The following is a 114,054-nucleotide window of genomic DNA, read 5'->3' as shown; positions in this document are numbered from 1 at the left end:
TCTTTGAACTGAACCGGAACCGAACCAAAAAAAAATATAACGGTAAACGGTTCAAGGTAATTTGTTTCTTTTTTGTTAGTATCATGAAATGAATATATGGGAATGAAATATTGGCAGCTGTATTTCTATGTATTGATCAAATCGTCATATACAGAATTGCAAGGTATGATAAATTGTAGGTTTTCGTGGTGCTTTTGTATGGGCACTACAATTAACCATGTGTCGCATTCTCACGTGACGTCATGGTGTCGACACATGCTGTAAAGTAATGTCACATGATTCATTTGAGTCAAGTCGATTTAATTTGAGGAAGTCACTAGATATATTAACCTTATTGACAGCGTCACGTAACATGACATCACGATTTCACACCGAGAGTCACGTGACACCGTGAAGTCCTCAGGTTCATGACAGTCTTCATCACCAAAAATTCAAGTAACGGGATCATGTTCAATTAAATATGTTAATAGCCCAAATCTAACAATATCTGAAGCTCAGCCCAAGCTTTTGCTTTCCAAACCCTAGCGCATGACTATGATGAACACTGACGGTATATAATTAGCATCAGATCACGTGGCCGCTTGTTCAAATTGCGAGTTGGGGAGGGGATCGACAGCTGTCTCTTTCCTTTATTTTTTCTGCATCTGCTATTGTGCGGAGGGGAAAACTAATAGATGTTTTCGCAAGCTATTAACGTCAGGAATGTTGCACGACCAATTTTACATTATTGAGGCTCTCAAACGTTTTTTCGTTGTTGCTGAACTGCCTTGAAAAGATGTGCCCGAGAGTCGAAGTACTGAAACGACTAAATGCGACTCATTAATATGACGTTACAGAGAACTACATGTGTGTATGGAAGAAATACTTGAAAAAAAGAAAAAAAAAAAAAAAGATCCTAGTGGCCCCAGAGGGACAGCCAAACATTGGCAGTTGCTCTAAATCTCGCACGAGCGTCGTTCGCAAGCTATTTCCCAAGTTTCGACCACCTCTGTATTTTGTTTAAAGGAACAGAAAATGATTTTTATCCATTTACTAAATACTACTCAGAATAATTATCAGAATCAGAATAATCAGAATAATAAGAATCAGAATAAACGTTAATGACTGAATAAACGTTCCTTATCTCTTCCATCTAGGCAATGGCAGTCGTCAAGCAAATGAGAGAATTATGAGCATCTTTCATCCCCTCAACTCGGAGCCAGAAGCGGCCATGTGGCCTGGTGCCTATCCTATGCCGCCAATGTTACCCCCGCACTGAAGTTGGAAAGAAAGAAAACATGCGCTGAGCTTCAGGCATTGTTAGAGTCCGGATATTCTCACCGCCGCAGCGGTTGGACACGAGCCACTGCCCGAGTTTCCTCCGAGGCATTGATTGTTACGAGCCGAAGTCGAGTGCTCACGCAGTTCTCGTGTCCAATCCATGAGCCGCGCTCGACTGTTGTCAGGCGGGCGGTGTTCATCCCACAATTACGTCATCAATTTTTGGCGAAGGCGAGACTAAAAGAAATAGTCACGTTTCACGTGAGCGTTGTGTGTTGTTTGAAATTCCTGCACGAGGGCATGGCTGTGACGTCGTGACCCTACCAACCAATCGGGATTTTCCAGTCACGCCACCGACATCGGCTTTTTTGCGACATGAGCTCCTTAACGCTGTCATGTTAACATCAATTAGCAAGGGTGATGCTCATTTGCAAATTAAATTGACTGGCATCTTGTCAAGAACAAAATTCAACAGCCAGGCTATGCCAGCATATTCTGTATGAGAAAATGTTCGCTTGGGCAAGCGCTATTTCGGGGCAGATTCGATCTGAGTGCAAAGGTGCGTACAGATTAGAGTGAAAATTTTCGATTTTTCTTTTCTGCATGATTAGTCACATCGCAATGCTGAGTGTAAACAATATTTGCTTAGAAAAACAAGCATTGTGATTGCCGCTCGTGTTTCTATAAAAAATGGCCTGAAAGGAATTGTCCTAAAAATTTCGTGACATTCTGAAACTTCTATTGCATTTAGCTCAGTTGTGTCGTCCTTATTTATACATTGTGAAACATATGTCGTAAACCATATTTCACAATACATATGGCCACGAGGTGCCCATTTCATGATTTTATGTGCTGTAATTGATTCCTTACTTAGTTCAAAGACACAATCACGGGTACTTTATGTGACTTACCACGTACACTTCACGGCAACATTCTATATTAACTGTTGTTATATATTCTATATAACAACAGAAAGAATAAAACAAACTCGGGACGAGTGACGGTATAGTTTTTATTTTATACCGTGTAGATATATATAAGCTTGAACTTTAGAACTTTACTTAAACAGGAGGAAAGAAAGGATGGTATAGTTCTAAATTTCAACCTGATCTATTTACAGGTATGTATCAACAAGCTCAACTTTTTTCTGTTGTACTTAAACATTTTGATTCAAGCAAAATATATATGACTTGTAGACAAAGGGATGTTGAGTCATATGAACACGACGTTATGTATGTTACTGTAGATTTTCTTTTACTGTTGCATCGAAAATTTTTGGTACCTGAAAACAAAAATGAATTGCACGGACGATGGAAAAAACTCGTTTCATGGCATAAATAGTGCCTATCGCCAGAAAAACGCGAAAAATATATTCTAAATTTAGCGGTTCGAACCGGTTTGAAGCATTATTTTTTGCTCCCCGGAACTGAACCGGAACCAAACCGAAAGCCGTGAACCCGAACCCGAACCGAACCGATAAAAATTTCAGTTCAACACCCTGGTGACAACACCCCAAGGTCAGTCATTACTGCCACAGGAAAAGCGCCGTCCTCGACAAAAAGTAGTTTTAGGCTTCTTTTTCTTTTAGTAGTGCTACGGTCAGACTCCCCTGACCGCAGCACTACACGACACGGGAGAAAGATGAGGAAATGTTACTTTTCAACTATATTTAATATGGACCAGCACTTTTCCTAGAACAATGTGACTTTTGAACAATGTTTGGACGATCGCAGCCGTGCGATTGACAGCTTCTGCTCAAAATATCTCCCTGGCATTAGAACCCGCCACAGATTCGAGGACAAATTGAGCGTACAGTTCTCTCATGAACTTTTCTCGAAGAGCTTGCTACTCTAACAGACGGCGATGTTGATGCGGTGGACGTTATGAATTCGAAGTTGGTTGTTTTCGCAGCGGACAACAGCCGGTTCCTCCAGGCCTTGCATTTGATGCAGTGACACAAACGCTCCCGTGACGTGGTGTCACGCGCCTCCCTCCGACGCTCTTATTGGGTTTGCTGTGGCCATAGCCTCCACTGTTCGCCAAGTTATCGTGAAATGGAGTATAGACTATGCGAGACTGGAAAATAATGCAAAGCTGGCTCTGCTCAAACCGATGTTCCACCCAGCGTCGCCGGAACTTGTAATAGGGATGTCGGAACCTACCAAAGCCCATGAAAAAACGGTTAAAGTGCAGGCGAGCTGGTGTAAGTTATACATGACGATTGAAAACCTGAAGCTGTCGTTTGAAAAACGGAAACTCGTGAAGTAGAAAGAAAAAGGGACAGACAATGTCTCAAAAAAGATGTTGTCTGTCCCACTGAGACGTTGTCTGTTCCTTTTTCTTTCTACCTCACGAGTTTCCGTTTTTCAAACCAGTCTCAGGTTTTCAATCATCCTACCAAAGTTCGTCTTTGACTAGCATGAAGTTCAATTATTTTACGCATGATCAGAACTTGAAAACGGGGTTGGGCAGTATTGCGATACAAATGTATGGTGATAGTATTTCAAAAATATTTTTAGTATCTGTATTTCTGTATTGCAATACAATTTCTGATATGTATCACAATACTTTTGTACTGATATATTTTAGTATCGGTATTTTTGGCCATCTTCGTCATGTATCCCAGGATTTGTATTTCCAAATATGTCTTAAGAGTATCTCTGCCCAACTCTGCTTTAAAATAAACTAACACCACCTGGCAGGAGAAGGGTGCAATGTTTGTTAAGATTAAGAAACTAACTAGGGTAAATCATTAAAAGAATTTTTGCTTTTATTATAGTGTAAATAAATTGTACTTATTCCCTAAAATGTAAAACACTAATTGTATTAGGATTGTGGGAATATTCAAAGTTTCTAATAATAGTTATTCGATATTCAAATCAAGATTAACTGCAATATATATTTTTTCGTCCAAAGTTTTGAATGCGGCAGGTTAGCTCCGTTGAGTGCGCTTCTTACTGGGCACCAATGCACTGCGGAGAAGCAACACCAGCAAAGCTCGCTTTTGCAGGTGTTGCTTCTCCACAATGCAACAGTGCTCGGTAAGAAGCGTGCTCAACTTAATTACCGCGATCAACATTTCGTAACGCGGTTGTTTGCAAGCAGGCATAAGTATGTGAACGAGCTTTAAGAAATGACGAGACCACACTGCCAGAGTTCCTTTTTTTTTATTTGCTAGAAATCAAGGCATGCCTGTAAAACCAGCGGACAAAACAGAACTATACATATGCCTCTGTTTCGGTAATCTGCTCTATAAGAGAGGGGGCAGGAATGTATCACAAAACCATAGTATAACAACGTCGAAAAAAAAATTAAAAAGGGGGAACACTTTACACGGGAGTAACTGGAACTTCTACAAGAAACAGTCTTTCAAAGTCTCTGCCATTTTGTACAGGAGCAGTTGCTGCGACAAAATAAGATTACACTCTGGAATGACTTTGGTACGCCAAATTACACGAAGGGTTTCCCTCAACCTTCGCACTGCGCGTACCATCGTTGTGTGCGCAACTGCCCTCATTGTGTTCTTCGTCGCACGCTCTTGGAGAGAGGGAATGTGTCGAAAACCGCTTTGCGTCTTTTTGTGAGGCTAGTCTGATTACCTCGTAACTTTGTCTCTGCATCTTTGGGGAGTATATAGTCTGCACGAAGGAGATTTCTCGAGGAAAGAGGATGGCGGGACGTCTAAGAGTCTTATGAAGTTTGGTTGGAAAAACAAGACCCTTAGATTTGGTCACCTCAGGGAACCACGAAACAATTTCTTTAAAGTTACAAATCTTCCAGCTAAAAACTATTATGTTTTAATAAGCATGCCCTATGAAAACAACTTCACAGTTCGTTTAACAACTCATGCTTTCCCCCTGAAGTGACCTGGTGTTTTATTGTTGTCTACCAAGATGTCATATGTATGTTTGAATGAACTGTATCTTTTTAGTTGTTCTCAAACAACCTAGTAGTTGAAAACTATTTTGTTTAAATATGCGACTGCATACGAAAGCCCTTCCATGATCTCTTTAACAATCCATGCTTCTCCAAGACTGACCTAGTGGTATCTTGTTCATTTGCCGAATGAGGATGTAATATCAAATGCTAATTAACTGTTTTTGTTTTGTATTGTGCATGTTGCTGTGAGGAGTAACATACACAGAGAATAATGAGTGCTGCTTAAGCACATTCAATGCCGGGAATGCAAAAAAATTATTAACATATGTCAACGAACACTTAAAAGCAAAACTTCTGTTAACATGAACTATAGAGACAAACTGGTATCACAAATGCATTCAATAAACACAAAGCTCCATAATGATCGCAGCGGCCTCAGAAAGGCATGATGTCAGGTTTGTAGCAACACCTGTGTCCCTAAAATGCTACTAGCAAACCAAAGCATCTAGATAATCACCTCCAGTCTGTTCGACACACATTGTCCATATAATAAGGCATGCAATAGTCCCTCTATTATTGCATCAGTATACTTGTTGGACATGTTGGAACTGCAGGAAATTAAAATTCCAGCAATTCTGGCATGATGAAAGCCTACAAATAACCAACACGGCATGCTGCATTTCATAGTCACAGTGCACCAAACACAGAATAGTAGCATTATGGTACTTGTGCAGCATGATATAGCATAAATCAGTTGACAACAATATCATTTTAATACTGCGTAATCAATACAAGAAATATGGTATTTCTACAATTCCTGCAAAACATTTTGCTTTAAAAGCGTGATGATCATGTCTGATGCCTACAGCTACCTGCGCAAAAAATGTTTAGAGGGATGCATGCTTCGACTTTAACAATGATGACACTTAGACATGATGAGGTGGAAGTGCCATTTGGAAACTAAAAGGATACTAAGCAATATTACAATTTAAGAAAGAGGTTTGTTTTCTTCTTAGGCGGGGATTAAAATGGTCCTCAATTTATCGCATAATAAAATAATTTATGATCACAATCTGTTTGAATTAAAACTTGATCAGCCTTACACATGTCACCCCTTATATGTCTCAACCACAAAACTGAACTTCAGAAGTTTCTGTCGTGTTCCCAGTAACTAAACAGCATATTGCACAAAAGAAGAACTTCAAGCACTCTTTCAGCTTGTCAATTTCACCTCAGGATATTTGCGGGTCCAGAAAAAATATAACACAACTGTCAAAATAGTTTGGCCTCTTCCCCAAGAGACCACTTCTGACGGCGGGCTGCTGTCAGCAAGAAAATTGAACTTTCGCATTCACTTCAGCGTATCTTTAAAAAGTGGCAACTAAACAACATATTGCACAAATCAGGGCTCAGTTTCATCCACTCAGTCTGTAAAAGTCTGGCAGCAAACACTAACGGAACTGTCGGAAAAGCTTCTTCGCCTCCCCAAAGAGCAAATGAGCCAGCCTCTGATGAAAGTTAAACCCACACCTTCTAGGGAGCAAGGCCACAGTGCTGGATTTTCTGCACCACTTACCGGAGAGCAACCCAGGGCATAGATTGGACATAAGTGCAGCATCAGCATTCGACTGGAGCTCGTGTTCAGTCAGTAAGAATGCAAGTCAGAGCCAAACGCTAATGCAGCATTCATGCCCATTATGTGACCCGTGCTGGCCATGCAGTAGGTGACAAAAAATCGAGCACTACACCATGTTGTCCAGAAAATGGTGGATCAACGCCTCCGAAATAACGAAGCTGCAGTGCTGAATTCTCAATGTCACCTGCAGAAGACCAATGCCAACAGGGGGGCAGATCTGACATGAGTGCTGCGTAAGCATTTGGCTGAAACAGACATTGAGTTGGTGAGAACGCAAGACTCGGCCAAACACTGATGCGGCTCTCATATCCGATTTGTGGCCCATATTGACCTTCCTTAGGTAACGCCGAAAATCTAGCGCTACATTTTTTTTTTTTTGTTATCTAAGAGGTGCTGGCTAAATGGCCGTCTGCTGAGTTCCCGTCCCTCCAAAAGCAGGCACCGCGCGGCCGCCTTGTGTGGGAACCGCCTTGCGATCATTCTGCACCCACAATGCCTTCCTCCCCACTGTTGGTGATTGGTGGGTGAAGCACCTTCTTGGTGATGCCGGGGCTGGTATTGAGGAACGGGAATCCGTTCACCATCACCCCGTGCGTCGGGGTGTTGAGCGGGGAAGGGAACGGGGAGTTGGTGGGCGAGGGTGTCGTGGGGTTGGAGCGTGGCGAGAGGTGGCCGCTGCTGCGTAGGGACTTCAGTGCCGAGTGGATCCGGAAGTGGACCAGCGATTCCAGGAGGTAATCACGATAGTTGTTCCTGAAATGGAAAGAAATGTTGTGGCCACCGTCCGTGAAGAGAACTTCAGACTCAAGCACGAATCATCGACAAAGGTCTCAAATTTTATTCCTTCAAGTATTGTGAGAAGTGATTGCCGCTCTTGTAGGAGACGGGACAGGCATGACGACATGCGCCATCGTCGTCAATGTCCCACCTTGTCCTCAGCAGCTCACTAGTGTCGTCTGCTCTGTCAAAGTTCTAAGACAACGCTGGCATTATAAAAAATTGGTCAGTGGATAAGTGTGCTATGCTGCATAATCTTCCATAGAACTATGTGTGGGTGGCACTTGAAATGAGAAGGGGAAGGTTAACAGTTCGCCGAGTTATGCTGGAGAGTCGCGTCAACTGCTCGTGCCGCAAAGGACGTGAGCTCGGCCACTGTCCAGAGCGATGAGCGAAGAGTGTGGAATCACGACTAACAGAGCAGCGTCCATCGCCGTTTCAAACAGGAGCACGACGCATTGAAGCGAGCAAGCCAGCAGATAAGAAATTGCTGCAGAAACCACTCTTGTTGTTTGTCTATGAATTGTGATAGCTTTCGTCTAGAACAACCTCAAGAACGACATCTAAGACAACATCTAGAATGACCTCTAGGACGACCTCAAGGACGACGTCAAGTATGATGCCTATAGGACGACGTCAAAAAAGATGTCTCGGATGACCTCTAGATAACCTCTAGAGCAACCTCTTGGACGACCTCAAAGACGACGTCTAGACGACTTCTAGGACAACCTCTAGGATGACATCCTAGAGGATGACGTCAAAGACGACGTCTAGGACGACCTATAGGACGACGTCAAGGTCATCAGGTCCTTCGCCGAGAGTGTGAATGTGAAGGAGTGTGATAATTTGAGCTGAAACGGTCTACTGTGCATACCTACTGTACATTAGGAGGCCATAAAGTCCGAGAAATCTGGGTGGGGGGAGGTAGCTAAAGAATGCTATCACATTAAAAGGATGCACACGCATACTACGCCAATCTCGGCAGCAGGCATGGTGCACCGTCAGGAAGCGCGGCAATGCAAATCGGTTGGCACTCCGGTGTTATCGGTGTGACGTCACTTCCGTGACCAAGTTTTTGTGACATAGATCTCCCAACTTTGCACCCCTTTCCAAGCACAGAGAAAGACAGTTCTACATCAAAACGCAATAAGTATCCTGTTGGTATACACAACATTAAAAAGTTCAAGAAGCTTCCCACTCATTTCAATGACGTAGAGCAAAAAATATGTCCTGCCCCGAACGCTGCGCTCCATAAAGTCGCTTAACTGCAAGCACTTTAGACTCATTTGGTGCATGTGACCCTTTCTCTGACAATCGGGTGTTGGCGGCAAAAGGAGGAGAAAGACAATGATCTGACTCTTCACATTCAATAACTCTAGCCGCAGCTGAAATTCCTTGATACAATTAACACTGGGTTTTTCTTAGAAGTACAGCCAACCAATATTGCAGGAATGCACAAAAGATGCGTGCCATATGAGCTAGTGCTTCGCCGCAATTCACTTCCAAGGGCCGCTTATTTCATTGCTGTGCCGCCATTTGCTTTTGAAGGCTGCATGAAATGTGGGTCTCATGCTTTGGCACACTTAACGATACATGCAAAACAAAAACAAGGGGCTTTCGCCTCAGCAGACGTCTAGCGCCATCTAGCGTCAGCGAGAGAAAGGAGACAGCGTGATGGGAGCGGAAGAACGACGGAAAGTCAGTTTATAAAAACAAGTCGTAATGACAAAATGTAAATTTGTAATCTAAGCTCCTCAATTAAACCTGTATGTATTGCAAACAATGGCTCAAACCCGCATTCCTATTGGCAACTTTTTATGCGTGAAAAAGAGCTGCAAACTTTGATAAACATTTTAATGTGGGAGACAGGAAACAGGAAAGGCAAGAGAACATAAAGCTCCAAATACTGCAAAAATAATTTGACACACCACTATCTTCAATGGAACAGTACACAAAAAGAATGGTCACCAATGCAGAAACGTGCAATAATCTGCTCCAACGAGCTTGAAATATAGGTATCTGCATGGCTGTGCTTGTCATCAGCCCTGCTGGCTCAAGTGCCAGCCAATCTGGCTTAACCTGGTTAGCGCCAGACTTTGGACATTATATATTTTATTGTTTCGGCTTAGGAAGCAGAAAGTCGGGTCAAATTCAAAAGGACTGCTGACATCTGGCTCCTAAACTCTACTCACTAGCTCCTTCCATTGTCCACAGCCTCTTCACCTCTTTGGCTCCGACATGCTTTTATATAAACGTGATAGACTGTAGCGCGTCGAATTGAGATGCGAGGACTATGATTGGCTTGAAGAAGAGGATTTTGTGATCGTGACTGGCGCACAGGATGTGCTTCAGTTGCATATCTACACATGCTTGGCCTCTAATGGGTCCCTACCTGGCCTGGTCAAGCCACTCCTTGGCCTTGGAGTACTGCTGCTGCTGCATGGACAGGAAGCCCATCTCAGCAGCGGCAAAAGGTAGCAGGTATGTGTCCTCCAGGATCTGTTCTTGGCTGCGAGAGTGCAGAACGTGTGCCATTTCTCACTGCTCTTAAAGTACAATACTGTACTTTCCGGACTATGTTATAAAGTTTAAGTAGATCGCTCCGGTGCCTCAATAACGATTTCCAATACTCCGCTTATGGCTTTAAGCAGGCATTTTATCGTTATCAGGTATCGTTATTGGAGGTATCTGGGCATTCTACGCTAAAAATTTCTATTGCTTGTGGAGCATACCTTACATGCTAAAAAGGCAAAATTTTATGCAGTGCAGATCATAAAAGGGATTGCTGTCCAAGATTGCCTATTATGAGAAGATGTCATGGATTCAATGAATGAGAGGTAATTATGGTAATGATGATCTCTGTGTAACACAAGCTTTTCTGTGCACTAAGAGCAGGCATGTTTTTCAGGTGTGGTGTGTAGGAGGATGTTTTAGGTGCAAAATATGCACCGGGTACAAAATGGATGAAGGCATCACTGGTCTTCGTCCGCTTCTTACATTTGTCTATTCTTCTAGATCGTTCGAGCAGTCCACATTAACAAAAGCAGTACAAATAGAGTGATAGATATATTTACTGAAGTGCCTCTTAAAGGGCAACTCCGCTCAATTCCGAAATATTTAGGCTTACATGTGATTCAAATTCACAAAGCACTACTGAACAACTCTACGTCTTCGGATTCGCGAAATGTGGAAAATTATTTGTGTAATTTTAATTTAAACATCAGCTGATACCGAAATTGAAACTTCGGTTGCGTCAGGCAACATTGGTCTTGGGTCGTCAGAGGTAAGGCCACGTCACGTCGAACCACGTGGTCTTGTGACGTTCAGGAGGGAGCGAAGGACAGGAGACGCGACGCGGGCAGGTCGCTTCGCATGGCGTGGACGGTGATGGCCCGGGGGAGAGGGGGAAGGGGAGAAGATGAAAGAGGAGAAGGGGAGCGGAGATATAGACCAATAAGCGTGCAGGGCAGCGCGAACTAGCGCATCCGCGTTACGGTGATCACGTGAACGCCCGGTCAGCCAACACCGGGATGAGAAACTCATGACGTCATCGTTCAATTTCGCTCTGAGAAGTAAAAACAAACAAAACGTGAGAATGACGTAGTCATGCTTCTGACGTAATGGCTCAACGTTTGCCGCTCCAACTCCGTCGGACTGACTGCGCTGACGATTGCGCATCACGTCGCACGTTTGACTTGGCAGATTTCGGCGACTTGGCTCACTTGAAGGTTTGCTGGCCAGTTTATTAAATATATAAACGGAATTAGATCGTAATATTTGACATGGGGTCTTCCTATATGATACTGAAGAAGGCTACATAGTTTTCTAAATATCAAGAATGAAGCGGAATTGCCCTTTAACAAGCCAACTGGCCTCGGCACCAATGCACTGTCATTCTAGCATGATGATTATGCTGTAAGGTTATGAAATACCCTTTGCAATATACAACTTCAATGCAGACTGCCTCTTAGCTGTCTACCAGTATATATATCAGCATTTTGATATTCACAGGGTTGTTAAAAAAGTAGGAATGACAGTGTAGTTTGACCGCTAGCCAGAGCTTTTATCAAGATGCCAGACTCCAAACAATATCAATTATTTTCATTCTCTTCGTACTAGGATACAGTAGAATCCTCTTTCAGTGGGACTCCAGAAAACCAGGCAAAAGTATTTCACTTATTTGGACGACAAGACCGTCTCTTTGAAGACAAGGAAAGCCAAGCGAACATTCTGCAAAGTTGCACCAAGTTCCACAAAGTGATTTCATCATAGCTGAATGGGGGCTTAGGAGTTGTGGAGGAGTTCTACCACATTACTCACAACTTGAACACTTCCAGGAAGCATTCCTCGGCCTGAAGAGGGTGCCCCATGTAGCGCATGCACACTCCCTTCAGGAGCATGACGAGGCAGAAGTCGTCCACATACCTCTCGTCGATTTCTGTGCGAGGATGTAACAAAAGCGGCGGTCATGAGCAGTGCTACCATTTCTGTGGTATTTACAGAGAAAAAGTACCGTGACCATAATTTTATTATTACATAATTGTTTTCTGGATTAGTGAATTAAAAATGTGGCACAGCACTTCAAATCTACCACTCAGATATTTCCAATGGTTTGTGCACATATGCAGTAGACCCTCATTATTTCAAACTCCAGGAAGCCACGTATTTCGTTTGAATTATCAGAAGTTTGAAATGTCAGGAATGGCTACTCATACAAAGCAGATATCTTATTATTTCTTTTACATAGGCCTACTGATCATAAGTAGGTATGCCACACATGAAACATTTGTGAAATGTATGATAAGTTTATTTGTATTTCAAAAATGTTGTTTACCGTGGACTGTTTAGGCAGCACCTAACAATTCAAAACAAAATTAAGTTTGTTCCTCGGGTCAAGAAGTTGTTTAATGTAAACTATTAACCAGGAGACACTTGAGCGATGAAAACGGGCACCGCACGGAAGTTTACATAAAAACTTGCGCGGACGCTGTGACGTGGACTTGTGCTATGCCGCCCCGTCACAGCGTTCGCGCAAGTTGCTACAGAAATTTCCACGTGGTGCTCGTTTTTTTACCTAACGTGAGACCTGCTTGAGCCCCGTTGAGTGCGCTTCTCATCAAGCACCAGTGCACTGCGGAGAAGCAGCACCTGCAAAAGCAAGCTTCGCGGGTGTTACCTCTCTGCAGTGCACCGGCGCTCGGAATGAAGCGCACTCAACGGGGCCCCGAGAACATGTATGTAAAAACATGGAAGTATGAATTACATGAAAACGCCGTTCGAATTAGCGGCTTATGAATACATTAAAAACCTAACGGGTAAACCAAAACTTTATAATTTGTTTGAATTAACCAGAAGTACGAAATATCAGAGTTTGAATTATCGCCAGCCTGCCGTATGTACCAACAGCACTCGTAGTATATTATCTTATCCTCGAGATGAATAAAAGATGTGCGAATTGTAACAGAATTGTAGGCTAGCGCTGCAAGCAGTTGACATATTGAGCATTTCATCTTCCTTCACAAATGATGCTTTAGCACAGAATGTGTTTAAGGAGTGGGATGCACAAGGAAGGTGTGACGTGATGTCACAAAAAACCGCCACGGAAAACTATCACATGCCTGTCAAATTTAGCAGACTTACGTGCTGCTAAATTTTGAAGACAGCATTCATATGATGTCATCAGCGTGACGGTTGCCACGTGACACCATGACATGACACCATGATGTCACGTGAAACTTTATCTGTAAAATTAAGATACACTCATTTTTATACGACATGAAGCCATTATCATATACTTCTTATGATCATAAAAATTGGGTTTTTAAGTCATACGCACTTATATGTGAATATTTTTTATGCAAACTTTTGAAGAATTAGAAAAATTGGGAAGGGTGACTTAATACCTTTTTCTCGAGAAACCTCAGGGAGGGCGTTCTCGATCAAACCCAGAATTTGCAGGAGGAGCTTCTCGTTCCGTCCAATCATGGGGAAGCTGTTCCACATGTACATGATCTCCTGTAATTGCATTTTGTTTTGGCATCTCATCACAAGCATTCAACATCGAAGGGGCATGAAAGAGTGTTTTGAGATTGTCTTTTCATGGCACACACTCAATATACGGCTTCTAAAAAAAAACTTTGAAAACCCAAAACCACAATCATGCCTGACCTTTTTCTCTATTAAAATGCAACCGAACATCACGATGCACCCATTTTCATGAGATGTATCTCTGAAAAGGGTACATTGTGATATTTGGTCACATTTTTAATATAAAAAAAGACAATGAACAATTGTAAATTTTTATTCTCAAGATGCATAGGAAGCAGAGATTACAGGGATACTGCAACGAAATTGTAGCACCTATTTTATTGTCTAAATGTCAGCAACGTTCTGGCAACACCACGGAGAGAGACTTTTTGCTCGAAAAAACACCAAAAAATTACTTAAAAGAAATAAACCGAATGTTGTTTTGTCACTGTGCACTTAAAAGCAGCGCAGCTCTACAGAAGTGCATTGGCAAGCTGCTTGCACGCAACCCCTGTTGAACCGGATTTCTTTTCTCTCCTGGCCTATTCAAATTTTGCGGGGAGGGGGGGGCGGGAAGGGTCAACTAAAATTGCCAGGTTGTAATGCATTGACAATGACAAGTGGCGGAGCTAATAACCATGCCAGCCCCCAAGCAGCTTTGCCTATGCTGTACCAACTGACGTCGTGTCTGTGACGTCGATCGGTACAGCCGCAGTCATGCGTCACGCTCTTCGATGGCTGATTTTCGATCGCTCGCCGGAAGCCTTTGGAACAAAAAAACATGGCACTCCATTAAAAATACAAGCGTGCGATTGTCATTAGCAGATTGAGTTGGTCGTGTTTAACTTATTTCTTAACGTGAGTGGCATAATCTTAGCTTTCGATTCAGTATCCCCTTAATTTCGTGCCATAAAAAGGTAATTTCCGTGCTATGCTTCAGAAAAAAAAATAGCCGCTTTCCCGAAATTCTTTAACACATCTCTTTATATTTTGTCTTTTTCTTGAGTTTAAATGCATGTGTAATCTCACAAGTTTTATTTTTTACGTGCTCTTTTTTGTAGTTTGTTGATAAATTGCCATTTGAAGGACTGCTGTTTTTTTTTTTATAGGATTTTGATATTGGTGTATTAGAATTTACCTTCAGCAAGACTTATGTTACTGAAAATTCTGGAACAGTACATATTCATAAGAATACTTTCTGGATTGCTTCAAAGGAAGCGAGGCTTCAGAGGAAAAGCAAAATTTAGTTAGATGAAAACATCCAAAAAGAGATCTTACAGAGTAACAACTGTCCAGGGGAGGAACATTAATGAGCTTTTGTGTTCTGAACAAGGTTTTAGATCAGCTCCTATTATAATGCTGTCAATTTTTTTTTTTTTTTAGTTTTACTGCAAGAGTTATTACAGGTTTGGGAACCCAGGGGCCAATAGCAAAGAGAAAAAAATTATGTTTTATGAACCGGTTTAAAAATACATATACTGGATTTTAATAGTATTATGAAATAAACCATTTTAGCTGTAAACAATCTCAGCAAATGCACAATTGTAGTTTGTTGGCTTTTCCGCAGTGCAGATACGCAATGTGGCGAAGCCAACCAAACAGGGTAACTCTACGGAATTGTTTACTCGTTATTTTCACCCGTAACACTTCACTGTGAAGGGCTGTTCATTCGGGATTTTGCTGTACTGCCTCTGTATCTCCCCCCCCCCCCCCCCGTACCCCTTTACCCTGGATGTTTCCCGGGAGGGACAGAGGCACCCCTGGCAATGACAAGCTACCTCCCCCCCAGAAAGTACATATTTTTGGTGTTTGGCTCAAGGAAGGCAGATAGGCTATGACAAGTACATTTACTAAGGCAAAGAGTACAATTTTACCAACAATGGTATCACCTTCATCCTCAACTGCCTGAGACGTTTTGCACTCACCACAACAGGCAGAGTGAGCCTTCGTCCATTGTCGAAGAACTTTTGTGACTTCTTCATGACAAACTTCTCAATAGGAATGGACTTTCCGGCTATCTTTTGCTTCAAGCCTGGTACTTGTCTGTGGAAAAACAAAAATAACAAAAATGGGTGGGAGAATACGTGCATTTCTATTAAATACAAGTAAAATAAGCTTTTGTTTGTCTTCTTTCTTTTTGAGGTCAACATAACTACTTTACGTTGGTGGGTGCTCCCAGCTCTTGCCTGCCACTTGAATTGAAGCTTCTTTTAATGGTGTTTTATCACCTTCAATAGGCCCTTTTTGAAAAGTCCGCCCCAACGCCTGCCTGCCATTGCTTGCTCACATACTTTGAGTATGCGTTGGACACGAGGGCTGTCAGCATACGGCATGGACCTGGATCCAACCAGGCGCTTCGTGAGCAAGCAATGGTGACCGCCAATGTTGCCTGATGAACTTTTGAAAAAGGTCTCTTGACACATATATGCTTTTAAATGCAGATGAAGGGCAAGAAAGAAGCAAACTCTCCCTCGATTTCTCCTTTCCATTCGACAGAGAGAGAGAGACCCTCCTCCTTTCTGGAAGGAGTAGATCAGAGACCTGCCCCCAAGGCAGAGGAGGAGAGAAGAGTGTGAGAGGGAACGGAGAGAAGGAAACTGGGAATTGGCTTTCTGCCCAGCAGAAGACAATTCTGTAGGTCGGCCTTCGAACTATTTTAAGAACTTAGTAATGTCACAACTTTGGTAGGATAAATGATTTTGTTTCCTGTTTCTGTCTTTCTTTTGTTCGGTATGAATTAAACGCATCACAACACAACTTGTGTGTTGTGATGCACCACCGGGAAGGCATGTTGCTGTTGGTGGGCATCAATAAATAAACGTAAACAACCTGTTCTGGTATGAATTTCTGCCAGTGACCTTTTTTTTAACTTGTTCGTGAACATAGAGTGCTTTGAGAAACAACCGCTTCGAGCAGGGAGGTAAAGATGGAAGTGGAACGCGGCAAATTGTGAGCGCTGACATTGGTGGTCCCCAGAGAAGGAACGAGAAAGAGAACGACAAAAGAGCGGGGAAAGAAAGCAGATGATAGGTTAGGTGCATTCATTTTGCAGCGACGAGTCGAAGTTGTTAGAGTGCTTGACAAGTTTAAGCAAAACAAGGCTAGAAAAACACTAGCTACTGGCCTTGAAAGTGATGTTCTCTACTTCTTTCTGGATACCATAGCCTCATCAGCAACATGGTTTCATTGGAACCACCGATGTCTGCGTGTATGCTATGCAAAGCTGCCGAAATGCGTGGGACCTTTCTTTCAAGATTATTATATTAAATGGTTCCGAGGGTGTACCTGAGCAAGTTGGCCACCTCGTCGATGAGATCAGTGCTGCCATCCTTGTATTTGGCGTAGAGGCATGAGGCCTCGATGTAGACGTAGGTGGCCTTCGACCACCGGCAGCCCTTGCGGAGGACATCTGCCGTGTCGATGGCCTTGTCCCAGTCGCACTTGAAGCTGGGAAGCAGTTCTTTGTTCAAACCAACCAATCAGAGCTTTAACGCCACCATGCAGCTGAAATGTCGCATGCAACAGGGCCTAGGTAAGCAGCTCTGTGAATGTCGCCGTGCTGTAGTACTCAGTTCGGTCTCTCTAATATAACACCATAGGTAAAGGCTAAACCCTTAGTACTGGGCGGTAGCTTGCACCACTTTACGTAAAAACGTTTACACGTACCTCTCCACTAAAAATAAAAATTTTTGCTCTAAATTAAGTAATTACCACTGTGTCGATAGCCTTGTCTCAGTGACACTTAAAGCTGGGAAGCTGTTCTTTGTTCAAACCAACCAATCGGAGCTTGAACCTCACCATGCAGCCAAAATGTTGCATGCAAAAGGGCCTATATAAGTGGCTCCGTGAATTTTGTCATGCTGGAGTACTTAATTTGGTAACTCCAATGTACTAGTACACTGGGACACCCCAAAACAAAGATGGATGAATGAATGAATGAATAGATGGTAGTGGCGAATCCCTTAGTATTGGGCGGTAACCTGTACCACCTGAACTAGAGACATTTCCACCCCTCAGCTATATATTAAAATATTTTTCTAAATTAAGCCTCTTGTCAAATTGTCTAACTTACCAATTTTGTGTAACATGCACACTTTTTAGACCATTCCCACCAACCTCCCTTTCGTGACTGTAAACCTTTTATTCCTTCGTTTTGCTAACCTTACTAGCAAGACCCAGTGCTTCCGCCAAATTTCTTACCCCTTCCATGGGGGGGGAGGGGGGACTTTATACATTTCAATATCACATTTCCTCGTCTTGCTGTAACTATGACGAAAGGCACACATATATGTGCCTATCTCTTAAAATTTAGTCCCATATGTCTTTGTCTTTAGCACTCCAACTCCAGCCACAACCAGTAAAGAGCTCCGATGGAAGTTATCGAACAACTGTTCCCTTGTTATATCCTGTTTTTATGTTCATTACAATCAACCTTTGCACATTGCCAAGGTGGATTTTCCTTTAAAAGCATCTGTTTTGTTTCTTGTTTCCTGTCCCACGAAAGTGAACGTCCCTAACTGAAAATTATGGTCATGTTGATTTTTCAATTTAATGTAAAAAAAAAAAATGTCTAAAAATTTTAGAAAGAAGTTTCCAGCGTATGACACCGCAAGTAAAAGGCAATTAATTAGAAATATTTTAAAACCCAAAATCTGTGTTCTCAAAAAAGTACAAGGAAAAATGTTATTTTTTCTCTTTAACAAAATTAACAACTCAATTAAACTATACATTACTGGTCATGCTGGATAGCACTGAAATGCTACCTAGCAATGGAATGATTACGTGACTTCCATAAAATGTTTGATGCAAAAAGGTAATTCCTTTTATAGTCATGTCACACAAATAAGACACACAGGTATGTGCACCTCGAACATTGCGATCAAGTGCCCATGACTTTGCACTTTCTCACTATGTTCTTAGAGTGTTTTACCTGTGACACCAAAGGAGCTCCCAGTAGCAGATGTAGTGGAACGGAATCCACTCGTTCTGTGCCTCAATCGCCTCGTAATACTGGTTTATTGCCTGGAAGAAAGGGACGCTTTTGTAAGCAGTTATGCATTGCAAAACATGGGATGGCATATTTGGTTAAAACATCAATTGATGGAAGTAGAAGAGGTGACAGTTTTAGTATCAAGATATAAAGAAAAAGCTCTGAACATACAGCACTGCTATGATCTTATGAAAAGCAGGTGCTATTTTGCTGTTCATTGAAGGTTTTTTCGAACCATGGCTGAGGAATGTTTGGAGGTACTTACATTGTCTATTTGACCTTTCACTTGATGCATCCTGGCATTGAAGTACAAACTGAGTACACCCTAAAAAAAAAAAGGTTATATAAAATCTGCTGCTTTGAACACTGAATTACTCTTGCATTTTGCAGAAAATTTCACTTCATTCTACATTTTAGACTGACTGAAAAATTTAAAATCTAACCAAGTTTGAATAAAAAGAGTTAACAATTTTTCAGTCAGTCTATTCATTTCCTAACCAGACAGATCTTTGTCGAATATGTTTACATTTAAATCATTATACATAATATGCAGTTTGCTCTATATTCTGATTATAATACAATTATCTCTAGATCTAAAAAATAACTAACTGAAATTATTCTATTCATCTCTAGACTTTATTCAGGAAGCATATAGTATAGAAGCTATTAACTGCTAAATACAAAATATTGTATGGCAAATCTCTGGGAAATTGTGTTGCATACGCGAGACGTTATAGCATTACGAGACGAGTCACGTGACGTCAATTTGCCCGCTAAATTTAGGGTGGAAACTGAATTGGTGTGTAGGTCACGTGATGTTAATTTTCCCATTAAATTGAGAGCAGAAACTAAATTGCCATATAGACCATATGACATCAGGTCACATGACGTCCATTTCCCAGCTAAATTTAGCGGGGGAAACTGAATTAGTGTGTAAGGTCACGGGACGTTAATTTTTTCGCTAAATTTAGTGGGGAAATCGACGTTACGTGACCTATAAACCAATTCAACTTTTTCGCTAAATTTAGCAGAGAAGCTGAATTGGTGCGTAGGTCTGTGACGTTCCATCAGGCAACACTGCACGCGTTGCATTATGGAACATCACATACTTATACACCAATTCAACATCCCCACTAAATTTAGCAGAGAAACTGACTGGTGCGAATTGACGTGTCCCATGATGCAACGTGCAGTGTTGCATTATGGTACGTCACAGGCCACGGCTTCGCGTAATGCGGCTTCACGAAATTCGGAGCAACTAGCCAAAGAATGTTTCACGTTAAAAGGCAGCACCGTAAAATCCGGTAAGGGTGCCTTTCCCCGAAAAATCGCCCATCCCGTTTTTCTGGCTAAAAATTTGTAACATAAAAATTCCGAAACATGGCCCGAATCACGTTGGGCATCACGCGATGTCCGACGGGAATCACATCAATTGCGCGATTTGTGGTACCGGTACTTGTGGCAAGCAATTTCATAGTGAGATCGCATCCTCCATACTCTCAAAGCCTTGCAGTTCGACGATGAAGTCAGAGTGCCCGGTCTCAGATATGGAGCGCGAGGATCTGGCAGCACAGAGCGTCAAAGAGCCATTTCTCGGGGAACCTGGACGTCACCGCACAGCTTTTGCAGCGGCGAGGACCCAAAACACACTTGTTCGCTCCGGAGGAGTGTGTTTTGGAGTCTCGCCGCAGCGGGGAACCAGTCACGTGGCTCTTCTCTCATCAGTTGCCTGCCGCCCCACCTTTATTATTTCGGCGCCCGCTTCTCGTGGTGATCTGTCAGGCTTTGTCAGTATATAGGAGGCGATGGTAATGGAAAGCTTGTACATGTCTGTTTTTGTCCCTCTGTTTGTTTTGTGCTTTCTTACTGTTACATCTGTCCCAACACGCTCGTCAAAGTCTTCGATGGTAATGGGTTTCCACGCTTTTGTCCGCGATCTGCGCGCGCGATTTCGGTTGACCTGGCACGCAGATTTGTAGCCGGGTTTCGCGTGTTTATCGCACCGTGAAACACGAATCTGCTGTGTCCGCAGTTTGTGGTACACTTTCCCGTCACACAGGAGTTGTCTATGTCGTTGTGAAACGCGAACCTGCCATGTCCGCGATCTGCGGTATCAGTTCCCGTGTCACCTGGTTTGTAGCGGGTGGCCTTCTGTATACCCTTAATTAATTGTTGATAATGTTTTGATGTTTCATCCCGCCTCACGTTTTTCACCGTTGATCTCTTCATTTTGGGTGGTCGCCTTTAGGGAATTTTACAGTATATATACAGATCAATATTATTTGAAGTATACATACTTAAAATAATATTTAACTTGTGTTCTTCATTCAATTTTTTTTCATAAATTGTTTAAAAACGATTACGTAAATGAAAAGTGTTAGTTTTCTACTGTTTTTTCTAAGCACAAATATGAACGTTTAAGCACTGAAATGAAAGTTAACTCACAAAAAATCATACTACTAGCTGTTGCACTTTATGCCTCATGTTGACTTTTTGAGTAGTACTTAGAAAACTATATTGTATTGTAAGTTGTCTTGGGTAAATATGAGTTGTGGCATAGTTACCTCTGTTATAATCTATTTAAGTAAAAAAAACTCATATTAATATTATTTCGCATTGATATTGTGATGCATAGTGCTCAAGAACTAAAGTAACAGCTCACCTTTGGATATTTTTGTAGCAGACCCTTCACTAGCCTTTCCGAGAGTTCAAGGTCGCCATCACCGAGGCCTGTAATTTAAAAAAAAAGGCAATTAAAGGTACGAAACTCATAAAAAATATGAATATTTTTTTTTAACAGACATGCACAGAAAAGGTTTGGAACTATAACTGTACCTACAGCTGGACTTTGGCTAGAACTGAATTTTGACAACAACTGGACTGCAACAGAACTGGGTTTTGGCTGCAACCGAACTCGTGACTAAAATTTAATTTTGTCTAAAACAGGACTGTGACTAGAACTAAGTTTTGCCTTCAACTGTATTGTGACTAGAACACCAACTAAATGGCCTGCTCTGTTTTTTCTTCAGTATTTCAGTTTCAAACTCAAATTTTGTATTTTAACACATACCGAGAATGTACAGGACAAATGTGTGGTAGGCAACGAGAACGATGCTGCACAGGGGTCCTCGGAGGTAGTCCTGCATCATGCATCCCTCTTCAAGCTCTCGTAGACCCAGCACCTGCATTTCAGGATGGGGGAAGCATTCTGATTTAGCATGAAGAAGCTTTTAATCGGGAGGCAAGGAACAAACTAGGCAGATTTTGCCACTGCCACTGTCAGGACGGAACATTTACTGCTGGCTTCGACTCAAGAAGCACTCCAAAGTATGCTACAATGCTTATACAATACGGACTTTAAAAAAAATTTATAAAGGTTGGCATTGAATAAAAAGTAAATTAATAACTATAAAAAAGTGGTAAAACATTTACTAATTTTAAGAGCACTACATTAGTGTCTGTTAGACAGCTTCCGTGTACCTTCAGAAAAAAAAAAAAAAAACAGATTCGAAATCGGGACATTTCGCTAAGAAAGTGAGAATCCTAGCATGCTTTTTGCGACATTCCATGCAATGTTTTCACAAATATATTTGGCGTGACAAAAGAACCCTTACCAGTTTTGCAGCAGTGAAATACAAGAATCTACCGAATTAAAAAAAAATCACATGGGGAAAATCCTGGTTGGCAAGGCAAATAGAACCTAACGATGTAATTTCACTGTACAGCTTCCTGGCTCGCTCACCTTATTCCCAGAAAAGCCAATGAATTCCAAAAGCTTCAGGATCCTTGTTGGAAGCTGTGATATTAGCTGAAACGGATAAACATAAGTTACTCAGTGCTTAAAAAGACTTTGATGCACCACGATCTGAGACCATGTCTGAGAAATCTTTGTGATTAAAGTTCCTTATAGCTTTCAGGCATTCCGTCTTAATCTATGCGAAAAGACGTAGATACCATATTGCCAAATCTGGTCAATATAGTAGTTACAAAGTGCTTGTTGGTCTATTTATGTAGCAATCGTTTTTAAAAATAACTTGTTTATACAATGCTTAGCTGTTGCCTCCAAGCTGGCCTGGACATCGTTTTAATTATTTCTTCTTCACTTCTTGTCAGTACCTAATGCCATTATGCTACAAATGGTGCCCGTTTGATGATATTTTCTTTAGATGCAAGAGTGCATTTGCTAAACAGTTAAATTATTAGCATTGATGGAAATTGTTTTAAGTAGTACCAGACAACCACAGAACCTACATATGCAAAATCAAACAGCACTATCCAGCATACAGCAACGTTCCAATCGGCACCCAAAGTAGCAGTAGAATATAAAGCCGTTAATAAAAAAAGAAAACCATCATGCAAGCACTTTCATTGTAGTTGAATTGCTTTGTTTGTTGTTTGATTAGCAATCTTTTTCTAGATCCCCTGCCCCGCTTTGGTGGCAAAGCATAAACTAAATAAATAAGTATTAAAACCAATTGGAAGGTGCAATATTTTAATGTGTAATAGAAGTTAGAGCTATAAAATCCTTCCTTTGGTGTAACCAAGACTATTTAATGCAAATATGCCATTTGCAACTATGTTTTGTGCTTTCGTTATTTAATTTACTTGACCAATTTTAATTTTAGGTAAGAGTATCTCCCCTCTGTAATGCCTTCAAGTCACGAGAAAACAAAATAAATACCTAAATAAAGAAGTGTGAAAAAATGAATGAATGAATTATTTAATAAAAAATAAATCTTTATCTTGTAACAGCATTCCATAGAATGCCAACCTCTTAAGCCATCCTTAGTTGTGAGCACGTGCAGAACAAATATGACAGTCTTAAGGTTACTATTGATATTAACATATCTACAAGGACCACACCACAGTTTGTGCATTCCCGAGCAGCGCAAAATGGGCAAGCCTGTTTCACGCCCGCAAAGGTGGCACAAGCTGCCACTTGATACAAAGGGCATAGCCATTATTGTCCATCTATTCATCCATCCATCCCTCCTGCCTGCCTGCGTTCCATTTAGTTTGCTACCTGGGTGAGGCACGTCGGCCTGGAAGCTTACCAAGTTGAAGGCTCCGACGCCCAGATGAACGCCGCTCTCGAAGTGCTCCTTCTCTTTGGAGGTCTCCCAGTTCCTTGTTGCCAGCATCTGCATGCACTCCCTGCAGTGAATGCAAGTGATGAGTAGCAGCTCGATTATTGCACGGTCCTAAAGCTCGCGGAATAATTCAGTTACAATGCCTGGAACGGTGCGCTTACTTCTGCTCGAACGCGAACGCTGGACGCAGGCGCTCGGCGTTCTGACGCGTTCGGACGCTGAGTCGAGAAAAAGACCGCTAACTTTCCATCTACCCACTAATAATTCCGACAAGAGACCGGTACCCTGACGTCTCCGCATGCTCTCGTATCTCCTCTCTCCCGTTTACATCCCGCCCGTATTGACTTGAACTCTTTTAAGTTATCCTGAAGTTCGGAAATATATGTGCCACTCTCATGTTCTAGAAATACCATAGGAGATGTAATGTTGCAATAGTCTTATCAAAAGTGTTTTTTCTTGTTAAAAAAAATGCTTGGTTTAACATTCTTGAGTTCTAACCACTTAGTAAATGCCATCTTGTTCGATTAAAAAAAAAAGTGCTTCGAAAGATAGAGAAAAGCAGCAGTTAAATGAAGCACGCAAGCGGGCTCTCCCACCCCATACTAGAGGCTTCACCACGACATTAGTATCGATGTGGGGAAGCACCCTTGCCGTTCTGGGAAGATCATGCGTTGACCTTGAATACAATCTGCTTCTTCAAACAAATCATAATTTCATAGGAAACTACACTCTACGACGTAAAAATTCGCTAGCACTAATAAAAGCAGCTATACAAGCTGTCCAAGCTTAAACCAGCTCCAAGCCCATTTACCATCCCTTTGATCTTTTTAAAAAGATAATTAAAAGCGAAAACCTGGTGCAAGCGTGATACACGGTAGGCCTATATCGTCTTAAAGAAAAGTGGTCTGAACGCAATACGGCGCGATACTCGCCCGATTTAAAGCTTACACGGTGCTCTCCAACCAATAAGATTGGGTATAGTAGTACAAGACACTATTTATATCATCAATTATACTTTGTAAGATTGCCAATGCGGTTATTTCAAGCTGATGGCGAAAAAGTGGTGCCTAAAAAATTGGGAAACGTACGTAAACCAAAAGTGTGGTAAGACTGCCTGATAGGTGGCGCCTACGTGTTATCCCGTCGTAAACAGTTACGAACGGTTGAGACGGAATCGGTCACGGTGAAACGCAAATGTGTGAACCGTAAACAGAACGCTGAGGAAGCTAGGGACTCGTTCTTGGCTGGTTTCTCACCTTAGAAGTGTTATTGCTTCGCGTTTGCTTGAGGTCTCTTTTTAACGTCTGCTCAAACATATATGTACGGGTTGTGCTTACTTGTATGACTGGTAGCAAGACCGGATTTTGAGTCCTCCCTTGATGAAGGTCACAAGGCTTTGGTCTTCGACGAACGTCAAGATGGCGTTCTCGAGCAGGCATTCGGCGTAGCAGAGTTCCGCGTGGATCTCCTCTGAGGAGCGGAAGATTATCATTACCATCACTGTCGTCATCATCATCATTGTCGTCGTTTGCTTATTGTATGTGTTCATGAATAGATAAATTGCCTTGACAAACATAAAACAAAGTCGCTCGTTAAAACTAAGTACCGCGATCAAAGACTACATAAAAATTCCGTGTTATTATTATGTGCACAAGTGAAATACGTTGGAAATAATCACTCACTACCATTTATAAAAGGAAAACTGCTCTCGAACACGACATTAATTAAAAATGAATTTAATCAGTCGCCTATTGTCGCCGCAAAGTGGATATAATTGCGTGTCAATCCACCGGCCGGGTGCTTGGGGTGGGGGGAGTTCACAGCAAAAATGAAGTGAACTAGATGCCAGAAGTTTCAGAACTTACTGTTATCTCATAAAAAAATTATAGGCGAAATTGTTTTTCCATCTGAAATGAGAACCCGCACTTGCTACCAGACGTCCTTCATGTCCATGAAATCACGGGCTTCGTCCGCTACCATTTTCTCATGTAAAGTTTAAAAAAAAATCGTTTATAAATTTTTGAATCAAGTGAAAGTTGGGCGTCTGGTGCCAACCGCTAGCACTACGTTTTGGGTGGAGACCAAACGGAGGCCCGGTCACTCGATATATAATATATACAAAACAAAGGGCTAATATATACAAAACAAAGGGCTGCCACGTTTCAACTCGAGAACTGTTCTAAAGCAGTCCCTATTCGCAAAGTTCTGCCGAGAGAACACGCCAACGGAGTCACCACGTGTAGTATATGAGAAATAAAGCGGACCCATGGAGTAGGCGTTATAGTCGGGCCGCAACAGCATGCGAGCCACGGCCGAAGTTCTTCGCCGGAGTCGATTGCAGACGTCGACCCCTTGTCGAATCGCCTCTTGCGCTGCCTTGATGTCGCTCTGCGGCGGAGAAAAGAAAGTGACCTGTAGTGCGCTGCGCGTTTACTGCGCAAATAAAGTTCTTTTTTTTTATTTTATGATTGCTTTGGGTAACGGAGTGGCGTACCATATCCATCGTGAGCACGGCTTGCATGAACATGATTGTGGACTGCCCCAGGGCATGGTACATGCTTTCGTGTGCCCTGCGCAAACCGCAGAAAAAAGAAACAATTCATTGGGTCAGTCTGTGTTCACACTAATGCGCATTGAGTAAGTCACAACAACCGGTCAGCCCTTTTCACTACACTTGTCCTCTTTACTACGTACGGTGCCTTCTAAAGCATATCCGACAAGTGCGTCTACCGCGTCCTCAAACGTCGTCTCTCGATTTCTGCCTGATGACGTCATAGAGGTGTCACGTTGCCGCTTGCCGCGACCCTGGCGGTGCCGCGACAGCGGAAGTGGATGTGGCGAATGCCTGTTCTGCTGCAAAGTCGCTCTTCAGCCTAAGAGTTCAAGGCAACTTGAGCAGCTAAGAGCTGGGACGCCACGACGACGGTGACACTCGCGACAGCATGAGAGGCCGGCACCCGTGCTGCCATTTGGTGCCACTATCGAACCGCTTTCAATGCATGGGCGCTACGAGGAAAGCAGGTTGTCTGCTTCTTGCGCAGGGGTTGCGGTGACGTCAGAACGACACCGAGCTCTGATTGGTTTCGATTGAAAGGATAGGGGGTAGACCTCAATGCTAGAGGCCTTAAAATATACCCACTGTTTTTTTGTTTTTCTTTATTGGCAAATGAAAGCTTGGCGTTTTGATATCATTGCAAGAAGCAGACGAACTTGTGCTATGCATAGGGCAACAAACACACCGGTCAGAGACGCGTTCCAGGCACCATTCACCTACTGCTCGCTTACCGGTCATTGGCTGACCGTAAAGCAGTATGTAGAAGTAAGAATATGTACAGTCAAGGAAGATATAAAAAAAAAAAAAAAACTTTCAGCCTTTCCACTTTGGTGAAGAAGGCAGACCAGCGAAGCTGTACTAGGGTGGAAATGAAGTAATGGCCGGCCGCAAGTCGGCAAGCCAGAGTGGAAAGGCTGGAAAGGTTGCCGCCGTCGCTCATAGATGGCGGGAGCTGTCCAGAGTTTTATGTCATCAATTGTTTGCTGGCGGACACGATCCTGGGGAAACTTGCCCTTAACAGCTCCTCTGTAAAAGTCCAGTCGGTGGCGTGGCTACGAAGACCCCAAGCGCTATCTAACGGTAGAAATCCGAGCTATCGTCGAACCTGCTGTGTGAGCGAGCGTCATTTCATCGGGAGTTCAATTTTCGTCATTACTCCCTAGCTCGTCGCCAAACAACTGGCGAGTCAACGCAAATGGCAGTATAGTGCTCGGTGAAATAAAAAAAAAAAAAACGCTTATCGTCGTGTGTCCCGCGAACTTATCAAACGGCCGAGAACAGACCACTCAACCTGTCGTGAAACACTTTCATCGCGAAATGTCGCGCAACACTTTTTTTTATATATTTCGCCAAGAGAGCATTATAACTCAGCGACAGCGGGTCAAGCAAGGTGTGACAACGAAAACTGAAAATCCGCTGAAGTCTCGATAATATAGTGGAGCTTTCTTCCGATAGACAGGCTTTTTTTTTTTCTTCATATCGTCCGTGACTGTACGCGGCAGTTAAAGATGTTGCCAGCTGTTGGCACGCTCGGCCTGCCTTTGACAATCGTTATTTTGTCTTGCTGAAGTCTACATTAGGCATTACCGGCTATAGTTACATAAATGTGGCAGTTCCGGGTCAATTGTTTAATCTCAACTGATAGTAAACGTGAACAGAGCAAAGGACAGACAATAGGGAGTTTTGGTAGACCGTTTTCCCAGCTCCGCCGCGCTCTCCGGAACGAGGACGCCACAACTGCGCGTGTGCGGCGCAGTCTTTCTTGCAGAGTCTCCGATCTCGTAGCGGGTTGCGGAGAACGTTGCGGGACAGAGGAAACGATCTACGAAAACTTCCTAAAGACACGAAGGAAGCGGGACAAGCGCTATTGTGTGTTCTTGTTTGTCCCATGTTACTATTTAAAACAGCGCAATATAAAGTTATAAAGTTGCTGCCAGCTGAAAAAGCAGTTTTAAAAGAGAGATCAATGTCCATTTTGAAGAAACCCAAGTCTGAGGAATACAGAATTTGACACCAAGAGAAGAAAAGAAGAGCGTCTCCCCTCCCCTCCCTCCTTCCCTCCCTCCCTCCCTCCCTCCCTCCCTCCCTCCCTCTCTCTCTCTCTCTCTCTCTCTCTCTCCCCCCCCCCCCCCCCCCCCCCCCCCCCGAATTGGTATTTCTCGGTCTCGGATTGCTTCAAAATGTTCTGTATACACCAGCTCACTCTCGTCATTACGTTCTCTTTGTAGATATCAATTATAAATCATTGTAAATTAACAAATCTACAAATAAATTTAGCGTTGAAATAATCTCACTAATTAAGTAACAAGTAAAAACAATTACCACAACTCGAAAAAAAAAAGTTCGCGAACTTGATAAATTAGATGCACGGCGTCTGCTGACCAAACGCAATTTAGTTCTTTTATGCGCACCATCGAGGGCATCCTTAAAGAAAGAAAAGGTTATTAGTAGTTACGTTATTAGAGGCTATGGAGTTATGAACAAATTAGACGCCGTTATGCTCCGCGAGCAGACGACTGTGTACGTTCTCCGTGCTCCTCGAGGTTGGAGAAGCAGCCGCTCGTGGGCCCTCAGCAAGAGGGCCGAGATAAGCTGGAGTACCACCCACTTGGGTTTCATGCGCTTGAGTGCCTCTCCAAACTGGTTGCTGAGCAACAGGTCCAAGGCCCGCGTCGCTTCTTCGGCCGCCAGCTCCACGTTGATGGTCTCCATCGGCCTGGTCTCGATCCTGCGTCGACGCCGTCATAGAGCACCCCCGCGGTTACCGCGAATTTGCCTTCGCTCCACTCTGCATCCCGTTTCACCTCGAACAGGACCGCGGAGGACGCTACGAGCTATATATATATATATATATATATATATATATTGGGAATGAGTGAAGATTGACAAGTGCAGCCGTAGTGATATTGTGAACGAAGAGGGGGAGAAAGTGATTATTGAATTTATTGCATTAAAGTTAGGGAAAGAGAAAGGGAGAGAGAGCTGGCTCGCCAGCTCTCTCTTCCTTTCCTTTTTCTTAACTTCAATGCAATAAATTCAATAATCACCTTCTCCCCCTCTTCGTTCACAACATATACCGGGTGTTTGTGCGAAGACTTTCAAAAATCCTAAAACTTAAAGCGTAAAAAAAAAAAGAAAAAACTTTCTTCGGGAACAAACTACCAGCCACGGCGGACGTCAGGAATTGGCAAAAACATAGTAATTAGCCAAATAATTAATTAAAATTTGTTAATTAATTTTTTAATTAGTCTAAATAGACATATGGTTCTAATTAGAAAGTTGCTGAGCGTTATCGAAAACCACTAAATCAGTCACTTTTAAAAAGAATTTCGGCGCGTGAGAAGCGTAGTAGTGCACTAAAGTTACCGCTCTTTGAGCAGGTACAAGGCTGGGGCTAGATAAGAGACGGAAAAATCGCGCGGGCGCCTTATCGCAACCGCTAGCTTTGTACCTGCTCAAAGAGCGGTAACTTTAGTGCACTACTACGCTTCTCACGCGCCGAAATTCTTTTTGAAAGTGACTGATTTAGTGGTTTTCGATAACGCTCAGCAACTTTCTAATTAGAACCATATGTCTATTTCCACTAATTAAAAAGTTAATTAACAAATTTTAATTAATTATTTGGCTAATTACTATGTTTTTGGGAATTCCTGACGTCCGCCGTGGCTGGTAGTTTGTTCCCGAAGAAAGTTTTTTCTTTTTTTTTTACGCTTTAAGTTTTAGGATTTTTGAAAGTCTTCGCACAAACACCCGGTATATATACATATATATATATATATAAACGTCGCGGTGTTATGCGTATTTATTTGTATTTATTTTAAGTTTTACTTTAATGTTTCATCTTTTACATTTGTATTTTTAATTCACTGTCCGGTACGACGACGGCTTTGCAACTATCCGGGAGCATTCGCCCCACCCTCCCCTGCGCCCCCCTGCCCCGCGATCTGCTCCTTGCTCCCCTCTCTTCCGCGGCGTGCGGCGCCTAAGGGGACGCGGGGTGACCGTCGCGGAGACGGACGCCCACATCGGCTTAGCCTTACGGACAATTAGTACCGAAGATGTCGTTCCAGAGTCTGTGCCGTCCGTTTATGACCTATTGTACCCACCGCAGTGTCGGAGATCCCTTATACGCCTCTTTAGCTTTGAAACCCGCCGCCCTAACGTGGGAGCGCGCTCAAATAAAGCTTTTTTTTTTCTTTTTTTTTTTCGGGCGTTAGATTTTGTTTTAGTATGTTTGCTTTTTTTTATATGTCTTTTTACTTTTATTTTTCGTGACGTCACGTCCTCCTCGCCCCGTTGGCCGCTTACTGCTTTGCGCAGTCTGATGCCCTCACATGTATGCCATCTCCTGACGAAGCCGAGCCTCTCGGCGAAACTGTCGTAATACATGCAATAAACTGCTAGCATAGCAACTCCGCAAGTACGGATCTATGACTTATTACATTTTACCGGTCCATTGTTCTCAAGCTACTCTGCCTCACATATATATATATTACGCATCATTCTTTCATCGCGTGCTTGAAATATTTCTGACGATATTGCAAGAGAACATTTCTCGTGGGTGGTACGTAGGTCTAATATCGCAAATACTGCACAGCCTTCAGTCTAGTTAAATGCCGAACAAAAGCGTTACAGGGGTATTCGATACTTGGCACCAGTGTGCTCTTTCGTCCAAATTGCTTACAAGCTTTAGCAGCGCAGCCGTTCACACTTAAAGACCGACGACCAGTTCGCGCTTTCCACTTTTCCCCCGCTTCCTCCTCTCGCCCTTCCTACCCTGTCCACCGTTGTTGCCTCTTCCCTTCTCCCCCATAGTGAGGAGGGTCTTCTGCTTTGCAGAATCACGAGTCTGGTCGTCGGCCATTAACAGCCTTTATGATAAAGTTTCGGAGATTGGAGAGTATCGGTGGGGCCTGCTAGTTAGTTCTGGATGTGTGCTGTTTCGCGATGATGGGGGATCTATAGCTCTCGATGGAAAAATGACGAGGATACCCCCCCCCCCCCCCCCCCCCCCCCCGACGTCACCACTTGTGAATCCACGCAGCCCCGCCTAGCTCGCGTCAGCACGCGTCTGCCACAGGCAGGGTCAGCACGACCCTGCTCGAGCTTCCGGGCGTGTTTGCCGCTTGAGGACAGTCGGAGATCCACCGAAGTTGACGAAATGCGCTGGACCATTGTCTTCTAGTGGGTATCGCTCTAAGGCAGTAGCCACACTGACGCGAGCCTCGAAGCGTATATATGCTTCAACGGGGGAAGTGCCCTCGGGTGCAAGAATCGTTTATATAGAACGCCAACAACTTGCCTCGAACTTGTGATGTCTAGTGCGTCTTCGAAGACCTGCAAAGACAAAAGAATATTCATTTTACTACGACACGTTTTAGAACTGTTGACCTTTCATTAAAACAACAACAGAGGGAACAGTCAACTCAATCCGTGACACATATCGTCACCTATAGTGCCTGCGCAAATGAAATTAATGAACAAACAACGACAGCATAATTAATGGTAGTGAAAAGAACTGACGATAATTTGATATAAGCTGCGCAACGGCTCTTAAGTAGCACACAGAAACATTATGTATCCGCCGTTCACGTAAAATACTCTAGCTGTTGCATATTTGGATGTTTTATTGGAGCGAATAAGTTCATTGCGTGCTCTAAACAAAACTCTATGATGCCAAGCTACGCTTTTCTTCGAGCAACGGCTCGCTCTTTTTTTATAACCAACCTGACGCTACACTGGTGTTTGTAGCTTTGACATCAGGGTGCTTCCACGCCAGATCGTGCAATGATGATCCGGGTAATATTTATATTTTTTTTAATATTTATGTAAAACATATGTTAAAGTCATGTAGCTAATTTTCTTTCGGGGATATAAATTTTCGAGGCTAGAGGATTGGAGATTGTCAAAGTTTCGCTATGGTACGTACTTTGCAGATTCCTCAATCTCACACCGAATTATGCAAGTAATAACTTTTTTTCAGTTATTTTATTAGAAGTGTACGACACGTACATAAAAAAAAATTATGCAAAAAAAGAAATTACGAAACACGTCAAATAAACTCGTTTTAGAGACACATTCACAACTTATTTACCAACGAACTTCTTCATATTAAACGATTCAAAATATATTAAATGATCATCCTTAAATGTGGTTTACGAATATATCAGTAAACTATGGTTAGCCCTCAATGTATTTCTGTTACTAATGCAGAAACGCAGATAATTTCTCCAAATGCGGCAAAATTGCACATCATTATTTGAAAAAAAAAAAAAAAAACCCTCTGATTTTTATTTTTTTAAACTCTTCTTGACCATTTACGTTGACTTGAACTAACTTGTGATGACAAAACATTGAGTAACGCATGGCATCCTTAAGATAAAAATGACAACAAAGCTGAATTCAGTCAAATTGAGCTAGCACGTCTTCGTTATAGAGGCTTTGCCACACGACGTCGTCTGTGACTTTGTCTAGAACCGACAATGGCTGTACAGTGATTCGTCGCCTGGCTTCCGAGCTATCAAGACGCATCGCGATGAGCTCCGTCGGAGCGGTAACGGCCGCTGATAGCCGTGGAATATCTGCTGAGTTAGGCTCTCAAGGATACAGGATCGTACTGCCTCCCCTGCCGAAGGGCGTTCACGCCCTCAATTCTGTCTTTCTGCACGCCGACATTACGGCGAGGCCTTATCGCATTGAAGATTTTAAAGCCGGACTCGAGAAAGCGGGAGTACTAGGCGAAATCGCCGCATGTGGTTCATTTCAGATGAACCACGTGTGGATGGTGACTCTGAAAACACCGTTGGCCAAGAAGAAGCTGGTGGACGCCGCGTCCTTCGAGGCCAAAGGGAGACGCTGCATCGTCGTCGACCCGGAGAAGGCCGAGGTGAGGCTGAAGCTTCATTGGATTTCTTTTCACCTTCCGGACGAAACCGTGAAGAAGGCCCTGGAGCCGTATGGCAAGGTTGAGGACGTCGCCCGAGAGACCTGGCGTGTCGGAGGCTTCGAAGGTGTGCAGTCGACCACCCGAGTCGTGAGGCTTACCCTAAGGGAAGGCGTCACGCTCGAAAACCTGCCGCACCAACTACGACTCCCAGGCTGCACGGCCTTGGTGCTGGCCCCGGGTAGAGCTCCGCTCTGCCTCAGGTGCCGTCGAACCGGCCACATTCGTAGGGAGTGCCGAGTGCCGCGTTGCGAGAGCTGCAGGCGTTTCGGACACCTACGCGACGACTGCAAGAAAACCTACGCAGACGTGGCTAACGGCGGCCCTGAGGACGACGCCTCGGAGCTACTCATGGACCAGGATGAAGCTGAGGACGCGGCAGGCGGGAACTCGGAGGGCAGCCAACCTCAGGGGCGGGCCGAGACCACCGTGGTCGTCCCACCACCCGAGACGCCCACCACGGCCGAGCTCCCCGCAGAAAACACGGACACCCCGAAACCGGTGGGCGACGACGTCGCACGCATTTCGGCCCTCCAGGGGGACGAGCGCGGGCACGACTACACCCGCCGGGAGTCGACCCTGGCTGCCGTTGAAAGGGAGAACGACCAGAAGGACGGCGAGATGGACGCCGTGAGCGGCTCTGCCAAGCGTTCCCTAGAACCGACACCAACCCAGGAGCCCGGTCAACCGCAGAACCTGCAGGAGCGGGTGCTCCAGAGGTGGCAGACGGTGACTTCGAAGAGGGGTCGACGCCACGCCCCCCCTCAAGGACCACCGGAGGGCCACGTGCCGAAGGCTCCATAGTGAAGGAACTGTACTGCGGCTGAATAATATTGCTTAGGCGGCCTAGTACAAGTAAGAGTGTTGTATTTTTTTTTGTATGTGTTTACCTGTTTGACTTAAGCGGCTTTTTGTATCGTAGCCTAGCCTTCTCTCTATTTTAGCTCCGTGATAGTAATATGTCCCTTAGTTTCGTCACTTTAAACGTCCGTGGGTTAGCCTCGTCGAGGAAGCAGTACCAACTGCAGCGTCTGGTAGAGGACGAGCAGCCGGACTTTCTTGCGGTGCAAGAAACTAAATTGCAGACAGAAGAGAACATTGAGAGAGCGCTGAGGCCTTATCTCCGGCGATATGAAGTTGCCGCTAGTCATGCTGCGGGTCGGTCGGGGGGCTGTTTTCTTTTTTTAAGAAAGTCCGTGAACTATGAAAACTTGCAAGTTGTTATCGATGAGTGCGGGCGGTTCATTTCTTGTGATTTCACGCTCTCAGATGTCCAGTGGCGTGTGATATGTATCTACGCTCCCAGTAACGCGAAGGATAGAGAAGTCTTTTTTCAATTTCTACGTAATTATCTGGAGTGTGACAAAGTGATCGTGTGCATGGGAGATTTTAATTGTGTCTGTGACGAGCGGGATAGTACTGGAGCGGCCACGAGTGGCGACAGCAGTTCGAGACTTTTGAAAGAAATTGTAAATGTGTGTGGGCTCGAAGACGTCGGTGCCTTATGCACCATAAGAAGTGGCGTAAGGTATACGCATTTTCAAAATACGTCACACGCTCGTTTAGACCGTATTTATGTTACAGTTGACGTACTGCGCACTGTGCACGGCTACCGTGTCCAGCCCATTTTTTTTACTGACCATTGCCTCGTAAGCGTAAAAATTGGCAGGAAAGAAAGCAGAGCGTCTCGTTTTAACTGGCAGCTTTGGAAATTAAACCGAACACTTTTGAATGATAAACTTTTTGCAACCACTGTCGCTGAGCTGTTGCGGGGTGTGGTCGAAAAAGAGACTTGTATCAGGGAGGCCTGGGAAGAATTCAAAGAGGGAGTTAAGTTGGCCGCGGTAGAAAGGGCCAGTAACATCACCTTCCAAGCTCGAGCTCGCGAAAGGCAGTTGAAGCAAGACCTTAGCGCGTTGTGTCGAGTAGAGTGTGAGCGCCCTGGAACTTGCAGCGATGACATTCGGCACATCAAAATGGAGTTAGATCAAATATACAATGAAAAGTATAAAGGGGCAGTTGTGCGGGCACGCTCGGAGAAATTTCTGTTGGGAGAACAGCCGACTAAGCGAGCTCTGGCTGAGGAAAAGAAGTATGCCCTGACTCGAGAAATAAGAGAAATAGAATATAAAGGGAAAATTAGCAGCGATAAAGATGTTATAGAAGAAGCTTTTGTTGAGTACTTTGGGAAACTTTTTGGGGAAAAACCGACTCCCGTAGGATTTCGTAAATTTAAAGATTTTTTGTCACTCATGCCCAAGTTGGATGAGGAGGTTACAACGTGGCTCGAGGGAGAAATCACGCTAGGAGAGGTTGAACGAGCAATAGATTCGCTAGCGAGACAGAGAACCCCGGGTCCTGATGGGCTTTGTGCAGAATTTTACCAAACCTTTAAAAATGCCCTTAGTCCCGTACTGTTGGCCGTATTTAATGAGTCATTCGAAAATTACTGTCTACCGCGTTCCTTTGTAGAGGCCCACACCATACTGATACCGAAGTCGGAGGACTTGTCGAAAAGGCTCAGCGTGACGGGATATAGGCCGATTACATTATGTAACATAGACTACAAGATTTTCACTAAGATTATTACGCGTAGGCTCCAGTGTGTCATTCGGGACCTCATCGGGGATCACCAGACATGTGGCATTAAAGGAAGGTCCATTCAAACTAATATTCATATAGCGAGAAGCATTTTTGAAGCTGTTGGGAGGGATAAAGTGGCAATGATACAATTAGACTTGGAGAAAGCGTTTGATAGAGTTAGGCATGATGTTCTAAAGAGTATTTTATTGCATGTTAATGTAGGCAAAGTTGTCCTAAAGGGCGTAGATATGGCGTATAAAGGCTGTACCACCAGGCTGGTGTTAAATAATAATGTTTCTAAGAAAATTGCAGTGCTTTCGTCAGTCAGACAGGGATGTCCCCTTTCACCCTTACTATTTGCTTTGTACCTTGAACCTTTCTGTGTGAGCGTGATAACTAGCAAGAATATCCGGGGGTTTCTTTTCAATAATGTCGAAGTTAAAGTGTCCGCATATGCTGACGATGTGGCTATTTTTTGTAAAGACGAAGAAAGCGTCATGGAAACGGTCGTCCTCACGAAAGAATATTGTAACGCCACAGGAGCGGCAGTGAACTGGGGGAAATGTTGTGGGGTGTGGCACGGGAGGTGGGCTTTAAAACCGCATTACTTTGCAGGCTTTAATTGGGAAGCGACGCCATGTACATATCTTGGGGTGCCCTTGGAATATTACAAAGTTAGCACGCCGTACTGGACGGAGCTCGCAAAAGATTTAAAGACGAAGGCGGACACTTGGGTCAGTCGGAACTTATCAATTTTTGCGCGCGCCACAGTGTGCAATATTTTTTTGATCGCAAAGATCTGGTACATTATGCAAGTGTTGGCATGTACACGAATGAGTATCCAAAAGTTCCATAGGGTGTTCGCCACTCTCATCTGGAAGTCCGGGTGGGAGAGGATGAGAAGAGATAACCTTTTCCGGAGCGTCAAGTCGGGAGGCCTTGGCCTCTCGCATCTTTTCGTCCGTAAGATTGTTTCGCGCTTCTTTTTCCTACGCGACCAGAATCATCCCTTCCTACGCACAATTATCCAGGTGAGACTGGCGAACTCTTTGCCGGCAGTGTTGGTAACTAGTGAATGTACTGAACCCCCTTGTTTTTCTGGTTATTTAAAAGAAGTGAAAGACGCTGTATTGTTTTTGCGAGCGCGTTTTTCAATGGACTACCTGGGTAGTGTCACTAAAAAGAAACTCAGTCGTGACCTGATTGAGCTCCTTTTCCCTGCGCCACTGTATCGATCGGTGTATAGCCAATGTCCGGGCCAAGATGTGCTCCAGCGTGTGAAAAGGATGTGTGTTCCACCAGGGGTAAAGTCCTTTTTCTTTAAATTGCACAGCGAGACATTGCCAGTCAAGCCATGGCTAAGAGATAAGGGAATCTTTGTTCCTTGGTCGGTGGATTGTCTCCTGTGTAAGACACCAGAAACCATCGAACACGTTTTTATTTATTGTTGGGATGCTGTGTTTTTTTGGGACATTCTTCAAAGGACCCTGAAAAAAGATTTTATGTTGTCCCCGGAGACCATTCGGTATTTACCTGTTGAAGAAAGTGACACTGTGCCCTACGACCTTTTTATGATACTCGGCCTGTTTAGTATTTGGAAAACAAGGATGGAATTTCGGCATGCTGACCCAAAAATTAAGTCTGTACAGAAGCATTTTATCGATATTGTAAACGAGGTCCAAACGGTGTATTGCAGAACACCAGAAACTACGCCTGAGTGGGCACACTTGTTCAGTGAAATTAAGAACATGAGAGAACTTTAGGTCGCCCACAAGTCGCTGGGCGTGAACTCCTTGTAATGACATGGCATTCTGTGCTGCAATGTTGAGTTCAATAAAGAAAAAAAAAAAAAAAAAAAAGACAATGGCTGTACAGCAGTTTTGCTCTATCATAGGGTGCAAAAACGTTACATCGTCCCTAGTTCAGCTTTACATTTCTGTTTTCTTTCGTTACCTGCTCGAACCCACCCCCCCCCCCTTTTTTTTTTTCCTTCTTATAAACACGTCCAAATTGAGTGCATTTTATGGAGCGCCGTAAAAAGCTTCGCATTTCTGATATCTCATAATGTGGGTTGACTTTATAGTTTCCAATTATGCCCATCCTGTTTGTAACTGAAATAGTACCTTCAAATTTATTAATTATAAAGGTAATACCTAAAAGTAGTTTTTAACTTAGTTAATTATGCCAAACACTTATTTTTTCCCCTAAATTCGCCCCTTTGACAGGAACCAATATTACATCAACCCTTTTCCTGTGCGACGCGTATTTTTCCTAAGAACAATTTGCCCTTCGTTTCGTGAACAGCCTGTACGTCTAGCTGAGTGCTTCCCCCGATGACATGTTTCATATGGGAGATATTTCACAGAAATGTACAACATATGACCCGGACTATGGAAACATCCAAGAGAAAAACCCTTGTGGTTATCTAGTTCTGTCTGTATTCCATTGGTTGGTACGGCATCGGCTAAAACATGGCACTAGCAAAAAACATTGGTAGCCCATACATCACTTGTAAGACCGCTACTAGACTCTAAAGTACGGTGACGTTGTATGGACCCCCCCCCCCCCCCCCCCACGCACACACACACAAAAACCGATACCGAATGGATCGAACGCGTACATAAGAAGGCGCTTCGATTAATTTATCACGCTTATGGTAGAAACGTCCCGGTGATGGAACTTCTGAACCGTTTGGGCTCCATACATTAAAATCCTGGCGCAAGCTTCATCGATTAAAGCTCCTCTTTAACATAGTCAATAAACAGAGAGGACTGCATTTCCCCGACAGTATGCAGTTTAACACAGCGCGACCGACTCGGAATAAACACAATAAAACAATACTGACGCCTCAATGCATGACAAACGCATATCGGTTTTCTTTTTTTTACGAGAACGATATACCAAATGGAACGATCTTCCGCGTGACGTGGTCGGTACAACATCCCAGGGTGTCTCTGTATCTTCAATAGGTACGTACTTGTGAGTGAAGTGTGTTCACTTTACTTGTATTTTCAAGTATTTCTTCGAGAAGGAAGTTTACAGCAGCACTCCGCTATTTTTGTTATACCTTACCGGCGATTGTGGCGCTTTATGTTAATGTTTATGTCCCATGCTACCAATTTTGTTTGGTCTTATAGTTGTTATCGTCACTCCTGAGTGTATCAGTTTTCTTTTTTATTCATTCTATCAACTGTATGTACTATAAGCCTCATTGGCTTCTCGTTCTGATGCTTTTGTTCATGTCAAGAGATGTCACATGTATAAAAAAAACTGTATGTAACCACTCCTGCCTCGGCTGCCAAAAGGCAGCTGGCAGTATTGAATAAATAAAATAAATAAATAAAAGGGCAAGCTGGTTTGCTTGCCGTCACACAACGTTGAACACCAAGATGCCGACTCTCCAGATGCTACTTTCCTCGCCTTGTTTTCGCCGTGATAGACATGCTTTGTGTGAAGGCTTTGGGCATCACCGGTAGTGAGCTTACAGTTCTCAACTGCCGACAGCAGTGGCGTCAGCCGACAGTACTTCGTGAGCTAATGGCCCGTGAAAGGGGATTGAGGAAGTGTGTGTTAGGGGGGGGGGGGGGGGGGGGGCTGTTAGGAAACAACGCGAGAGAACAGAAATATAAAATTAATAAAGTTATACTCCGTGTCACTAGTTGTGTGCAGTGCAGGCAAGGGCAGGGTCAGTCGAAGGGAGAAAGGGCGAGCATTAGGAAGGCGGGACCGGAGAAAGAGGCAATGGAGGCCGAAGGGAGGAAGGAAGAAAACTAGGAAAGATAGAGAGGTTTCTCTCCTCGTCCCCAGCCTTCCTAAGTGCTTGCCCTTTCTCCCCCGCCTGGCATTGCCTTCGCCTGTACTGCACGCAACTAGTGACACGAAGTGTAGGGATAGCATGATTTTCCATACTCAACGATAGAGCAGCACCGCTGTACAGCCTTTGTCGGTTATAAAAAAATGTCTCCTTGGAACCGACGTTGTTCGGCGAAGCCCCTTTAACGTAGACAACCTCGATAAATTTAACAAAATTCAAATTTGTTCGTTTTCATTTTTAACTTATGGAGGTCATATGTTACTCAATGCTTTGTCATCACAGTTCGTTCAAGTCGCTGTAAACGGTTGAGGGTGCAGTTTTGCCACATTTAGATAGATGAGCTGCGTTCCTGCATTAATAACAGATAAACAATAAGAGCTAGGCATATTTTTCTTGTATATTCGTAAAATATATTTAAAGAGGATCATTTTGATATATTTCGCGTCGTTTTTTTTATGGAGTAATTCGTTGGTAAATAATATGTAAATGTGTATGTAAAACATGTTCATTTAACGTGTTTCTTAAATGTTTTGCATATAAACATTTCTCTGTTATTTTTTATACTTTGTGTATATGTCGTAAACCGATCATAAAATAAGTAGAAAAAAATTACTACGTGCATGCTACGGCATAAAATTGACGGCTGTGCAAATTACTCTAGCGAAATCTAGGCAATCTCCACGCCCCTAGATTCGAAATTTTATAGCTCGGGAAGAATATTATCTATGGCGTTCGTATATAGTTGAATGCACCGCCCAAGAACATGGCCTCATCATCTATTTTTTTTACATAAATATAAAAAATATATGATTCGACCATCATTGCACTGCCTGACGTGGAAACACCCATAAGCAAAAGTGCAAAAACTAAGTACCACTAACTAAGCTACGCTTCAGGGTAAAAGGTAAAAGAAAAAAAAAAGCCCGTAAGGTCTCGGTTATTACAAAGCCACACCACAAAACATGAAACACATTGGATGTCAGAAGAAGTAGAGCATACACAGAGCCGAACTAAGCGCGTGTACGAACGAATGAAACATCACGCAGAGATGAAGTTCGTTCTTGCATGCTCTAAAAGTAGGAGGAATAAAATAAAAAAAGGCCCAAATTGTTTGCGTGGACATGCCGGTCGGAATCCCGAACAACGTGGCAAGCTCAACGGACACACTCATCCTGTGAGCAACGAAGAGTTCGCGACCGTGACACGATTTATCTCGATCGTTCTGCGACGGCGGACGATGCTGGTGAGCGCGGTATTTGATGCGGCTCGGTAACTGAACCGTGAAGGTGGCTAATGTAGATGCATGGCCGACCTTGCGTGTCCTCCTCCATCAATTTTCCTCTCTTCTCATATTTCGCTACTTCGTTATGATTCTGCGCCAATGTTTCCCCCTTCTTTACTTTGTGTGTGTGTGTCTGTGTGTGTATGTGTGCGTGTGTGTGTGTGTGTTACAAACTGTTACGGTTCCGCTTTTGTGTGTGTGAGTTACAAACTGTTGTGGCGGAAACATGCGGGCACCCTAGTGCCGCTACTGTGTGTTTAACATCGAGGCACTACTGTGAAGTAACTAATTAAAAGTATCTGGGTTGTCCTAATTAGTTCAGATATCAGTAACTGAGTGCTTTCTACGTTTTAAGGAAATTTTAGCAGCTGCGACGGGAACTTAGATACATGTTTATTAATGTTGCGTGTTGCTCGTGTGTGCTTGAGTCTATCATCTAGTTCGAAGCGGCGCTGTGAGGTAACACTTTAAAGGTATTTCAGCTGCTCTAATTACTTAAATTTTTACTAACCAAGTACTTGGCAGGTTGCACCGACATTTCGGTAACTGCCACCCGTGATTGGCGGCGACATGGTGACGTCGCCACTAGTGCCCGGCGCCTGTGATTGGTCGCAGGCGTCGTGACGTCACCACTGGTACGTGCTCATAGCCAGCTGCTACGATTCCGCTACAGAAGACACGACGTTACGCTGTGGCATGCCATGCACGGAACAAAAAAAAAAAGAATAACAAAATATTTTTTTTTCTGTTGCTTTTTTTTGTGTGTGTGTGTGCAAGTCGCATCGAACTTTGACCTTGAGGCAGCGAAGAAAAATCTTAAAAACTCTTTTACAAAGCCTATGATGTTGGCGTAACGTTAAGTAACGAAGTTTATAGTCATCAAAATTTATAGAATGAAGAACAACGGACTGACGGAGATTTCGACTGGTTTACGGGTTTCTCGTTTGTTTTCCATGTGCTGGTATGTGAAAGAGACTCGATAATGTACGCTTTATTCTTCCAAGTACTGCACAAATCGAGATAAGCTTGGGACAAAACATTTCTTACGATAAAAGCAGGCCAAATGTAACACCCGGGTACCCATCTAAGTGTCACGATGTATCCTTGTCTCAAGTGCGCGCAGTCGGAAGATAAGGGACGCTTCAAGGAAGTATATTATTGGCACGCGACGCATACGGCGCTCGCTCGGGGTATGTTCTGTTTCCTCGGCGTCGAGATCATTTCCATATCTCCCGTCAAGGTTGCACGCACTACTCGCTACTACGAATCTCGGAGCAACTGCATCTGTCTAACGGTGGTGCCAAAAAAATGAACGAATTTGTTGTACGGTTCACTAAATTACGGTAGGCTGGTCTGCCTCACGGAGGGGTCTTGTCTGCGCTGTAGACGCGCAATTTGGCCAGTAAACAGTACGACAGATAGCTTAAAAGGGCACTAGAGTGAATTTTGATAAAATCTTTTTTATAGTGCAATCCCAATCTATTCATTCTAAGCATCATAAAAAACACTCAAATTTACAACCACGCGTTACTTTTTTTATTTCCCCATACTAAGGGCGCAATTAAACGCAACGGACCGGCCCTTTCTTTTATTGGGGGGGAGGGGGGGAGGAGGGGCATTTTAGCGTACCGTGATGTTTGGTTACGCGTGACTGTAATTTTGAGTTTTCCTAGGATGCACAGGGTACGTAGATAGGCTCGCGCCATAAAAATACGATCTCAAAATCCAACTTTAGTGGTCTAACGTGCATAAATTCTTGGTACCATGAGCCTTTTTTTAACTGTTTTTTTTCTGCAGAACAACAAAGTTTTTCAGGGACCATTCTGGCTGAGGCCACTTCTCTGCGTTTTTATTGCCATCACCCGATGTCGGCACCGCGGATACTACAAAAGCGGCATCACCCTCAAGCCGTGGTAAAACTGCCCATAAATCGCACAAAAAAGATCTGCAGGGAAGTTGCTTGAGGCTCGTTCCTTCCTTGTATCGCTATTCTGTCACATTTGCCATACAAAAACTGTGAGGGAAAAAAATGCAATGCATACGCACGTAAGAAACAAACATGCTCGAGGCAAGCTTGCAGGTGCTCACACAAGGAAAAAAACGCGCTCCAGGTAATGTCTACAGACTGCCTTTTTTATGATGTATTAGCAGGGTGACTGCTGTCTTGGAAGAACAATGAGTCACCCCACATCAACCCTCGTTGAACTGAACGAAGGACAACCCAACCGCTGGGAATTCACTCCTAATGGTATAGTTAAATAGTGTACCGTTGACGAGTAAGTTCGCGTCGTTTGTTCCCCGTAATTTATATTTTAATCCGACTTTTTGTTTTAGGTATACGGTTGAATTTTTTAAGGATAACCGAGAAGATGTCGGAGCATCTGTTACAGAAATCCTCGTAGTAGTTAGACGGGGACGCGCGCTCCTTGCTGTATATAGCGCATTCGCGATAGCCGAAAACGGCGTCGCGATTTTTGGTCGTCTTATCGAGGGACCCGGGGACTTGCTCGAATACCGATAATGTAACGTGGTAGAAAGACCGTCCGATTTTTTGGCTATTAAGTTCGCCGGCACCCACAGCCGTACATGCCGTGAATTTTGACCGTCCGCACGCGCTTCAGCCATGCTTCTCGTCGCTTTCTGCAGAGGAGGGCAGAAGTCACGCGTGCTTAGTAACGTAATCAGAAAAGTCCTCTCGCGATGAAGGGACACGAACACGGGAGCTTCCTGCTATCACGCACAGTTCTCGTTGCTAACGCAACTTCCGAAGCTGAAGCCGCTGTTCCGCAGCAAACACATCCTACAAAAGAAGACAGTCGGCAAACACGAGACACTGCAACATCCGTGGTTCGAACGCCGCGTGCCCAAGTTTTCTCCTCGAACTCGTTGCCATGCGGCACTCGAAGCACGGATCTCGGGGTTACTCGGGTTCGAATCTGTATGCAGACCGTCTTTTTGTATAATGTATAAGAGTAGTAGGAAGATGGTAGTTAAAGTCTGTACACTTTTCCTACTACATATGAGCAGTGTGACCTCGGCTTTAGTCATGCAAAAAGAACTGTTTGCAGACATGCTCGAAGACTGTATGAAGCAAACAGTTTTCGAACATTCTCAAGACGTGTCCACACATAATACTGCCCTCCTGTCCGCAGCGGACACCTTGTCTTTTGAAGGATGTGCGGGCAGTGGCAGCGTCTTAGAGGGGCACTACACTACTCACTGCGATAGTCTATTTATGGTCATAACTCAATTTTAAAAAGAAATTCAAACATTACATTCAGCTTGGCCGCACGAATGTTTGGATTTTTAGGATGCTTAGAGCCCATAGATTAATTTAAGAGCATAAACAAACTATCGCAGAAACTAATTTAGTGTCCCTCTAAGAGCTCGTAATATCCGTATTTTTTGCGCGATTTAACGATAGCACGCATCGTGTAAGTGTGAACGAAACCACATGACCGAGAAAGTGACTCGGGTGCTTTGTAGGTAAAAGAGAGAGAAAAGAGAGAGATACTTTCGAAAAGCATACTTGCGCGAAAGCTCATGTAAACAAAGCAACAAAGCATTTTGCACCGCAACGTCCTCGCGCAGGTACTTTACAGGCGCCATTTAAAATGTAACGCCTTCGTGCTATAACTTCTTTTTTTTTTCTTTGGATTACTGTAACCTGCAAAATATAGCACAAACCGTCGACATCTCTTCAGACATCTAAAGCTCGCCCGCTGTAGGCGGCTGACATAGCACGGCGTCGTCTGTCAGATGCACACACACACACACATAAAGACAGAGACATACAAGCAGACAAAACACGCACGCTTAAACAAGCCAGCGAGTAAAGAAACATAGCGGGGCACCGGCTTGGGCCATCGTCATGACAGCCGGTCTCGCTAAAGCTTCCGCGCTGCTTCATCAGAATTCGCGGACAAAGCGAACCAGAAGTAATCCAGGGTTTCCGCGTCCTGCTTCACCGTGGCTGTCAACAATGTCAGTAATCCAGATTAGCCCGAAGTCCGCGTGTTCGAGGATTTTAGGCTCTCTGACACCAACGACTTTCCTCGTATCGAAAATTCCAGGACGACTAGCGCGGCTTAAAGAAGCGTGCAGCGAGGCGAAGGTTAGCTTGTTTGTTTGTTTTTATTTCGCGATGGGTTTTCCCTTCTTTGTGCCGGGGACCTGCAAGGCACTCTCGTGCAGGCTGCTCACAAGATGGCGGTCGATGTTCGCCGTATATGGTCGCGCTGCTCAGTGGATTCCTGGCAAGTGCGCAAGGTCAGGTTGTCATTTTGTCAAAGGTCGACGGGTGCGTCTTCCCCTGGGGTATTTATTCACGGCCGTCGTGGCGCATCGCCACCATCGTCACCGATGGCTCGCGTGGCCCGACCGGGCACCGAGGGTCGGTTCGGACAACGTGGAAACTACAATTGTTTTCACCTCAAAAAACGTACCAAAAAGAAAAAAAAAGCAAGGAAAAAAAAACACCTGCCTTTTGCAGGACATTATTATTTTTCCCCTTTATGTGCAGAATTGAGATATACGTAGTTAAAGTTTATATTAGATGTATGTTACCTTATCGAGACGAACACGTTTCAAACGCCAAAAGCGTCGCTTCTTTCCGCGGCAACCAAACCTTGAACGAACTACTTCACGCGGCGTAGAAACAATGCGCAAAACTTTTTTTTTTCTTTTTTGGGTGACAACGAGTATAGCTACACGTATAGAGCATCGGAACTTCCTTTCCCAGATTATCTTGTGGGCGCCGCCATATTGATACTTTGTGCAGAGGGGACGCCATTGGCGATAGTTACGATTAAAGTATGACTTCCTGAGCTTGAGACGCCGTGTCGGGAAGCTCAGGCGATATTATATTTTGCTCTGTCGCGAACTGTTTTAAGATTTCTGCGATTTTAGATAAAACTTGAGAAAACTGGCAACCGTGATATGAAGCGCCAAGATCGTCGCAGTGTCGTTACTCTGAAGCGTAGCTTATCTAGTGGCTCTATACGCGTTTTCATGCCAAGAAGAAAATGACATTTTGCGCAGTTTTCAAGCGCTGTGTAAAGTAGTTTCTACAAGATTTGGCTGTGAAAGCAAGAAGCGATAATTTTGACTTTGGAAACAAGTACGTCTTGATAGGATAACACGAAGCTAATCTAAAATGCATCTACATATATTTTAATTCAACGCAGGAAGAGACAAATAAGTAACGTTCCGCAGGAAGACAGGCTTTTCTTTCTTTTTTTTTACTGCAGTTTTTGAGATGAATATTAGTATAGTTGGGACAAGTAAAAAAATCCCCTCAATGAGCTATGCTCTAAGGTAACGACATTTGAGCCATCTTGACGCCTCACATCACAGTTGCATGTCATCTGACAATACACTTATTTCTGTCGATGAATGCAGAAATCCTATTGTAAACGTCATAGTATGCGACAGGTCAATCATAAAAAGCGAAGCACACCGACGCCCCTGATCGCACACGCTGTATGCTCCTCTTTGGAGGAGACAGCCGGACTTCGCAATCAGGGGACCACGTCAGACAGACACGGCGTCAGACAGACACGACGTCGTCAAACCCAACCCAGCGGGACATGAAGAAATCAAGCGAGGGTTTGATATTGTACGTGGACAAGATCCACGCCGTAGGGAGGGCAACTCGACCGCGGTGTACTGAAGTCACGTGCAAACTTTGCTGCGCGTACACGTTTTCAAGTACGGATACAGGGATCCGCCATTATGCCGCTGGCGTGTGTATATATAGGGTGTCCCTAGTCACCCGGCTCGATCTAAACTGGACCGCAAAAATCGACGCCTTCACGTATCAATTTTAACTTTTCGTCAAAGGTGTATTTCGCACGTCGGTTTTTTACTTGTAAAATTAGAAAGCGTAGCTCCCTTTCTGTAAAAAATAGGGCCAAGAAACTTGCCGGGGTCAACGGCGGACGGTGACGCAGATGACCTTAGTCGAGTTTTGGGGTGCGTTCGGCGCGCGTATTGGTAGATAGCGTCGGGAGCAGCGTCGGAAGGTGCAGTCGATCAGCGAAAGAAAGCAGACGACACGCAGGCGAAATAAGCGCCGTCGCTATGCAGACGCGTTTTTTTTTCTTTTGTTTTTTTAACGCGGCTTTTAGTCGCGTTTTTCCGGCTTGAGCGGCGTCGGTGTAACCGTGAGGTCACGTAACCCCGGTGACGTCACGTGACCCCGTGAGGTCACGTGACGCCAGTGACATCATGTGACACCCGTAAGGTCACGTGACCGCCGTGAGGTCACGCGACGTCACGAGGGTCACGGGACCTCACGGTTACGCCGACGGCGACGCCGCTCGGGAGGAGTAGCAGGCAGGATGAGGAGGTAAGGAGGAGGGAGGAGAGGTATACCCTCCCCTCAGTACCCTTCCCCCTCCACCTAAAGAGCTGCGCTCTAATTCGGCGTTACAGGGAGTGGTAAACGGCTTTCATTTTTTTACTTTAAGTTTTGCTATTATTGTCCGCATTAATATTTTTAACCAAAGGTACATTACAAAAAGATTCTGTCCATTTTAATAAACCACGGAGGTCGCGAGCCGTCTCGATGAGGAGGTAGCGCCATCTATCAATACGAGCGCCAAGTGCGCCCCGCCACTCGACTAGGTCGTCTGCGTCGCCGCCAGCCGCTCACCCTGGCAAGTTTCTTGGCCCTATTTCTTACATAAAGGGAGCTACACTTTCTAATTTTACAAGAAAAAAAAATGAAAGCCGTTTACAAATCCCTGTAACGCCGAATTGGAGCGCAGCTCTTGAGGAGGAGTAGGGAAGGGCACTGAGGGGGGTCACGTCACCTGCGGGTAGTCACGTGACCCCGGGGGTCACGTAATCTCGGGGGAGGGGGGGTCACGTGACCTCGGGGGGGGGGGGGGGGGGGTTCACGTGATCTCGGGGGGTGGGGGGGTCACGTGACCCCCCCCCCCCCCCTTCCCCCCCGGTTACGCCGACGCCGACGCCGCTCAGGCTGGAAACGGGCCCCTAAAAGCTGCGCTCTAAGACGACGTGTGGAATACACCTTCACGAAAAGTTTAGATTGCTGCGTGCAGGCGTCGATTTTTACGGTCCATTTTAGATCGTCTGGTGAGTTGGAACACTCTAAACATATCGTCCGAGAGACAAGCCTAGATGGGTGTACGGATATTAACGGCTGTAGACTGTATAGCGGGCGGTGGCTTGCGGTACCTAGCCTAAAGTATTTAAAAACATGACTCCTTCCCTCTAAGCCAATGCATTTCTGTACCTATATCATCAGTCAGGGGGGGGGGGGGATGTGATTGCCAAAATGATCTTGGAGGATCGGGAGAGAAAAAAAAACAACAACTTAAAACACGGGGCGAAAGAATCGCCAATTTGTCTCTAGTCCAGACATGTACGGTACACATTATGAGTAACCAAATTTCTTGTAATCGATTACTTTTCGGAGTATTTTTGTAATTATTGAATACAGTTATTAGAAAGTAATCATGAGAGTAATCTGATTACTCCTGAAACTACTAAAAGTACTTGCAACCCCTTACAATTTTTCCTTCCCCTTTTTAATAAGTCACCCTTTGATTCTACAAGTTTTCTACCGATGAATCCTCAGACCAAGTCTCCGGCAGGAGCATGGTCTAGAAAAATTGGTGGATTAAGAAGATGAGTATTTTATAACTTGGTGACCCTAATTTAATATTGGAAAGAACGGAAGACCCGTCCTGAAAACGGCAGAAAAATGTTTCGTTTTGAATATCCGAAATGATCGGAAAAAACTTCCGGCGTGGCCCTGCAACACCGGACCCACTGGGGACAGGACTGACGCAATTTTCCTCTGTTCCACCTGCCCCCCCCCTCCCCCCACTCTCTCTCTCTCTCTCTCTCTTTCTAACCAGCAGTGTTATAGTTAGTTGTATTCCGTTCAATTTTCCCCAAGGTGTGAGAAACAGAAACGGTAAGAATATATACTTTTAGTAGAGCGTATTCTAGAGCCTATTAGCGGCGAGATGTTTCGGTGGCGCCCTGGTTCGGTTACGTTTCGTGACGTCATTACTTTGTGAACAACAAGCTCGGTGGAGTTTGTAATGAGCATGCTGGAAGGCTGAAATCATAGCGGTCTCAAAGCAACACTGCCAACACCGTCCAAATCGAAGTTCTTACATTCCTCTTATTTCCGTCGATGAGACACCCTTTGCTGACGTCATAGTCAGCCTTCGGCCAATTGTGGTGGGTCGACCACAGCGACACTTTCGATCGCTCACGTCGCCAATACGCTCTGCTAGCGGGAGCTCGCGCCGTCACCTTGAAACATCCTGCTGCACGAGTGCATGGTAACTTTAGCGCAACTCCGCGCAGCTCGTGTGCTTCAAGACGACCTATAATTAACTGATCTAGGGGTGTTAATTGATGCTCAGCAAGTTTCTGAAAGGAACCATTTGTTTATTTTACCGATCAAACAGACAATTAGTAAATGTTAGGCAATTAGCCTATTTGACTAATTAGTTGTTGTTTTTTTTTTCTCAATCTTTGAGTTTTGTGGTAGCTGGAAATATGTCAACCGAAAAGTTTTTTTGTTTGTTTTTTTTCTTTCTCGAACACCCTAACTTTAGAAACATTTTTTACGAGAGTAGCGCTGCAGTAGACGGCAGATGACTCGAGCTGGGCGGCGGGCACCGCCTTGTGCCTAACTATACGTGACAAGGACAGCTGCCGAGATCGATACGACGAAGGGAGGGCGAGAATAAAATGCGCTATATAAAGGAGGGAAGCGCTTTTGAATCGGAGAAGTGCAGCGCTTCCGCTGTACCACTCGAACAAAGGGTTGACCCGAAAGTCGCGTTCTTTTTATTGCGCATTTATCGCGTAAGCTCCACTGCGAAGCTCCACCGAAGTACACTATACGTCTTTCTTATAGTACGTCATTAAAAACATAAAAAAATACGTCCACGTAAAGAAGCAAGATCACATGTTTCACTCCAAAACAAGTGTGCAGGCGAGTGGGTTCAATACAGACACGGTAACTCGCGATCGGGTGGAAAATGGGCTGCGTGTCGAGCTCTTTATTTATTTAAGTTAATGCACCTAGTATCGGGGAAAACAGTCACTGAGTAAGGTACTAAATACTCAACACGGAAAACTAGCCGAGTACAAGATATTCAAAAAGTGTTCATATCAAGACACTCCTTAGTTACTGTTGCTTCTGCAATTCACATAACCAAAAAAACAACCCCCCTCCCCGACTACATCAGCAAGTACGTATGTACTACGTGCCTACACGTGCATACGTACATTAGTGTGCATGTGGATCTGTGTTCGATAACCAACGTGAAAACGCCGGTTATAAAAACTCCCTTACCTTCCTTCTGTATTTTTTTTTTTTTTTTTTCGCAGCATTTTGTAGAAAAGGGATCGATCCATCTCTTTTGTGTCTATCGAATGAGATTCAGGTGGTACGTGCTCTTGAAGGTCTGGGGACAGCTCATTAAGCTCCGAGGTCCCATTCGTCCCGTGTTCCACGGTCAATGAGACGGCAGTCTATATACAACTCCGTTCACCCCGAAGCCTACAGTCCGGTGGAAGCGGCGCTGCCCTGTGGACCAATGGCATGTCTCTCTTTAGCCACGTGATCGCGCTTTTGCCCCCTACCCACGAGCAGAGAGCGGGGGTCAGGCGATGAAAGGCTGCCGGCTTATAAGTCCGTTCAGCATGTAGCCCCCACTACACTGTCAGCCTTCGCTGTTTGCATACCGATTTTTTTTAATGTCCTCATCGCCGTCGAAATTATCGTACGATTCGTTCCGAGATTCACGAGGTACTGGTCCCGTTCAGTTTATTTGGTTTGAGAATTAACATATTGGATTCTCCATCTCAATCATTGGCAAAAAAAAAAAGTTCTCTACATTAATTGGGAATTTTAAGGATGCAAACAAGTATACTTCGGAAATATTACTTATACCATGTTTCGGGTTCACTAATGGATACACGTATACATAATATATAACATTAAAAAATATGTATATATACATATTAAAGATATAATGAGTGCATCGATCTTTGCGGCAGAACTGAGTTGGAGATTGCAGTACAGTGCACGCACGCGCGCTATGCATCACTGCGAAAAGCACACTAAAAGCACATTGTAATGAAAAGCGTCTAATTCTGATATTGAATGCAAATTACATTCTACTCGAAATACACCTTGAAGTGCACAATTAGCTGCGTGTGCCGAGGGAAGTGTTTTGAGCAGTATTTATGAAGGAAGCAAGAAAGGATGGATGGATGGATAGATGCTAAGGGCTGTACCTTTTATAATGGGCGGCAGCTTGCACCACCTAGCCTAGAAATTAAAAACCGTGCTCGAGTGCATGTTTCTTTCCGTTTTAGTTTATTTTAGATCGAGCCTCGTGACTCCAAGCTACCCCATATATATATATATATATATATATATATATGTGTGTGTGGTAGCTGCTATGCATGCATGTGTAGCAGTCAGAAGCATGATCTCGTTATCGTTCGGCAGCCAATCATATTGCATCATTCGCCGATTAGAAAGCCGAAGAACCAATCACGAAAGCAAGAAGCGTGAATTAGCATATTAGGACACGCCTTGCGTCTCTGTAGGTACCAAGATTTTGGGATAATATTTGCATAGGTGGCGCAAGGCACCGCCCGATCCGAAAAGGACAGCCGCCATGCCTGCCTGCCTGCCTGTCTCCGTCAATCCCTTCGCTCATCCATCCTTCCATCCATCCATTCATACCTCCAGCCTAACCCTTCGCCTCGTAGCGGAGGAAAGACGACACACTAAAATGAGGGCGAAGGAACACACGCGTATATACGGTCGAGGTTCGGAAGTGCGCCACCATTTGTTTCCCGGGCTCTTCCGCCACGTAACGGAGGAAACGTGAAACCGTAAAACGAGGAGCCACGAACACGAATCTAATCAAAATTCAAGATAGCACCGCAGCTTTTTTTTATTTTTTATATATAAGTTTTTTGGGTTTTTTTGGCTACGTGGCGGAGGAAACGTGAAACAGTAAAAACGGGGCTCCCGGACCGCGCACATACAATCGAGGCCCAGAACGGCGCCGCCGGTTTTCCTTGGCTACGGATATTTTTGTATTCTGAAAACCCTTAAACTAAAATTAAAAAAAAAATATATATATATCCGCAAAAAAAAAAAAAAAAAAAAAAAAGAGGAAGTGTGAATTTATAAAGCAACACAAAACTCGACAACGCGTCAGCGACGTTTGTATACAAGCACGTTGGCCCATTTTCGAAACTCAGCCGCGTCTCGCATTTTCGAGAAAGCCAGCCGTCAACGTAAAAGAACGAATAATAACAACAAAGGAGACAAAGATTCGATGCGGTGCTCTCGGCAGACCAGTCACCTCACGATGGACAGCGGCCGACGCTACGCGCTATCCCGGCCAATCCGGTGCTCTGTGAGCGTGACACGTGACCATGCGCCTGGCGCGTCGAAGCGGCCGGCCCACCCCGGAATAAACCTCAAGGAGAATGCAGGGATTGGTGTTCCACGCACCACACCGCGCACACCTTCCCCGTATAAAAGATGCGAAGTAAATAACCCAAATAAAGCGTTGTCGAACGCGCGTGCAAGATGCCATTTGTTTTAGGCTTCTGCTTTAGAACAGTTACTGCTGCTGAGGCCAGCACGTGCGCCGCGTGGAACACCAATCCCTGCATTCTCCTTGATGCTTGGGGAATATACAAATAGATATATTCGGGAAATATGGGGCGACGTGCGCGATCGAAAGCGTCGCGGTAGTCGGCCTTCCAGGATTGGCCCAATGCTGACTATGACGTCAGCAAAGGACTTCTCATCGACAGAAATAAGAGGAATGTAAGAACTTTAATTTTGACGGTGCTGTCCGTGTTGCTTCGAGAGCGCAATGATTTCAAGCTTCTACCATGCGCATTGCAAACACCATCGAACTTGCTGTCCGCATGGTAATGACGTCACGAGAGGGAACCATAAGAGGGCGCCACCAAAACATATCTCCTCTAATACAAATTTTCCACAAGGGTGCGGCCATGTTGAATGTCGTCAGTTCTGGTGTGCGTTAAAATGTCGTTTTGACCTTTCCGCGCCGCTGGAAGGTGTTTACGAAAATGAGTGATTGTCACACATTCCTGTTTTGCCTCCACTATATTTCCTCGCATATTCCGGGTTGAAATGCTTGATTATTTTTTCGTCCCGTATACCAGATATGGTGCCCGCGTAACTGAGGACGACAGGAAACAGAAAACGTCTATACGGTGAAGTGCAACAATTTTTTTCCCTTATTCTGGGACCGGCTATCTATACTTCGGACGCGACGTGTGGATAGGACGTGCGTGATATTCGAGCTACAATTATGAAATATGTACAGAATGAATAAAGAGTTGAAGTATATGCGCATGCACCTAAGAGCTTACGCAACAAGAAATCACGCGATAAAGGCGTACGTAAAATAAATTACAATAATATAAATGATGTCATATATGGGAGAAAATAAACATCACGCTAAACATTTAACGATAAAGCAGACTGATTTTGTTTGTTCGTTAAAGTACCTAATATTCGGTAGTTACTTTAGAGAAATCACTTCATAAAATAAAGCACGCTTCTGTATTTTTTTTTTTTAACGGCCCAAGTATTTAACTTTTTGGCCAAATAAAATTTGGTGTTGTCAAATATACTGAATTTCTCACTAAAAAAAAATCATTTAGAAGACTTAATTGTTGCAATTTACTCAGAGTGGTCTGGCCGAAGGACGGGGTCGAAAATATGTTTTTAGACCTCAAATGTAGCGTTACGGTAATGAGCATGACACATTGCCATGTGCAGTACGCAAAGCAGACAGAGCGGTCAGCGTTGGGAAGTATTTGGAGTACATTGTACTTAGAGTATACTACTTCAAGTAGGTTTAGAAAACATGTACCTTACTTGAAGTACATTCTCTCTGAGTACATGTACTGCACTGAAATTTTTTTTTTTTTTTTTTTAGTTTTTGAGGAAAGTACAGCTCCCGACTTCGAAGTGCGTTCCTCAAATTTGATATTGTTAATTGTGTATCGCAAAATGATGCTACATCAACAAATGAGTGCCTTATAGGTTGATTGCGCTATATAGTTCGTCAGCGAGAGCAAAAACAACTACTTTGTGGCCAGTGGACTTCATCCGACGTATTCGTCAACCACTCCCGAAAATAACTGGTGTGCATCCCCGATTGCGCCTAAAGCAATGCATACCAGCTAAAAAAAGCGAAAACAAAGAACACTATACGGAAACTAAAAGGTTGTGTTAAAAAAAAAAAAAAACTTGTACTTTACTTTGAAAGTACGTTTATTTTTACTACTTTCCTTCGGGTACATTGCGCCCGGTGTGCTTATATACTTTAGTAAAAGTATACATTAACCTCCCATTTACTTTGTACTTTACTTCGGGTACTTTTTAGATTCACCTCACCCAGCACTGGAAGCAGTTTGAGGTACGTTCGCTTCATACGTACGTATGCTTCCAACATATACCTGCATACAGTTTTTCGTGTGATCACTCTGATACGTATACACGAAAGACGCCTAGACATTTTCTGCAGACTGTCTTTTTTTTAAATAATGTATTAGCACTGCGAGCGCGGCTTTAGGTCTAACTGTAGTTCCAGCCTCGTCATGAGCCGAGCTCTTTCCGTACATTGCGGCGATCGCGGTTCTCTCCGAATGCTTTGGCAGGAAAGTACGAATGCTCCAGATTTCGTGGAGTGCGCGGACCGGTCCCGCGATGGCTTAGAAGTCGTAGCGTCCGGCATGGTCCATCGGCGAAACGGACTGGAAGGAGGATTCCGGTGAAAGCCGGCCGCACGATCTGCGTATGCGCGGACAAAAATATGTCTAGTATATATATATATATATATATATATATATATATATATATTCCAAAAGATATTGCCCTTAAGGATATATATGTATATATATATATATATATATATATATATATATATATATATATATATATATATATATATATATATATATATATATATATATATATGAAAAGAAACGAAGGAGGCAGAATAACGACCGCGATTGACGACATGGATGCGGAAGCAGTTTCGGGTGTCTGCCGTAAGAGAAAACTGCGCTTGTCGGGCGAAAAAGAAAAAAATAACGAAAAACGCCCGGAATGTGCGGTGTACACGACGCTCGCGTCCTTTCTTGCTGTTCGTAATAAACCAGCGTGCGCGGCGAAAAAAAAAAAAAAGATTGTGTTTTGTGGTGTGCGCACAACTTTCTATTGGCACTTGGTGTGAGCGCCACGGTGACAGATCAGTATATATTTTTATCTCTTGGCTGTTGTACATCTTTGTGTATTTCTTTATAATCTATAAGATTTTTTTTTGTTATATGAAGTGCTTTTTTGCTGAAACTGTAAAGGGGGCAGAAACCTCGTCAAGCGCTACGCCTTTAGTTTCTTCCACTTACCGCCGAACACGAAAGAAAAATAAAGAAATAAAATCCGCGGACACGCCTTTTAGAGACATGTTTGCTTGATAGATATTGTATGCTTTGAGCATGTTTGCAGACAGTTTTTGTGTGACCAATTTGACAGGGCCGTCCTACCAAGAAACAAAAAACACGCCCCAGCAGACAGTCTCTGCAGACTGTCGTTAGTATCAGGGATGGGCAGTATTTCAAATACAAATATTTGAAATACGTATTTCAAATACTTTGTGTATTTTGCATTTGTATTTAATTACAAATTGGGTAATGTATTTGACGTGTATGTTTAAATACTAAAACGTGGGTATTTCAAATACAATTGTAATTAAATACAATTTTTGTGGGCGAAAATACATCTTGTTTTTATGCATGTGGTTGTAAGATATAGTCTCCGTCCTTTATTCGGCTATGGGGCTCTTTTCTTTTTCTCCTCCGGCTTTATTTTAAAGGCACTGTCCAGAGCAGGAAGAAAACTACGTTCTGCACCGAATGCAGTGTCTCTCAATCAAGCACAAGCGTTTAGTGACTGTGATTACGGTGCTAGTCCAGGGCAGGAATGGTGACGAAATCGACTTTCACAGGCAGACCGGCTAAGTAAGTGCCTGTGACAACTTGTGATGCTTTCCAGCCTGATTTCCATCCATATTTTTGCCTGGAACATTCTAAATGCGCGGGTCGTCTAGATTTTCGTAACTGGTGCGAGTTGCAACAATAAAAAATTCTCTACCTAGTGCTGCGCGTCTTGGTCGTCTCGGTTCTTTGTTGGTATACCAAAATGTAATCCACAAAAAAAAAAGCTGCTTGAAGCTCTAATTTTTTCATCTATTACATCCAAGCTGATTACATTTTTTTAATTATATTTCAATAGACCTTTTACGAAAGTCAGTCAAGCAACCATGAGATACCGAAACCGCCGCCATTACTGCGTCGTCGTTTCGGGAGAGAGCGATGGCAGGTGCCTGTGGCGGTACTCCCGGTACCTTTGGCTACGGTCCTCAAGGACAAGCCACTTTGCCTTCCCCGTGGAGCACTGACCTCAATGCAGTTCCGCGTAGCTTTAACAAATGTAAGATAGAGGCGTACCGCGCCTCGACACTCGCTTGGAGCCACCAGGTTGCCCGAAGCAAAAAGTTCATCACCGAGGCCTACGTTGATCCGGCGTCAGTTTGTGCGTCTACTTTCACGCACACCACTCGGAGAGCCAATCACCGCAACTTACGGAGGCAGCTCAGCGAATGACAATGCCGAAACATATGTTTAAACCAAAAACCGCAGTCTGAGTTGTGACATTAAGCAATGCAAAACGTCACGCTCGCATTGCTTAAAGTCACAACTTAGACTGCGTTTTCTGGTCTAAAGATATGTTTCGGCACCGTCATTCGCTGAGCTGCCTCCGTAAGTTGCGCTGATTGGTTCTCCGAGTGTTGTGCGTGAAAGTAGACGCACAGACTTTTTTGAGAGTGTGTATGCAAAGCGAAAGTTTCTCTGCTTCTTGCGCAGGATTCGCGGTGACGTCACAACAACGCCGAGCTATGATTGGCTTTGATTGAAAGGATAACATGCAGCAGTGGAGCATTGGCAGTTTCCAGGGTTACCTCATAGATGGCGCCAGCGTGCAGTGCGTTTAAAGCCAATGTGAGGGGTATCTATTAGAAAGCATATTTCAGAGCGATGTTTAAAGCGCACTAGCGAGTGAAAAAAAAAAAAAAAAAGTATTTATTAAAGGAAGGGACACATCACGATCTCTCGCTAAATTCATCCAATCGTTAAGGGGGAAGGGGATTCTCAGTACGAGCTCACATTAGGAGGCCGCTAATTAGACCGACGATCTTGATCATTCGGAATGCACGGGGGGGATCGGTGGCCGAGTGGTCTAGCGCACCTCAACTCCGAGCGCGTGTAGCGAAAGCTCGCGCTGCAGAACCCAGGGATCCTGGGTTCGAGCCCCACCCCTGCCCGTTTCGATCTGGATGAGCATCGTACCGGCGTGCGGTCGTGTATCACTACTGTGTGGTGCACGTTAAAGACCCCAGGCTAGCGGATGTACTGCACTGGCTAAATTGCTCATCTACAGCTGGGAGACTCGTCGCCCCTGTGAGGCAGACGAAGTTCTATGCTGTATAAACATACACACAACACAATTTTTTTTTTCGGAATGCACGTTGCAAAAGAACCGCGAAAGCTCGCCGTCAGCACGCGCTCAGCAGCCGCGCACAGAGCTATGGCCGCCAGTGCATACTCAGAGGGGCTTTAAGTCCATTCTCTCGTCGAGAAAGATCGCGAGAACTGGGCCCCGAGCGAACGCAAGTGTGTGAACGGGCCCTGAGGGTCCCGTTCTCCACAACGCGCGGCTCGAGATAGCAACGCTGCTTTGCTTTGCTTAAAACCCGTTCACGACGTATCTCGGTCAGGCGACGGACCCCAAAATAAAGCGGACGCGCACTGTACCCGCCGCGTGGAAAGCCTGTCGAAGGAAGCAGAGTGTTGAGAGCGCCTAAATGGACGTGCGACGATGAGAGCGTGTATACCGTCCTCAGATCGCGACATCGTCTCTCTCCGAGGTGACTGAGACCGAGATAGCGAGTACGCGCTGGAACGCGTGCCAAAACTATACGGCAAACAGGAACTGACACCATCCTCGTTTTCAGTCTTATCACGTTGTCGGCCTCTCAGCGAAAACATGAACGTCAATAGAAGAGGGAAGAAAGAGGGGGGGGGGGGGGGGGGGGGGGGGGGGATTCGGTGGTAACGCGCACCTCAACTCCGAGCGCGTGTAGCGAAAGCCCGCACTGCGGAAACCAGGGATCCGGATTCCATTCCCATGACTGGCCGTTTCGATCTGGATGAGCGTCTATACGGGCGCGCGGTTTTGTATCACTGCTGCGTGATGCCCGTTGAAGACCCCAGGCTAGCAGTGACAGTGCACTGGCTATATATATATATATATATATATATATATTTTTTATAACTACAGTGGATAAAAAGTTTTGCCATATACCCTGCCAGACTAAACTCGTACTGTATAAAACAATTAACAACTAAGCTTTTTTTTTAACGTAGATGCATGGAATTGTTGGCCGGCTATACGGCAGCCATCGTAAATAAGAAAAAAAAATTGAATTAAAATAAATGTTATATTTAATCTTTAATAAAAATATGTTTCGTGTTCTTTTTTTTTTTTTTTGTATGTACTTTATTATTTTGATTTAGGGTCTTCTGTTTCGGGGTTTACACTTTAAAAAAAAGGGGGGAGGGGTGAAAATCGGGCCCTTTCGAGTTTTCGAAAATCGAAAATCGGGTTTTTCAAAATATTATCCTGCAATCTGTTTTTTTTTAAGGTTATATTGGTTATAAAAAACTTTAGTCTGTTACAATATATGAAAAAATAAATATACCAATCAAATATTAAAGGTAAACAGGATGGCATTGGAACATGGTATAAAAGCTCACTTGGGATTTCCGATTTTTTTATAGCCACTGTTCCTTACATAATCTTGCGCATGTTCATGATCTCTGACTCCATACTAGTCCTCTCCGGTTACTGAACATATCTGAATTCAGATAACTCTTTCTCAACATCACGGTTTACGCGTACATTCACAGTGCACAACATAACTCGAGTTAGACAGAAATAAATATGCTGTTCTTCCTAAAAAAAAAAAAAAAATTGAAAATATTTTTTAAGTTAGTTGAAATTAGTTTTGTACACGTTATACGAAGGAAGTAATCGATTAAAAAGTATACAATTAGATTAAAAACTTGTTTTGTTTTTGTTAACAACATGTATTTCATTTGGTCGCACGGTATACCACATACAAGCAGAATGCTGCTTGTGTGGGCCAGCTCTTTATTTTGTATGACTTGATTTGAAATAAAAATTTGAATTGAATTATACTCGATTACTGAAGAAGGAAAGTAATTGGCCGTTACTTGAAAAACTAGCCGATGGGTCTTTTGTACTGTCCAAGGTTGGAATAAATTTACCGAACTATAAGCGACTTAATCTCTTTATTTACCAATTCGTTTGGTAAACCATCTTCGTATCGAAGTCTTGGTTCGAGTATTCCTTGGAAGGAACCTGTTACAAGCAAAGGGTGCCATTAGGAAAGGGAGGGAAAATAACAGCGGTCGCAAGAAATTTCAGTACTTCCAAGAGTAATCAGAAATTAGATTACACTTGTGATTGCTACCTCATGAAAGTAGTCAAATGATTACAAAATTACTTCATAAAGTAAGCAATTACGAGTAATTTGTTTACTTGTAATGAGCGCCGTGAAGTCTGATTGAAACGAAAAGTGAGGAAGGACTAAAGATACTTCATACTACAGGGTGTCTCAAATAGCGGCAAGGCTCTTTAAATCAACAGCAAAAATCGGTTTCTTAAGTTCTCGCGTTACGATTTCGTGCAGCGTTGCGCACAGGTGGTGCATTTTTTTCGTAAAATTTGCAAAAAGCGAGCTTAAAGAAAAAGGCTTCACTCTTATGGAAACGCAGCGAAGCCATCGGTCTTCAAACACCGGTGGCTTCCCTGCGTTTCCATGAGACTTGACCTTTTTTTTTTTTAATTTTTCCTCAGGTAAGTTTGCTCTTAGCAAATTTTATATAAAAAAATGCACCACCTGTGCGCAACGCTGCACGAAATCGTAGCGCGATCGGTTAAGAAACCGATTTTTACGGTCGATTTAGACAGCCTTGCCGCTATTTGAGACGCCCTGTAGATACAAAAGCGAAATTTTGGGGCTCGGTCTATTTCATTGCGTTTCACTGAAGCCAACAGAATCTATAGGTTCGTTTCGGAAGTCGGAAGCTAACGCGGAGGTTTTCCTACCAACCCTTCGGTCGATGTTCCGACGCAGATGTCGTCGCGCCATTCACTTCATGGCCGAATAGCGACGCGTTGCTCCGTTGTTCGACAGGTGTCTTGCTTCGTGATTGTATCTTTGGCGTTCCTATCGGCGAATACCGCGATCTGATCTGCTCGGGGACAATAATGAGATTCTCGCGTTTCCACCACGTGGCAGTCGTCGAACTCGACGGTGGGTTTCCCCAGCTGAGAAGCACACCCCACCGCGCAAGTCAAGAAATGCGTACTCCAAAAGGCGACCTCACATGACAGTCGTCGATTGCGGAAAAACTCTCCGTCAACGCGTCTGTAAACGCACTTTGGAGGTCCGCCAAAGAAAAAAGTGGTACGCGAGCCCAGCCTACTCGGCTTTTCCTCCCAGAAGGAAACTAAATCATCCGTTGTTGCCCGAGCACGCCGAAGAAAACGACAGTGAGGCGCTCTTGATCTGGAGAAAAAAAAATGCATGGGGCGCCCGAGTGGGTCCCATTGCGGTCAAAGTCGGCAGGCAACGTCCTTATGGTTATAGTCGGCGGGTTGCACGCTCTTTATTTTTCCTCGTTTGCCGACACTCGTTTGGCCGAAATGGCAAGTTCGTTCGACAGGGCTCTTCTCATTGTCCTCGTGAGTCGACCGTCACGCAAGGAGTAACGAAAATATATCTTTTTAGCATGACCACGGCCGCTCGTTTCTGGTTCCTTCTCCGATGCAGCCGCCTGCCAAGTGGCTCTTTTTGCAAGGGAAAACGAAAGCGCTCAAGGCGGTCGCAGAGAGCGGTATTCGGACAGACACTGAGGGTGAAGAAGAGAGGAGGGGACACGGTGACGCCAGAATACCGAGTTCTAGTTTGATCAATGATTAGTGGGTGGACGCCAAGCTAACTGCCTTTGTCTCCACTGCCATAGCCTCCTCTAGACTCAAAAAGCCTGTCAGTTCGGCGACGGAGCCATAGGGCGCCCGGTCGCAGATTTGGAGCGCGAGGTTCTGATAGCACAGAGCATCAAAGAGCCATTTCTCGGGGAACCTGGACGTCAGCGCACAGCTTTTGTAGCGGCAAGGACCCGAAACACACTTGTTCGCTCGGGAGAAGTGTGTTTCGGCATCTCGCCGCAGAGGGGCGCAAGTAACGTGGCTCTCCTCTCATCCGTTGTTTGCCGCTCCAGCTTTTCCGTTTCGGCGGCCGCTTTGCGTAGCGATCTGACAGGCTTTGTCAGTATATAGGATGCTACGCCATTGGACTCGTCGAACGTGTTAGAACGCGGAACTCTGGCGTCCTGAGTTTGGCGAACGCGCTCGAATAGTTCTCCGGTTGGAATCGTGTGTAACGTTAACTAGATCGCCCGTTTATTAACCTTGCCCTTTGATGCGTTCGTCTTACAAGTGGCGTCCAATGCGCCAATGAAAGAGGTGCACGCTTCCATTTGGCCCTTGGAAGCGAAAGGCGGCGGAGCATCTCGGCTCGTGACGAGCGCGTTCTGGTTGCAATGGTTCTCGGTACTTGTTATGTCCGAGTCCCACTAAAGTCACTGAGCCCTGGGGGAAGTAGTGCCATTGCCTTCCGTATACCTGCTAGCCGGACACAAACAGATACACCGTTAGGTCTGGTTGCTTGCCATAGCAATCGCCTTTTCGGACCATTCGAATCTTCGAAGCTTCGATAGGGGTGCCGCCATAACCGACAAATACAGTTTCTGTTGCCTCTTATTCCGCTAACTTCACTTCATCGTTACCATAAAGCAGGCCAGGTTATTGCCATTCTAGATTCTACTGTGTCCTTCTTTCCAACATTGGCCTTTCTGGAAGCTCGTCGACCCCCGCTTTCGTGGCTGTCATAAGAAACGTCAAGCGTGATTTTGATCAAATGGCTTTACTCGTGACCGCTGTACCACGCCTCCAGCGACGAGCTCGGTAAGCCAGGCTAGATTTCCCATGCATCTCCTGGTGGAAGCGGCAGGCGTCAATAAGCGGCGGCGGCACGGTACAAAAACGCGAGCTCGAAGCTGCGTTTTAAGAAACCATCATAATCATGGCCAACTTTTTAGGACATTCTGTAGAATAAAAAGGTTTCGAAGGAAATATCGAAATTCTAATTGGTTTGCGTTCTATATGTTACCCAGACAGTTACAGTCCTCGGGACCATTGCGTTTTTTTTTGTTTTTGTCGAGAAAAGCAGAAATTGAGAATTTTTGTTAATGTGGCTCTCATAGGATGCGATGCAAAAAATTTGTAGAGCCGTGAAATAAAATCTATGCGCGTCCAAAAGCTTAGTTGCTGTTTACTGGCATCTCATGAATGTCATTTAAAATGTACCCGGTTCTATTGATGTTTTCAATGCGTTCACCGACGCGTTGACGTCCAAGAAAGTTGAGGATGAAAATGAGCAAGCCCGCGTCTGCTTCGCGTTACATTCGCCCAGGTGCTTTTGTTTACCCTTTCTCTCGACCAATCAAGGTGCTTCGAGAGCTTCTGTGAACGTACCGAACAACGCGCAAATGAGGCAGCTTGCCCTTCTTGCAGAGTATATCACGTGCCCATTAATGAGACCGATCAGTGATTGGTTCCGAACGTCCAGAGACATCAAGGTTGCCGCTTCCACGGCGCTTTAGTCCCCACACTACTCATGACATGGCCTATAGCAGAATCACTGAAAACATAAGAAAAGAACCTGACAGGTTACGAGCATCGATCGTGTTATCTCTTATTATTCAGTAGTATTGCAATAATACTGCGAGTGTTATAGAAAGAGTATAATCATTGACTGTTTAAGAAATGCAGGTGGCTTATTGCGTTCGCGCTTTTGCTTCGTTGATTGTTCTTCAACATTCTTAATAGCTAATCCCACAATTTTATTGGTCGCAGAGTGATAATAACATGCTAATTTTTGTCTGTCGTAAAAAAGAAGAAGAAAAACACTTTTACGACGATGAACAGTGCTACGTTTCACAGCACCGCTTGTTTACGAACATGTTCATTTGTGGCCAACTGATGACGTTCGGCGGATGGATGGTAGCGGGCGGTAGCTTGCGCCACCTATAGCCTAAGACGCAGGCGTGTAAACCACCCCGATTTACACGCCTGCGTCTTAGGCTATAGGTGTAATTTAATTAAGAATTTAAAAGAGCAATTTAATTATGACTAAAACTTTACATGCATTAAAATCATGGAAGTCGCGAAAATGGAAAGATAGGAAAGAACAGCTCTGGAAGATAAGGTAAAGAAAGAAGCCGAGGAAACCACCCTTTTTCTTGTTTCCCAGTCGCCTAACACGCTTCGCCATTTTTACCTGGATTTGCTCAGTCCGCTGTTCTGCGGTCACGGCATCAACTCCAATCAGCCGCGAGGTGCACGCACTCGCTGGCAGCACCGCTTGCCTATTTTGGAACGAGGCGGTGGACTGCGCTTTGCCTGTTCGCGCTTTCTCTCTGCCCCTAGCAAAGTAGAACGGCCGCCCGTATAGTATATCTATTCACGGGATCTCTTCGATGCGTTTCCCTAGCGCGTATGCGTACACGTTGCAGAGCGTTGGAGAGGGTTATTCGATGTCACTCAAAATAGCACTGCCGTCCTTGAAAACAATGCGGCGGATCGGGAACGCCCGCTTTCGGGGACACGTCGGTTCGTTTGATATCTCACGTGACGCCTCGGGGAGTGATCTCTTCTCAAGATCAAAACAACCGCTCTGCGTGTCGCTGCACTCTGAAGGGAGCTCATCGCCCGCTCAATTGTTTTCCTTTTCCCTGGGTGCGCTCTGGGAAACCTGGTGAGTCTATAGACAATTGCAAGCATGGTGAACGTAGCTTTGGCAAGCTCGTAATCGCACGGGCGTGCATGCTCGAGCTGAAACATGGCGGCGGCCAGTCGCCCAGCTTGCAATCGTCTATATACCAGTTGTTTCAAGCACGCGGCATCGCGACTTTCTGAGATGCGGTCCAAGAGAATCTGCGAGCCCCCATTCCCATGCCTCGAGCACTACATGTGCCATAAATAATAGTTTTATATGGTAGGTTGTTTTCCGCTCGAAAACTAGCTCTGCCTTGTTCGCGCAATTTGCATTATTTTTTTTTTCTTGACCGAATATTGTTTTGTTTTCATATTTGCTTCTCATACCTTTCTCGTGTAAATCAACCGGAATGGCAAATACCACTCCTAGGGTAATAAGTGTGAGCTTTTTGCTCAAGGAGGCATCTCGGCTGCGCGAACTCCTGCACGGCAGGAGCAACGGTCAAAAATAAAGCTATGAGGCCGGGTTTCTAGATGTCAGACAATGCCTTTAAAACTAAAATATTTCCTCACAGAGGCTGCTATAAAAATTGTCAAAAAATAAAAAGCTGCCACATGGAGAGAATTTTTTTTTTTTTTTATGTTTGTTGAGCTTAGTGAATGGTGCGACAGGGCAAGGATGGTGCGCGTGTTCACGTTCTATTGAAAACTGCCAGTACCTGGTGTTTGTGTTTGTGTTTTTTTTTTTTTTTTTTGTAACATAGGGCGCGGACCCAAAGTTGTCGAATATGCAAATAAAATCTATAGATGGCAAAACGATGAGCTTACAAAAAAGCAGCAAGCATAAGGTTTCCTCGCCTAAAACATTTCTAGGGTGTTGCTGGGACAGTCAGCTGTTTTGCAACGTTAAACACCAATGCTGTTTGTTTGTTTCTTCTTTTTTTACCCAAAATGGCAACATTCTATCCCCTCCTCCCCCTTCGTTGGCCCTCGTCCTTTCGGGGGTGGGCTATCTGACCCCGACACTCGAATGAGATTGAAACCCCTGGTCTATAATTTTTCTCGAAGCAATCGGGAGAGTCAATCTCTGAGACATAAGACGTAAAGCCGCCGCCACACTGCTAATATGCAAAAGATACCAGTCTCCAGACTGGTATGTTCCTTTATGGCGGTCCGTTTACAATGGTCATCGAAAACAGAGTTTCTGCAGACCTACGTTCGAAGCATACAAAGGTACGCTTCGAACACAATCTATAATCAAATCTCTACCATAGCCTTTGTACAAACAAACACTGCTTCTTTTTTTCCCGTTCCAGATCGTACAAGGACATTTATCAGTTCACAATACTGCCAGCCTTTCAAAGGCCAAGGCAGGAGGAGAAAATACAATAGGGCAATTTACACCGCACGTTCTCTACACTTTGCAAATGGAAATAATAACAAAATTACATGTGGTCAAAAAAGGGCATGTATAGTGTCTGCGGAGGATTTAAAAAAAGGTTAAAAGCGCACTAAAACACGAATAAAAAAAAAAAAAGATTAAACACGTATGCGACAAGGACAGGCGCTACTTACAACTGGTTTTATTAAAGACACATTCGCTCAGACAGTCCGTCGTTCACCATACCGATAGCAAGCCATAAACCCATGACACATCGGCAGTCTTATATGAAACCATCTAAAAAAGGCATTTTCTTATCCAGCAGAAAAAAAGACGCCATGCTCACGCACTTTACATTGGCGTTCTTGATAAAGAAAGCTTCAACGATATCTCTCTCCGTCTTTTCGTTCGCTCTTTTAAGAAACAGTCGAATCTCAACTTACAATGCGTAAAATCCCCCCCCCCCCCCCTTCCCCCCGAATTGTTACGTATACAGCGAGCATGCACTCCCTCGACCTATCATTAAAACAAAGCCCCCTCTGTCCGATATAAATAAGGCTACAACTAAAAGGAATTTCGTAGACCACTTTTGTAACACATTCAACATGTTTCTTGGAACACGGGACATGTTTTTCTTTTTTTCTCGACAAGACCGAACAGATCTTAGAAAGTTTGCAAGTGGCTGGAAACACAAGAATTCGCGTGAAGTTTTATTGCTGCAGGGGATATCAGACTCCAAACGTTTCGACGCGCAATGTAAAAGACAGACCCAAGCAACCCGAGTATATATACCAGGAAAAGATTTTCGCTGCTATGCTCGAAGGCGGCCGGAACGTCTTTGTACTGTTGACACGCGCTCCTCGATTTACGATAAGGCAACCCTGACGTCGTCCTTGCTGTTATCCGTATGTCCACTTGTCGTCACTGGCTCTCTTACGGCACGATTCGTTTTATAGCGACTTGAGGGTTATGCTCTTGCGCAGGACTTCGTGTAGCGAGTTACGAGGAAGTGAGCACAAAAATACGCGCAAGGTTGGCCATCATACAAGTTCCGTTTAATGTGATGTGGTGCTGACAGTCCTTCCAAGAAAACCTTGCACGCACTGTCATCTAAGCTCGCGTCTGAGACTGGTTGCTGATTCGGGTAGATTAAACCCTATAGGCTTATCTCTCTTTTCCACCGAATTAGTTCAGTAGGAATCAAAATACACTGACTCAAGATGAGCGCAAGGCGGAAAGTGTCAGAGTAGTCCAGAGTATTGTCCGTCGGGTATTTATGCATGTCCAGTCTCTGGCAAGGTAAGACTATACGAAAAGCAAGTCGTCTGCTTTTTTCGCAGAAGTTGCGTTGACGTCATAACGACCCCGAGCTCTGATTGGCTCTGATTGAAGAATGGTAGGTAGACCATAAGGCAGCTTGCCTTGATGTCTACCCACTATCCTTCAATCAGAGCCATTCAGAGCTCGGCGTTCTGACGTCACCACAACCCCTGCAAAAGAAGCAGACGAACTTGCGCTCCGTATACAGTCCCCGAGATTACCGCTCAGTCAAGTCAATCCTCTTGTCTAAGAGCATGGGGATCTAAGTTGGATAATAGGTAAGAACGTCGGTGAGATTCCTGACCGCCGCGATTGGTCAGCGCCAGCCAATGGCGGCGATCAGAAAACCCGCCGACCTTCTCGCCGATTGTTCGGCTTAGAGTCTCTGTTCAGCTACCTTAGCACTATCAGTCAGCACTAGAAATAGCTTCGACTTTAGTCATACCGTCGTACATATGGTCCTTCGCATGTATTACTGTATGAGTAAGGCTATGACTGTACGATATTAGTCATACATAAGGTCCTTCGTTTTCGATTTCTGCAAAAATCTGGGAGTAAAATTGCTCTTTATTCCAGGTTGGTACCCCGGGAGAAATCGAGTTTTTAAAAAAGACAATTTTGCAAATTGAGTTCTTATCGTGAATTTAGAAATAAATAAGTATAATTAATGATGATGATTGGGGTTTCATGGCGCAAGAGCGACTATGGCCATATTGCGCCAAGTATAAATTATAATAAAAAGTATTCGGCCTAGATCCCGGACGCCGACCCGCAGCTTTCGTGTCCGCGTCTCACGGCATCGCAGACGACGATAGATGGCGTTGAAATAGCAGACGATGCCGGAGGCTGCCACTCGTCTGCTCGCACGACGAGCAGGCGGTGTTCGACTTTGAGACTAGAAACACCGGATGACGCAAAAGGGAGGCACTACGTTAGTTAGCCTGTTCGGTCGGGCGGCCAAGCCAGTGCAGTAGTAATGTACGGGGCCACAGATCTGTGGGCGGGGCTTAGGGCGGGCTGTGACCTCCACCTAAATTCCGTCTAACCACGTAAATATTGCGCGGAAAAATTATTCTAGGAAAACAAGACCCATTGCTCTTTAAAAAAGAAAAAAATGTATTTTCCTAGAGGTGTCCTTTTAAGTAGACAAGATAGTATTGTAGCGTGATATAAGGGCTCACTTGGGCTTTTAAATTTTTCATAAATCCTTGATGCTTACATAATCATCTGCATGCACGGCATTTTTATCTTGTGGACGCTATAGGGGCGCCACTGTGTGTAAAGAGCGCGGGGGGCGTTACCCCCTGTGAAAGAACGGATAAAAGCAGCAGCGGGGACGCCGACCAGAGGAGAGAGAAGCGGGGCCTGGAGCGAAAGGTACACGCTGCGGCGGTGTCGACCAACGACCTTGTTAATACTAACTTCATGTTTACAATTTACTAATAAATGTAGCTTCACGTTTTCCGAAATCCTGGCTCCGTGTTGTTCCGCCGGGTTGGGCACGCAGCAAGGCAACTTTCCCACATGGCGCCCAACGTGTTTTGCTGCCCTCCTGTCGAAATGACGCGGGTCTGGGGTTTCATCGCTAGGTAAGATTTTTCAACCGTGGCGTTTCTCTTCGAAGTAGTGCACCGTGTCGGCGTTGCGTGTATTCACGACAGCGCGATTGCCCGTTGAATTGGAGCCGCAAAGCATTGCTTAATCACGCGGGCGACGCTTTGGGGGCGTGTTAATCTTGCGTTAGTCGAGTTACCGTCTGTTGCCGCACACCCTTTTTCTTGTCTGCTTTGCGTTTGTTTTTTTCCGCCATGTCTCCCACACTACGGTCCGAGACGAAGGATGGCGAAAAGCCCGAAGCAAGCGGGAATCCCCGAACGAGCTCGGCGGATGCGCAAGCCGAACTGCTTTTGAAGGTGGCAGCCATGTGTGATATGGTCACACAGCGCCTCGCCGTCCAGCATACACGTGACCCGGGAAGCTGCCGACCGCGCTGCGAGGCTCCAGAACCACGACGAGCTGCAGAGGGCCATCGACGTCGTACGAAGGCAACGTCCTCAACTTCTGAGGTCAAACGACCAGGACGAGCACGTCATCGACATGCCTGACTTTTGAGGGGGGGATTGTGTGGACGCTATAGGGGCGCCACTGTGTGTAAAGAGCGCGGGGGGCGTTACCCCCTGTGAAAGAACGGATAAAAGCAGCAGCGGGGACGCCGACCAGAGGAGAGAGAAGCGGGGCCTGGAGCGAAAGGTACACGCTGCGGCGGTGTCGACCAACGACCTTGTTAATACTAACTTCATGTTTACAATTTACTAATAAATGTAGCTTCACGTTTTCCGAAATCCTGGCTCCGTGTTGTTCCGCCGGGTTGGGCACGCAGCAAGGCAACTTTCCCACAATCTACATCCTATACCTGTCCGTTTTCTTTTTTTTCTTTTTTTACATATATGGATAGAGAGAAGGTTCATTCAACATCACTGTTTTTATCAGCAATTCACAACAATGCTATTGGTATCTGCTGCTCCCGTCGAAACAAAGTAGCTCATCCTTTTCTTTTTCCTTCCGCTCGTCGAAATGGAAAGGGAAGAAGAGAAAACGATAATTGGCAATGGACATAAAAGCGACGATTGGGGGCTCGACCTGTCACAACAGTTCAAAGAAGCCAACAGGATCTAGTATCGTTCTCGAGATCTACAGCTAGCGTACGTGTCCCCACCAACTCCCTGCTTAAAGCAAAAAAATGCTTGAAGCAGCATTATTCAGAATATAAAATTAAGTTTCTAAATTCGTGTAAAAATCGGGCTTATTCTAATTTTTAAAAAAGACACAAAAAAAAACGCGTTTGGGGTGTACATTTGGGAGAGGTCCACCTTTACCCACAAACGAAAGAACTTAGTCATACGGCGCTGATTTGCACTGTATCAGTGCTAAGTTGGGTTCACGTCCGCACACTAAGAAGTTCCTGCGCGTCTACTCACCCGTAAAACACTCAAAGAGCCAATCTCCGCGATCTACGAAATCAACTGAGCGAGTGATGAGGCGGAACATCCGTGTAGACTCAAATATTAAGGCTGCGATCTGGCATTACGCAATGCAAAGCATTATGCTTGCATTGCGTGATTTCCACTGCGCAGACTTAATTTTGAGGTCTAAACAGATGTTCCGCCTTATCACTCGCCGAGCTGATTTCATATATCGCAGGGATTGGCTCTTTGAGTTTTTTGCGGGTACGTAAGACGCTCAGAAATTTCTTAAAGTGTATGCCTGAACCGGCCTTCAATGTCATTAAATTGAGACGCAAGAACTACCCCTGCCCGATTTAATCTTAACCAGCTAGTGAACAGCCATCCTCCTTTATTCGCGTATCCAACTCTCGCCACCGAAAACCGAAGTACGCAAGTGCTGTTGACGCCAGAGGTGTTCGTCCGGTCAGATCGTGCACTGTTGGGCCATCGGCCACTCGTGCGTGCCTCTATACATACATATGTAAATATACCGTTTCCCTCCAAACTAGCATCGAAAGGGTTGCCCGACACGGACGTGAGCCACCCTCACCAACGCTCATAACCCGTTCTACCCTGCAGTCCAAGAAGGGTTCAAAGAACTGTCTCTCGAAAAGGACGCGCGGGCGACGCAGGATAAATCTGAACGCGTCTGAAGATAGGGCGGGTGGTCCGCGTCGGGCATGCTAATTGTGGCGGTGCGTATGCGCGTATTTATACACTGCACACAGTGTGCCGTCGGCCGTGTATCTGACCCTGATTTGTCCGGGACGAGGAGCTGTCGGAATGACTTCCTGGGTGCAGTAGTGGCACGATTCCTCGTCCGGCTCGCAGGGCCTAATCGTCCGCGACACGCGAGCCGGTGTGCCGCTGTGTTTCGGCTCTCGAGTGGGAGCGCTTCTGAGGGGAGGGAGGCGAAGGGAGAGAAAGCGTGACAGAAAATAGGCCTGTTTCTCTCGGTTAGGGGGCGCTGTAGCGTCCACGAGACGCTACCGCAAAGGAGGCGCCTCCGCTATAGCGTCCGCGAGACGCGACCATTGAATGCGGACGCGAAGTATATAGCGTCCTAGCGTTCCATCACAAACGATCCACGGGCGCAGACTAGCGTCTGTCAGCGTCCCCTGCAGCGTCTGTAAACGGGCACTAACGGAGCATCTGAAAGGATGAAACGCGAACTAAAATAGATTCGAATCCGCTCGCCACGGGTTCTGCTCCGAGCTTGATGGGTTTGGGGCGTCGCTTATAGAGTTTATTTGGAGACGCATTGTGGCTTGCTTGTCGAGCAGAACAACCTCGACTTTGTGTTTGGTACAAACAGTACCGCTAAGCCGCCGTCACATTGCTAATATATCATACAAAAGGGTAGTCTGCAGAGACTGTGAGAGGCGTAGTTTCTTCCTTGTGTGACGGTTCGATCACATTAGTGATGCAAAAAACTGTGTGCAGAGATGTTCAAAGCATAACGAAGCAAACATGATCTTAAACATGAGTCAGGCGTGTTCGCAGACAATTCTGCCACTATGTTCGTAGCCAACACAACTGCCCTCTGCAATCTGGATAAGCATTGTACCGGCGTGCGGTCGTGTGTCACTGCTGCATGATGCTCGTCAAAGAGGTAAGGCCAGCAGTGGTATACTGCTTTGACTAAATTTCTCATCAACAGCTGAGATACCAGACGCCCACTGCGGATAACTTCTCGCTGTGCAAACATACTGACAGCGCAATTTCGGAAGAGTTGTCCGAACTGATAACTTTACTGGTACGAATCTTTACTGATACGACTTGCATAGCTCGTGTCATCTTGTGGTCGCTAGCTCACATCAAAAAGAAATATTGTATCATCGAGTCATTCGAAATGGTACCAAGACGTGTGAAAAACGGAAGACGGTTGACTTAAATTGTGGGATATCCTGCGGCTAGAGACACTAAATAAGGTGTACGCTTCAAGGTGTCGGCACTCTATTACGTGATTCTCTTGTGGGCGCCGACATTTCTGTTGGCTAGTGCAGAGCGGATGCAACGGGAATCCGATTTTGGTCACCACGAGAGTGGGAGCGAGTGAAGATAGAGGCCGTAGACGCTTCGTCTGTTAACAGGAGCAAGGAACGTGGTTCGCCTGCCGCGAAGCGCCATTCGCAGACAAAAAGAAAACAAGAAAACATCGTACTTCCTCTGCTAACAGACCGAAAAATAAAAAAAAAGGTTCGTCGTCTGTTACGAGTTAAGCGCCGCGGAGGAGTGAAGATCGCATGTGATCGTCTGCTACTTTACGTTAAAAAACCATTAAAAACCCGCGTCTTTTTTTGTATGGGGAAGGGGGGGGGGGGAGCAAATTTTATTTTGTTTTGCTTTCGTACACACGCTTACATCGACCGGTAGACGAAGGAGTACTAAGGAGAAGCACATCAAAGGCCGCGATGATCTTTCTCGCTATTTGGGAGTTGGTGAGACGGTCTCGCCGAAATTTTGTCCGATGTTGAACTCGCGAAAGGGTCGAGAATGTCTCATTGGTTGATTACGCGCCAGCTGCGACGTCACGTCCAATCAGAGGCCGAGGAGGCTCTCGCTCCCACCTTGACAAAAATCGGACCCCTGGCTATAGGTATGATTGGAATATTCTGCTTCCTGAGGTATTGACGCGGCGTCAGGTACATCCGGCAACATCGTTTTACTCTGTCGCGGACTATTTTTACATTTCTGAAAGACGGAAAAGCATTTCCAGCGCTTTCAGATAAAGCTTCGAATTGCTGGCAACAATGATTTCAAGAACCATGATGGCCAAAAGGCCGGTACTCTGAAGCCTTGAGTTTATTTACTGTCCCTCTCACTCTCTCTGTTGGCTATGAGGACATCCATCATCTTTCAAAAGAGTGGCTAAACCCCGATGACACGCGTTTATTAAAAGCATATAAATAGATATACAACAGTAGGGCTTTCATTTTGATTCTAGACTTAGCGGAAGGGAAGGAGGACAGTATGTCAGCGGTGATGGATAGACGCCACCCACTGGGCACACGAATGACAGAGGAGGCAGCCGTCTGCTTTCTTGGAACTTCCGGAACAGCCTACTCTGGACAGCGGCCGACTCTGACCTAAAGGCGAATACGTGAATCTGTATATAGAAATCTCTCGACCCAAATACGACGATGCGAATGGCTCACGCAAACACGCGACTGACTGGATTGAGTATGCTGGGTGCGCGGGAAATGCAGAGATTGAGAAAGATTGCCAAGGAGAAAGACAACATAAAAATACGCGGTGGTTGACCATAAAGCCGCCGTCACAGTGATCATATATCATACAAAAAAACACGTATGACCAAATGATTTGCGGAGACGCCCCAAACATATTCTGCAGACTTTATTTTGTATGACGCGTCACCATGTGTGACAGCGCGGCTTTATGGGTGGCGATCCTTCGCGTGTGTCCCGCGTGTACGCGATCCAACGAGCGCGCGGGCTGGATCGACGATTGCAAAGGGAATCTTGACACTGGCCATGTGAATGGGTGTAAGGGGTATTCACCAGAGAGTTCGGCCATTCGTTGGGAAGTATAGGAGACAAATGAGGAGGCGCCATTGGCTGAAAGCGGGCTGGACGGGTTCCAGGGCGTCTTCAGAAATTCGAATGTGACCAACCAGAAGCCGGAAATAATACCCTGGCGGTGGTCGCAAAAAACAAACCTGATAACTGCATTAGAGCAACTCTCGATGACTGAAAATATGGTACACGTGATGTTTCAATCACGATCGTCCAAAATGATGGTGGAAGAGTGCGACTAGCGGAACGATCGACATAATCCGTACGCCAAGCGCCGAGGGCCGGGAATCTGCCGTCCGAGCGGTCACACCCTGTCCGAGCAAAACAGACTTGAGCGGCGCATTCGTTTCTTACATCTCTCTGCATGATCATGATCAAAACAACACGTGCACCCTATTTCCAACCATGAAGAGTTACTACACTTCCACTCTTACGCGCTTATCAAAACCATTTACTAACATAGACCTTCGATCAGAACTGTTTCTCCCTACCACCGCTAGGGGATTCTTTTCGGCTTCTGGTTGGTCAAAAGAACATGCCAAGCCCTCTTTCCGAGTCTGGTGCACGCCCTGGCTCTGCCCCCGCCTCCCATTGACCAAACTCTCTACATATACGGCTCTGGTATTCACTGGACGCCATATTTGAGGGCGATGTTTGGAGCGCATGCTCAAAAAAAGCTCACATCAATAGGCGGCTAAGACCGGCAATCTTGGTGGCGCGGAATTCATGTTGCGAAAGACTCTGTGGAAGTTTGCCGTCTGCACTGGCTCGGCAGTCGCGCACACAGCTATATGCAATGTCCCTGCGGAGGACATTGGACATTGCACGGGACATTGCCCAATGCAGAATTACCCTACGCTATGTCACGCTCAGTGCCACTGTGCAGACTGATTTTTCTTTTTTTAGGTCTAAACATAGTTACACTTCCGTGATTTGCGTAGCTCCCCCCGTATGAAGCACAGCGATTGGCTCTCTCGACTGTTTTGCGGCAAAGTAAACGAACCGGATTATTTAAGCCGCGGGTCACGCTGCCAACACAACGTGCAAAAGACAGTCTGTCCTCATGCCTGTGGGCCGTGTCCTTTATGTGACGTGTGAGCGGCGTTACTGCTGCTTTTGGAGCGTGGTGTTTAAAACTGCTTGCCATTGCGTATACTCCAACGAGGCGAGAAACACGCTTCGGTGCAAACGGACAAGGAGAAGGCTGCGAGAAACGCGATTCTCGGAACGGAAAACGTGCGGAAGGAACATTTCGCGGCGTCGGGCCAACAAATGACAGTTCATTTTTGAAGGAGAACAACCAAACAGACAGCCCCAGGGGCACACGGTTCACCCGCGAAGCCGATAACCCTGACCTCTATTCTTGGTTCCACAGTTGGCGTGAGTGACAGAGTTCGGGGCCGAAGCCGTGAGAGCCTGCCATCATCCAGCGGGTGTAGATACATATAAGCACGCACAAGTCCTGTTCACGCCATCCGCGGCTCGATCAGTCGTCTGTTTGCGTCCACATAAATTACGCTATATGAAAAAGAGCCTGCGAGTTCATTTTACTGCGGAACACGAAAACAGTTAATTCCAGGCACTGCAGAAGGTCAAAACACAATTAGGTTTGAAAAAAAGTAATAATGCGATCTCTGCAGGAACAACGAGCGAGTGAAACGCCACGCGTAAATTCAGCGAGCACACCGCATTCTTTTTGTCTGTTGTCCTCTTTTTTTTTTTTTTTTCTTGTTGTTGTTGTATGTTTGTTGTTCGCCGTAATTGGCTGTTTTCGTGTTCTGCTGCAAAATAAACTCACTAACGTGTTTTTTTTTTTTTTTTTTTTAAGAGTGCGATTGGGCCTTTCTTTTATACTAAGTTTCAGCTTAAAGGAGCCGTGCAGGTGCAAAGATATTCGCTTGGAATGTTTTTCACTTTACATGAGCTTATTGGCAGTAAAGTGAGCCCCAAGTGCACTCGCACGCAACGCCACTGACCAAGAAACTCCTTCGTTATAATGTAATTTCAAAAACAAAAGCGACCGTTTTCTTTCAATCTCTCCTTCGCAATGCTTCATGACGTAGTCTGGAGGTCGCCGTGTCCCCCCAGCGACGATATTTGAATGCGGCTCATAGATTGGACCCGAGCATTGCGCGAGCACTCGATTTTACTCGTGATAATTGATAGCTCGACAAGCATTCGGGTGGTGGCCCGTGTCCAATCGCTGCAATGACGACAATAGCCGAACCATAACAATGTCCGGAACTCAGCGCGTGTCCTGTGCCTTGCCAACCCCGCCACACGGCTATGATCAACATTGACGGCATATAATCGGCTCCAGATCACGTGGCCGCTTGTTGGGGGGGTAAATGCTGCTCTTTTTTTATTTATTTTTTCTGAGACTTCGATTGCGTGTGGTGAAAAACGAACCGGTGTTTCACAGGTCATTAACGTCAGAGATCCGTTCTAAGCGGTACCTGAGCAAAGTACATGTGCCGTTGCATCTCCAGACGCAGCAGACGCTGCGAGCTAAGGCGATCGATCAAGAAGCCTCAAAAGCGCGAGTCACTGGGCCTTTTTTGTTTCTGATTGGTTCAGCGACGATAGAACACGTACAGAAACGCGACAGACGCGTGCAAGGACACGCTCTTTCACGCGCTTCTGAACAAAAATAAAAATAAAAGTGTGGGACAAAATGGCCAGATCCCTCCACCCTAAGCAAAGCGCACATGAAGGCACCCTAGTGTGTGCTAATATATATATATATATATATATATATATAGGGCTCGTGCAAACGAAACATCTTTTGCGACACTCACTTTTGCGACTTTGATAGCACTGCGCGCAACACATGCCGGACGGGGTAATAAAAAATACCGGTTATGACGATGGAGATATCGACACAGCGTCGGTGTCGGAGCGACGATTATGAAAATGGATTGGGGACCATTACCAGCAAAACGCGAATAGTTAGAAGAAAACCAAACAACCACCAAATAAAAAAGGAGTCTTTTTTTATATTTTGTTTATTATTCTTTAAGAAAGAAAAAAAAGGGGGGCTTACACGCTTCCATTTCTCGCGCCATGTTGCGTTGCATTTATAACCCGCGTGCCGACAACCAGAAATTATGACCGCGGAAAAAATAGACCGCACAGCTTCTCTTTTTCTCTCCACGCGGACGGTATAACTACCGCAACTTCGATCGCGAACCCACTCAAGGCCGCTTTTCCTCCCTTTTTGAAAGAACGAAGAAACTCAATGAGGAGAAAAGAAAAAAAACGTGCACGTATCAGAGTATCCGCGCCTGGTTAGAGCAGCTAACAGCGATAAAAGCAAACTTGTTTCGAGCACAAAATCGAAGGTGCGAAGAAAAAAAATACATATCTAAACACGTACGAATCTATGATCGATCGCAGGCATATCGGGCGTGCCAGGAAAGAATATCATATTGCGCCGGTTCGAGGCCTCCGAAGCCCTCCCAACGCGTGTTTGATCGGATACTGTCTCGACGACCTTCATTAATATATTCTTTCTTCGTTTCTTTCCACGAAGGTTTTCTTTATTTCCTTTTTACATACCGTATTTTCTGCGCCGTAGCCCGCGTTACCCGCAGACTTTTTTCGTGTCGCGTCCTCTTATTGTTCCGCGGATACACTCCGCGGGCAAAGTCCGCTGATAAAGTCCGCGGACACACTCGGCAGCCGGTGAGAGTGCGGCATGAGCCGACGAGAATGCCGCAGAACGAAACAAGGATCGTGGACATCATAAGCCAAGCCGTCATAAATTAATTGATTCAATTTCAATTCAATTCAATTTTATTTATTTACTGAAATTAATGGAGAGGGAGAGAGGACAAAAAACTATACTCGGAGGCCGAAAAGCTCCAAAGATACTTCGTTAAAACAACAAACTTTTTTTTCTTCCTTTTTTTTTTTTTAAATTGCGGTTTTTTCGTAGTGTCCGAGGAAGCACGACGCGATCGCGAGAAAAAGAATACGATGAAATAGCGTCATCACTAATTTCGGATCAAGTGACGTGTCAAGTTGAGAGCTCGAGTAAGGGAAAAAAAAAAAAGACCTTTCCAGCAAACTCGTATTTGCATATGTAATCCGTTACAAAGTAAAAAAGCATCAAAATAAACGTGTCTTTTCCAGGTGACGAATTCTCATCAGTGGCAAGCGCTGTTTCGCGTGCTATAGATACGAGAAGAGTATTATCGATGGATAGATTGAGAACAAAAAGTAAATTAGAGCGAATAGTCCACAAGGATTACAATGCACGGGGCTCCAGGATGGATCTTTGTGAAAACCCTAACAGAGACAGTTTTCTTTGTCACACGTAATAGTGACGGTTCCTTGGATGATACGTTTCGTTATGAATTCTGAGTTTTCCTTTGTCCTGCTTGCATGCTCCGAGCTGGCTAAAATGCTAGGAAAAATAAACGTTAGCCCGAAAACCGAAAATAAAAAAATAGGAAAGAAAAATAATTCGTTATAACACGAGCACACCCGTGATATATTTTGCCTGTGCAGCAGCCCTCAATATGATCCCCTTCATATTACTGAACGTATCCACCGGAGAGAGCTTCACTCCTATCGCGGATATATTCAGTCATTTTATTCTCCGAGGGAAATAAGTCTGCTGGCCGAAAATCCGACACGGCTGGGAGACTTGGTACTCGCGAATGCATGCGCACGCATCCAGAGAGCCCAAAACCCCAAACTACGCAAGTAGATGGCGGGTGTCAGTTATTTTCTTTTTGCCTCCGTCTCGGTTTGAGGATGAAAACTAGTCATTCGCCAGCTATCCTGTTTTTTCACTCTTGCAAGCAGATCGTCCCACATTCGTGAAAATAATTCCACGCTGCCAAGCCAAGTACCAAATAATTAAAAAAAAAGAGAAAAAAAACAAGTCACGCCAATGTTTTCAGGCGGAAAGCAGTCAGCCAAGCGAACAATGGCAGCAGAGCCTTTGCCGTTGCACGCGTGAGGATACAGCAAGAATAGGTCTTTCCTTTCTGTCTCTCTCTCTCCCTCTTGCTTTCTTACCCTTTCTCGGCGCTTTTCTTTTCTTTTTTTTTTTTTTCTTACGTGGCGCAGGCAAGACAGGCACAACGACAGCAATGCCACAGACAGCTTTCTTCGCCTCGCGCACGCTCCAAGAAGCAGGCACAAAGAAGGAAGGAAGGCTATCCAGAAGGGACGTCATGTGCAAACTCATAAAAAAAGACGACACGGGTCTGACCTACAAACTTTCCAAGCCATAAAATTAAAAAAAAAAAATCGTAATAAAACCCGCGTGGCGACCAGAGTGTGGCCGTAAATTGGGGAGAATACAGGCGCAACAGTAAACACGCGCGAGCGATGGTGTGGCGTGTGGCGAAACAGTGGGGATTTTTCGTCGTGTCCGCGAGGGCCTCCAAAAAAGGTTCTTGCGCCGCGACAGCAGGTCATTTTGTCAGCTAAGAAGACAATAGACCTTTCAGGAAAATCTAACAAGGTCCCTGGTCAAACACAGATTGCACGGCGCGGCGTGGTGCATTCTGGGGCCGTTCTTAATCGCGGAAGTGACAATTCCTTCTCTCTAACCACCGCGAGTTCAGAACACGCACAAAAAAATAAAAGCTAATTAACCCATCACGAAGCCGATATATACCATGTTTTGTTATCGTCCTGCTGTCTTTGCATTCTGAAATCGCAAAACATTCCGCATACTTGTGCTAAGAAATAACAAAATTCCCCGTTAACATACACGGTGTAAAACGTAACGTAAAATTGTAAGCAAAGCAATGACTGCCAAGAGATTTCTACAAAATATCATAAATGATAGAGACCAGACTCAAAGTTGTGTCTTGTGGTGGCCCGGCTACGTAGCCCAGCCTCAGATCGAACTGGCGCGAGTGAGGGCGTCGTCGTCTTGTATTTATGCCCGCACTGACGTGCATTGCAATGCGTAACAACTGCCTTATTTATTGCAACATAGCTCGAGGTTTTCTTTTCCGGCACTTTCTTTTAAAAGCAGGAGCCGAACTACAATTATAACCCATGTGGGCTGACCTACGATAGTGAGCGAAATTTCCGATACATCCGAGCCAGCGCAACTGGTCCCCCAGGTCAGCAGTTTCTCCTAGCACGCCGGTGCAAGGCAGTGAAGCTTGATGCGCGCGCGCCGGAGCCTATCTAGGTTTACTGTAACACACGCCGTTTTTATGAGGTTTGCGGGTTTTTATACTGGAACCGTGTCACGTTACACGGCACTCATACAAGGCGCCTTTGAAAGATTGTGAGATATTACTGCTATGAAGCAGCGAGCGATGTAGTAATCGTGTTCTACATTCTGATTGGGTCATAAAGCGCAACAGTGGAAAAGCGGAGGACGCGGGCGAGCTGCTGAAGTTCTCAAACCTAGAACTTCGAAAAAAAAAAAAAAAATTGAGCGCCTTTGTTTTATTGAGTGCCGACAGCTCGCTTGACACGATCAGTGGCCCCGTACGCTCCGGAGACCATGTTTCAAGTGGGTACCGAGCACTTCATTGAACGCTCTTTCATCGAACGCCATTTCGTCGAACGTCGTCTCCACCGAATTCTTCTCCACCGTACGTACAGAGTGCAGTTCGCTTGCTCAGTCTTCTGGCAGTGCTTACTTTGCTCGCTTAGGTCGCTGCTTTCGGTACGCGGCTATTCTATAGTTTTCTGCTTTTCAGAGACTAAAACGATAAATTTTACCCAATGTTTCAAAAGCTACGGCATTTTAAGAAATACTAAGTACTGAAGAAATTTTTTCAATTGTATACTTCGGACACCAGATATAGACTTTTGGGTGCCACCTTTGCCATTTCCCCGGGACGAGGCAAAAGTAATATAACGAACATACGGATTATGTCCGTTATTTAAAGGGATAGTCCGATAAACTTGCGTGTTTCCGGAAACAACTAAATTATATTGTCATTGCTTTAGGGAATATCTGCCGCACAATATTCGAATAATTGATCCTCCACCGCATAGGTAATTCAATTTTAAATAGAGTCCAACTGCTCAGATTGTACTCGCAAAACACACGGCGCTTTGGTTCGCAACAGCGGAAGTTATGACGTAAAATCATGCAAAGAGAGCGACGATAGCTCTTGACTGCTGTCTCAGTAAAGGAACCTCGTGGTGAGAAAGACGAGATTTGGGGTTTTGAGGGAATCTCATTTCTTCGACGATGATCTTTGTGCGCACCATCAACCATGTTCATCGAAACCGGGAATAAGTCAACGCCCGCGACAATGACGTTACACGGCCCGATGTGACGTCACGGCACGACCAGCCACGCATACTTACAAAATTTGGCGTGCAGTTTCGTATTGATATTCGTAATTTATTTAACGAATATTAGAGCGCCTTTTAGAAAAATAAATATAACATCCGCATATATTTAGGCACACTCTACGTGACCAGCGCCAAAACTTGGTAACTTCCGTATGTCACCGGACAATCCCTTTAAAGTGACAGAGTATTTGTATGTCTGTTATTCTATTTTTGCCTGGCCTCGGGTCCACCGTGAATTTCCTACATAAATTTCACAAGCCAACTTTATGCTTCGGCCCGATCTATTACCCGCGAAGAACTAGACACCGGTGAGCATTCACGCACAGCATCGTTACCATCGCACCTTCCTACTTGACACTGTACACTGTCCGGTACCGTCAGGCATCACATCCTACCGTTCATATACAGCAACAAGTTAATGCGGCAGGCTATATAAATAAAGCACGAAAAAACGGCAACGCCTTCTTCTTCTTTTTTTCCTGTTAACACTACGAGTACGTGACTCTGTGAGTAAGTGTAGGTGCAATTTGCCGCAGTGGGTGCGCGCTTTTTCATTTCCTTATACGTGCTTCGGACAAGCATGAGCTTCTATGAATGGAGGTCACTATAAAATTCCCATCCTCGCTGTTTATCTTTTTTTCTTCGTCTTTGCTTTGTACTGTTGTGCGGTTGGTGGCATCGTTTCAACGAAGGACCGTTGCCAAAATGACTCGGAGCGGTTGCCGTGGCTTTACTCGGGTGGGCGCGCCACAAACTTGAACTTGATCATCTTCGCCAATAGTGTAAAAGCCTACTTGGGATGTGCCCCTTTAAAGCTGCAGATACAGCGCTCCTACAGCGTACACAAGGCAAGGTGTTAGCTGCAGGCGTGATGACAGAATTATTTGCGTACATGCTTCAAGCATCTGAAAAGCATGTTTGCTTTGTACTTTTGTATGTTTCGAACATGTCTGCAGGCAGTTTTTACGCGATAGCGGTAAGGAGCTGGTGTCGGAGAAAAGCCGGCGTCGCTGGCGTCGTAACGAAAAACTCCTGATTGGTCGAGTGGGTCATGACGTCACAGCCACACGACCTCGCGCAGGAATTTCAAATAACTCTAGATTGATAGAAAGTGAACGTGTAATGCGGATGAAATGTCGCCGGATGTCTATACTCAAATCATTTTTACTTTATAAAGTAATTCATTCGCATTAAAGAAAAGTTTGAAGGGCATGACAAGGAACACCATGAGAAGTGAACGAGAAGGCGATGCGAACGGGGACCGAGAAGGCTGTAGCCTCCCACCATGGCCTCCTATGTACTGGCAAAGCCTGGCAGATCGCCACGAGAAGCGGTCGCCGAAATGGAAAAGGTGGAGCGGCAGACAACGGATGAGAGGAGAGCCACGTGACTGGCGCCCCGCTGCGGCGAGACGTCGAAACACACTTCTCCCGAGCGAACAAGCGTGTTTCAGGTCCTCATCGCTGCAAAAGCTGTGCGCTGACGTCCAGGTTCCCCGAGAAATGGCTCTTTGATGCTCCGTGCCTAGATCCTCGCGCTCCAAATCTGCGACCGGGTACTCTATAGGGCTCCGTTGTCGAACTGCCATGCTTTGTGAATATAGAGGAAACTATGGTTCCACTCTTCAAGGCGAAGCTTAAGCTTCCTCCAAGTATTTTCTCAACCAATCTTGCAATATCGCGTCATACAAAGAACAGACACGCCTCAGGCGGCGTCTGCCGGCTGCATTTTGTGTGACGTAATAAGAGTGTGATTGCGGCTTTATGGAACCACACAGTAAATACTGAGGCGGAATGCAGACGCCCCGGATACGATTTATCTTCGTCACCGACGAGTTGGGTTCCCGGATAGCGCGTTTCACCTTACGGTCGACCGCAGCGGACCCTACAGGCCATCTCCACCAACCGGGCGCTGGAAATAAGTCACGTGACCGCGTGCCACGGTGCGTTTGCTGCGCCCTTCCTGAAGGCCACGTGACGCTCAGGAGACGTTGCATTGGCTTCGATGGCTCGTATAAGCGTTAGCTGCGGTCGGTCATGAGGTAAGGAGAAACGGAGCATAGACGAGCGAAGGTCTTTTCGACGAGGTCGCCACATCTTGTCCCTCATTGATGCGGCTGCGACAAGAGTCGAAATCGCCAAATCGAAAAGAGCCACGAGCAGTGAAAACACGACAGTTATGAGAGAGCTCCATCAGGGACGAAATACGCCGGTAGAACAGGTGGAACGTTTGAGGGATGTTTCAATTCGAGAGGCATTAAAACTTATATAAAAAATCATTGCAGATGACTGGTTGTGAGCGTTTCTGTTTTTATGTTTCGCTATTTTATGTCCTTGGGGTTTACACTGATAGCATTAATATATACGTGTATACTAAACAGATGAAGAGGAATTCCTGCGGCTTTGGGTATTATGATTCTGATGTAGCGGCCAGTGATTCCACGTTCTTTAGGCTACGTCCTTGCGTGTAGCGTTCCTTTTTTTATCTTTACTTCATTTCGTGTGTCGCGCTACTTAAAAAGGAGCTGTGCAACGATATTCAATTGGAATGTTTTTCTCTCTACACGAGCTTACTGGCACACCTGGGACTCAAGGATACTCACACGCAACGCCATTGGCCAAGAAACTCCTTTGTTGCGGTGTAATTTCAAGGACAAAAGCGATCATTTTCATTCAATCTCTCCTTTGCAAAATTTGATGACGTAACTCGGGGATCGCAGTACACCCAAGTGACGATATTTGAATGCGGTTCATAGATTGGACCCGAGCATTGCGTGGGCACTCGACTTGGGCTCGTGACAATTGCTAGCTCGAGAAGCATTCGGGTTGTGACCCGTGTCCAATCGCTGCAACGGCGGCAACAGCCGAGCCATAACAATGTCTGGAACTCAGCGCGTGTCCTGCGCTTTGCCAACCCCAGCGCGTGGCTATGATCAACACTGGCGGCATATAATCGGCTCCAGATCACGTGGCCGCTTGTTCTGGCTGCGAGTTGAGGGGGTGAACGCTGCTCGTTTTTCTTAAATTTTTTTCTGGGGCTTTTATTGCGTGGGGTGAAAAACGAAAGCGTGTTTCATAGGTCATTAACGTTAGGGATCCGTTTTAAGCGGTATTTGCGCAAAGTACAAAAATTGTTGCGTAGCTCCTTTAAGAAGCTGGCGCGTTGCCCGAGTATCGCACAGGGAACGCGGAAACGGCAAATGTGGTGTATATTTAAGCGTTAACAACCTACTTCCGCTGACCTTCCCTATCTGTGAGGACTCTGGACGATGCACATCCGATTACCTAAGATCACCACAGCGAAGCCGGAACGTATACTACGCGCTAATTTTTCGCAAGACCAAAAAATTTCTGATACGTCACCGAGCGTGACGTTTCAACGTGCTCCATGTCATAACCCGGAATGTTTTAGTTTCTCTCTCTCTCTCTCTCTCTTTATTTTTTAGGTTTAAACAAGCCTCGTTGCATTCTGTAGAATGCAAAGATTAGCTCTTTGAAGTGATTTGCGAGAAAGTAGACGCTCGAGATATCTTAAGCCCTATTCAGACTGCCATCGTATACGAAGCGCAAGTTCGTCTGCTTCTTGCACAGGTGTTGCGACGATGTCAGAACGTGGAGCTCTTATTGGCTCATTGAAAAACAAGTAGTGGGTAGACCTCGAGGCATCTATCATCGGGGTCTATCCACTATCCTTTCAATTAGAGCCAATCAGAGCTCGGCGTCGTTCTGACGTCACCGGAACTCGAGAGCAAGAAGCAGACGATTTGCTCTCCGCATGCATAAGACGCGGTGCTCGCGCCGCAGACGCAATGACAGAACCATATATACAGGAGATCAGGGATGTTCGAAGCATGCTTTCCTTCAGACGTACGAATGGTTCCAACACGTCTGCTGATGGCAGCTTTGTTCGGGCAGCCGGTAAAAAGTTCTATTAAGTCCCCGGAGCAACTATATATTTTTAATAAAATAAAAAAATGCTAAAATAAAAAAAATGGTTTAAAAAAATTAGATTAAACAAAACTGCACAAGCTCATCCACACTGCAAGTCGAAAGCCGTGGATGTTTAAGAAAAAATATTGTTGGGTGTTTCATAAAACAAAGTTGATTTTTCATAAATTATAGAGTGATACCTAGTTTCACGCTATTTTGAAAGTTAAAAACGCGCTTACGCCATCAAAAAAATCTTGTCATCAAAAATATTTTAGGGCATGGCTACAGGCAATGCGGCAAAAAACCATTAATTCTTTTTTTTTTTTTTTTTTAGAAATCGAAGGTGGTCGAGCGCAACGCCTAGTTGGGACGTTCCACATGAAATGACCGTTTATTGTAGCCGACAAAGCAAGTCGAAAAAGAGCTCAGCATCGCTTCAATCTCCATTCCATTCAATCTCCATTGCATATGTTTATCTCAAGGGTCAATAGGACGGAAGTGCAGCCCATTCATTGTATGCCGCCATTCAGTCAACAGAATCGTCGTCAATAGCCCCCGGATCATCCCGATAAAAACCTTAATCGAGGTCGGAAGCAGAGTATGGCACCGTCACGACAGACGGAAGGGAGCAAGATCAAGGCTGTCCGACCCGTCGCGCTATGGTGTAGCCCCGCGGAATTGGTGCGTGCAGCGCGAGGACAAGCGGATGCAGCCCGGCCTCGCTTGGCCGGCTCGGTTGGCAGACGACGCATGAACGCGGCGCATTCCTAAACGCGCTGTTGTCAGTGGCTCTGTTCCCAAACTTACTCGAGTGGATCGGAGTTACTCCCGTGGGTCACATCACGTGACCACGCAGCTAGAGCAACAGGTGGACGAGGCTATGTTTTTTTGGAAGGCAGGGTAGGAAGCCCTTTACTCTAGAGCAGTGTTTCCCAGCCATGGATGTGTCGGGGACCCCTTGCGGACCGCTGGCAGTGATGGGGGACCCCTTCCAGCAGGGGGGGGGGGGGGGGGGGGGGGGGGGGGGGACGTTAGTAAGTTAACACATCTGGGGCATGAAACAGGTGCCTTTTATTGCTACGTAGCAGAAAATTATAAAACAAAGGTGGCACATCACCTCATTCTGGTCAGTTCATCAATACGTGGCACACTCGCGCTTCAAACTACAAAAAACGTGCCAACTAAAAAAAAAAAAAAATTTTGTTGAGGGTTTTGCGGACCCCAGAAGTGGCTTCGCGGACCCCTATTTGGGAACCACTGCTCTAGAGCAGTGAATATATACTTGGAAAATAAACACGTCACAGACCTTTCGGAAATCAGGAGAATGCTGCGTGCACCACACGACTCTTCTAACGTAGAGTCCAAGTCATATAGCGCGAGACAGCAATTCTGAAATGTTTGCGCAGCTGAACTTTTTTTGACACGTCGTATTCCTTTTTATTTTTTTTATGCGGAAGTTGCGAGTCAGAAATGCCTAACAGAATTGCTTCAGGAGACAACGCAAAAAGAATTTAGAGCTTTTTCTCGAGGCTAAACATTTAGCGCAGCTGTTGTCTTTGAAGCCAAATATGACACTGCTGCTACACTTCTGATAGCAGCGTTACGTAGGTTCTTTTTCCGTTGGCTCTTCACTCAATCCTTTCTGCGTAGAAAAAAAAATAAAGCCACATCTAGAGGCCGGTTTTTAGCGTCAGTTCCTAATGACGCATTGGGTGCTATTATTACGCTATAGCTGCCAGGCAAGCGAGAAATCAAATTGGACGTGAGATTTTGTAAACATAACGGTTAGCCTCATTTGTACGGCGACATAAATCACGCTGCAGATGCCAAATTTAGCCAGTGCAGTAGAGTACTGTTGTAATGAGGTTTTTTTTTTTTTTTAACGTGCACATCACGTAGAGTGTTGCAGGACAACAAGGCACGAACAAAATCCGGCTAGGCTGCGCTGTAGTTAATGCGTATAGGTTATTGAACAAGTAAACAATTGCGCAAAAATGAAGTTTAATATCCGATTGCTCATTTCCTCACCTTTTGAGTAATGGACGTACGGGCCTTCAAGGTATTGGTGGTGAAAAATCCAGCTGTACTTCCTTTCAGCTCCAGTCCAGAAGCAGACGACGCTACGAGCTAATGAGATTAAATTGATGAGCTAATGAAATTAAATCAAGTAGCGTCAAAAGCCCAAGTCAATGGGCCTTTTCTGTTTATGGTTGGTTCCGCGATGAAAGAATGCGTACAGGAACATGGCGAACACCATGACGGTGCAAATTTGGCGCTCTCTGATTGGTACTATCTGCTCGTAGTGTCGGCTGCGTCTGGTCTAAAGGTGAAACGAAGTCTAAAAGTGTGCTGAGCAAGGCCAAAGCTAGCGCACTTGGTAAAGCAAAAAAAAAAAAAAAGAAAGAAAAGGACACCAGTAGCGTGTTTCGCGTCCATAGAAGAGTCCATTACAGCTTATATTTACCTTTATGTTATTATATTACAAACTTTGTATAATAATATTATATATAGCGATATCTCATCGGCTTGTGCCTCTCAGACTGTGACGACGATAATCACTTACGCTTCGACGTGACGACGATAATCACTCACTCTTCAACAATTCCACTCTTTAAAAACAACAAAAATATTAGGAAAAAAAAAACTGACGGAAAGTTTCCTTCCGGCGGCAGAACAAAGAAGAAAGAAAAAAAAATTGAGAGGAAGAATTTCGACAACGAATAAATGACATGTGGGGGTATGGCACAGCCTGGCTTTCCGTGCTTTACCGTTTCTGATCATAAAACACCGTTTCTCATATTTCAATCTTTGTTTTCTTTTGCCATGCGTCGGGTGTGAACACCGGTCAGCTTCTGTAGGACAATTTGTCACTCGGAGCAACGCCGCAGCCGCTTTCATCCGTCAGCGGTGCCTCGCTTTTCTTTGATATCTCACGATCATACGGTTAAAAAAGGACCACACAATTTACCTATATATATATATATATATATATATATATATATATATATATATATATATATATATATTGTGCAACCAACCTCTGCTGCGCTGCCGTCGCGCGACGCAGCAGAGTCTGGTTGCACGATCTCTCCACGGGGCGCGGTGCCGCCGGGGCGGAGAAGCGCACGGATAGCAAACCGAAACTTCAAAGCTCGTCGAATTTGTGCGGTTTTTCAGAAAGCCAAAAAATGCTTCGCGTGCCTTCTATCGTTCTGTAATTTGTTGGTTTAGTGGTTTTCGATGATGCCGAGCAATTTCCTAAATGAAACCACACCCTTAAAAACAATATTAAAAAAGTTAATTACGCAAAAATAATTAACAATGTAATTGTCCCGGACTTTAATAATTTTCCTAAATAGGCCTCTGGCCCAGGACCAAAAGAACAGAAGCCTTTTTTTTTTTTTTTTTTTTGCAACGGCAGCATTCAAATTTGCAATATCGAATTTGTCTATTTTTCGTGAAACACCCTGTATGTATATATATATATATATAGTAATGAAGTCGCACTTGGAAGCGTTTCTGGTGTTCTAAAATATTTAATGAGTCGACCTTTCGGCCTCAGACAGGCCTTCTTCAAGACTAGTGGTCAAAATTTGATACAGAGTTGTTTTCGGTTTACACACCTTGGTCACATCACCTGTAACATCACTGTCAAACTGCCTAAGTCCACAGTAACAAAAAGATGCTCCCTACTTAACAAAAAGAAGAAGAAAGTGTACACACTAAGCCAAAACACTATGGGTCAAAGCGCATAAAAAACATCCCTGCTTCAAAAAAAAAAAAAACGCACACAGTTAGCAATGTAAACGACAGTTTCAGACCATTCAAAAAGGAGCAACAACTGGCAAGTGCCTGCCAAAGGTCACGACCTGTTAACTCGTCGACACTAAGCCGTGGGCGGGTAATACGGAAAGGTACACGGGAAAAGGCAAGGGTTGAACTAATAGGATTGATTTAGCTACAGTCACTTTGTTACAGGTGGATAGAGGGTGATTATGGGCTGCATAGATGACATTATTCCGGGATTTTCATTGATCCCGGCCCGGATTGAAATAAATTTGTAAATAAGATAGGATTCTCTCTGCTCGCGATCACCGTTGCTTTTGAAATTAGATTGTAAAAATGTAACAACCAGTTTGTCAACCTGTGTGTTTCGGCAAAGCCATGCGTTTTGAAAGAGAAGTTTAGGAAATGATTTTACATTTGCCGTGCGATTGTTAAATCTCGATCGAGAAGGTGTGCTGGTCTGGCCCAGGGACTGCTTACCACAGGCGCCACATGTGAGGAAATATATCACATTACTTGTGCCGCTGTTTAAAAGTAAGTTTCCGTGAATTATGTATGTGAAATTGGAATTCGTACTCTCTACCGTGGGTTTAGGCATCACGTGTTGACACACCTCGCGATTTGTTTTTCCGCAAGGGCGACTGCCGGGGCTTTCAGTGTAAGTTGTCTTAAACCTAAATATAAGGCGTCTCTAAGATTGCTAATTCAATCCTATAAGTTCGACCCTGGCCTTTTCTCGTGTACCTTTCCGTACTACCCGTCGACGGCTTAGTGTCGACGAGTTAACAGGTCGTGACCTTCGTCACTCCTTCTCGAAGATTTCAGGACTGTTGTTCACATTGCTAATTGTGTGCGCTTTTTTTTTTTTTTTTTTTTTTTTTTTTTCAGGTAGGTTATTTATGCGCGTTGGCCGAGCGTTTACTTGACTTACTTTGTGACTATCATCTTTTTTTCTTCTTTTTCAGTTGAGAATTTTTTTGAGCGCTGACCGAGCGTAATTGTTTTTTGTCGACTAGCAGTGCTGTGGTGGACTTAGGCAGTTTGACACGTGATGTTACACGTGATATGGCCAGGTGTGTAAACCGAAAACAACACTGTAACCGATTTTGGTAACCAGTCTTGAAGAAGGCCTGTCTCAGGCCGAATAGGTCGACTCACTAAATGCTTTAAAACACCAACAATGCTTCAAGTGCGACTTCATTACTTTATTCTCTTGGACATATATATAAAAGTTTTTTTTTTTTTTATTCTTGCAGATTTGTTTAGAAATAAGCCATGAAATCTACACTTCCGCTGTTTGTGCGAGTGAGTTATACGCCCAGGGGGACATTATGGGGGTGGGTAATCTTTGCGATAAGTCGGCTAATTAATTAAAATTTGTTAATTGACTTTTTATTTATAGAAAATAGTCATACGGTTTCAATTAGAAATTGGCTCAGCGTCGTCCAAAACCCCATAAATCAGTCATTTTGAGAAAGAGTTTGAGCGCGTGAGAAGCGCAGTTACCACTCGTCGAGCAGGTACAAGGCTGGGGCTAGATAAGAGACGGAAAAATTGCGCGGGCGCCATACCACAACCGCTAGCCATGTACCTGCTCCACGAGGGGTAACTTTAGTGCACTACTACGCTTCTCACGCGCTCAAAGTCTTTCTGAAAATGACGGATTTAATGGTTTTCGATGACGATCAGCAAGCTTCTAATTGGAACCATATGTCTATTTTAACTGATTAAAAAGTTAATTAGTAGATTTTAATTAATTAGCCGACTTATCGCGAAAATCGGCCACTCTCATAATGTCCCTCTGGGCGTATAACTCACTCGCACAAACCGCATAAGTGTAGCTTTCGAGGCTGCTTTTTTTTTTTTTTTAATTCTGCAAGAATAATAATAATAAAAAAAAACACCCGGTGTTATATATATATTACATTTGCTTCCATTTGGTGTCACAACGAGCGTCAGCACTAGTAGAATCATGAGAAATTGAGCTCTATAAACAACACAAAAACTGCATGAAAGTATAGTTGTATCATAAATCAATGTATGTTTCACAAAGTCACTCTGCTCAAAGTGTCACGCGACGGGCGTTGATTATCGGCGACTGAAAAAAATATAATATCACCAAAGTTTGCGTTTTGAGACTCGTCCCCGTCTGAGTAATCTAGGCACGTTCAAAAAGGTATCTCTCACGATGTCCAATGATTTGTACATGATGACGGTCCCTGCCCGCTGGGTGCGGCGACTGCTCACGCCCATGCAAAAACAGCGCCAAAGGTAATCTGCAACGGAAACGTTGGAGCCAAGCCGACCTGACGACTTCTCCGATTGCCCTATCACCATGAAGGAGCGTTGGGTTCACTAGTACGACCCCAAAGATGAAGATATAAAACGAACAGTGGAAGCATACGGAACCAAGTCATCGTCGTCATTAACGTGACCGTGCCGATTACACGACCGCACTCCGGTACGATGCTCGTCCAAACCAAAACAGGCACACTCTAAAAAAAAGACGGTGCGTCTACTTTCCCGCACAACACTCGGAGAGCCAATCAGAGCAACTTAAGAAGGCAGCTCAGCGAATGACGATGCCGAAACATATGTTTAGACCCCAAAACGCAGTCTGAGTTGTGACATTACGTAATGCAAAATGTCACGCGTGCATTGCTTAAAGGGGCGATGCAACAATTTTTGTACTTTGCGCAAATACCGCTGAGAACGGATCCCTGACGTTAATGAGCTATGAAACACGCCTTCGTTTTTCACCCCACGCAATAGGAGTCCCAGAAAAAAAATTAAAGAAAAACGAGCAGCGTTCACCCCCTCAACTCGAAGCCAGAACAGGCGGCCACGTGATCTGGAGCCGATTATATGCCGCCCATGTTGATCATAGCCGCGCGCAGGGGTTGGCAAAGCGCAGGACACGCGCTGAGTTCCAGACATTGTTATGGCTAGGCTATTGTCGTCGTTGCAGCGATTGGACACGGGCCACTACCCGAATGCTTCTCGAGCTAGTAATTATCACGAGCCCAAATCGAGTGCTCACGCAATGCTCGGGTCCAATCTATGAATTGCATTCAAATATCGCCACTTGGGTGTACTTCAATCTCCACTTTACGTCGTCAAATTTTACATTGTTCCCGCGGCTCCGTCATCAAGTTTTGCGAAGGAGAGACTGAAAGAAAAGGTCGGCTTTTATCCTTCGAATTCCACCGCAACGAAGACGCTCCTTGGTCAGGGGCGTTGCGTTTGAGTATTCTTAGGGCCCACCAGTGCTAGTAAGATATTGTAAAGGGAGAAACGTTCCCACCAAATATCGTTGCACAGCCCCTTTAATGTCACAACTCAGACTGCGTTTTTTTGGTCTAAACATATGTTTCGGCATCGTTAATCGCTGAGCTGCCTCCATAAGTTGCGCTGATTGGTTCTCCGGGTGTTGTGCGAAAATGTAGACGCACATTTTTTTTTTTTTAGTGCAAGGGCGGAGAGGGCCTAGGGGATTATCTCGAGCTATACTGCGCGCTAACACGCTCAGATGTTAGGTTAGACCACGGCGGGTTAGACTACAGCCACTAAATAAGCTACGCTTCAGATTAACGACATCTCAGCCATCCTGATCACGGTTGCCAGTTATATGTGTACCTGTATCCGAGATCGCAGGAAATGCTTTTCCGTTCTCCAGGAATGTTTAAAACAGTTTGCGACAGTGCCAAACAATGTCACCTGAGCTTCATCGGGCCGCGTCTAAAGCTGAGGAAGTTGCATTTTTGAACTGTGACGATCGACAGTTACGTCTGCTCTGCACTAAGCACCAAGATGGCGGCGCCCACTATCTTATCGGGAAACGGAGTGCAGATACTCTACGCGTAGCTCATCTAGTGGTTCTAGGTTTAGACCAATACCACCTATAGAAGACCAGTCGTGGGGCTTTTCGAGAACGAAGTGGAAGCTCCTCCCACCTCTTTCCACTTTAGTAGAGCGAACTCTGGAGAGGAGGTGGCCTCCTCGAAAGCGTTCGCTCCGCCAAAAGTGACAATATAATAGCTGTTTTATATTATTTTCATACTATAAAGGGGCTAATAATGTAAGTGAGAAACGAAAACTTAGAACCGAGTATGTAATGTTTCTTTAATTATTCGTATTTTGACCATCATGATCATCATCATTACCTTGCATATTGTACACTCACAATCGAGACCGTTTTTTTTTTTTTCACTTTAAATCAAGCACGCCCCGTCGACCAATATGATTCTATGGTTGTTACGCCGCTGATGGCTTCCATATATTTATTTTTGCGTTTGCGTGAGAGTGGTCATTCAATCCTCCCCTTGTTTGGTGCCGCGGCGCTAAAGAGAATATATCGTTAAAAAATGAACAGAAAGAACAAAAAAAAAAGGGGGGGGGGGGGAAGGCAGTTGCGGATTTTCTTTGCGTGGTCAGCGAAGCACACCGTAATGGTTCACGCGTCGGATTCCATAGAACGCGCAGAGCCGCCGGCCGCGCCTCAGCAGGATACACTCATCCGGGAGAATCGAATGCACCGCTTCACGCATAAACAAAACGTAATAAAAAAAGGCAAATCGGACGGCAATTTTCGGTGTTATGAACTGTTTTAAGTCGCAATACATGCTCCAGCCCATCAGTGTTTGAAGCAAAAGTCACTCTGCTAAAGGCGCAGGCACATCACTCCTACATCCGACAAAAGGCAGGGTGTTCTCTGTATGCACATATCATGACGGAAGTACCCGAGGAAACCCCTCAAGGGTGTTCGAAGCTTATGTTTACTTCATACACACTTAAGTTTCTATAGACGAGTGCAGACAGCTTTTGTATGACCAACGTGGATTCATGGAAGTACCGTCACTCAAGGAAGAAAGACGCCTCGAACAATGTCTGCACACTGTCGTTTGTATGATGTATTGGTAATGTCACCGCGACTTCAAAGAATGGCAAATCGCGCAGAATTTTGTTGTTGTCATAAACTCTTCTGTGCCAAAACACATGCCTCAGTCTGGCAGCCTTCGAGCGAAAGCTATAGAGACGAGGCGAGTGAAGAGGAGAGGGGGGAAAATAAAAAGGAGGAGCTTCAGGAAGCTCAGGGGCTATCGTTTTTGCTCTACCTCGGATTGTTTCAACATGTCTGGAGGACGTTAAATCGTTTCCAGGTCGCCGGCAACCGCGATTCGGAGCGCCAAAATGTCTGGATTGTCATTAGCGAGATTTAAAATAGGGGGCCTCACAGGCCTTGGGTGCCCAAACAGCTTGGGGCGTCCAAAGCTGTCGGGCCCCCTATTCTAAAACTCGCTATTACTTCGAAGTGCGGCGTATTTAGTGGTTCCATGGCCTGTCGCGAGTTAAGAAAAGCGGGACATTGACCTCCCACAAGGGCCTCCACCATTCCCTATCCAGTGGAGAGAACGCCCGAAGGAAGGTTAATAAAGAAAAAAGGCAAAAAAAAAAAAAAACAATAATGTTGAGCAGGTAGTTTTATGGCTGGGATGAGAAAGCGTCACAGTACGCGTGATTTGGGTGGTTTGTTTCCATTTGAATCGGCGTGTTCGATCAACGCTACCAATTTCTCCTGTTGGCACCTTAAAAACCGCATTAAGAAAAGTCCGGCCTCTCACAGATCGTTACTGATTTCCCCCTTTAAGCGGTTAATTAAGATATATGTAGAGGCGCATTTTCGATTAGCTATGAGTTATTTGACCAAGAGGTACGCGGTTCAAACGCCAATGCGGGGAGCAAGTAGTTTCGTGTGCTTCTTGCACCGGTTTTGCGATGATGTCAGAACGCCTAACTCTTATTGACAAATTGAAAAAAAAAAAAAAGAGTGGGTAGACCTCGAGGCATCTAGCATTGAGGTCTACCCACTATCCTTCTAATCACAGCCAATCAGAACTCGGCGTCGTTCTGACGTCATCGCAACCCCTGTGCAAGAAGCAGACGACTTGCTCTCCGCGTAGCATCGTTTCTTTCCGCGCCCGACAACCAAATCTTGCAAGATCTACTTTGCGCAGCGTACGAAAAATGCACAAAACTTGTTTTGTTGTTTTTTTCTTTGCCTGACAACGCAAGTGTCGAATAACCAGAGCCTGTACATGACAAGTTTGACATCGTCGCTGCGACCTCGAGCACTGATTGGATACGAGAGCTGCATCAGAGTTCGGCTGGGCATCGTGTCCAATGAACGCGTCGAAGGACGCTCGGCATATCGGGCTCGCGGCTCTGATTGCCGAGTATAGGTACTATGCGACTCTGATGACGTTCCTGGGAGGAAAAGGGGGAACGTTCGCGGGCCTTAATCATTCTAGGTTCGATGGTGTGCGCAAAGAACGCCATGGAAGCACCGAGCTTGCCTCAGTGCCGTAAGTCTTGTCTCTCTCGAAACGAAGTTACCTCACCCCGCGAGAGCAGACCCAATCAGACTCGGGCGCCGAGAACGATATGCTATCACCGACATCTCGTGAATTTCATCTCGCTGCGGAGAGAGCTACACCTCGCGGTATTGCAACTTGTGAGAAGAAGGCCTAAGATGACGGAATGGACCTTTTTTTATATGTAGTCCCTGGCAACTTTGATCACTACCATCATCTCAGCGTATGGCGTCTTTGATAAACGAATCGCGGCCTTCTCGAGGCTGAGGAAGATCGGTGGCCGAGTGGGGTAACGCACACCAGCTCGAACCCAGGGACCCTGGGCTCAATCCCCACCCCTGCCCGTTTCGATCTGGATGGGCATCGTACCGGCGTGCTTACGTGAACCGACCTTCATATACGAAGGTCATACCAAAAGTGACAAGGTACAATCGTTTTGAACGCGAGTCTGAAAGAGCCCGATAATGAGGATTTGATGGTATACGTGACACCATCTCTTGCGCAAAATCAAAATTTGCCATCAACGGGTCGGATCATTTAATTACCAGCACACGAAACAAAACTGTAGTCCATGAAGTCTCTTTTCCTCCACGTGCAATCCTAAAATGTATCGTAAAAAAAAAAAAAAAAAAAAAAAAACATATTTACGCAACAGAAATTTTTTTAGGCTTCAGCGTGCTTATGCTGACGTGGCCACGAGTTAGAGCAGTTCCAAAGTATGAATGAAACACTTTAAAGGCGGTCAGAAACGCGTGGCACGACAGCCTCGGAGTTGTCGACCTCGGACGGCCCCAACGGAAGCCAGCAAAGGGATCGTTGGCTAGCTCGGACGTTAGACGAAATAGCGAGAATAATGTGAATCTGACACAATGCAGTTCATGAAACGTTTCAAAAATTAAGTTATAACAAAAAAAAAAAATGTTTGCGCCCGTTGGGTTTTGCTGGACGACACCAGGGTGCGCATCCTCAGAGTGCTCGCTTATCGGTGAAAGAGATTGACAAAATTCGGTGGAAAGTTCTTCCGCACCCGCCCTGCACCAGATATCTGGCTCCCTCGGACTTTCATCTGCTTGGATGTCTGAAGGATCAGATGTAAAGTCAACGCTACGAGACACCAGAGATTATCCAGACGGCAGTGCGTTTCCACAAGGCGGGATGATAGTTCTGCCGTTTTTTTTTTATTTTAATATAATTTTAAGCTTTTAGACTGGTGGGAAAGATGCGTGCACAAAAAATAGATTATGTAAAAAAAATGCCGGCAAAATAAAATGGCGCAGTTTCGTTTTAAATAATGCAATGTAATAATTTGTAAAAAAAGAAGAAGAAATATTGAGCTTTGCGGGAAAATAAACGCGTAATATTGTAATTGTTCTCTTTTTTTTTTTTTTACAATTTAGCGTAGGGAGAAACACGTGAAGAAAAGGTTATAAACAAATGGGACGTCGTGACAATTCAGGCGCACATATTCCCGTTCCAATGCTAGTTTTGCTAGTTTCTTCTACTTTCGTTGTTAACCATATCATTTCTTTTAGCCCCATGACCCGCGTACAACACTTGTGTTAACACCAGGGTGGATATCAAATATCAGGTATATTTAAATCGTGACTTAAACAAAAACAGATCATTTTTTTCGCCACCTAAAAAAAAAATCAAGCTGATATTGTTTTAGTATGGTATCCGTCTAGTATCCATCAACCAACCAACATACCCCGATACTAATGACAAACAAAAACGACAAAAAAACATTAATAACCGTCTTGGCAGCAGACATATTCCGAATTACTGAGGTCACTAAAACCGCTCCACTAAATTATGACGTTAATCATAAGACTCCTGCAAACGTTCGAGACATAAACACCATCATCGAAAATCATCATCATCGCTCAGTGTCAAGGTCGCTCGCTCGATCGGTGCGCGCGCGCGCGCCTTTTTTTACATCGGCTTCGCCAAAAGGAAACACAAAAACGTCACGAACGAGCTCACTAAAAAGAGCAGAGTGCGGACAACTTTATGGTCACGCTACCTCGTGATCCCCGTCCTCCTTGGCATCCTGGAAGTCGTCATCTTCCTTCGTACGGGCTCCAGACGCCATCGCCCGTCGGAGCAGCCAGTGAGGAGCTGAAGACCACCAGACACCGTTCACCGGAAGCCCGAGCCCGCAAAAGTCAGAGGACTCGGTTCAGCAGCTCGCTGCTCCTAGACTATCCACCATCCCGGTTCACGGCACTCGTGGTCCGTTTTACATCGGCCAGCCCCTGCGGGGAATACCGACGACTACGTCTTCCGAGGATGAGTGGAGAAGCGGACAGCGTACAAGCATGGTACGGTGCGCCGTCCGCGAGTGACTTTGAGGCACTAAACGCGCCGTTGCATTCGCTGTGCTACGCTGGATAGTAGCGGTTGGCGACGGCCGGAAGAGCGCGGAGCTAGCGCCATCTCGTGCGGAAGTCGGGGACTCGGGTTGCTTTTATCGAACGGTACCGGTTGCATCACCGTTATCAGGCTCGAGGGAGGAGGAGGGAGAGACAACCCCTTGGCTGCGGTGCGGGATGCAGCGGAGCATCGCGCCGCGGATGTCACGTGGGGTCCTGGTAGACATTGTATTGGAAGAAGCGGATAGTGTGCGGGAGAGCCGGTTAGGAAATATCACAATCGAGACGCCGAGACAAGGAGGAAATAAAATAACGGAGAAGACATGTCTGGGTGTTTAGATTGCGATCATATTGGAGTCCGATTGGTGGGGCCCATTGCCTCCACCAGTCAGGCGCCATTATGTCACTTCCCTTACATTTTGACAGTGTTAGGTAAAGTACATCCAAAAGGTATTTGAACTACGAAGGAAGTGAGAGGGTATGTGGACAGAAAGTGAGATAGCCTAAAAAGCTTTGATTATTACCAGTCTAAAATTCGTGAGCTAACATATCGGTTGGGAAATTGATAAATTCCTGATGAAGCAGAAACTTCCTTCGCTTTTAGTTTATTCGTAAGCTCATCTCAGCTCGCAACGACCAAATGGTCGTTGCAGCTCGCAACGACCAAATGGGACAAGACGGCCGCATGATTGTCGTCTGTTAATCCGAAGACGTCATGTGTCTATTTGTTTGTTTGGCTTTTAGTTTCGGTGCCTTAAAATTCTCTAGATACGAGCCGTTCCATTTTGTTTCTTTTGACATTAATGAAGTATACAGCTTAAGTTAACCCATAACTAAAGTATAAATCAACATCGTATTGAGACCCAACCGATAAAGGTTCGACTGCCCTCCGCCGTTAAATATGGGGAGCCACATACCTCCGCATCCGGACGCTAGCTACGGATGGACGCTGAGACATCTAACGACCTGCTATTGCAACAACAAGAAGAAAAATACACAGAATACATAAACGCGGAGATCGGAAGCTACCTATATGTTTCGAAGTGCCAATTAGCAATCCCCCAGGCGAACATGGCTTTTCCCTCGAGGCTGCGATAAATCAATCAAGGTTGGCGTCCCAAGCAGCCGCACCAATTTGCACTTCCACTCATTCATTCCCAAAACCTGCACAGACTGGAACCACCTCCCCGCCTCCATCGCTTCAATCACTGACACCGACCGTTTCAAAAGTGCCATTTGCAACCATTTTTTTGTAATCCCCCTGCTGTGTTTATGTTCATGTTGTATTTTTTTTTTTTTTGTTCATCACTCCTCTCTGTGATGATTCGGCCTTGAGAGTAAATAAATTAAATTAAATTAAATGAAATAGTTACGAAAGATGCATTTTTTTTCGTCATAATCGCGTCAACACCGCTAGGAGAGCAGAGCCTGCAATATTTCGCCATAACTTTTCATCTTTAATTTACCGCGAGCACGCAGTAACGCATGAAAGAAGAAAAAAAAAATTCTAAGCTGACAGTGGGGTGGAAGCTACGTGTTCGTGTGGACCAGGCAAGTGTTGCCTTTCGTCGCTTGAGCGCGGTCCTTCGGAGAGCGGAGTCAGGTGATTAAAGCGGGGCGGCCGATTGGTCCGGTTGAGCGTGTAGCACCCACCACACTGTCAGCCCGGGGGTGAACGAAGCATAAAAGAGACTGAAAGTCTGGAAGCAAATGGGTAGCGAAGCGTTGGTGTGACCTGCCTGAAATATGCTTCCCTCCTCGGCGTCTCTCACGGTCTCTTTGAGAAATAAAATGAACGCCGTCGCTGTTGCAAGGTTTTATTACATTTCCTTTGTCACGAATACAATGCGAGCTGCGTGTAAATGAAAAGGCGAAGGCGAATGAAGTTAAGGTTGGTTCTTTTAGCATTTACTCTTTGTTTCGCTTATTTCTAGTGCTGGTGCAATGGTGGCTCGGTGAGGGCGGTTCGGAGAAAAAGAACAATCGAGGCTGAACGTTCGATAAAATGGAAATGAAGTTGCTTCTTTTTTGTTTTGTTTTTTGTTTGTGTGTGTGTGTGTGTGTTGGTATCACCCTAAAACGAGGAGCAGACCGCAGAGCGGTGAGATAAAGATGCAAAAACCAAAACAAAAAAAAATGTATCACTTGTTTTTTGTTTGTTTTTTGGCACAAACTGATGGTGAGTTTCAGTTCAAGAAACGAACAGTTGTGAGTGCCTACAAAGAGGATAGACGGAAGCATGATGTCCTTCAAACCCTTTTTCCACTTCGCCGTGATTAAAAGAAAGTATTTCATTTTTCTAGAAAGGCAAGTTGAAAGGTAGAAAATTATTCTTTCGAGCCTGAGCGACGCAGAGATCGAAACTCGGCAGAAATTGTGTACACGAACCGAATTCTTGTGTGGTGGATACCTGGACGACATAAGAACGTTAATTTTCAGTCATGTGAGTCTTGGATTGACGTTTGGTCATATACCTATTGCTGACTAGGGTGGGTCACTGCCTAGGTTCTCCTGCTTTGACGGCGAGGGTTTACCCAGCGGCCAGGATTCTCAATACGGAGAGAGGGGAGAGGGGGGGGGGGGGCATGACGGGTATGTAACTGACGTTTATGTGCAAGCGCCGTGTCTACACCTTCAGTAGCATACGGGCACGTACCCATCCGCAGCGTCACATCCGCATAATTAAAAAAAAAGACCGTTTTCTCGCACCGTCCAAACAAATTTCGCAGTGCGAAAAATGTTTCGTTCGAATTATTATATGATATGGATTGCGATAAGACTGCAAAGTTGGAAGTGGTTTCGAAAACTTTATACAATCCAAAATTTCTCGATAGAGATTTCAGCAGAGTGTGTGGATATACATGATGTCTGATTCGACCTGCTGCCAATAGACCTTTTTCGTATAACCTCAAACCAGTCAGTAACTGACGTACCCTCGACCTGGTGCATTTTTGGATTACCCGCTGACACAGGGTATGCAACCGCCAAGGGCATGGGCGAAAAGGCTTAAAAACGGACGTCGTGCATGAGTTAGTTCCGAGTGCTCCTTTTTACCGTGCTGCAATTTCCGAAAATCTACGGTTGTCTGGTTACCACTGCTGGTCGATGGAAAAATAATTTAAAAAGCATAAGAGCAATAGCAGCAAGTGTGCCATGAGCACAAGAAGCTGCAGCGCGAGTGTGGCTGCAATCTTATCGAGCTTCGCATTTTCCCCAAGAACACGTATCTATGAAATCAGTCGATTCCGAGCTTGAATCTCGAGAGATTCGTATCAGAATCAACGTCACGTTTAATCTCACGACCACTTCGTCTAAGACAAGAGGACCGATTTTAATTCCCGGTGCAGGTGGTCCAATTAGGTTATCACTGCAAGCCCCATGGTATGTGAAAGGTATGAAAAAGTTTACATGCCACCACTCAAGATGGAGCTATCAAATGTCGAGAGCTTACCTGCATAGACTACATTAAACTGCTCATATATACTTCGCTGTGGGAACTCAATCAAAACAATCAAAACACCCCACCGTCTTTGTCCTCGTTCTCTCGAGGAGGAAAGGTGATGGCCTGGGAGTAGCCAGCTGAATTCAACCAGGCAAGCTCCAACCAAGTTATTGCAGCCCACCATAGCCAAGTCTAGCCAAGTTCCCCCCATACGCACACCGTTGCCGACCCAGATAGCTGTGCTGCCAGAACTAGCCGGTATTTCTTTTTCTAAGCCGCTAGACGGCGTCGTCGGCGCCGCAATTCTCAAGATGGCGGCGCCGTTAAATAAAAGGTCTATAGGAAGTATTCACTGGCGGCCATAGCTGTGTGCGCGACTGCTGAGCGCGTGCTGATGGCGAGCTTCCACAGTTCTTTTGTAACGCGCATTCCGCGCCCTCAAAATTGCTCCTCTTAGCGGCCTATTAATGTGGGCTCGTTCTGAGCATGCGCTCTAGACAGCACCCACAAATAAGACGCCCAGTGAATACCCCTTATAGGGAGACGCACTCTCCGCATGCAAACGTTTCTGAGGATGTCTTCTAACTTTCGAGTCAAATAACGCCAACTGCTAAGAGTCTGGACTCTGGATGCATCTTCCTGCCGCTAAGTTGACATTTGAGCGCAAATTTCAGCCATCCGCGACCCGTAGTTGTTTTAGACGTTGCTCACAATATGCCCGACTTTTCTAGAACCCTGCGTAATCGATCTCGAAGCGAGGTGCCGCCATACCAAACCCTTCGGAAGAGCTATATAGTGACGTGACTTAGAAGGTGTGACGTGTACGAAGTTCGGAGCATTGCCGACAGGTGTTCACTGCAAAGGATTCCGGACTGCGAAAAGATGAACAGACGAACTGCGAGTATACTCTCTTGGCCGGCACTCGGTCATTTGGCACAGTAAGCCCGTTTGCGCAGATGTCGGCTCCATATGTGTGTTCAACTTCATACATACACAGCTGAGAATATGGTATCGCCGATCCAGTCGGCTAGAACAAGGTCACGTTTTGATCTCTGGATGCCCGTGATCGATTAAAAAGTATGTCGAGCTAAAAATCTTTTTTTTTTGTATATATTTATATATACATATTTTCGCACCAGCATTTGCTGCAAGATACGTAGTATATACATGTAAAAATAGTGGATCAGTACGGCTGATCACAACTTCCAACTTGCGAAACACGAAAAATTCAGTGAAAAGTAGGCTGTAGTGTTTTGGACATGAAGACTGGAGGATAATACCTTTCACAAACAAAGAAATCTCCACAAAATGGTTATTGCGCCTTGTGGAGTGTTCTTTATGGTGGGCGCCTATCTTGGTCTTGCAGCATATACTTTTACAGCTCTGACTCCCAAGTTTCCAGCGTTGGATAAAGTATGTTAAGAAAGTAATTGAACTACAGTACTAAGTAAATGAAAGGTTATGTGTTTGCAGTAAAGCTGTATAAGTACACCGAGTGCAATGTACTTGAAGTAGAGTACTATAAATAAATACAACGTGCTTTCAAAGTAAATTTACAAGTACATTTTAACAAAATCTATTTTGATGCCCTTTCGATCCCCTAACAGTGTTTATTAACTGGTAAGCATTGCCCCAGGGGTAATCGTCGGTGCATCAGTTATTTTTGGAAACGGCGGCGAATATTGGATAAAGTCAAGTGGCCACATAGGTTTACTGTTGCTGAGGAACTGTTTTACACAATCAACATATAAGGCACTTATTTGTTAAAAAAAGAGCATAATTTCGCAATAACAAAAATTAACAAGATCAAATTTGGAGAGTGTACTTCTCCAAGTCGGGAGATGTACTTTTCTCGGAAAATGACAGAAAAAAAAAAACGCTTTACGTACAAGTACATATTTATATAATGTACTTTAACACGGTAAAAATTTTCTCCACCTGCCTGACGTAGTGTTTCATGTGCAATCTACTTAAGGTACTTCCCAACACTGCAAGCTTCAATACACCAAACTACAATGAAAGGTAGGCGAAGAACGCATACATATTCACAATGTTAACCAGAGCTATCCACATAAGAGCGCATTGTAGTGTTCGAACGTTTCAATAAGCTCGAAGGGGAAAGCGATAGCGGGGGGAATGTTTTACAACGGGTATTGTAAAAACGTTCCCGATCCAATTACGTCTTCTTCCGCTTCGCGTACTCCGAGCTCTGAGATTCACCGCTGCAGAGCATTTGCGAGCTTTGCACACTGTGAAATTCAAAATCAAAGATTGCCGGTCACAATAGCTCAGCCGCTCAAGAGTAAGGGCCGGTTCACAGATTTGTGTTGGTGGCGTCCAAAGCAACCCAGAGCCGTATGTTGGGAGAGTTTGGCCAATGGGCGGAGCAAAGGCCAGCGCCAGCGCCGAATACTCCCTCCGCGATTGGAGTGTAAACTAAAGATGCGACACAGCGTCAACCAATCAGCAGACCGCGATGTCACAATATTGGAAACGACATTTAAAGCCTGAATTAGAAGCGCTCAATCTCGGCGCCTCGGTGACCGTTTGCTCTGGGTCGGCTTGCTAGAACAGCGTCTCAGCTGCCAGACTGGCTGAAAGAAAACAGTGCAAAGGGTGGGGCGCGCGAGCGTCTTGAGACGCGGCTTGAGTCTCGCTCAGCTCGTGCGCTGGCTTTGCCAGTGCTTTCGTTCCCCCAGTGTCTGCTGAGACGCTGTTTGTACCAAGTCGGCCCGGGTTTGGAGCGCACGTCCGTTTATTCTACCGTTGAATTGGGACACGACGAAAGCCTTCAGTCTCCAAGAAAGTTCTATCTCTTTACTCGAGCGACGCTAAAATGGCTTAAATTAGTCGAGTCGCATTTTCAGAGCTCATGATCACCGCTAGGAGCTGTTTCGCGGCCAGTGGTTATCCCCGAGACGCTCGTCTATTGAAACCAATGTATGGTCATACTCTCCCAATACATAACTCGGGAACAACCCAAACGTTAGCAAGGACCGGAGGCTCCGGAAAAACTGCGACTCATGATTAGCTTCACGAAGCTACTTGTGGCATTGCTTGACACGTCGTGGTATACGGCAAACAATTATCCCGGCGACTTTGGCGTCGCTGTCGTTTGTCTGAAAAGGCTCAACCAGGCTGAACAATATAACGGCAGAAATGACGTCACGGAACTTTTACTGCGTAAAGCCCTGCCTGGTACGTCAAAACAAACCTATTCGGCTATTCCCAAACCATCGAACAATCCTGGGGGTCGAACGTTCTGCATTCCGAAGTGCGTGCGCTCGCGGACGACGTAAGGCCTCGGGGGGTATATGGCCACCGCAAAGCTGACCTACTTTAACCCCTTCTCCGTTGCACAGTTCACGTACGGGTCATTTCCCCCTCTTCGGCGGCGCTAGAAGAGAACAGAGCTAGAGGAACTAGAGTACAGCAACGCAACCAAGGGGGTCGTAAAAGATACACACACAAAGAAAAGAATAAAACAAAAAGCGCAGTGAAAGCGGCGGCGGTGCATTTTCGCGTTGCGAGACCGACAATTGGAGAAAGAGAGCGAGTCGAAGACCTCGGGCCATTCACCGTCCGTGTCGGCGATCTCTCGCACCGCTCGCTACGTTCTGTAGAGAGTGGCCGCGTATTATACTGTGGCTCGGCTGCGGGATGCACGCGTTAACGCGAATCACAGTGCGCGCGCGCGTCACGACCACGCGTCGCGTACACCTCTTGGCGTTTTATTTTTAGACGACGGGCGCCGCTGATAAGTTGCCTGCCACAGTTCCCCTTCGATGCTCAAATTCACATGGCCCGTTCTTAATTTTTTTTTCTCTCTCTGCGTTATTAGTTCTGGCAGTCGGGCGTTTGACAAGACATTTTGCCCAATTCCCCCAGGCTAGTTAGTCGTATATTAGAGTGGCTAAATTTTCTATCTGGAGAACCCGGAGAGCCGCCATGTCTTAGTCACACCGTCCTCACGCTTCCTAAATATTAACCTCTAACAAAATAACGATTACATTTTTTTTTAAAGGGGACCTAGCATGTTAAGACCGCAATCCGCTGCCGCACAAGAACAAGCATGCACATGCTCGTTTACGGAAAGCGGCATTATGCCTCTTCATTCCGAATGCTAACGAGGGACTTCAACCCTTCCAATCGACGACGAAGAACTGACGCAATACGCGTTCTCCGCGGTCCTTCGCTGCGCGGAGTCTCTCTTTCGTACGTTAAAATGCCGCGCAGTCGTTCGCGTTGACCTTTCAATCGACCCTCTCGAGCGTATACTGTACAATAACACACGCGCAGTCGCTGGAAAATGTTGCGTGGGGGTCGTTCTCCCTCGGTTGCGTGCCAACGTCTTCCACGGACCCCGATTCACGTCAGAGATTCCGCAATAGTCACGTGATCCGGAGAGATATTGCGCCAGATTATCGTAGGCACTGATCTTACTTCCGGAGCGGACGGGACTTTGGCTACTTTATGTTACTATTATGCCTTTTATAATCACCAACATCCTATAAAATAAGGTTTCCACTTTCCTGACTTGACGTAAAGGCCTTTGTTCACCGACCGTTACAAGGCGTCGCTTATGAGAGCGAGCCTCAAACTGCAACGTTAGAGTGCCTTCACGCAACACCACCCAGAAGACAATGGCCCGTGCGTGACGTCATCGTTAGTGGATCTCCGACCCGCCCCAAGCGGCAATGGCGCAAAGCTCGGTGAGAGCCGCCGCTATTCGTTACAACACAACATGATCGCACCAATTGTCAATCAAAGGCGTTACGTAACAAAATAAGCGCAATCAGTCCGACACATTTTTAGAATATTAACTTTCAACTTTGGACTAATCATACCACAAAGGCGCTCGCGTGCGTTCTTTTTTTTTTTTTTTTTTTTTTTAGTTCAACGTGGTAATTGTGTTAGACTACTATCTCGTCTGGCAAGTTATTGCAGTCTGTAACGGGAAATGTGAAGGGGGAAAAGAGGGAGGAATTTACGTGAGACCGGCTGCACCTTACACGAATTATCGCTTCGAGGAGAGATATAATGTCCGGAATTGGGGCAATAGGTGCCTTTGAAGTATGAGTTACTCTAATACAAATGAATCAAAATGACAAACAAACATATCCGAATAATTTTGCGCCAGGTGGATAGTAAAGTAAAACCCAGACTTTTCTTCTTTTTTTTTTTTTTTTTTCTAAGCTGAGGCATTGGTTAGGGCGACATGTCGTTTGATATAATAGGGCGGCTTTGTTTTGGACAGAGAGATAATTCTGATGTGGATGCACTTTGATACTTCCGTATTCTTGTTTAGGAAGACTTATTGTTTTATACGCGGGCACTTTTGTTGATGCGGGGGCCAGATATAGGTTACGCCTTAAGAAACCTAGAAATTTCAATTAGCTGTCACCGCCGTTACGTCCTCGAGAAAGTACGACGCCACTCAACACCACCAATGTAACAAGGCCTGGCATTTCTGCCACGTCATTTACCGGAGGCCAACGCGGGACACAGATTGGGAACGAAAATCACGTCAGCATTCGGCACGGACCCGTGTCCTTTCTGATTGGTCCCGAGTCCCAGTCGAACGCTGGCGCAGCACTCGTGACCAATCCGAGTGCAGTGCGCTGGCCTCCGGTAGGTGACGTAAAAAAAAAAAAAGAAAACAGGGCTTTGGCCTTGTTATCTATACACGTATTCACCTTCAAAAACCGCATTAAAAGAAATTTAAAAAAAAAACGTTTGGCTTCTCGCAGAATGTTACTGATTTCCCCCTCCTTGCGTCGAATTGAGATGTATGTATGCTCGACTTAGGTTACTTTTACATTATTTTATCAAGACGTACACGTTTCAAAGTTTAAAAATCGTCTAATTTTTTTTTTCGACAACCAAATTTTCTAAGAACTTCTTCGCGCACGAGTAATGCGCAACACTTTCTTTTTCTTTCCCTCGATGTGACAACGAGTGTACACCACCGCACGGCTCTGACGTCAAGCCCGCTGCGGTGGCGCTGTTCTCGGCGCATGCGCGGATGGTTCAAGCCACGCGGATGTGGTTTCCGCGCACGCGCAGTGCCCACACCGTGGTGTGGGCAAACGCCGACTCGTCTGTAAACAAGCGCCCGCGTCGCGCCGCGTCGTCCACAATGGCATGGCATGTTTGGGGGTCATCGACTGCGAGCATGGGGAGAAGCCGCCGTCCGGTTCGCGGGCCGCGTCCCATTGTTACCCGGGGAATTCAGGCCAACCGCCCGAACGCCCAAAACCCGTTTCACCCGTGAGGATGCGCGTCTCGCGGTTCGTGACGACCGGACGCGTTTACTCTTCGCCTGAGCGTCGAGGACACGAGTTGTCGACGTTGTGGACGGGACTCGCACCGAGGGCAATGCACGCAGGCCGTAGGATCGGTTACCAGCGATGTGTTCTAGGGGATAATTTCTAGGACGCTGGTAACACGTCCTAGAAAAAGACAGTCTGCAGACCTTGTCGGGAGGCGTGATCTCTCTTTGTTGACAGGGTCGTTATGGCCCTCTCGAATTGCCCATACAAGAAATGTCCCCACAAATGTTTGAATTAGGGCGCTTTCATGTGCGCTTTGCTTAGAGTGGTGACATTAGGCCATTTTGTCCCACACGCGTATTTTTACAGCGGAGCTGTTAAGGGCTAGGTTCCCCAGGATCGTGTCCGGTATGTCGACACAAACCTATCTGGACAGCTACCGCCATCTATAAGCGGCGGCGGCAAGCACACAACCAGTGTGGTTTCCGCCGTCGCTCGCAGATGGTGTCAACCTTTCCAGCTATAATAGAAGAATGGATAGTTGAGCGTGTTGGTGGGAATTCATCGTAGGAAACAGCGCGAAAAACAGACGGCGACGAAGAAGCACACAGTGTATCGAGTACAACTCCACTGGTCTTCCTTCTTCACGAGAGTGGAAAGGCTGAAAGTTTTTCTTTTTTGTTCAGAAGCGCGTGAAACAGCGTGTCCCTGCCAACGTTGGTCCCTGCACGCGTTTGTGGCGCTGATTGTGATATGGCGACATTTTGTTTTCGTCCATTTCTTTGTATTTTCCCCGTGAGCGCGTGCTGTCGGCATTGGGTACTAGAAAGGGTGGCATCACCCTAAACAGAAGGACATTGAGGCACCCTTTACTCTATTTCACCTTATCATGTACCGCAGGAAAGCCTACAAGCGCGAGCTCCTTGCTCTAGGGCAGGTCGCGGCGGCACAAGCTCTCGTGCATTAAGGGCATTGAAAAGGAATTGAACCGTTTGCTTCTATGCATTCCCCTACTGCTGTAAACAGCTTATTATGTGGGATCGAATAAAACAAGTCTTCCACGTCAAGAGAAAACCCACAACGGGCTGCAGTGGCGGCCCGTTATGGGTTTTCTTGCTCTAGGGCAGCTGCCAACGCTATGAGCTCGCGCTTCTAGCCTTCTCTGCGATACAACAAAAGGTGAAACGGAGTATAGTTTGAATCATACATACGCATGGAGCGAAACATGCTTTAAGCGTGGTTGAGGCGCGTCTGCGGGTAATTTTGTCTTCATGCCTGCAGCGATCAACGCCTCTTTCTTATGACGCATGAGCACCCTGACTGCAGCTTCAGAGCTAGCTATTGAAAGGGGGCAAAGAAATTATCCACCAGACAACTTCATCGTGTCTCTTCGTTTCATTTACTTACCAGCTCACATGTTGTTGTTGTTTTTGTTGTTGTTGTTTCGGTGTTTTCCGGGCTGCGGGCACGTGCCGTCCGCGCACACCCATAATCGGAATGGGTTCGCTTCATCGAGGAAGCCTCAGAATCGGGGTCATGGAGCGCTGGGGCGAACCGTTTCGAAACGGAGTCAGCCGACTTCAAAATGACGGAGCGCGGGCGCTCTCGCTCTCGGGGCACGACGGAGCCACGGGCGTAGAGTGAGACATTCGTCGTTATATAGTGTACTGCATGCACGAGCTTCGGCTTCCTCTTGTCGACTTCCTCCAGCAACGCTCTCTCGAACCGCCGAGCATTTAAGTCCTGGTCCTGTTAAAAAGCGTGCTCACATATATATTAAGGGCGTCCCGAACGGAAATTCCGCCGTAAAACGAGCCAGAAGAGTCGGCGATTGCACATTGAAAGCTCGAACTTTCACCGAATGTGCACCGAGCTGGTCAGTTTAATCGTGTGAAGTGTGGAGGTGCAGCTCTCTTTCTGGAAATAATAAGAACAAAAACTGAAAAAAAAAAAACTTTGATCTTTTTTTTTTATTAGAACAATTTAAAACACGGGATTTGGCATGGAGTATGTCAGAAGGACATCTCGTTTGGCAACAACGCCCCCGCGGCATTTGGATGGGGCTAGTAATGAGCTCCTATTACACGGCTGGTTTGCGATGTGGTGTTTACGCAATGTTTGATTCGTCGCCTTTCCGATAAACCCTGTTTCTCGGACAGTCGTAATATGTAATTAGACGCTGGTCCCGAGATATTCCGCGTCGCGGAGAGCGCGACAAACTTGAGTATCGACTGTTGCACCATCGTCCTCGTAAACGCCGGCTTGAGCTACGACGCGTCGGCCACTTGCGGGCCGCGGGTCGAATCTAACCCCCCCCCCCCCCCCCCCTTTGTGCTTAGGACGAAACGGGAAAGCCGAAAATGCAGACGGCTTTTCGAGTAATCGACGGATGTTTTGTACAACAGCGAGTAACCGCTTGTGTATATAAGGACCTTATAGAGATAAGCACGAACGCCTTTTGAAGAGGAGGAACACATGTCTGGAATCGGCTGTCACCTTACTCGAGGTGGTTCCTTTTCCTAGTGTTGCGATTGCATCACCGCGGTGTCACCATACATAGGCACAGCTCGCCTCGAAAATGACTAATAGACCTATTGCTGAATTACCCAAGCATCAATAAGGGGAATGCAGGGATTGGTGTTCCACGCCGCCACGCGCACGCCTTTCCTGTATAAAAGATTCGAAGTGAATAACCAAAATAAGGCGAAGACGAACGCGCGTGGAAGACACCATTTGTTTTAGGCATTTGCTTTAGAAAAGTTACTATACTGCTAAGGCCAGCACGTGCGGCGCGTGGAACACCAATCCCTGCATTCTTCTTGATGCTTGGGTAATTTAGCAATAGGTTTATTGGGAAGACATGGCTTGCACATGATGACATCGCACCGTGCTAGTACCTAGTTGTCCTTGTTAAACAAAAGAAATTTCGTGGTGCCAAATGCATGCTGCACATGGTACGCATTCGACATCAAGGCCACTAAGAGTGGTGGCTGATGTGCACCTCCATGCGTGCAAGCACGGGAAGCATGCACGTGAAGGTATACGTAGCTTTGACAGGCTCGCGATGACGCGTGCTTCCTCGCAAGCGACGAAAACGTAGACGCCCAGATGCAGCGCATCTGTCTGCCACCATGGCTCTGTTCTTACGAACAGGCACGTGGGATTGCAAGCCAGCCAAATTTACCTTCAGTGGCCCGCTGCACGTACTGGTACGCATGAGGCCTCCGAAAGCTGTTGTCCCCCCGTCGTGTGCGAACTACTGCGCCCGTTCGCTCACGCATCCTCACAAACAGGATCCTCCCCCAATGTGGGTCAGCCTCGCGCACAGCTCCACCCTAAAACAAAAGAACAAAGAAACACGGCTACCGAGTGGTAGCCGAAACGGACGCCTCCGAAAAGACTTCTGCACCTCGCGCACGGCCCGTTGATGCCGCTTATTGAGCGCCGCTTAATGTCAACTCGGTCATTGCGACAGACAGATCTTCGCCCGTACACGCACAGGTGTATATTTCAGGCTGGCGTAAAGTGAACCTGTTCGCTTTAGTACACGGAGCGGGTTCTTTTAATAAGGAACGGGGTCGGGGATGGAACGAAAGTGGCGGTGTTAAATAGGGTGCGTTCCGTGCACGGAGGGACGCCTGGGCCGATGGAAATTGTTTCATGGTTCGACGGGCTTCCTCACACACGATGCGGGAAGCCATTGTGAAGAGTGGAGGAAGAAAAAAAATTTAAAAAGAAAGAATTACGTTTTGTTTTTTTTTGTTCCTCATTTGTTTTTATTCTTATTGCGGTTTATGGGCTCTTTCTTTGGGGGATTGGAAGCTTTTGCTGTTTCACGAATTGTGAAGATGGTACGCGGATTTGTGCAGGTTTCGAGTAAATGAACGGGTCTTGAGAACTCGTGCTGAGGTTAGTGAACACGCAGAGAGGTCACTAAAAAAAAAAAAAAAAAGAAATCTGGAACGTCGACTTTTCCGCAAAGCACTTGGGAGAGTGAATCTCTGCAATTGACGAAGAGAGCTCGACGAAGGACGAGGATGAAAACAAGTTTAGACCTAAGAAATACGGTCTGCGTTCTTACGCTGAGCCTGTCTTTGCGCAGCAAAGGCTCTTGACCCGAGTCGTTGTCCATGCAATCGCTGATTGCGCGAACTACGAAAGTGCCTGGTTGGAGCATGGCACCATGCTATACACGTCACTATCGTTGCAGGTGTGCCACCAATTCCCACCAGGCGGCTCCGCGGACCTTTGGACGGCTCTCACTCGGACGGCAAATACCGTACCGTTAAAACTGCATTATATATTTAAAAAAAAAAGAGACTGGCATGTGGTGCAAGCTATCTCCCGATTCAGAGTCGGCCGTGTTCATCTATCCATTCTCCCATCCATCGCTGGACGGCGCTGCGTCGTTCGTATTTCTTTTGAGCATGACTCTACGTTTCTGTCCAGTCATGGTTTGTCAATAAAAAAAGTAACGACTCCGCTCAACGCCGTCGAAGTGTACTGCAACATTAGGCGGTATGTCGGTGACGTCCTTTCGCAGTGGTGTCTTCACTGACGCGGCTACGCACGGCAAAGCACGGCGCACGCTTCACGTCTCCCGCAATTGTAGTCACTGCGCACGCGCAATGCCCTACGCTTGAAGTGGGCAAAATCTGACTTGTCCTGTTTCTCGCATCCTCTGCCCATCCCCCTTATTCTCTAACCCTCTCCTCCTGTCTTCTGCGGCGTTTTTTTTTTTTTCTTTTTTATTGCAAAAATAGTTTGCGCATTGCCGGACGCTAGTTTACAGTCCGAATGTAGCGCTCCATTCAAAAGTTATACGTCGTTCTTTTGCAAATTTCAATAGGAAAATGGGGCCTCTCGTTTTCGGTACCTGGGGCCACTCAGCTTCATGTATTCGAGCTCCGCGGCCGCTATTTTCCCACTGAAAATTTCAGTATATCACTTAATTGTAACTTTTGAACAAGATGGAGGTTAGTTTCGAAACTTTGGCATCTGGTTCCGACCTCTAGCGCTGACCTTTGGACGGAGAATTAGTGTTCAGCAATGAATCAATTATTAAAAAAAAACATTAGTCTTTTTTTTTTCTTTTTTTCTTTTTTTTTTGGTATATTTTGTTTTTATCTGTTTTGTATTTTGCGTGCACCCGAGACGCATGGCATCACGAACACTCGAGGCGCGCTCTGCTCGCATGACAGCGGTCGACGCTGTAAATAAAAAAACAACAACAACAAATAAAAACACTTTCCCACCAATCGAACCGTACGTTTTCTTCTTCCAAAGCCGCGCGTATTTTTAGCCGAAAACTGGAGAACCGGAACTCGGAGGAACACACGTCGTCCACTTCCTCGTGTTGGGTCTTTTGAAAGCCGGAAGTCACGCGCTTTCTAAAGGGTTCCCCCTCGACTGTTGACACGGACAGGTAAAAAAATTAAACTCTGCACACCGAACCGATGTCAGAAAAAGAAAAAAAAAGAAACACGCACATATCCAAAGAGAAGGCGTTCGAGGAAGGCAGCCAAGGCCCATCTACGACTTCGGCGTCTCGATGCGAAATGTAGGTGCCCGTCAGGCGTGACGGCTGGGTCCTCTCGACCCGGAGGTCGTTGCTTCGAGTACGGTATATACTTCGAGTGCCCCCCTCGTCGACGTCTTCGAAATGGCGTCCCGAAAAAAACATCGAGGCGTGGTGGGCCCGTCTTCTGAGCGCGCAGAAACACCTTCTTTTTATCCGGGTGTCGGCAGTTCCGCGTGGTCCTTCTTGTTGCGCTTGAGGAGAACCTCCGTGGCCCGTAAATGAAACTAAACGACTCGCCTTTTGAGTGCTCCACAAAAGAGAACCGTCTTGAGTTTGTACAGAGACCAACAAACTCTGTGCAAGAATAAGTCAGCGTTCATGTATACACCGTACAAAAGACACGGTGTTCGCTGGAGGCATGTTGGACATGACTCGACTATGTTCAAAGCATGTTTGTTTCATGCACATGTATGCTTCGAATATGTGTTTTTGTGGCCCGGGATATGAAACTGCACTGAAAGACCCTGCGTTTTGAATGTCCGACGGAGGAAGACCAACCTGAGTTTGCATGCACCTTCGGAGCTTACCACGGGTTGGGGGGGGGGGGGGGGGGGGGGGTATCCAAAAATGCTGAGTCACTGGACGGTGGACGCACGCGTGACGTATGACGTTCCGCGGAAGAGAGCTACTGCGCCTGCCCCGAACGCGTTGCACAGTCCAGAGGATAAAAACGGCTGCGCGCAGATTGTGATCGTTGGAACGGTCTGTATGCTTCGACGGTCTCTTTTGCAAACGAGTCACCAAAAGTGGGCGCTGCACGCGCGCAGTGAAAGCAGCAGCGTTTTTGCAACGGCGCGACGTTGGAGCCGTATATGTCCGCTAACATTATGGCGGCAGTAATAAGAAAAGTGTACGAGTAAATTTGAAACACGTCTTCGGCCAGTTATAGGTCTACTTTGGGAAAGTAAAAAAGAAGAGCCTTTCGTAGCACTAACATGTTCGCAACTCCAGAGAGCCGGAGGAGCGGGGACAGCGGCCAATGGCTGGCGATAGTATTTTCGCCAATGGCTTAAGACTGGCTATTCACCGGCCAATGCTTGGCCGATGGCTGATGGCCAGTGGCCATTGGCCAATGGCCAGAGAAAGGCCAGTCATCGGCCAACGGCTGGTCACTGTATGGCCACTGGCCAAAGGACCATTGCCATCAAAAGGCCAATGATTGGCGAACTTTGAGCGCTTGGGTGTCGCTCTTGGTGCTGCGGTTACCCCGTGATTCCGGTCGGCGTGTTCGTGCATCGTGCAGATTTAACGGAAAGGGGGGCGCGTTAAAATAGGAGTCGTTGTGCTCCGCTTGGCAACTTTTAAAAATCAGCATGCTAATTTTCTTAGCTCGCGTCAACATCTACGTCACCTGCCCTGCGGTATGCTCCTGCCCTCAGCGCTTCGTATGTGTAGCCAAATAGATTAATTGGAGCACGCTTGCCAGCGTCAGCGAGCAGGGGTACGGGAAGCCCCGAAGAATCTATCCCAGTCTATTCCGCCATCTTGGGACTACTACCCCGCCATCTATAGGGCGTTGGTGTTGTGAATACTACTTTCTTCTCTGTCATTCATCTGAGAGTGCTATCGTAACTCTCTCTTTACGGCGCCCATAGGCCATCGGTCACCCGTTATCGATGGATTGCACGCGCCGACAAAATTCAAATTCGGCGCGCTGGAACATTTCGTCATATCGGAGATGGCCAGAGAGCTATTGTTTCGTTTTCGATTTAGTTCCTGAACGTGAACGAGGAGAAATTTTAGAAACCCCTGCTGATTCATGACTATAATGCTGCGATGCTGAAGATGGACAAGTCTGACCAACTCATTGGATTATACGATGTCATAATTAAATGCGCGAGATGGTGGAAAACCTCGTATTTCCACTGAATTGAC

The 114,054-nt window shown here is 45.4% G+C and overlaps 1 protein-coding gene across 1 annotated transcript; it reads right to left on the bottom strand.

The window, feature by feature from the left end:
- Nucleotides 1-4,408: 4,408 nt before the first annotated feature.
- Nucleotides 4,409-96,909, bottom strand: LOC8039127 (tetratricopeptide repeat protein 39B). Its single transcript, XM_029981328.3, has 18 exons — nt 96,536-96,909; nt 31,516-31,550; nt 28,822-28,941; nt 26,154-26,229; nt 25,924-26,047; nt 24,997-25,129; nt 23,624-23,723; nt 22,312-22,377; nt 21,640-21,751; nt 21,232-21,299; nt 18,835-18,894; nt 18,510-18,601; nt 16,865-17,026; nt 15,505-15,622; nt 13,456-13,567; nt 11,873-11,990; nt 9,945-10,061; nt 4,409-7,528 (listed from the first exon to the last, which is right to left on the bottom strand). Exons 1-18 carry the CDS (start codon nt 96,602-96,604, stop codon nt 7,252-7,254), a joined length of 1,959 nt encoding a protein of 652 aa, XP_029837188.2. The 5' UTR covers nt 96,605-96,909; the 3' UTR covers nt 4,409-7,251.
- Between the last annotated feature and the right edge of the window lie 17,145 nt (nt 96,910-114,054).

Source organism: Ixodes scapularis, unplaced genomic scaffold (assembly GCF_016920785.2).
Source record: "Ixodes scapularis isolate PalLabHiFi unplaced genomic scaffold, ASM1692078v2 PGA_scaffold12__126_contigs__length_90152505, whole genome shotgun sequence".
In the NCBI taxonomy this organism is placed as follows: Eukaryota; Metazoa; Arthropoda; class Arachnida; order Ixodida; family Ixodidae; genus Ixodes; species Ixodes scapularis.
Note: the sequence above shows the minus strand (reverse complement) of the source record. Positions and strands in the feature narration are given on the sequence as shown.

What these genes read in the sequence shown, in the direction of transcription:
- LOC8039127 (XM_029981328.3), bottom strand. Translation starts at nt 96,604, where the DNA reads ATGGCGTCTGGAGCCCGTACGAAGGAAGATGACGACTTCCAGGATGCC. An exon ending in CTAGACATCACAAGTTCGAG is followed by an intron (nt 28,942 to 31,515) that starts GCAAGTTGTTGG and finishes GCGTCGACGCAG; the next exon opens with GATCGAGACCAGGCCGATGG. An exon ending in CTCAAGCGCATGAAACCCAA is followed by an intron (nt 26,230 to 28,821) that starts GTGGGTGGTACT and finishes CGGTTTGCGCAG; the next exon opens with GGCACACGAAAGCATGTACC.